Here is a 144179-nt window from a genome sequence, read left to right as displayed (position 1 = left end):
TGATTTTCTGGCATGTTGATTAGGGCCATACCTCACATGGACAAATATCCCTCAGTGATGTGCTATCATCTTGACTCCTGAATATTGGCCACAGCTGGGATGCCCCAGAGTGTCACTCTGCTTGACTATTTGCATGGCCAGGGGTCAATAGGCTTGCCTCTTCCAAGGCTCTCAGATCCTGCTTCCCCCAGTTGGGTGTCCCTTCTATAATCATCAGGTTTATTCTTGTTCCTGTTGCTGACCAAACTTTCTCCCAACCTCTGAGCCTTTGCACTGGCTGTGTCCCTGCCTGCAGTGCTCTGCTTCCTGGCCTGCTTGGCTTTTCCTTGCCATTCAGGTCCCAGCTTAAATGCCATGTTCCCATTCAATGTAGCCTGCCCTCTTCCTGATCTCTTTCCACATCATCATCCCATTTCTCTTTCCTCATCACATTAATGTATTTGGAATTCTTCCATTTGGGTCTTTGTTTCTTATCTGTTTCCTCACTAGGATGAAAGCTCCTACAAGGTAGGCACCTCCCCTCTTGTGCTCACTGTTATATTGGAAGGCTTAGAACAGTGCCTGCTACACAGTAGGTGCTCAATAACCTATTTCTAGAATGGTATTGAATGACTCTTGATCGCTGAGACCACATCATGTCTGGTCTATGCCAGGGAAGGAGATGAGATGGACCTTGTGATGGCTGAACTGGAGGGCTGTCCACTTGGAGCCGTCCAACTCCCTGTGTCAAAACTGCCCACCTGGTCTGTCAAGCAGACTCCTAGATTCAGTTCAGAATTGTCCTCTTAAACACCTTTCCTTGCCCTGACCTCGAGAGTGGTACTAGTCATTCCTCTTCCTTGCTCTGGTAGCAGCTCTTCCCAATATTTAATTATACACCATCACATAGCATTGTGTACTTGTTTGCTAGCCTGTCTTTCTTCCCAGTTGGACTGTGAGCTTTTTGCCAGCTGGAAATCTGCAGGGTTTGTCTTTGGATCCCTGGTGTCTAACACAGAGTTGCAATTCAATCCTACAATTATTTCTGTGGGAATATACAAGTTGGAGAATGCATGAGGAAACTGGGTGTGTGAATCTGGTATGCAAGAGATAAGTCCAGATTAGTGACGCAATAATTAAATTAACTGATTTAACAACCATTTATCCAAGAATCATGTCACTAGAGAAAAAAGTCTTTGAAACGTGGGCCATTCCATTGCAAAAGAGCTCACGTCATTATTATCGTGTCAAGTTACGTTTATCTGAGCCAACCTCTTATTCATATCCTATTCACATGCTCCTATTCACAAGCCTGGGATAGAAATCCGGAGTTGTGTCCTGACCCACTTGGGATAACTCCAGAGTCATGGTTCTGACGTTCTAAGCTTTTGAATGACTCTATTTTCATCTAACCTGAGTTACAGTCACTGGCTTTTGTGAGACCAGCCTCATCAATCATAATAGTGTCTGTGCTGGGGAGGATCCCTACCTCATTGCACCCACATGCAGATTTAATGACATACAACCTAAGGGTGAGCTCAGGCTCATTCTATTCACGTTTGATTCACTGCATCCTTTGGTCCAATGTGTTATCACAGATTTGAGATCCAAAGCCATAATTCAGTTGGTAATTTTATGTAATGCCATCCTGGAGATGAAAGTTTAACTGTGAAAGAAAATCAGTTGTTTATTCACTAACCACTTGCAAGTTGTGGATTACATGGCAGGCCTTATGCTTGGGCCTGAGGACAAGGATGAGTAAGATCAAGTCCTTGTCTTTGGGGAGCTGACAGTCAAAAGCACAACATGAGACAAAAGGGTAGATGATTTTAGTCTGATTTGTGAGGGCCATGTTAAGGTGAAGTCTTGGGGGATGAACACAAATTGGTCAGACAAAGGATGGGGGCAGGGAGGGAACGGCAAGAACAAAAGACAGGAAAGCATGGACAGGGAGTGGCATGAGACAAAAGCAGAGCAGGCTCTGGCCCATGTAAGGCTCTTGAATTTAACCTTCAGACTGTTTTCCAAAATATATCTTATTTTATTTTATTTTATTTTATTTTATTTTTTAAATGTTTTTAAATGTTTACAATATTTTTTAAATATTTTATTTATTTTTGAGAGAGTGCAAGTGGGGGAAGAGCACGGGAGGCGGGGTGGGGGGGGGAGACAGGCTTTTGCACTTACAGCAGGCAGTCCACGGGGGCTTGAACTCACGAACTGCAAGATCATGACCTGAGCTGAAGTCAGATGGTCAGATGGTCAGAAGTCAGATGGTCAACTGACAGAGCTCCTCCAAAACAGATTTTAAAGAATACTTGTTTTGTATGATAACTGCTTTTGCACTGTAAAAGGGTTTATGATTAGCCAAATTTGGGGGAACACTGACTTAAATGGCAGTAGTAATACTGTCCAGTTGGTACAGTGCTGATTTTCCTGAGCACTGTGTGTTATCCTGTGATAGGCAGGGGAATACAGGGGAGAACAATATATACTGTCCCATGCTCATGGAGCTTGCCAGGCCAATGAGGAAAGTAGGAATTAAACAAATAGCTACAAATGATTTGTTAAGTCTATACAAATGAGAAAAGTCCCAGAAAGGAGACTGTGTTATAGGATGTAGGATAGAGTGGTTAATAAGAGCAAGAACTGACATTGTTTTAGTCCTGCCATGAAGCAGACATTGGGCTAAGGGCTCCGTGAGCATTATTATGTCTAAACAAAGCTAACTGGGACAATATGCGAATACGCTTTTTGCATTTCCTAATGCTGGACACAGTATTAAGGCATTTCCCAAGTGGATCTGACCATGGTATAGTTTTTTCACAGAACACCCATTCAGTTGTATGGCAATTTTGGCATAGGGAACCATTGAGGGGTTCTCAAATGGGGAGAGATATGGTTAGGTTTAATTTTCCAAATGGTAGAAAACATTTACTTTGTGATCTTGGTGGCTTAGAAGTGGTCAGAGATTTTAGAAAAAGTTTAGGGATCCTCAACCTTGTCAATAAAATACAATTACCTTCACTTTTTGAAATACTGACCTATTAAATCTGAGTTTCCTAGAGCAGTCTGTAGTTTATAAAACCTCTGGGTACACAGGAAACTAGTAACGTTGGTTGCCTCTGGAGAGGGGTCCTGGGTGGCTGGACTACAGGGACAGGAGGAAGACTCCTCACTGTAGAGTGGTGAGCCACGGTTGTATATTACCTATTATAGAATAAATGTGTAAAGTAAAAAAATCCTTATGGGTGATCTAGATGTGGCCAGGATAAAGAATCACTGGTGGAATTAATTAGTGAATTAAAAAAAATGTGGGGTGCCTGGGTGGCTCAGTCAGTTGAGAGTCTGACTCTTGATTTCAGCATAAGCCATGATCTCACAGTTCATGAGATTGAGCCCTGCATCTGTGCTGTCAGCACAGAGCCTGCTTGAGATTCTCTCTCTCTCTCTCTCTCTCTCTCTGCCCCTCTTCCCTGCTTACACACACACTCTGTCTAAATAAATAAGTAAATAAATAAATAAACATTAAAAAATAAAAACAAAATAATGTGAAACAAGTGATTAAAATTTCCTATTACAAGTAAGATGTGCTAGATAGATTTGATCATTAATCTTAAATGCTTAAAGAAAGCAACTCCCTAGGAATGGGGAAAGGAGGTCAGACCATGAGGGATAAAAGAGACAGAAAAAGGGAGAGCAGAGGCCAAAGACTAAAGTTTTCTGGTGGACAGCAACAGTGTGGACTGTTGGAACCCTGATGTCTCTACTCACTAGCTGATGAGCCATGGGACTTGGGGGCGTTTCTTAGTCCTCCCCACTCCCCATTCCTCACTGTGTCATAGGAATAATATTAGCTTCCTTAAAGGGTGGTTGGGAAAATCAAAGGAAATAATGAATGAAGGTTTTACACACACACACACACACACACACACACACACACACCCTTACTGCCTGGTTTAAGAGAGAAGAAGAGAGGAAAGGGTAGACCTGGACATCTTTGTAGGGAGAGTGGAAGATGGAAGTTATAAAAGTGGAGACAGATCAAGATCCTTCAGAGGACAGAAAAGGAGGAGAACTCTTTTCCTCTGGGAGGAAAAGGAAGAAGAGTGTGGGCGGGTAAAGAGGTGAGGTGGCAACAGACATTTCAAGAGGGAGGAGGGAAGCTGAAGGAGATGAGTTAAAAAATCTTACTCTTCTTCTCTGCAAAGGAAGAGGCAAATTCCTGAAGAGGAATTTCATCAAATGTTTCAAATACTCACAATATTGGACACACAAAAGCCATGTGTTTTGGTTAAAATAAATTGGTGCTAGTCTGCATATCTGATGAAAATATAGGCAACCTCCCTGCTGTGTCACCTCCCTGCTTCTTCTTTTTCTTTTCTTTCTTTCTTTTTTTAAATTTAAATTCTAGTTAGTTAACATAGAGTGCAATATTGGTTTCAGGAGCAGAATTCAGTGATTCATCACTTACATACAACAGCCAGTGCTCATCACAAGTGTCCTTCTTAGTACCCATTACCCATCTAGCCCACCCCCTACCCTCCTCCCTCCGTCAACCCTCAGTTTGTTCTCTATCGTGAAGAATCTCTTGTGGTTTATTTCCCTTTCTTCTCTCCCCCACCCCTTCCCATATGTTCATCTGTTTTGTTTCTTAAATTCCACATATGAGTGAACTCTTATGGTATTTGTCTTTCTCTTATTAACTTATTTCACTTAGCATAATACACTCTAGCTCCATCCACGTTGTTGCAAATGGCAAGATTTCATTCTTTTTGATGGCTGAGTAATATTCCACTGTATGTATATACCACAGTTTTTTTTATCCATTCATTAGTCGATGGATGTTTGGGCTCTGTCTGTAGTTTGGCCATTGTTGATAACGCTGCTATAAACATTGGGAGGCATGTATCCCTTCAAATCTGTATTTTTCCACTCTTTGGATAAATACCTAATAGTGTAATTGCTGGATTGTAGGGTAGTTCTATTTTTAATTGTTTGAGGAAACTCTATACTGTTTTCCAGAGTGGCTGCACCAGTTTTCATTCCCACCAGCAGTGCAAGAGGGTTCCCCTTTCTCCACATCCTGCCAATACCTGTTGTTTCTTTTGTTGTTAATTTTAGTTGTTATTGTTATGCCCAGAATTCATGATTCCCAAAGACCACCAGGGAGCCGAGTCCGATGCAAAAGCAAAGAGCCTTTATTTGAGCTAGCTCGAGCTCAATCCCCTACCTGCACCGACACAGCGGTGAGATGCTGGGGAAAGAGAGCGAGTTTCAAAAGCACAAAGGTTTTATTGGGGTCTAAGGGCAGTTGGTGAGGTAATGGCTGTGGCCTCAGTTGATTGGCTGGGTAAGGGTCGGAGTCCTGTTACGCAGGTTGCCGGGCGTGTTTTGATCGGGAAGTTTGAACAGGTGAGCGGGAGGTTACTCAAGGGGAGGAGGCGTGGTCAAGGTGGAGGACACAGAACAAGATGGAGTCGGCCGGCATAGGTCCGCCCTTTCATAATGACAGGTGTGAGGTGGTATCTCATCATGGTTTTGATTTGTATTTCCCTGATGATGAATGATATTGAGCATCTTTTCAAGTGTCTGTTAGCCATCTTGATGTCTTCTTTGGAAAATTGTCTATTCATGTCTTCTGCCCATTTCTTAACTGGGCAGAGAGAGAGAGAGAGAGAGAGAGAGTGGGGGAGGGAAAGAGAGGGAAGGAGACAGAATCCAAAGCAGGCTCCAGGCTCTGAGCTGTCAGCACAGAGCCTGATGCAGGCCTTGAACCCACCAGCTGCGAGATTGTGGCCTGAGTCGAAGTTGGACACTTAACTGATTGAGCCACTCAGGTGACCTGAGTTTGATAAATTCGTTATAGATTTTGGATACTAACCCATTTGCAGATATGTCTTTTGCAAATATCTTCTCCCATTCCAAAGATTGTCTTTTAGTTTTGTTGATTGTTTTCTTCACTTTGCAGAAGATTTTTATCTTGATAAAGTCCCAACAGTTCATGTTTGCTTTTGTTTTCCTTGCCTTCGGTGAAGTATTTACTAAGAAGTTGCTCTGGCTGAAGTCAAAGAGGTTGCTGCCTGTGTTCCCCTCTAGGATTTGGATGGTTTCCTGTCTCACATTTAAGTCTGCCATCCTTTTGAATTTATTTTTGTGTATCGTGTAAGAAAGTGGTCCAATTTCATTCTTCTGCATGTTGCCATCCAGTTTTCCCAACACCATTTATTGAAGAGACTGTCTTTTTTCCATTGGATATTCCTTCCTGTTTTACTGAAGATGAGTTGACCATATAGTTGTGCACCCATTTCTGGGTTTTTTATTCTTTTTCATTGATCTATGTGTCTGTTTTTGTGCCAGTACCATACTGTCTTGATGACTACAGCTTTGTAACAAAGCTTGAAATCTGGAATCGTGATGCCTCCAGTTTTGTTTTTCTTTTTCAGGATTGCTTTGGCTATTCAGGGTCTTTTGTGGTTCCATACAAATTTTAGGATTGTTGATCTACCTCTGAGAAGAATGCTAGTGGTATTTTGATAGGGATTTTATTAAATGTGTACACTGCTTTGGGTAGTATAGACATTTAAAAAAATGTTTACATATTTTTGAGAGAGTGAGAGAGAGAGACAGAGTGTGAGGAGAGGAGGGGCAGAGAGAGATGGAGACACAGAACCTGAAGCAGGCTCCAGGCTCTGAGCTGTCAGCACAGAGCCCAATGCGGGGTTTGAACTCACAAACCATGAGATCATGACCTGAGCCAAAGTCAAATGCTCAACAAACGGAGCCACCCAGGTGCCCCTGGGTAGCACAGAAATTTTAACAATACTTGGTCTTCCAATCCATGAGCATGGAATGTTTTTTTTTTTTTTCCATTTCTTTGCATCCTTTTCAATTTCTCTCATAAGTGTTCTATAGTTTTCAAAGTACAGATCTTTCACCTCTTTAGTTAAGTTTATTCCTAGGTATGTTATTGTTTTTCCTGCTTCTTTTTCAATCTTCTGTCACAAATATCTTCAAGAGGCCATTTATTCATTCAAGCCTTTTATTTTGAGCCTACTGTGTGGCAGGTCCTAGAAGACCAGGGAGGTCAACATACTGAGGACAGTGTGGGGTGATAAGGATGAGGAGGGGGTGGGGAAGCAAAGCATAGCTTTGCTCTTCTTACGCATGGTATGTGAACTTAGAAACTCAGAGAAGGCTGGATGTTTTCAGCCTGAAATTCCAATTTCAGGTAGGAATTGTGTGGGTTTCTCTTTGTATAGCACATTGAAACAGACTTATTTCCGTAAATGAGCCGATTGAGATGGGATACAAATCCACTTGAATAGACATGTTCCCTGTGGCCCAAGAAAGATGATGGCACTCTGTATGGAAAAGCGTGGAAAAGAATATGTTGAGTCAAGCTTAAAAAAAATTCCTGCAAAATAATTGTCCACTTTCTTAACAACAAGGATAACAGTAGTAGTGTTCAATCCCTTCAGACCCAATGCCTCCTTCATAGCAAATACTTTACTATTCTGAAATGAGATTCATTGATGATATAACCTACCCATATACATTTAAAAAATAACGTAATGTGCAAACTTTATTATATGGGGAAATTAAAATTAAGTTACCATTAAATATGTAATTCTCCATGTAAATACTTGAGCATGGCTACATCAGTAGTACAATGAAATACACAGATAGTGACACCTATATGGATAATCACTGTGCATGTGGCAGCTGACAATGTAGGTCAATTTGGGTATTTTATTATATTAGTAACTTAAATGCCAATTCAAACAGCTTTGCTGATGGTGGTGTGATTTCCTCAAATGTGAAGAACTTTTGATGAATTTCTGGACAAAGTGGGTACACATGTCTCTGAATTTACACCATAGATACATTTTTGGAAAATTCAGTGGATATTGAAAAAAGTGCAAAACAAACACAGATATTTTGTGTTTATATGTAAAATGAAGTTAGGTTTTAGCTCAGATCATTATAAACACGCTTTTCATCTACATGAATGCCCACTGACACATGGAAAGTTCCATGGCACTCAGGGCAATTCTTTGTTGTGTGGGACTTTCTTGTAACTTGCAGAACATCTGCCCCATCTGGCTGTCTCCTCCAATCATAAGGACAACCAAGAAATACTCCACAGATTTCCAAAATGCCCACCAGGGAGTGGCACCATCCCCTTTGAGAACCATAGGGGCAGAATATGAATGTACTGGGAGAAGCTCACTAAATGCTTGTTGAATAAAATGATTACAAACCTTGAGGACCCCCACAACCAACATTTAGAACTTTAATTCACACTGTGGAGAGCCTGTAGATATAAATGGAAGACCTAGACAGGGATAGCCAAATGTTTTCATCTTTCAAGCCCACCTACCCCAATTGGTTAGAAGTAGTTGCCCTTAATATCATATAGAGAATAATTTTCGAGGTAGTGTCCATCTCATTCAATCGCTCCAGAATGATTGACAGAGCACACGTGCTAGGCATGGTCCTAGGAGCTGGAGATACAGTAATGAATAAAACAGACACAGATTTGGGCCCTCACAGAGCTAACATTTTGAGTTCAGGAGGAACTGACATAAAGGTGTCTGCCATGAGATCAGGAACCCACTGGCCACAAATATGTCTTACCTGGAACAGAAGAGTTAACCTGAGTCATTACTAACCCAGGAACTCTCCTGGAATTTTATTAAAAAATAATTAAGTTTCTGATACTCATCCATTTTCCTATCATTGGTCTTTTTTTCCTCAGAAAGAGAAATAGCAAAAAACAACAAAACAAAACAAAACAAAACAAAACAACCCAGACAACTTCTATTTAATTGATAATTCTGATTGAGTTCTAGTGAATAGAGTTATTCGATAGTTTGTAAAGATGTATTAAAATTAATGAAGAGACATCACTTGCCAAGAAATTGGTCAAGTCAGGAACAAGAATTTATCTAAAAGTAATTAGGACACACTCAATACCCATCAAAACGTATGACCATCTGGTCTCTGTGAAAACCTGGCCACCAACATTCCTGTGAGAACCTGAATAATAAGACACATATCCTGGGGTGCCTGGGTGTCTCAGTCGGGAAAGTGTCCAATTCTTGATTTCGGCTCAGGTCGTGATCTCAGAGTCATGAGATCAAGCCCTGTGTAGTAGTTCCATGCTAGGTATGGAGCCTGCTTAGGGTTCTCTCTCTCCCTCTTCCTCTGCCCCTCCCCTGCTCTCTCTTTCTCTCTCTCTCTCTCTCTCTCTCTCAAAAAACAAAAACAAAACAAAACAAAAAAACAACAAGACACATACATATCCCTAGCTACTGAGAGAGGAGGCAGGATATTATTGCCAATAAAAGCACGGGCTTTGAATCTGATCTGTTTTAGAGGCCTGGACCTGCCCTTGATTACTGTGGTTTTATGATTTGGGGCAAGTTATTCAGCATCTCTAGGCCTCTGTGGCCTCATTTTTCCAAATTAGTGAAGTATCTACCTCTTTCGGTTATGTGACTGAGGGAATAATGTTCCCAAAGCACTGAGCACAATCCCTAGTGCGGGGTTGATCAGAAGCCTGTGATCACTACTTCCAGGAGATGTGGGGTGGAGTGGGGTGGGGGGTTGGGTTCTTTCCTTTCTAGGTGAGCACTGCCACTCAGCAGCTGAGGTGAGGAGTTCTTACCTTATTGTGAATCCAGGAGAGGAGATAACATTTTCTTGGAAACAAATTTATGGTTTCATATATTTCAGTGGATCTTAAAAGTGGAAAGTACATTAAATCATCTGCTCTAAACCCCTCACTGTACTGAGAAATAAGCTCAGATCCAGGGAGGTCGTGTGATCTGGGACTAGAGACAGAGTTTAGTTTTCCAAGGTCAGGCTTCCAAGACCTATTTAACCCGTAATGTGACCTGGGGGTTTCCAAAGAATGAACATAGGGCCACTTGTATTAGAATCACATGAGGAGCTTTTAAAATGCAGGTTCCTGGGTCTTATAACCAAGCTATTTTATCAGAACCTCTAGAGATGGGACCTAGAAACCTGTATTTCATAGCAGGTCACACTTAAAATCAAGTGCCACTCATGTAGCGATCAATACCTTGATTTACAATATTGTAAAGCATGCCCAGACCCAGTGCCACCTGAAGACTTGGTTGCAGTGGATTTGAAATAGGACCATAAATCCAGGGCTGTTGAACTATGTAACAATTTCAGCTATTGCTTCTATTACTTTCTGCTTCAATTATCCAATGAGTTGTCTTTATGCCAGGAGATGCTCAGTTCTCTGGCTGCTGTGAAATTGCATAACTCAGTGTGGCTCTCTACTCTTGCAAAAGCCCAAGGAATGAATTAATACCTGTAAAGCCTTAGAACTGTGCCAGGCTCATAGCAAGTGCTCAATAAAAGTTAGTTATTAGTATTATTTCTCATTAGAGCAGGAAGAACATCTGCAGAGGGGTGATGTTGGTTTCTCTGACATGAGCTTAGGTCATAGGATCAGTGTCTATTTGATTAGGGAAGATGGCTGGAGGCAGTCATTAAGATAAAGGCAACGGAAGATCCCGTTAAGACTCCCTAAGTGCGTGGCACAGATCATACTCCCTTGTTGTTTTTGTTGTTTTTTTCCTGTGAAGAGAATGTAAGATCAGATATGACTTTACTTTTGATACTTTAAATTGTTGCTTGCATCAGCAGAAACTACTCATAATGGGATGATGTTTCAGTTGGGGATTTATTTATTCTCCTACCTACAAACACACAGACACACAAGAATGTAGGCTGTTGTATACTTTTTAGGTTGCTGTAAATGACTTGTGCATGTCTAAATTTGAAAAGAGAGCCATAGTGTTCACGAACATGGAGAATTTCAGCTACAGAATTCTTAGCTGTGATAGGTAATGTGTAATTGAGAGAATGTGAAAAAGAATGAGGAAGTAGGTTCTCCAGCATGATGAAAGGGAAAAGTAGTTCTTTTTTTCCCCTTGAGTAAAGCATTTGTTAAATGCAAAGGAAAATGACTATGGGCTCTGGAGCGAGGAGTCCATGATGCCAGCATTTTACAATAACATCCCCTTTCATCTACACATCTCACAACAGTTTATGGGCACTAATTAAGCTTCACCATACTCATACAATTCACACTGTGTTTTATTTACTCCCTTTTTACTGAGGAAAACCAAGGCAGTGAAAGTTTAAAGGGTTATTTGGAGTTACAAAGCTGGGATTTGAACCCAGTACCCAAAGCTTCTGGCCCAGAGAGGAAGGGGACCCACATGGTGGGTTTGACAGTTGACTCATAGCTGATATTTGGTGGAGCAGGAAGTGATCTCGGGCAACACTGAGAGGAAGGCATAAACCAGGAGCTCAGGGATGGTCTAGGGGACCAAGAGAAGGGACCAGACGCCCTGATATATAGTGAGGGCACATGTACCTGGTGTCTCTTACACCACACTCCTTCTGCCTTATTTGCCATGTCCCTGAATAGACACACTGGCATTGCAATTCATACTGACCATTCTAGATTTTTGGGACTGTGAGTCTTGAGTGAAGTATGTATGTGCAGGGGACTTGCTGTAGGGGCCAGAGGGGGGTGGGCTGGTAGTGGTGGGCAGAGGTGAGTCACCAAGTGAAGTGGCAGTAGGAGGTAAATCAAAGGGCAACAGGTTATGTTACTCCTTTTCACCTGTCATTGACCCTATTTAAAAGGGAAGAGAAAACAAAGCATTAGGTCTGAGATCAATCTCAGATGGTCAATTGTGACAGCTATGCCTCAGACATATTCAGGCCCTGACTTGTCTAGGACCTCAAACAAATGTCTGGGTCTCTCAGAACTCTTGAATGGAGACTAAAAGTAATTGGAAATAACTCACTTTCTCTCTCTATACCCTCTTAAGATGAATTTTTAAAGATCATGCGTGAAGGTTTTCACATAATGGAGTAAGAATCAGAAAAAGGGGACGACCAGAAGGCCCCAGGAAAGGTGGATTCAAGTCCCGGGAGCCATGTAGGGATCTCACAGGCTCAAACATTAGTATATTTTTGAGATTGAATCAAATATGTAAAAATAGTAGCAAATTATTTACCTCTTCAAAGAGAGTTACATACCAAATTGCAGGGGAATTTATTAGCACATCTACATCTGAAAAAGAAAGGTTATATATTTATAAGGCTAAGTTGCAAGGAGGGGGCAGAAGGGAAAAAGTTTTAGTTGCTATTAGATTTTATTCCAAATTATATCAGTTCATTAGAAACATATGGTTTATAAAAGACTTAGGCTATAACTCTAAGAAGTATATCAATACTATCAATACAATATCATACTCTCAGAAGTATATCAATATATATTTTAAGCAATATTAAATAGCTGCAAGTAACAGTTAATCTGGCTATATATACACGGATATTTACAGAAGAGATTATGCTTACATTCTTGCCCATGGTAATGTTTTGAAAAATGGTAAGACGATATTACCCTTATTAAAAACATATGGCAAAAGGGGTCTACCTGACATTTTATTATCCACCTTTTAGTAAGCTACAATATAATGCTAATTGATGTTCACGATTTGAAATTATTGAAACATCTCCAAATGTGTTCTGGGTTATCAAAGAAAGATAACATGATATTCGATACGGTTTTTTCAAACCTTGATAAATTTTATTTTTATTTTTTGTAACTAGGTCCCACACCCAGCGTGGCCCCCAAGGGTGCGTGGAGGGGGCTTGAACTCAGGACCCTGAGAGATGAAGACCTGAGTTGAGATCGAGCCAGATGCTTAACCCGCTAAGCCATCCAGGCGCCCCTTGATACAGTTTTAATGGTGAGTTATTTTATGGCCCTTGAAAATTTGGGAAATCACATATGGTATAAAAATGAATTCTCTTAATTGGAACATGCAATTAACCGGAAAAATCCACTCTCTACGCTTGCACTCTAAGAGACAATTTGTGAAAAAGGAAACTTAAGGCAAAACATTTCCTCTTTTTATAAACCTTGAACTGAGTATGTCCCTCACCAATTACATAGGGTCCCTGGGGCCTCAACTTTCCACAAGCGGTTAGGTCTCTATGGCAATGCAGCTGGCTGCTGGAGCGGAACCCAGGTGACAAAGCGGAACATAGGTGACAGAGCGGAACACAGGTGACTAGGCGGAGGCAGGCGCTGGGTGACCATGGGGAGAAGGTCTGGATGCAGAAGGTCATTAACGGTCTTCTTGAGCGTCTAGGATTGATACTCTGCTTTTTGAGAAAATGCAGACCTCCCCCCCACCCCCTCACCCGCCCCTGCCCCAGGCTGCCTCGACTTCCCACGTCTCCTGGAAAGCGGGCGCTGTGCACTGCTGCTCCTGATGGCTGCCTGCGCTGGGACTGACGGCTCCCTCTGGGACCCCACTTCCGTTGATGCCTAAGCTTCGCCCTTCTTGTGCCCTCAGAGGCTATGACTCAGGTGAAAGGAGTCCATTTTGGCCAGGCCCCTGGTCTCATGCAGCCGTTCAGCATCCCCGTTCAGATTACACTCCAGGGTGGCCGGAGGCGCCAGGGGAGGTAAGCCACCACCAGAATCTCTCTTGCTGCATAGTGGCTCCAAGAGCGGCCATAAGGAGTATGAGGTTAGATTTGGTCGTCCTCCTCTAAGGGTGCCCACTTGCCATGGCTCCTGAGGGACCTTGGGGCCTTCTCGCCCCAGCAGCACTGACTTCAGGGGGCTGCATCCTTTCTTATTGGCTTCCTCCTGCATTTGCATTGCAAAATTTTAAAGGCCAGGGACCTTTTTTTAAACTCCCCTGTGGCTCCCTAGCACTAGGACATGGCCCAGTACATGTCTGGTGCTGAATAAATATCTCTTGAATGAAGGGATGAAGAAATTGTCACCAGCATTTGGTCCCCCTGGTGAAGCATGCTTGGGCCTTGGAGTCACAACTGAACTGAACTGAATTCAAATCTCAGTTCCACCACTTAACTAGCTATATGACCGTGGGCAAGCCATGTAATCTCTGTCTGCCTCATCTCCTTGTCCATAAAGTGGGGATAGTAACAGTCTCTACAAGCCTTGGCATACTTCCTAATACTGCTCTTGGCACTATTCCATTATACTTTCTCTATATTTCAGCCACTGTTTTTAACCACCCACATTTTAAAAAAATGTTCATTTATTTATTTTGAGAGCGAACAAGTGTGCGCATATGTGAGCAGGGGAGGCGCAGAGAGAGAGAGGGAGAGAGAGAATCCCATGCAGGCTCTGCAGTGTCAGCGTTGAGCCCAACTCAAGTCATAGGACTTGATCCTATGAACCATGAGATCATGACTGGAGCCAAAATGAAGAAAGAGTCAGGCACTTAACTGACTGAGGCACCCACTTCTCCTTAAGGGAGGAAGTGAGAGGGGCTATCTTTCAGGACTTCTTTTTCTCCCCCAGAGAAATGCAAAGCTGAGGGGCTGAGAGCCTTAAATGAAGCTGTGGTCCTTCTGTCTGCTCCTGGGTTTGGGCCAGTGGGGTGGTTGGAACTGGGCACCGAAATTGAGAGAAGAGCCATGCCGGAGGGTGTGTAAGGAATGGAATATTAAAAGCTTGCCAGTTTGCTCTTGGAAGGGGCACACCTCACAGCCAAGTTCACACACTCTATCTGGAAAAAAGGCTGGTTTGTTAGTGGCTCCAATGGAGTTGGGAGCTGAGAAAATGGAAACAGTAAAGACCACAGCGGCCATCACATTCATCCTGTAGCTATACTCATGGGAAGTTGAGTGAGAACGAGGGAAAGTGAGATAGAGGGGTTTGGGGGGAGGTGGGGTCGGAGAAGAAAGGAGCAGACCAGAAGGGGAAAGACGTGGGGGCAGAAGCACTTCTCTCCTAGAAATGCACTAATGCTTTTGTGAAAAGACAATTAAAGTGAATTACTCTATGGCAGAAGGTCAGATGACGAACATGCAAGGGAGCAAGTTTTAGTGCCCTCTTCATAACATAATTAACTAGATATAAGAATAGTTGTTTTTTCCCCAAAGCAATACAGTCTCCCATTTTCGTTTCTGAGATGCACAGTTGGATTATTGCTCTTTCCTCTTGCTGAACTCTGTGAACCATGCTGACTTTACTCAACCTCATTTGCTGTTTCAAAAGAAGTTGTTAAATAATTTTGTAATTTAAAAAATATGAGGATAAGAATAATCACCCAAATCGTCTCTGTAACACCAACAAATTACAGGGAAATGTTAATTTCACATCCCAATGCTTAGAAGTTGCACACACATGTGAAACGGGTGTCAGATGGATTATCAAGCTTTGATGAACAGCAGCATCTTCCCAAGGACGCTTCTGACACCAGTTACAGTGTTGGAGGAAGAGGCTGCTGGCTTCTGCAGGGATCCCAGCCAGAGAAGTATGTTCAAGCTCTTTGAAACTGAGTTTGCCTGAGGCTAAGCCAGAAGGTGCCTGTAGCAATGTGTGGGAAAGAGCTGGTGGGAAAGTTAGTTCTGTCCGCAGGGAAGCAACAGAAGGGGGTGGGGGCTGCCTAGACTATGAATACAACATCTCCAGGTAACACATTGGCTAGAAGTGGAAATACTTTGCTGGCAAAAAGGAATAAAAATGCTAGTCATCTCACTGGCTAGAGAGCAAAATGAGATCATTCTGAAATGCTTTTGAAGTCCTTGGATGAAAGGTGCTTGTAAATACCACAAAGTTAATTACAGGGATATTTATGGTCTCAGAAACCTGGAAAAAAAACCCTCAATAATTAACAATAAGGAAATAGGTAAGGAATTTATGGCATATCCAATTGATGGAATATTATGTAGCCAATAGAAGGGTTACAAAGAAATGTTCATGACATAAGAAAGTGTTTATTATGGTAAGTGAAAAGAGATTAAAAAAATATAACCTATATCCAGAATGATCTCATTCTATTTAAAACAATATAGAGGAGGGAAATAACCTAGTAAATGAACAGAAGTGATCTGTAACTGGTAGAACCGTGGGTGAGTTTTATTCTCTTCTCTAGACTTTTCCACACTTTCTTTTTTTTTTTTTTTCCAACGTTTATTTATTTTTGGGACAGAGAGAGACAGAGCATGAACGGGGGAGGGGCAGAGAGAGAGGGAGACACAGAATCGGAAACAGGCTCCAGGCTCTGAGCCATCAGCCCAGAGCCCGACGCGGGGCTCGAACTCACGGACCGCGAGATCGTGACCTGGCTGAAGTCGGACGCTTAACCGACTGCGCCACCCAGGCACCCCTTTTCCACACTTTCTGAGCTTCATAACATGAGCATATGAAAAGTACATTACTTGCACGAGTCCTTTGACATTTGTTGGGGCTTTCTTTATGGCTCCATTTATGGTTAGGTCTCATAAATGTCCTTATATCTTTGAGAAGAATATATATTTTGTAGGGTTAGCATTCTATATTACCATTTAGAAAACATAATTGCTTAGATAATATAATTACTTACAAAGGACATCCCAAACATTACAAAGTAATGTTACAAAGTAATGTTACAATGTTAATTACTTTGCTGAAATCTATTTCCTTACTGATTTGTCTGGTTATCAATTACTGAGGGAGGATGCAAAAATATCTCATCATTTGTTCCTGAGTTTTGTCTGTTTCTTCCTATAGTTCTGTCAGTGAGGGAATGCTATTAGGTACATATAAATTAGTATTGTTAGCTCTTCTAGGTGAATCTTTAATCAACATTATTACCTTCTTTATTTCTAAAAAGCTCTTTAACCTTAAGGTTCATATCAGCTTGCTTGTCATTAGACTTTGCCTGACAAATTTCAACCTTTCTACATCTGCGCATTTCCCATGGTCTCTCTCAGCCTATTGGCAAATATTCCTGCCTTCTGGTTGCCATTCCTGTTATGGAGAAGTAAGATCTCAGCCTGTCATTCCTTTGGGGTTAATCTGTCTTTTTCTCTGGCTGTTTTTAAGATTTTCTGTTGTGGTGTCTGTGCAATATCTCTGTGATGTGCCTAATGTGGGTTTCTTTTTATTTTATCCCACTGGGTTTCTGTAATCTACAGACTGGGTTTTCATCAATTCTGAAGTTTATTATCTTTTTAAAATATTGCTTGTGACTTATTTCCCTTATTTCTGAAATTCTGAATAGATCACATGTTAAACATTCCCTTTTTATTTTCCATGATTCTTCATCTCTCTTCAGTATTTTCCATTACAAAAAATTATTCCGTATTATACTCTGGCTATTTTGCAGATCTATTTCTATGTTTACTAATTATATTTTTAGATGTATCTAATCTACTGTTAAATTTGTCCATTGAGTTTTTATTTAAATTATTTTATTTTTCATTTCTAGGAATTATATTTGATTCTTTTTTTTTTTTTAACGCTTATTTATTTTTGAGACAGAGAGAGACAGAGCATGAACGGGGGAGGGTCAGAGAGAGGGAGACACAGAATCCGAAACAGGCTCCAGGCTCTGAGCTGTCAGCCCAGAGCCCGACGCGGGGCTCGAACTCACGGACCGCGAGATCATGACCCGAGCCGAAGTCGGCCGCCCAACCGACTGAGCCACCCAGGCGCCCCTATTTGATTCTTTTAAATATTAGCCTGGTCATATTGTAGAGTCTTGCTCTTTCTGATATTTCTTTTTTTTTTTTTTTTTTGGTCTTTTTTAAAATTTAAATTTTATTTTTAAAAATTTACATCTAAATTAGTTAGCATATAGTGCAACAATGATTTCAGGAGTAGATTCCTTAGTGACCCTCACCCATTTAGCCCATCCCCCCTCCCACAACCTCTCCTGTAACCCTCAGTTTGTTCTCCATATTTATGAGTCTCTTCTGTTTTGTCCCCCTCCCTGTTTTTATATTATTTTTGTTTCCCTTCCCTTCTGTTCATCTGTTTTGTCTCTTAAAGTCCTCATATGAGTGAAGTCATATGACTTTTGTCTTTCTCTGACTGACTAATTTCACTTAGCATAATACCCTCCAGTTCCATCCAGGTAGTTGCAAATGGTAAGATTGCATTCTTTTTGATTGCCGAGTAGTATTCCATTGTATATATATACCACATCTTCTTTTTTAAAATTTTTTTTTTTTAACGTTTATTTATTTTTGGGACAGAGAGAGACAGAGCATGAACGGGGGAGGGGCAGAGAGAGAGGGAGACACAGAATCGGAAACAGGCTCCAGGCTCCGAGCCATCAGCCCAGAGCCTGACGCGGGGCTCGAACTCCCGGACCGCGAGATCGTGACCTGGCTGAAGTCGGACGCTTAACCGACTGCGCCACCCAGGCGCCCCCACATCTTCTTTAGCCATTCATCCATCGATGGACATTTGAGCTCTTTCCATACTTTGGCTATTGTTGATAGTGCTGCTATAAACATGGGGGTGCATGTGTCCCTTCGAAACAGCATACCTATATCCCATGGATAAATGCCTAGTAGTGAAATTGCTGGGTCATAGGGTAGTTCTATATTTAGTTTTTTGAGGAAGCTCCATACTGTTTTCCAGAGTGGCTGCACCAGTCTGCATTCCCACCAGCAATGCAAAAGAGATCCTCTTTCTCTGCATCCTCGCCAACATCTGTTGTTGCCTGAGTTATTAATGTTAGCCATTCTGACAGGTGTAAGGTGGTATCTCATTGTGGTTTTGGTTTGTATTTCCCTGATGATGAGTGATGTGGAGCATTTTTTCATGTGTCGGTTGGCCATCTGGATGTCTTCTTTGGAGAAGTGTCTATTGATGTCTTTTGCCCATTTCTTCACTGGATTATTTGTTTTTTGGGTGTTGAATTTGATCAGTTCTTTATAGATTTTGGATACTAACCCTTTGTCTGATATGTGGTTTGCAAATATCTTCTCCCATTCCATTGGTTGCCTTTTAGTTTTGCTGATTGTTTCCTTCGCTGTGCAGAAGCGTTTTATTTTGATGAGGTCCCAGTAGTTCATTTGTGTATCCTCATGATTAAAAAAAGAATGTTTATTTATTTATTTTGAGAGAGACAGAGGGAGAGAGAGGGAGTGCACGTGCACATGAGTGGGAGAGGGGCAGAGAGAGAGGGAGAGAGAAAATCCCAAGCAGGCCCATGCTATCAGCACAGAGCCTGACACAGGGCTCAAACTGATGAAACATGAGATCATGACCTGAGTCAAAACTAATATAATATTGTATGTCAATTATACTTCAATTAAAAAAACTGCATAACCTGATTCTGATCTAATTTAGAAATAAAACAGACCTGATAGTATACGAGACTATACTTTCTCTTTGTAATATTTCTGTCGATTTCATTCCAATGCTTTATGGAAAGGTGACAACCTCATAGATGTGTTATGAAGCAGCTTTTTCATGTTTAGGAGGAAGGATAATATAGCCACTAAAAATGAATATTCAGATATATTTTTATTATTATGAATTGATAGGCTTTGGTTTCACCAGCACTGTGAACGAGATACTCACTCTAACTGCAGACAACTAAAATGTTTTGGTCAAAGCTTACCAAAAGTTGGAAATACTCAAAGGACAAAAACTATGCGAAAGTAGGAACCTAGAGGGGGGAAAATGTACTGAAGTAAATTTTCACCTTGAAGACATTTGCACTGCAGAAACTGATGGCCTTGAGCTTCAGTCTCACAGTATGGGGGAAGGACACATGGATGAGAAACACTGCCCAGGGCCTATCCAAGGCATGGGAGTTAATATACCACTCAACTAGAACTGAGACCACCAAGGACCTCATACTCAGTATAAAAATGAACTAGAAATAATCACTCTCACAGCTCCACAGGACATTGCAAGGAAAATGCCTTTCTCAAACCTTGACACTGAGCAGAGCAGGAAAATTACAATCTTCCCTGAGATTTTCTAATCTCAACATAATCTTCAAGACAGTTTCTGCCTGAATTCACACTACCTAAACAATCCAAAACACTTAACCTAAGAATTGTGTTTAATGTTATCTCAAGTAGGTCATACTCTTTGGCAACTGGCAGAAGCAAATACGTAACTTTTCTGTAAGAGCTAACCTCTAATCTAGGCCTCAGGGGAGTCCTATGAAGTTTCAAGGAGTACGTGTTCTCATTCAAAAGTCATAAAACACAGTAAGGCCTTTGAGTGAGAAACAGAATCACATCCACAAAAAACTTCAGGTATTTGGGCAGTATATAAAAATGTATTTTGGGGCTCCTGGGTGACTCATCCGGTTGAGTGTCTGACTTCAGCTCAGGTCATGGTCTCACAGCTCATGGGTTCAAGATGCACATTGGGTTCTGTGCTGACAGCTCAGAGCCTGGAGCCTGCTTCAGATTCTGTGTGTGTCTGTCTCTCTGCCCTCCCCCCCCCCCACTTGCTCTCTGTCTCTCTCTTTTTCTCTGTCAAAAATAAATAAACATTAAAACGTTAAAAAAAATAAAAAATTAATAAATAAATTAAAATGTATCTCGGGGCACCTGGTGGCTCAGTGGGTTAAGCATCCAGCTCTTGATTATGGCTCAGGTCATGATCTCACAGGTTGTGAGTTCGAGCCCCATGCCAGCGGAGAGCCTGCTTAGGATTCTCTCTCCCTCTTGCTCTCTGCCCCTCACCCACTTGCTTTCTGTTTCTCAAAATAAGTGAAAATAAACTTCTAAAAAGTGTATCTGGGGGCTCCTGCGTGGCTCACTTGGTTAAGCATCCAACTCTTGATTCGGCTTAGGTCATGATCTCATGGTTCTGACTTATTAGAACCATATGGTTCAAGCCCTGCATGGGGTTTTGTGCTGACAGTGCAGAGCCTGCTTCGGATTCTCTCTCTCCCTCTCTCTCTGTCCCTTCCCTGCTCTCTCTTTCTCTCTCTCAAAAAATAAATAAGCTAAAAACATTTTTTTAAATGTATCTGTAATATGTTTAAAGAAACAAAGAAAGGAGGGCACTTGGGTGGTTCAGTGGGTTGAGCATCTGATTTCAGCCCAGGTCGTAATCTCACGGCTCATGTATTCAAGCCCTATGTCCAGTTCTATGCTGACAACTTGGAGCCTAGAGCCTGCTTTAGATTCTGTCTTCATCTCTCTCTGCCCCTCCCCTGCTCACATTCTGTCTCTCTGTCTCTCTCTCTCAAATATAAATAAACACTTGGAAGAAAGAAAGAAAGAAAGAAAGCAAGCAAGCAAACATTAGAAATATCAGAAAGAGGATTTTTCCTGCTTTCTCCTTGAGGATTTTGATGGCTTCCTGTCTTACATTTAGGTCTTTCATCCATTTTGAGTTTATTTTTGTATGTGGTGTAAGAAAGTGGTCCAGGTTCATTTTTCTGCATGTCGCTGTCAAGTTTTCCCAGCACCACTTGCTGTCTTTATTCCATTGGATATTCTTTCCTGCTTTGTCAAAGATTAGTTGGCCATACACTTGTGGGTTCATTTCTGGATTCTCTATTCTGTTCCATTGATCTGAGTGTCTGTTCTTGTGCTAGTACCATACTGTCTTGATGATTACAGCTTTGTAGTATAGCTTGAAGTCTGGGATTGTGACGCCTCCTCCTTTGGTTTTCTTTTTCAAGATTGCTTTGGCTATTCGGGGTCTTTTCTGGTTCCATATGAATTTTAGGATGATTTGTTCTAGCTCTGTGAAGAATGCTGGTGTTACTTTGATAGGGATTGCATGGAATATGTAGATTGCTTTGGGTAGTATCAACATTTTAACAACATTTGTTCTTTCTATCCAGGAGTATGGAATCTTTTCCCATTTTTTTGTGTCTTCTTAAATTTCTTTCATAAGCTTTCTATAGTTTTCAGTGTATAGATTTTTCACCTCTTTGGTTAGATTTATTCCTAGGTATTTTATGGTTTTTGGTGCAACTGTAAATGGGATGGATTTCTTGATTTCTCTTTCTGTTGCTTCATTGTTGGTGTATAGGAATGCAACCGATTTCTGTGCATTGATTTTATATCCTGCAACTTTGCTGAACTCATAAATCAATTCTAGCAGTTTTTTGGTGGAATCTTTTGGGTTTTCCATATAGAGTATCATGTCATCTGCGAAGAGTGAAAGTTTGACCTCCTCCTGGCCGATTTGAATACCTTTTATCTCTTTGTGTTGTCTGATTCCAGAGGCTAAGATTTCCAATACTATTTTCACTAACAGTGGTGAGAGTGGACATCCCTGTCTTGTTCCTGACCTTAGGAGGAAAGCTCTCAGCTTTTTCCCATTGAGGATGATATTAGCATTGGGTCGTTCATATATGGCTTTTTGATCTTGAGGTACACTCCTTCTATCCCTACTTTCTTGAGGGTTTTTATCAAGAAAGATGCTGTATTTTGTCAAATGCTTTCTCTGAATCTATTGAGAGGATCATATGGTTCTTGTCCTTTCTTTTATTGATGTGATGAATCACATTAATTGTTTTGCGGATATTGAACCAGCCCCGCAACCCAGGTATAAATCCCACTTGGTCATGGTGAATACTTTTTTTAATGTATTGTTGGAGCCAGTTGGCTAATATCTTGTTGAGGATTTCTGCATCCATGTTCATCAGGGAAATTGGTCTGTAGTTATCCTTTTTAGTGGGGTCTCTGTCTGGTTTTGGAATCAAGGTAATGCTGGCTTCTTAGAGTTTGGAAGTTTTCCTTCCATTTCTATTTTTTGGAACACATTCAAGAGAATAGGTGTTAACTCTGCCTTAAATGTTTGGTAGAATTCCCCTGTAAAGCCATCTGGCCCTGGACTCTTGTTTTTTGGCAGATTTTTGATTACTAATTCGATTCCCTTACTGGTTATGGGCCTGTTCAAATTATCTATTTCTTCCTGGTTCGGTTTTGGTAGTGTATATGTTTCTAGGAATTTGTCCATTTCTTCCAGATTGCCCATTTTATTGGCATATAATTGCTCATAATATTCTCTCATTATTGTTTTTATTTCTGCTGTGTTGGTTGTGATCTCTCCTCTTTCATTCTTGGTTTTATTTGGGTCCTTTCCTTTTTCTTTTGGATCAAACTGGCTAGTGGTTTATCACTTTTGTTAATTCTTTCAAAGAACCAACTTCTAGTTTCATTGATCTGTTCTGTTTTTTTGGTTTCGATAGCATTAATTTCTGCTATAATCTTTATTATTTCCTGTCTTCTGCTGGTTTTGGGTTTTATTTGCTGTTCTTTTTCCAGCTCCTTAAGGCATAAGGTGAGCTTGTGTATCTGAGATCTTTCTTCCTTCTTTAGGAAGGCCTGGATTGCTATATACTTTCCTCTTATGACCGCCTTTGCTGTGTCCCAGAGGTTTTGGGTTGTGTATCATTTTCATTGACTTCCATATACCTCTTAATTTCCTCTTTGACTGCTTGGTTAGCCCATTCATTCTTTTTTTTTTAAAATTTTTTTTTTTTTTAACGTTTATTTATTTTTGGGACAGAGAGAGACAGAGCATGAACGGGGGAGGGGCAGAGAGAGAGGGAGACACAGAATCGGAAACAGGCTCCAGGCTCTGAGCCATCAGCCCAGAGCCCGACGCGGGGCTCGAACTCACGGACCGCGAGATCGTGACCTGGCTGAAGTCGGACGCTTAACCGACTGCGCCACCCAGGCGCCCCAAGCCCATTCATTCTTTAGTAGGATGTTCTTCAGTCTCTAAGTTTTTGTTACCTTTCCAAATTTTTTCTTGTGGTTGATTTTTAGTTTCATAGTGTTGTGGTCTGAAAATATGCATGGTATGATCTCGATCTTTTTGTACTTACTTAGCGCTGATTTGTGTCCCAGTATATGGTCTATTCTGGAGAACATTCCATGTGCACTGGAGAAGAATGTATATTCTGCTGCTTTAGGATGAAATGTTCTGAATATATCTGTTAAGTCCATCTGGTCCAGTGTGTCATTCAAAGCCATTGTTTCCTTGTTAATTTTTTGATTAGATGATCTGTCCATTGCTGTGAGTGGGGTGTTGAAGTCTCCTACTATTACGGTATTACTATCGATGAGTTTCTTTATGTTTGTGTTTGATTTATATATTTGGGTGCGGCCACATTTGGCACATAAATGTTTACAGTTTTTAGGTCTTTTTGGTGGATAGACCCCTTGATTATGATATAATGCCCTTCTGCATCTGATACAGTCTTTTTTTTTTTTAATTTTTTTTAACGTTTATTTATTTATTTTTGAGACAGAGAGAGACAGAGCATGAACGGGGGAGGGTCAGAGAGAGGGAGACACAGAATCTGAAACAGGCTCCGGGCTCTGAGCTGTCAGCACAGGGGCCTGACGCGGGGCTCGAACTCACGGACCGAGAGATCGTGACCTGAGCCGAAGTCGGCACTCAACCGACTGAGCCACCCAGGCGCCCCTCTTGATACAGTCTTTAAAGTGTAGATTTTCTGATATAAGTAAGGCTATTCCAGCTTTCTTTTGTTGACCATTAATATGGTAGATGGTTCTCCTTCCCCTTATTTTCAATCTGAAGGTGTCTTTAGGTCTAAAGTGGGTCTCTTGTAAACAGCATATAGATGGATCTTGTTTTCTTATCCATTCTGTTACCCTATGTCTTTTGATTGGAGCATTGAGTCATTGACGTTTAGAGTGAGTACTGAAAGATATGAATTTATTACCATTATGATGCTTGTAGAGTTGGAGTTTCTGGTGGTGTTCTCTGGTCCTTTCTAATCTTTGTTGCTTTTGGTATTTATTTATTTCTCTCTCTCTCTCTCTCTCTCTGTCTATATATATATATATATATTTTTTTTTTTTTTCTTTTCCATCTTTTCTCCCCTCAGAGAGAGTCCCCCTTAAAATTTCTTGCAGGGCTGGTTTAGTGGTCACAAACTCCTTTAATTTTTGTATGGGAAACTTTTTATCTCTCCTTCTATTTTGAATGACAGCCTTGCTGGATAAAGAATTCTTGGCTGCATATTTTTCTGATTCAGCACATTGAATATATCCCACCACTCCTTTCTGGCCTACCAAGTTTCTGTGGAGAGGTCTGCTGCAAACCTGATCTGTCTTCCCTTGTAGATTAGGGACTTTTTTTTTCCCTTGCTGCTTTCATGATTCTCTCCTTGCCTGTGTATTTTGTGAATTTGACTATGATATGCCTTGTTGATGGTCACTTTCTGTTGAATCTAATGGGGGTCCTCTGTGCTTCCTAGATTTTGATGTCTGTGTCTTTCACCAGGTTAGGAATGTTTTCTGCTATGATTTGCTCACATAACCCTTCTACCCCTATTTCTCTCTCTTCTTTTTCTGGGACCCCTATGATTCTGATGTTCCTTTTTAATGAGTCACTGATTTCTCTAATTCTTTTTTTTTTTTTTTTTAATTTTTTTTTCCAACGTTTATTTATTTTTGGGACAGAGAGAGACAGAGCATGAACGGGGGAGGGGCAGAGAGAGAGGGAGACACAGAATCGGAAACAGGCTCCAGGCTCTGAGCCATCAGCCCAGAGCCTGACGCGGGGCTCGAACTCACGGACCTCGAGATCGTGACCTGGCTGAAGTCGGACGCTTAACCGACTGCGCCACCCAGGCGCCCCAGATTTCTCTAATTCTTAAATCGTGCTCTTTTGCCTTAATCTCCCTCTTTTTTTCTGCTTCATTATTCTCTATAAGTTTGTCCTGTATATCACTGATTCTCTGTTCTGCCTCATCCATCCTTGTCGCTGCTGCATCCATCTGTGATTGCAGCTCAGTTATAGCATTTTTAATTTCATTTTGACTATTTTTTACTTCTTTTATCTCTGCAGAAAGGGATTCAAATCTATTTTTGATACCAGCTAGTATTCTTATTATCATGATTCTAAATTCTGGTTCAGACATCTTGCTTGTATCTGTGTTGGTTAAATCCCTGGCTGTTGTTTCTTCATGCTCTTTGTTTTGGGGTGAATTCCTTCGTTTTGTCATTTTGAAGGGAGAAAAGGAATTAATGAGGTAGAAAAATTAAAATTAAAAAAATTAAAAGTAAAAAAATATTAAAAGTAAAAAATTAAAAACACACACATTCAGAAAAAAAATTGAATGAATGATGCTAGATCCTTGGTGTATTTTGGTCTGGGTGTTGAAAGTGGTTTGACAGATTAGAGAAAAAAGGGGGGGGGGGGGGAAATCATTTGAGAATTTGAAAAAATGAATACACTGAAGTAGACTAAAATGAAATGATGGAAGTAAAATAGAATTTGAAAAAAAATTTACACAAAAGTAAAAAATATAGTAGGAAAAAATTAAATAAAAATATTTTTAATAAAAATTAAAAATAAAAATGAATTTTTCCCTTTTTATATTCAAAAAGAAAAGAAACAAAAAAGAGAAAAAAGAGAAAAAAGAAATCGTTTGAAAATTTGAAAAAGTGAATACACTGTAGTAGACTAAAATAAAATGATGGAAGTAAAATGGAGTTTGAAAAAATTTATATCAGCGCAAAAAACATAGTAAAAAATTTAAAGAAAAATATTTTTAATAGAAATTGAAAGTAAAAATGAAGTTTTTCACTTTCTGCATTCAAAAAAAAAAAAGAAAAGAAATGAAAAAGAAAAAGAAAACAAGGAAATTGTTTGAAAATTTGAAAAGGTGAATACACTGAAGTAGATTAAAATAGAATGATGGAACTAAGATTGAATTGGAAAAAATTTACACAGAAGTAAAAAATATAGTAAAAAATTAAAGAAAAATATTTTTAATAAAAATTGAAAATAAAATGAATTTTTTGTCTTTCTGTATTCAAGAAAAAGAATAGTGTAAAAGAGAAAAAAAAGAAAAAAGAAAAAAAAAGAAAGAAAATTGAATAGATGGACCTGCTAACAGATTGAAATAGGACTGAAATTACTTCGTTTTCCCCTAGAAGTCAGTCTATGTAGCGCTTTATAGTCCATAAACTAAGCCGGTGGTGAGACCTGTATTCTTGAAGAGCAAGGTTGGCCCAGTTGGGCGGGGCTCAGTGAAACAGCTCCGCTCTCCACTAGATGGCGCTGCCAGCCTACTGGGGTGGATTGCTGCAGGGCTTGTAGATATGTATGCACATGCGCGGGAGCGGTAAAATGGCGTCATCCAGATACCCAGTCTCTAGTATTGGAATTTTTCTCTCGGATCAGCAATCGCACACCCATCCTCTGTCTTCAGCTTTCGTCCGCTCTTCGCTTCTTCACTGTCCGTGACCAAGCCCCAGGCAGTTCCTCTCTCCCGAGTTTTATCTCAGATGAGGCTATTTTCCCCGGCCCCTTACTTCTGAAGGACTGCGGCTTTGACCCGTTTCATCCCTCTGCGGGAGGGTCTCACCGAGCAATGGCCGAATGCCAGCTGTACCCAGGAACGCCTGCTGGACCCTGCTGCTGCCGGTGCCCCGAGACTGCAGCCGGGTGCCAGCCCGCCCCAGAAAAAGTTTGCAAGATAGTGTAGCAGCAGCTTTTCAGGGACTGTGGAAAATCACAACACACATCTGTCACCAGGCTTCACCCTTAATGACCTTGTTCCAGCACCAGCGAATGTGGCCGCCTTCTGGGGTCTGCTGGGACCAGGTGGCTTCAACAGTCTCTACCAAATGTCCTTCCAGCAGTGGAACCGCTTTTCCCCGTGTGGCCCGAGAACCTCCCAGACCCCACTCTCTTCCTGGGGATTCGCCCTTCCCACCAGAGCACTGCCAGGTATTGAGCTGCGGAGTTGCAGCCTTTGCACTCCCCTTGTTTACAGTCCTAATGGAATTTAAACCCTCTCCTTTCTCCTTTCTCCCTTTTTAGTTTAGTCCCTGCGGCTATTTCCGATTTTCCACTTTCTCTCCAGCTGCTTTTGGGGAGGGGTGCTTTTCCCATATTCTCCCCTGACCCAGTCTCCGTCCTCTCTCTGCCTGCAAAGGCGACTCCCTGCCTGCCACCGGCTTCTCTCTCCCCAAGTTTACCTCTCTGTGCCACGTACCTGCTGAATTCTGTGGTTCAGGTTGTGCAGATTGTTGTGTTAATCCTCCAATCAGTTTTCTAGGCGTGTTGGACGGTTTAGTGTTGGTCTGTCTATATTTCATGGACGCGAGACACACAAAAAACTTCCATGGTGTTCTGCCATCTTGGCTCCTTCCCATGACTTTTTCATTTTATAACTGGACGTCTATACTTCTTGTACTAATTAAGTAATTAATTAAGAGAGGGGGGTGCGGGGAGAGAGAATCCCAAGTAGGCTCCGCGCTCAGCATGGAGACTGACATGATCCTGGGATCATGACCTGAGCTGAAATTAAGAGTTGGACGCTCAAATGACTGAGCCATCCAGGTGCCCGTGGAAGTCTGTACTTCTTGACTATCTTCCCCTATTTCTCCACCACACCAAACTTCCCTCTGGCAACCATCAACTTGTTCTCTGTGTCTTTGAGTCTGGGTTTTGCTTTATTTGTTTTGTATTTTAGATTTCACATAAAACTGAAATCATACAGTATTTGTCTTTCTCTGTCTTATTTCAATTAGCATCAGTATCCTTGAGATTGATCCATGTTGTCACAAATGGCCAGATTTCATTCTTTTTTTATGGCTGAGTAGAATTCCAATATATATCTTCTATATCTTCTTTATGCATGCATCTAATGATGGACACTTAGGTTGTTTCCATATCTTAGTATTATAAATAACGCTGTTATGAACACAGAGGTACACCTATCTTTTCATATTAGTGTTTCATATTCTTCAGATAGATATCCAGTAGTAGAATTGCTGGATCATGTGGTAGTTCTCTTTTTAGTTTTTTGAGAAACTTCCACACTGTTTTCCCTAGTAGCTGCACCAATTTACATTCCTACCAACAGTTCACATCCTCACCGATACTTGATTACTTCTATCTTTCTGATTCTAGCCATTCTGACAGTTGTGAGGTGATATCTCCTTGTGGTTTTGATTTGCATTTCTCTGATGATTCGTGATTTTGAACATATTTTCATGTATCTGTTGGCCATCTGTATGTCTTTTCTGGAAAATATTCTTTGGAAAATATTGAGATATTCTGCCCATTAAAAAAGTTTTTTTTAATTATGGTTTTTTTTTAAGTTTATTTATTTATTTTGTAAGAGAGAGAGAGATATAACAAATGAGGGAGGGGGAAGGAGAGAGAATCCCAAGCAGGCTCCATGCTCTACACTGTGCCTGACATGGGGCTCCATCTCATGATTACGAGATCATGCCTTGAGCTGAAATCAAGAGTTGGATGCTTAACTGACTGAGCCACCCAGGTGCCCTCTGCCCATTTTTTTAAATTGGATTTTTAAAGTTGTTATTGAGTTGTATGAGTTCTTTATATATTTTGGATATTAACCCCTTATTGGATATATGATGTGCAAATATTTTCTCTCATTTGGTAGATTGCCTTCTCATGCAGAAAGCTTTTTGTTTGATATAGTACCGTGTGTTAGTTTTGCTTTTGTTTTCCTTTTCATTGGAGTTAGATCCAGAAAAACATCGTTAAGACCAATGTCAAGGAGCTTTCTGCTTATGTTGTCTTCCATGAGTTTTATGATTTCAGGTCTTGCATTCAAGTTTCTAATCCATTAAAAAAATTTTTTTTTAAATTTTATTTATTTTTGAGAGACAGAGACAGAATCTGAAGCAGGCTCCAGGCTCCTAGCTGTCAGAACACAGCCCGATGTGGGGCTCAAACTCATGACCTGAGCCGAAGTGGGATGCTTAACTGACTGAGTCACCCAAGCACCCCTGTTTTCATCCATTTTGAGTTAATTTTTGTATATTATGTAAGATAGTGGTCCAGTTCCATTCTTTCACATGTAACTGTCCTGTTTCCCAGCACCATTGATTGAGGAGACTGCCCTTTCCCACTGTATATTCTTGTCTCCTTTGTTGTAAATTAATTGACTATATAATCCTGTTTTTATGCCAATACCACATTGTTTTGATTGCTTTAGGTTTGCAATATAATTTGAAACCAGGCAGTGTGATACCTCTAGTTTTGTTCTTTTTTCTCAAGATTGTTTTAGTTATTCTGGGTCTTTTGTGGTTCCATATAAATTTGAGAATTATTTGTCCTATATCTGTGAAATATGCCATTGGAATTTTGATAGGGGTTGTACTGAATCTCATTGGTTTGGGTTTTTATGGGCATTTTAACACTATTCATTCTTCTAATCTATGAGCACAAGATATCTGCATTTATTATTTCTTCAAGTTGTTTAGTCAATGTCTTATAGTTTTCAGTGTACAGATTTTTTTACCTCCTTGGTTAAATTTATTCGTAGGTGTTTTATTCTTTTTGTTGTGATCATAAATAGGATTGTTTTCTTGATTTCTCTGATAGTTTGTTATTAGTGTATAGAAACACTACAGATTTTGTATATTAATTTTGCATACTGAAACTTTCTTAAATACATTTGATAGTTCTAACAGTTTTTTAGTAGTCTTTAGGGTTTTCTATATATAGTACCATGTCATCTGCAAATAGTGATGGTTTTTCTTCTTCCTCTCCAGTTTGCCTCTTATTTCCTTTTTCTTGCCTAATAACTGTAGCTAAGAGTTCCAATATTATATTGAATAAAAGTGGGCATACTTGTCTTGCTCCTGATTTTAGAGAAAAAGCTTTCAGCTTTCACCACTGAGTATGATGTTAACTGTAGGCTTGTCATATATAGCCTTAATTATGTTGAGGTACTTTCCCTCCATACCCATTTCATCAAGAGATTTTATCAATAAATTGATGTAGAATTTTGTCAAATGCCTTTTCTGCATCTGTTGGGATGATCATATGGTTTTATCTTTATTAAAAAATTTTTTAAAAAGTTTATTTTTGAGAGACAGAGAGACATAGCATGAGTGGGGGAGGGGCAGAGAGAGAGGAAGACAAAGAATCCAAAGCAGGCTCCATGGGGCTTGAACCCATGAACTGTGAGATCATGACCTGAGCTGAAGTTGGATGCTTAACCAACTGAGCCACCCAGGTGCCCCTTATCTTTCATTATTTTAATGTGGTGTATCATATTGATTGATCTGTATATGTAAAACTGTCCTTAAATCCCTGGAATAAATCCCACTCGATCATGGTGTATGATTCATTTAATGTTTTGTTGAATTCAGTTTGCCAATGTTTCGTTGAGAATTTTTACTTCTATGTTCATCAGGGATATTGGCCTATAATTTTTCTTTTCTTTTCTACAACTCTGGGCTTCATTTGTTTTCTTTTTCTAATTCCTTTAGGTATGAAGGTAAATAGTTTCTTGTTTCTTGAGATAGGTTATACTGCTATGAACGCCCATCTTAGAACTGCTTTGGCTGTATCCTGTTGATTTTAGTGTGTCATATTTCTGTTTTCATTTGTTTCTAGGTATCTTTAAATTTTTTCCTTCGATTTATTCTATGATCCCATAGTTATTCAACAACATGTTGTTTTATCTCCATGTATTTGTAGTTATTTCAGTTTTCTTCTTGTACTGAATTCTACTTTCATACCACTGTGGTCAGAAAAGATGCTTAATATTATTTCAGTCTTCTTGAATTTATTGAGACTTGTTTTTGGCCTACCATGGGATTTATTGTGGAGGATGTTCCATGTGCATTTAAGAAGAATATAAATTCTGCTGCTTTTGGATGGAATGTTCTAAATATATCTATTAAGTCCATCTGGTCTAATGTGTTAAGGCCAATGTTTCCCTATTGATTTTCTGTCTGGATGATTTAGCCATTGATGTAAGTGGGGTGTTAAAGTCTTCTACTATTATTTTATTGCTGTCAATTTCTTCAAGTCTATTAATATTGGCTTTACTTTAGTGGTATGTTGGATGCATATATATTTATAAATGTTATATCTTCTGACTGGATTGACTCCTTTATCATTACGTAGTGCTCCTTTTTGTCTTTCATTACATTCTTTGTTTAAAGTATATTGTGTCTGATATGAGTATACATACAGCAGATTTCTTTTTATTTCCATTTGCATGAAATGTCTTTTTCCCACCCTTCACTTTCAGTCTGTGTGTGTCTTCTGACGTGAGTCTCTTGTATGCAGTATATAGATGTGACTTGTTTTTCTTTTTTCTTAATCCATGCAGACACTCCACATTGATTGGAGAATTTAGTATGTTTACAATTAAATTAATTATTGATAAGTGTGTACTTATTGCCATTTTGTTAATTGTTTCTGGCTGTTTTTATAGTTCCTCTCTGTTTCTTTCTTCTCTTTTTCTCTTTCCTTATATTTTGATGAATTTCTTTAGTGTTGTGTTTACATTCCTTTCTCATTTTTGTATGTATGTATTTACTTTCAGGTTTTGCTTTGTGGTTACCATGAGGTGCACACATGTCATCTTATGTCTATGACAGTCTATTTTAAGTTGATAGCAACTTAAATTTGAACACATTCTAAAACTACATTTTTACTCCTCTTTCCCTACTTTATTATATTTTTTAAATTTTTTTTCACGTTTGTTTTTGAGAAGAGAGAGATAGAGCAGGAGCAGGGGGAGGAGAGAGAAAGAGGGAGACACAGAATCTGAAACAGGCTACAGGCTCTGAGCTGTCAGCACAGAACCCAGTGTGGGGCTCGAACTCATGGACCGCGAGATCATGACCTGAGCTGAAGTCAGATGCTTAACTGACTGAGCCGCCCAGGCACCCCATCCCTACTTTATATTTTTGATATCACATTTTACGTGTTTTTATTTTACATATCTCTTAACTAATTATTATGGTTTTAGTTCATTTTACTACTTTATAAGTGATCAATCCACTACCTTTGCTTTATATTTACCTGTTCCAGTGAGGGTTTTTTGTTTTTTTGTTTTTTTTGTATGTTTTCTTGTTATTAGTTAGTGCCATATCTTTTCAGCTAAATGAAATCCCTTTAACATTTCTTGTAATGCCAGTTTAGGAGAGATGTACTTCTTTAGCTTTTGCTTATGTGGCATACTTATCTCCTTCAATTCTGAATGATACTATTGCTGGGTATTTCTTGGTTGGAATTTTTTTTTTCTTTCAACATTTTGACTATGTCAGGCCACTTCCTTCTGGTCTGCAAAGTTTCTGCTGAGAAATCTATTGAGAGCTTTATGGGGTTTCCCCCGTACATAACAATTTGTTTTTCTCTTGCTTCTTTAAGTTCTTTATTTGAATGTTTGACATTTAAATTATAATGTGTCGTGATGTGGATCTCTGTTTGTCTTATTTGGAACTCTCTGGGCTTCCTGGAGCTGGATATCTGTTTCCTTCCTTAGGTTAGGGAGTTTTTCAGCCATTATTTCTTCAAGTAATTTTTCTGTCCCATTTTCTCTCTCTTCTTTTGGGACCTCCTATAATGTGTATGTTATTCTACTTGATGTTGGTCTCTTAAGTGGTCTTCATTTTTTAAAATTCTTTTTTTCTTTTGTTGCTCTGTTGGGATGAGTTTTATTGCTTTGTCTTCCAGCTTGCTGATGTGTTCTGTTTCATCCAGTTTGCTCTTGAACCCCTCAAGTGTATTTTTCAGTTCAGTTATTGTGTTTTTCACCTCTGTGACTTCTGTTTAGTATTTTCTTATAATTTCTCTCTCTTAGTTCAAGTTCTCACCTTATTCATTCATTCTTCTGAGTTTGGTGAGCATCTTTATGACCATTACTTTGAATTCTTTATCAGGCAGATTACTTATCTCTGTATCATTAAGGTCTTTTCATGAGGTTTAGTGTTGTTTTTTCATTTGGAACATATTTCTTTGTTTTCTCATTTTGCTTGACTCTGTGTTTGTTTAGGCAAAACAGCTATTTCTCTCAGTCTTGAAGGAGTGGCCTTGTGTAAGTGATGAATGTTCTTGTTCACCCTTTCCCTAGCTCTTGGTTGTTTCTCAAAACTTTGTGGTTGTCTAAACTGCCTGATTTATTCTTTGTATGTCCCAGCTGTTGAGGGTGTGTTAAAACCTGTCAGTGTTCCAAGGGAAGGAATTTCATTTAGCACCTAGTTTAAGGCTGATTGGAAGCCAGACCCTCAGGCAGCAGCTGTAAAAGTATGCAAATATATGCAGTCCTGAGGGGCTGCGATTGGAAACCTAGTTGGCCTTCAGACAAGGTGATCTAGAAGTGTCTCCCAGATGAGAGTTGCAAAAACTGGGGCTCCAGACAAGCTCCTTTCTGGGAGGTCTCGTCAAGCTATAGCAAGACCAAGAGGGTGTGCAGGGATTGTGTATCCCTGCTTGTGTTCCCTGGGAGTGCCTCCTTAGCCTCTAGATGTGTAGGAAACCTGAAGCCTGTACTTTAGGCTGAAGCTCCAGGCTAAGGAGATAGGCCTTTTTCGCAGGAAGATTGTGTATTTTAGTCTGCTATCTGTGCAGTACCTTGGGGGGTGGTGGCCTACCAAGAACTTGTCTTTCTAATCATTACATTCCAGTGGCACTCAGGAACAGCAGCCTCTTGGCCACCAGGGTCAGGTGATCAAAGGTGTCCCCTGTGTAGATGCTTCCCATGCACACTGAAATTATGCCAGTTTTCTATATCAACAATTATAATTGGGTCTGTTAAATCAATATATGAGAAATGCAGAGAAGCCTTATAATAAGCCTCTTCATGTGTAGATTCCATGGGTATCTTACAATAAACCTCTGGGATGCCTTATAATATGAAGCAACTAAAATCTAGTTTCAGAACATGAGGGAAAAGATGGGATGTTGGGTATTGGAAACCCCACAAAATATCCAAATCTTAGTTTATGGCTGAAACTCTTAATCTATCATACTTGTTGACAAATTATAAAATGTACTGGCTCAAATTTCATTAAAAAAGTTTTTTCCTCTTCCCATTTTCTGAGGGTGGCATGATTGAAAGTGAGTGAAATATCAGAGGAGACTAAAAATCTCCAAACCAGGTCTTGAACTCAGAGTAGTATTAACCAGGGAGTGTTGCTGTCCTCTGAAGCCAGTGCTTCCTGGTGTAGGCTCCTGGAACATCCTGGATAGCCTGACATTCCCCTCACTCTCTTTGAATTCTGAAGATGTTGCCAGAGAGAAGAGGAGCTAGGGAGAGAAAGGAGAAGGATGTGGGATAAAGTATAAAATATACTTTTGGAAGAAAGCAAGTAGCAATTCCCTTGACAGCGTTTTTACTCAGCTTTAACTTTTAGTAAGCTTTTTAAGCAGCTTGATGGTGCATGAGTTTCTACCATTATAGCTGCATTCATTTGGCTTAAGATTTCGATAAGACTCTTAAAGTGGAAATACCTCTGGGACTCATATGCCTAATGAGCAAGGAGTAGCAAACCAATGACATTGACCATAGGAAGTGGTGAGACTCTGACAAATTGGAGAATACATGCCTGTCCATGGGGACAGCCTCTGTTTGGCTCGGCCAACTGCTCATAGGCAGGAGTATGGGATCTTATGATATTTTCAAAAGCTAGTAATCAGTATTTTTATGAGAAATTTCATGATTTTTAAATTGTTAGCAACTAATTCCACATTGAACACACACACACACACACACACACACACACACATGCACACACACACAGAAGGCCAAACAAAACACATTTGTGGGCTGGATGCTGGCCATGGGTCACCAGTTAGCAATTTTTGTTTTGGACTTTACTGTTCACTGGGCCTCCCACTGTGAAATAATTTATCGCATCCTTTGCTGGTACAGAACAGAGGGAAGGAGAGAAGAAATGTAGGACCATTCACACAGAGCTGTGAGTGAACAGAGAGGAGATGAGGGGTGAGGGGAAAGAAAACAGCAGTGAAGGCTTCATTATTCTGAGAGGACTGACCATGGGTCACCAAGCCCCATAGTAGATATGCTGCTTTTCCAACAGCTGAATATAAAAGAACAAGTCAAATCCTACTATTTCTGGATGCTGTTAATTCCAAACCTTTTAAGTCATTCTTTACATATGGAACTTATAAAATAGTGTAAAAATCATTTTCATGGGTAATGTGCAGTATACCTGACAGATAAGTAAGCTCATAATACGTAGTCACATAATACAAATGAAAACTACAGACAGGCAATTCTTTCCTAGTCATTGATTAAACAGATCTCTAAAGACTTCCTTATGATTGTTTGTTATATGTAAGAAATAATATTATATTACATTACATTATATTTTTTAACACATAATTTTAGCTTGTTTAGATGGACTTTTAGCCAAGCTCTGAACATGCGATTTCATGGTGTTGCACTGAACCTGCTCACCAACCTGAGGTGGACAGCAAATGGGATCATCCCTCCACCCACCATGGGTTGGTATATGTTTCCATTTCTCTATGGGCTTATTGAAATATCTCCTTCCTACTTCCTCCAAAGGACAGCCTTTTCTGCCTCAGGCAGAAATAGAAATATAGACCACAATGATGGAGACTTACCAGATGTGCACAAGAAGCTGCCATCCAGTGCTGGAGAGGACCGAGCCTTGCTGCTGGGCTTTGCAATGATGGGCTTCTCAGTCCTCATGTTCTTCTTGCTTGGAATTACCATCCTAAAGCCTTTCATGCTCAGGTAAGAAACATAGAAAGGAGACCCAGAATTTTCAATTCGGATCAGATCCAAGCATAGTGGTAGAGAAGAGGAAGCTGGCTTTGGCCTCTTCAGCCCTCCTGACCACTGTCTAAGGGATGATAGAATCACCTGTTTCGTTATCAGTGCTGGGAGGCAGTTGGGTGTAGAGAAAGGTGTGGTAACAAAGTGGAAGATACTCCTTTACCACTCCCCCTTGTCAATCTGAAAAGTACTTCCAACAGCTGATCCATAAATTAGATATGCATGGAAGGAATAAATTCTTCCTTTAACAAGCAGATATCATAGGGAAGGGTTAATTTAAGTCTTCTATGTGAACACAATAAAAGTTATTTAACTCTGAGTTTTTTGAGTTTGACAATATCTACCTAGCACATAGTAGTTGCTCAATAAGTGTTTCTTCCCTTTTGTTTTATTCATTAAATACAGCAAATAACAGTTACCATTTATTAAATATATACTATATGCCAAAATATACTATATTTTATCCTATTTAAATCTATAGCAAACCTATCATGGTAGCATTATTTTATCATTTTCATTTTCATTTTATTTTTTTATTTTTATTTTTTAATGTTTATTTTTGAGAGGGAGAGAGAGACCACGAGCAGGGAAGGGGCAGAGAGGTGGGGAGACAGAGAACCCCAAGCAGGCTCTATACTGTCAGCACAGAGCCTGACGTGGGGCTTGATCTCAGGAACTGTGAGATTATGACCTGAGCTGAGACCAAGAGTCTGATGTTTAACAACTGAGCCACCCAGGCGCCCCTTAATTTTCATTTTATAAATGAGAAAGCTGAGGCTCAGTCCAAGTAACTTGCCCAAGGTCACCTAGCCAGTAAAGAACTTGCCTGTCATTTTGATATAAGAATCCTGGTCTCCTAATACTTAAATGAAGTTTGTAGCAATGGGGGTGGGGGATGGGAGGTTTCATTAGGGCAGGGGAGGAGCTGTTTAATTTTGGAGGATGCCTTTTACAACATGGGGTACTTTGAGGGAGGGCAGTATTGGGTAGGGGGACAGCAAGGGGCACTTTCCCTTTTGTTAGCCAAAGAGTGATAGAAGGCCCAGGGAGAATAGGGAGAGGGAGGCCTAGGAGTTAAGAAAAAGGATCACAGAATAGGAAGTAGGTGTCCTGCTTTTGTTATTTATCAGATTCATCTCCTGCCATTCCTAAGTTACTATTAGGGCAATAGTGTGGAGGTCACCATCACTACAGAACACAGCGCCACTATTAGAAGCATTCAGGAGAATTTTCCCTCTGGTATTATCACCATGTTCTGCTTCTCATCATCCAGCTTACTTTTATTTAGTAGACACCAGGAAACTTATATGTGGTTATACTTCCTTCATTGCTTTGGCTGCTAGGAAGCTCAGAGTGAAATTTGTGGCCTAGTTCTCATAACTGTAGGGGATCTTATGGTTTTCAGTTTACATGCTTCACCTTACTCTTGACTTCTAGCTTTCTACCTTCCTTTTTCTATTACTCCATTATATGTAGAGAGATATCTATCGCCTGTCTCTATTTACCTACCTACCTACCTTCCTACCTACCTGATCATCCATCCTTCCTTCTATCCATCCATCCATCCATCCATCCACCCATCCAATCATCAATCTAGCTGCATCACACATACCTACGTAAGCTGAATAAAGTGTGTGTGTGTGAGTGCGTGCGCACGCATGTGTGTGCATGTGCATGAGTGCTTGTGTGCAGGTCCAGGTCAGATTATTTTCTAAAATGTGACAATTTGGGAGATGTTTTGAGGATACCTTCTGCAACCTGACACCAAACTGTTGCTCGTATTTAAATTTTACTTTGCTAAGCATTTCTGGAAATTGTTTGCTTAAAGTAATAGAGTGCTTAAGAGTGGTGAGTTCTCATCTGTCTCTTGACTTGTGATTTTGTGCCACCTCAGAGTGTGGTTTTGCTCCATGGAAGATGGCCTGCTCCCACGCCCTTCGACCATCATCTCTCAATCAAATTATGGATTTTGTCTATCTGTAGACAAATAGACACACAGTGCTGTTGAAAGAACATGCTCATGTTTCCAGCTCTAAATACATGCCGGGTTCCAGGTGCCTGGGTGTCTCCGTTGGTTAAGCATCTGACTCTTGATTTCAACTCAGGTCATGATGGTGCGGTTTATGAGATCGAGCCCCACATTGAGCTGTGTACTGACAGTGCAGAGCCTGCTTGGGAGTCTCTCTTTCTCCCTCTCTCTCTGCCCTTCCCTTTCTCTCTCTTTCAAAAAATAAGTAAGTAGACTTTAAATATGTCCCTGGCTCTCACTGAGAGAACTGGCCTGACCCTTGTGCACAGGAAGAAATATACTGCTCTCCATAATGGAGCTTTCTGAAATCTTCAAGGAAGGTTCCAACCACACTCAGTTCAGCATTTGATTAGGATTCAGAGAGCCTAAGTTCTGACACAGACAAATAGGCAACTCTAAAGAATTATTTTAAGATGCCTAGTCTAAATAAGTACAGAATTTAATTTTGTGGAAAAGCAGCTGGTGTTAAACCTGTGAAAGAACCTTATTTTTCATATTTGTATTTTCACTTGCCCAACATTTATAAAATTTATAAAATATATATATATTTATTTAAAAAATCCAATGATTTTTTAATGCCGTGGGCCTTGAGATTATTTTAAACTGCACTGTGTCTCAAGTTTATTATATTAATACAGAAAAATGTTTACTTATGGCCAAAGATCTTAACTGGAGAGCAGTATGAATCCAGCTAAATGAGGCTTTTCAAACATTCTAGACTTTAGAATTTGCTAATCTGACTTCTTGTGTTTAAGTCACCAGGAAATAAGGTCAGGGACCCACCTGGGTGTGAGTGTGAGGGCCCCGAGGAATGGACCTGTACATTGTCAAGCATTTCTTCTTACCCTCCTTTACTTTATCTAGGACTTGTTCTCTAACAATTTCATACATATTTGTCTTTTCAACACCACCACAAAATTTTCGTGGGCAGGAATTTTGTCTACCACTTCTCATGGCACCTAGAACATTCTGTGCATGTAGTATGTGTGCAAATACACAAGGAATGTATTCCAAATCAAACTTTCATTCAGTACAACATGTATTGAGCCTCTGCTATATGGGAGGCATGGTGCTTCTTGCTTTAAGGAACATGAAGATGAATAGGATATAGCCCCTCACCTCAAGGAACCTACTGACAGTGAAAACATAGTAAGTTTTCTGAGACATTCCTTCTATGATTTGTATTTGCCTCTTTGGAAGTAGAATGAGTACATGGAATTGTACCTTGTTACTAGAATTCTATATTGACTAAGGGTCACATTGACTGTGGTTGGAACCTTCCAAAGGCACATTTTCATCAGGACGGGCCAATGGGTGCATCTTGAGATGATAAGGAATGGAAGAGGATAAGATTTCTGAGTATGTGGTTACAGTAATATTTGTCAAAGCATGGTTTGCCAAATACCTGCATCTTAAATACTGCTGAATATACAGATTTCCTGGATTTCAACTCAGATCAACTAAATCCAAATCTCTGGGTGTGAAGCCTTAGAATCCACAAATACTTCACTCTTAAACTCGCTCAGGTGATTCTGAAGTTTGAAAACCATTGCTCTAAGGGTTGGTGTAGTAAGAAATATGCCAAGGGGGTCATAACTGAGATGAAACTTAGCAATATGCTGTTGTTTCTCTCCTATCTCAATGTTCCCTAATCATTATGTACCTTCTGTAATGGTTCCACATTCCCTGGAAATAGACACGTCTTGGGTTATCACATTACAACTATAAAAGTAAATTTTCTAGAGGGTGAAGATCATTTATCTTTTGCAATTGAAGCATTCAGAGAGAAGAGTCGAACTGTACTACCATCCACACTCATATCACGGACGACTGGATGGACTGCGCTTTCCCCTGTGGTGTAGGCTGCCGAGGCCGGGGCGAGTACCCATGTCTTCAGGTGTTTGTGAACGTCACCCATTCAGGTCAGAAAGCTCTCCTACATTATAATGAAGAGGCTGTCCAGATAAATTCCAAGGTAATGTCAAGTTCATGTAATTAAAGAGTTCTAATTACAGCTGCCCTTCCATGCCAGACTGTCCCCTGCAGAGTGCAGTACCCAGGACCGTCTCTGGCAGTAAACCCGTTTCCTTCCAGTGAACACCCCTACAGTGGTCAGATCGGGATAAATGAAGCTAAAGGCATTCTTGGAGGAAAAATGGGGGTTATAGAATGGAAAGGAATCATGCCAATTTCACACACTGGTGTCTGGAATTTACAGGCTGAGCCAGTAGACAGAGTCATTTGTAGGCAGTTTTACTTGTGGAAGCCCAACTCCCCATTGTATCAAAAATGTTAAAATGTACTCAACCCATCTTACATCAAGTAAGCAATTTTTCTTATCAAAATAAATGTAAAAATTATTATAATTTTGATTTTAATACATTTCTTGATTGGTTCATATGATGTATAGTGTACATTCTCACCTAACTATGAAAGTTAGGTTGCATCAGATTAGTTGACATACTATGTTTTGTTGTCTTTACTTACTTAGGCACTTAATCAATCTGATGATCTTGGTTTTCTATTTTGGATGCAATAGTTTTTAAGGCCTCAAACATTTTTGTAGACCCTAAGCACAGTGCCCCGAGTGCCTAGTGGATATGCTAAAAAACCTCAGGCATTTTTGAAAAAAAAATCACCAGCTGACATATCCCTTCTTCACTGGTTCTGCCACCCAGGAACCAAAGCCCATGTAGGACCCCTCTCTGTGGGCCTAGGGCAAAGGCTTCAACATGCTATCCTTTAGGGAAAGATTTTACTGTAGTAAATCAAGACAAAGATGATAGAGGCATTAATAGGTGTTGAGAACACATAGTGAGCTCAGCAGATATTTGTTGAATGGACAAAGACCAAGGGGGCCTGCATGGTCCTTATGAAGCTGGTCACTGCCTCTTCTGAAATATTTGTATTCTAAGAATCCCTTTCCACATTTCTGCATAGTGCCTGGAAATGGCCATATCACTCTGTGCCCTCCTGCCCACACTTCCCCATGAGCTTTACAACAGCTTCCATTAGCCTCTGAGATTGCCACTCTCCATGAATAGCTTCAGTCTGAAGCTCTTTCAGAATGAAAACTGTTGTTTAAATGCTTGGTTTGGGGGACAGTGCCCTCATCTTTCTTCTTCTTCCATATTCCTAGTGCTTTTACACACCCAAGTGCCACCGAGATAGGAATGATTTGCTCAACAGTGTGCTGGACATAAAGGAATTCTTTGATCACAAAAATGGGACTCCCTTTTCATGCTTCTACAGTCCAGACAGCCAATCTGAAGATGTCATTCTCATAAAAAAGTACGACCAGATGGTTATCTTTCACTGTTTATTTTGGCCTTCACTGACTCTGCTAGGGGGTGCCCTGATTGTTGGCATGGTGAGATTAACACAGTACCTGTCCCTGCTGTGTGAAAAATACAGCGCTACACTCAGAGATGAGGTAGGTGGCAAAGTACCTTATATGGAACAGCATCGATTCAAACTGTGGAGTGTGGGGAGGGACAAAGAAAGGGGCAGAAAGATCTTAAGATAGTGGCCAGATTAAAGTCCTGGCCTTCAGATACCTGCAATTTTTTCACCTGTGGACCTAATGACGCCTGCTCGCACACTAACCACGTAGAGGCAATTCAAACTAAGTACATTTCTTTTGGGAAACATTTTAAAAAAGCCTCACTATGTATTCCATTTATTCTATGAATACATACAAACTCACCATCTTTTTTCTACCCCACATTTCTTTCCACATGAGCCAAGGAAGTGCTTTTTGTCTCCACATGGCGAAATGAGCTCACAGTAGCTGTGCTTTATCTAATTTCAGCTCTAGCTGAACTTGTCCGCGTGGAAGTAAATGATGGAGGGTATCTAACCTATTGTCTATGCAACACAGTTTACATCAAAACATTTCCCAAAAAAGTGCTTAGTGAAGAACAGGTCATTCACTGTTAGGAAGATAATAATCTGGTAATTTCAAAAAAATGTGGGCCGACCATTTTGCTTCACCATTCATGATAAAGGAAAGCTGCTCCTAGCAAATGGCACTGAGTTTAGAGTTCTCTGTACTTAACCTTGCCATGTACCATGTAATTTTTCTTTCAGCAACATTCTCCTAGTTAATTATGCTTTCCATAAGCTCATTTTCTTCTTTGTGCACATTCTGGTGGGGGTGGGAGAGATGGCCAGAAACGTGAAGTAGGGAGAAGCTGTATTGGATGGAATTTAACATTCATCTCAGATAATCTGAGATGTTGTAGAAAATTGTAGAAAAGTCCCACGTGGACAGTCAGCAAACATCTGTACTTTAATGACTCAACCCTGGTTATTAACTAATGAATGTCACAAGGCTCTCCCAACAAGTGCTTTCCAGAGTAAGCTGAATTGGGAACTGAAAACATGTATTTGTTCTGAAAACCAATGTGCCTCAAAGTATCTCTTCAATTTTACTAAAAAAGTTTTACATCATGGTCCACAGAAAGAATGAGACTTTGAAGCAACTTTTATATGCAGATGTAATTAAAACAGAAATTTTGATTCCAAGTAAATATTATGCCTTTTAGCAGTTAATTTCAAATCACAAATTACTGAAGAGACTGAATGATTAAATAGAGCAATATTGACTTGACAAGGAATGAACAATTTTGGTACTTTCTCCTCCTCCTAGTGTGGAATAGTAGAAAACACATGTGTTTCAGAGGATTTATTTGAATTCATAGGTCATAACTACAGCTTTTCAGATACGTATCCCCTGGAAGTTCAGCTGAACTGAAATGAAGGTTCAAGCCTCTCTCTTCTCATTTATAAAATGGGGATAATCTCTTCCTTCATGGGGTTAAGGAAGAGACAAGGTAGAGTATATAAAACACCTTAGTTTCTTGCACCTAGTAAAAGTGCTCAAAAAATGTTAGATAAATTTTTTTGCTAAGTTTCAATATTCAGTCAGCCTCTTTTGGGTATGTATCCAAAGGAAATGGAATCAGTATCTCCAAGAGACATCTGTATTCCCCTGTTCATTGGAGCATTATTGACAATGGGCAAGATATGGAAACAACCAGTGTCCATTCACAGATGAATAAATTGTGATCTTACACACACACCCACACACACACACTGTACACACATATGTGAGGTGTGTATACATATACACAATGGAATATCATTCAGTCTTAAAAAAGGAGATCCTGCCATTTGCAATGGCACAGATAAACCCAGAGGGGATTATGCCAGTAAAATAAGCCAGACATAGAAAGGAAAAAACTATATTTCACTTATATGTGGAATCTAAAAATGTCAAATACACAGACACAGAGAGTAAGATAGTGATTACTGGGGGTGTGGTCAGATAGGGGAAATGGGGAGATGTTAATTAAAATGTACAAACTCTGTTTTAAGATGAGGTCTAGAGATCTCACGTACAGCACGATTATGGCAAGAATACTATATTGAATACTAGAAATTTGCTAAGAAAGTAGATTTCAGGTATTCTCATCACATAGACACACATCACACAATGTGAGATGATACATTGATTAGCTTGACTATAATCATTTGCTGTACATGAATATCAAATCATATTGTACACCTTAAATATATACAATTCTCATTAAAAAATAAAATAAATTCAGTCAGCCTTGGTACCTTTCACTGGACAGCCGGTTATAGGGGCTAGCGTAGGGAGCTGTAGGAGAGCATTCCTTCCCCTTGTCTTGGCGAAATATAATATGCATTTAAGATTCAGAACGTGCTGCTTAAAAGGTTGCGGTAAATTATTTTGTATACCAAAGACTTTCCTGAAATAAAATAGATGTAGGCACACATATTTTAAGTCATTCTACAAATTGAGATTCTATAGATTTCTAAAGGGCAGATCTCTATTCCATTTCTTAGTAAGTTTTGACACCCATCTAACAACGTGCAGTTCTTGGGATTTTTCTCCTAACAAATTCAAAACCATTCGTTTAAAGCCTAAAAAGTGTGTGAAAGTGTGAAACCTAGTGTTGCAATTACCAGTTTTCCACTCATACAGTGTGGCTACTTGGTTCATCTCGTAACCTCATCTCAGGAAAGAGGAACATTATGCTTGGAGAACAAAGTCCATTTAGAATAATGTTAATTCAAAGTCACGCAAACCATTTGGCAAAGAGACAAATGTGAGCAATCATTTGCTGTTAATTGCTTAGAAGTACAGAGTATCAACACTCACATGTATGTACTGGTCCAAGTACAGACTCCCCTTTTGCAAGGTTTACGATAACTGAAAGTAAAATCAGTTTGCTTCTAGCCCAACCTCACTTCTAGGTTCTGGTCTTCAACTGACTTGAAAAAAAGTCTGTCTGCATGTACAAACACATTCATATGTATATGTGTATGTTTCTGCTTGAAACACAAACATACAATTCTTTTTGCTTAAAGGAAATGAATATTCAAACAGATATTTCTCTAATATTCATTACTGGGGCAGAAAAATTGCTTTTAAGGCATAATAGTTTCAGGTTTTCAATCAACTATTCTTAGTTGTTACTGATCAGAACTCAAGTTCAGCTAAATTTTGATTATTAGCAACACCGGTTTGCTTGTAAGTATTCCAAAAAAAATGGCAAAGTATAATTATCACCGTTTTTTGTTTAAAATATGTAGTACACTAAGGACTGCTTAGACACCAGTCATTTTTTTTTTTTTTTTTTTTTTTTTTTTTTAATAAACAGCGTGATGTTACAGACTGCAAAGTTAAAAGAAAAGCAGACATTGACAGTTTCTGATGAGCACAAACAGTAAGTGCAGTCACAGGCCAAACATCTTGCTAGGAACAGCAAGACTGGGAAGAGGTCTTAAATTTAGTGACACTGTATTATTCTATATTCTCAGTACAATAACACATGCATCTTGCTGTGTCAAACCTTTTTGGGCCATCAGTAAAAGAATATGTGAAAACATTTTTCTCCTAATGAATGCAGTATACCACAGGACTTCAATTCATTGAATGACAAAATAGAAATAGATTTGCTACAATTAAAAGGGGCCAAAAGAGGGTGGTAGGGGCTGTTTTTTGAAGCTTCCAAAGTCAACATTTGATGTGCTTGTAGACTTCTTTTGGTAATGCCACATTCCCCAAAATAGTAAAGCGTTATGTTCCAAAAGGATATATTCTTTTAGATTGTATTCAACCCAAGGAAGTCTGAGGACTGAATCACATCAAAACTATCAATTGTATTTGACTTAGGTTCCGTAGCCAAAAGCGTTTCTAGAAACCACATGAAGTCCAAGCTCTCCAACCACTCTTCAGAACATATATTAAATGTGATAGGGGCTTTTTTTTTTTTTAAATGAAATTGATAGATCATGACTACATTTGTAAATTCATACTTGAATTAATAAGTTTAGTCTTATTAAAGATATTTTGAGAAAATATAAAACAATGAAATTTTTCTTCCTCCTTGCTTAACCTAGAAGGAGTAACAAAAATAAGAATCACCTAAAAATATACATGGCTCTTAGCATAACCACAAAATTATTGTAGTGACAGATTAAATAAGGTTTCAGATAAGATTTAAGACTTAACTGGCTTACAAAATGCATTAAGAAAACCTTTCCATACTTACCAACATGAAGAACGGAGTCTACTGTTGGTAGTGAAAATCAGTTACCTAAACTACACTAAACGTACAATGGACTGATCCCCTCCCCCCGCCCACCAACCGCCCCCAACCCCCTACTAAAACTCATATGTCATTGTGTAAAAAGTGAGAAAATTTCCTTATGGCTCATAACTGTCACTTTATGCTAACTAGCACGGCTGTAATATTAACATGTCTAAAACTAAGGAAAAGGAACGACGCTTCACTGATAAAAAGAAAGTGTAAAACCTTAATCAAGTGAAATACTTGGATGAAATAAGTTTATTTAAAAACTAACATCCCAACTCGGGAAACTCCTAATGAATTCTAAACACTTCTGAGCTTTAGAACCTGATGCTTACACCTTTTATGAACGATACTTCTTGACTAGGACTAGCGAGCAGTGTGTAGGCAAATAGAAATGTGTGCAGATATACACACACCAATTTCACTAATAATAAAGAAAAGGAAGACAGCTAATTTCGAATGCCCAATTCAAGAACCTAGTACCACAAACCTTCTGGCGCTGTAGCCTTTTCCATGGCTGGAGCAATGATTAAATTTTAACCAAATTTTTTTCTTAATGTCTCCAATGCCATTAAAAACAAGGCATGCCAACTCTGACTTTTTATAAATCTAAACTACAGTGCTCTGGAAATTTCTGTAACATCAGAGCCTGGTATTGAATTGTGACTCATTTACTTTTTTTCTTATTAACCTTCTGAGGTAGAGTTACCAATCCAATTTTATCAGGACCATAGTTATCTTGAGCTAAACCCCATAATCTTTTCAGAAAATGAAAATAACTTTGTAAAGAAAGGAAGAAAGGCTTTCCAGGCCATGGCACGTAAGATACATTTATAATTTTAATGTAACAATTAAAAAATAAAAATGGTTTGTGTTTATATTTTAAAAAACAGCCCAGCTGTATTTCTCTGTCACCAATAATTGTTATCTGAGGATCCTGTCCATGCTGAGTTTTATACTTCAGCCCTCACAATGCCGTCCTTGAGGAAGAGTTATTTCCCTCCTGGTGTGCACAGTATACTCACAGCTTTCTGCCTTGTCTTTCGAAGGCCCCGTCTAAGGCTTCCCTTAGAAGCGCCTCATCTGAGCAGGATGGGCACGAAGAATGTAATTCATTCAAACAGACTCCCCCTCTTCTTCTGCCCCCTCCTTCCACATTCCCCTCTTCTCAAAAACATCTGAAGTATGAAAGTTGTTTTTAGATAGGAGAAGCACCACAATCCATTAACACCGCATAGGGTCTTTAAACTCAATATTTTAGTGATGTCTTGGATATCAAAATTGATTTTTAAGGTGGATTCCAAGTATGTGGGTCCAGCCCAGGTCTGCAGTTTGTGTAGACATAGAAACAAAAGTCAAAACATTCAGAAAAGGTTAACCTGCTGACTTTAAAATAATGCTGGAAATCAATTTTTTTTTTTTTTTCAAAGAGTTGGCAAGCATGGGCTATTGGGTCAGAATAGGAATTAAATGGATTTATAAAATCGTTAACAAACAAATCCAAGTTTATGTGTTGTGAAATTTCCATGGTTCTTTTAAAACAGATAGGCTGCTCATAATTTTTTTATGATGCTAGATCGCTCAATTTTTGATGGAAAAAGAATACAGATGGACTGTGTTTTACCTATGTGAAAATCACCAATCCATTTAAAATAAAATCCAAGAGGGTATATACATTCTAATCAAGTCATTGATTATTTTCCTGATTAATAAGAACTACACTTTACACAAAATACTTTATCAGCAGCTGTTTTCATCAAAAACCAATAGTCATAGTTTCACAGTTGAAAAAATTACACATTAAAATATTTTACAATTCATTGTATATTCACCAGGTTCCCATTTCCTAAAGGGCTTATAATATAAAGCAGATTAGAAGGGAAAACCTCAAAGTTGATTACTTTGACACTGAGTTTTACAGAGGACACTAAGAACCACAAAAAGCTTAGGTTCTATCAGAAAATAGTGACCAAATTCCATTCTTCTTTAAAAAAATCCAATTAGAAACATCTTTTTTAAAAACCAAATTCTACAATATGATTAACAGATTTCAAATTAACAGCAGTCTAAAAATCTTCAAAATAAATGATTCTGTATAGCTGAGAATATGATAAAAAGTTAAAACATGATTTTCAGATTATATCTTACTAGAACGTGTTTAAAATTAGGTTTTATTTTCTTTAGGTTCTTTAAACCTGCTTGGTTTTTTTTTTTCCTCCGAAAGTCATTGAAGGAAGTTATTTCTCAAGTGACCAAATGAGACTGTCGAGTCAACAGTGGGTTATACCACATTCAGTGACAAGAATGGTTGGCCACAGGAACTGACCAATCCATTGGGGGGGGGGGGTGACCAGACACTGCACTACCTGGAAACGGCTTACCGTTGACTTGACATCTTAGTCACCCCATGTAGCATTCAATTCAATTTTTGGTTCTTTGCCTTCTGAGCACTACCTGGCCTTTTTTTCTTATTTTTAATGTTGTTTGCTTAAACTCCGCTTGGATTTGTTTAAAACTTACTTTGCTTTTAGCGAAATCACTTAACCTATAGAATCTTAATTCTTAGTAAAATTTGTCTACGCTTCTTCAAACAGAATTAACTTGGTTGTAATAACTATTGAAAATAAATGTAAATGATGAAATAAGCTGTGTGGCTTGTGTTTTAATGGTGGAGAGGTCCCAGGGGAAGGGAACTATCTGGGCTCATGTGAGAAATGCACAAATTATATACATTTTATATAATTTTGTGCAAGGAAGCTCAAAGCTTTTTTGGCACTCAGGTAAAACGTGGTTCTCAGTTAAATCTCCAGTTTCTACCATCAGAGTTTCAGATTTGTACCATTTCACTGAGTTTTCCTGTAATTAATCCCTGACATAGAAAAGACTGGGATGTTAGCATGTGTTAACTGAATTTATCTAAAAGGCACAAAATGTTAAACAAATTTTAATAAGTTATGAAACCTTTATCTGCAAAAGAATCTATTTGGCTTCCTGCTTAAAATGGGAGTTTAAATTCTTCTTAACTATTCCAAGACAGTTTACAGAAGTAAGTTCCCCTAATTTTCAAATTTATTTTTCTTGTTGGCAATATTATGTACATGCTTTAGTGAAGTACCTAAATCTCCAATAATTAGGCCCTTTAAGGGTTCTAAAACAGCCAAATATTAAGAGTATTTGTATTAGAGTCCCTTGTTCGCTATTCAAGACTTCTATTATAGGTAACTGATTTCAAAAGTGAATATCGTTTAAGTGATGCTGTTTTACTAGAGTATATAATGTACACTTTTTATAAAGTTGTATTCCAATAATATGCCTAATCTAGAAAACTGTCAGTAAATTATTGCACTTTTTCTGGTGTGGCACCTGGACGTTTGCTAAAGCTATTTCCTAGGGCATTAATCATTCATTTCAAATACTGACTAAAATAACAGATTCTAGAGTGATGACTAGCATTAGCCCCTACATCTTGGGTTAATGTTTTCCAAAGTGTTTAAGAATGCATCCTGTACTCAAATGCAATTTAATAAAGTTGAAGAGTGAGCCCTAACCGCTTGGAAATGGGACATGATCTTAAAATGGTTTAAGGTCCTACTTTTATTATCAAGATATTGCATAAACAGCCTAAGAAGGTAGAAAGTTCATGGTTTCTATTCCCCCATATTATAAAGTATTATTCATGAGCATACCTGGGTGGAGGGGCTGAAGCAATCAGGAAGATATGCTATATTGTGTCAATTTTGGTAACTAGTTTCATGATTGAGGCATTATCAACTATAAAAGAAGGTGGAAAATGGGGGATTCATATGAAAACAGAAATAAAAGGAAAGAGGATGAACTGTAATCTGTTTTCCTTATGTAGTTATACACTAGTCATTGGTATAAATGGGATAGTGCCTGAGCCTCACCCACGGACCGAGAGAAAAGCTGACCATGCTGCTACGGACAATAAAAAATTTGGGGTGCAAAACAATGCATGACTATGGGACAGATCATGTAAATAAAGAATATATATTAATGATAGTTTCTATAATATAAATAGCCTTTAATAAAAAAAATAATCTTTTTAATAACATTAATACTCACTTCTATTTTCTGGAAACATGCATGAAAAATGTATTCAATTCAATTGCAAAAGGAGAAAAAAAAAAAATCAACCTAAGGCGAATACTGTACAATTCTGGAGCAAGAGCTTTTCCTGCTCATTCTTTCTCTATGATGATTATTGTACTCTGTGGGAGCCCAGAATTTCCCTGGGAAATAAGAATCAGATTCTTGTAAATACTGTCCAGAAAAAAAAAAAAAAACAAAACCCAAAAACACTACCTTATAACAGGTCTCATTTGTGACTGCTTCCAAAACTTTGCAGATAAGACCCCATATCGTCAAAAGGTTTGATTTATTAAAAAGGAAAAGTCTCTGGTGAAATCTCAAGAGTCCCTTCCACCCCAAGCAGTTTTCTTCATTAAACAAGGAGTCAAAAAAACCCACTTCAAACTATAAATTGAACAGCAATGGAAAAATAAGAAATCTTCATTATTTTCTAATCTTAATGCAATTTAACATCAAACTTCAGTTTCCTTGGACCTAATGCAATAATAGACTTTGTTGTGTCCACAATTTCAAAACATAGAACATTTGCAAGACAAAAAAAGAACATCATTCTTTTTCCTTCTCCACCATTTCTATATATTTTGGGGTTTTTTTGTTTTGTTTTCTTTTTTAAAAAAAGATACAAACAATCTTCAAAGTTTACCTTTTTGGACTTAAGGCATAACATGAAATTGCGCATTATTCTAAAGCTTAATTTTGAAATGAACTAGTTTAGTGCTCTCAAACCCTGTTTGCGTTTACATTATTTAAATTATATAGTATTTTATTTCTGTTCTTGTGTAAATTTCTAATGCTGTTCATGGATTGTGCAATTCCTATGCAATCAGTCTTTGCCTGTTGACAGTTATTAACAGTGCAGTATAGAATCCAGATAATGAGCTTTTGGTTTCTCAGTTATCATTTCAGTTCAAAGCATGCTGCTTAATTGTGTGGAAGATCCAATCCATTTTTGTTGTCCAGCCACCATGATGTGCATCATTCATTTGTTTCATGAAATATTCCAAAGCCTCTTGTTCAGTTTTATCTAAAGCTAGGGTCTTTCGAATGTATGCAATATCATCAAAAGATTGCAGTTCTGGCATTCCAGAGCCAAGCATCATTGAGAAGAGATTTATGAAGAGATTGGCATGCTGCCGAATAGCTAGATAAGCCTTGTAACACATCTCCTGAAACCTATAAGTAATAAGAACAGTTTCATCAGTATGGAACAATTGGGGTTAATATGTTCAGGTCTCTGCTCAAAATGTCACGTCATTAGAGAGGCCTTCTTGGGCAAACCTATGAAAAATAGCATTTCTCTTCCCACTCCCCTTACCAACACTTTCTACTCTCTTTACCCCACACTACAATGTAACCTCTGTGAATCCATGAGGATTTTGTTTACTGCTTTATCACCAGCACCTAGAATGATGCCTGGCACATTAGCAGTTTACCAAGGATTTATTAAATGTTTGAACTGGTCCATACTAAAGCCTTTAGGGTTTGGGCTACGGCCAGGATAGAGTTACAGACAAAATGAGATTTTAGAATTTAAAAGTACTTTAAGGTTTGAGATAGACTGATGATATACCAGAAGGTGGTAGGAAAAATTATGAATACACATGGTAATTACGATTGACTGATTTCCTCAAATTGTAGGACTAAAAAATGTTGTCTTAAGCACTACACATTATTTGTCAATATAGAGAAGGTGTAGTCCAATCATTTAAACAACAGTAAATAAAAACTTTTAATATATTAAGAAGATTAAGAATCACTTTCTTAGGCCTTAATTAACTAAATAAATCATTTCAGGCCTTAGTTAATAAATTGTTTTCCTCCATTTTTCATAGCATTACACAACAAATAAATAAACACATTAAAATATTCAGTTATGCCAAAATGTTAACATTAAGTTGCTTGAAAAATATCACTTATTTTTGATAGAGCAGCAAGAATTCGGTACTTTGCATTTTTGATTTCTGGAAATTACCTTTCGAATTCTCTTGTCTTTGTGCATTCTTGGGCTCCTTTACTAATCACTATTAAGAAATCTTGTGTCAAAACAAACGGCACACGTTCCCGTTTATAACCAAATTTTTTCTTCTTATGATCCAAAAAGTGTCCAAAATCTATATGAAATAGCTTTCAAAAACAAATAATTATATTATAGTTTGACCAATGCAGAATACAATATCCTGAATTAATAAATTTAAGAATGCCAAAACATTTTAAAAAGAGAAAGCTATTACTTGTCCATCATCTTTAACCATGATGTTACTATTGTGACGATCTCCGATTCCCAGTATGAAGGTAGCAACACAATATCCAGCACATGAACGTGTGAACAGGTCAATGGCTGCATCGTATCTACAAAGAAGAAATAAACACCTTTTCAGCAGTGTGGAAATACAGAGTAAGCCAGTCCAAATTGGGAAAAGATGGTCAAAGTCTCTACTGAAGAAGGAAAACAATCACTGACATTAAGAAAAGGAAGTAATTATGTGCAAAGATTTGAGACAGAAAGTACATTTCTACATATCCTCTGACTAAAGCGGAATTTTTATTATAGTGAAAAAATACTGAACATGTCATGAAAAAAACATTTTTTCTAATCATTTCAACAGTGACCTTGAAGTATATTTTGAAATGTTCAATGATCATTTTTTTTTTTTAAAGAATAAGCAATAAGAGAAACACATTTTAGATACCTAAAACTGGATGTATAAAGTTGGGTATATAGGATTTCACCAAAATTATAAGCAATTCAATTCTGATCATTCAAACACAAAATCTCAAACATTTCAAATGCTGAGCATAGTTTTTTCCCAGGTAAGTACAAATGTCTTCTCTGGTCTCAGAGAAATGTACACAACCATTAAAAGCCTCAGCTAACAAAAACTTAGATGAACACAGGAAGACAAGAATAATAAACTCACATTTCGCCTTTGTTCTTGTCTTTGAGCCACTGGTGTAGAGTGTGGCTGTTGAACTGCAGTGCGCCTTTCAGGCCACCTTTGCATTGAATCTGCATAATAGTGTGAGAATTTCTCACCACCTCAATAAGTCCCACACAGTCACCGATTGACAGACAACCATAAGGTAACATTCTGAAAAAGGATCAAAAACATTTGCAATTAAATGATGGCATTTTAAAATAGCAAATATTTTAATAGCCTAATTACAGGAATATTCTTTTTGCAAATTTGTCATGCATCATCTTCACTCCTTTAATTTTAATTTTCTTTTATTACAGTATGACAAACATTCCTAGAAAAATCCTCAAAATTATCTGCCATCATTTGTTATAACCTTCAAATGAGAAAGCATTTAATTATGTAAGAGAAAAACATTAAGAAAATTATTGTGGCAATTAAAATTGCGTAAATATTTATGACTTTAAAAATATGGCTGAATTTCAATTTGTTTAACTGACATCTAAGTAATACTTTAAGGCAGCAGTTCTCAGATATTTGGTCTCAGGACTCCTTTGTTCTCTTAAAAATTACCCAGATCCTAAAGAGCTTTTATTTATGTGGGTTATATCTACTGATAAGAGAAATTAAAACAGAGAAAATAACAAATTAAAGTATTAACTAATCTAAAAATAAACTATTCTGTAGTAATATAAATAATATTTTTTTAATGAAACGAAGAACCTTATATTAAAATAATTCTTAGTAAGAACAGTGACACAATCCCCTATTTTCAAAATCTAATGTCTCATTCCACAGTGCTGAGCTGGATGCTCATGTACACCTTCTGTACTCAATCTAATGCCGTGTTTTAATTGAAGCATATGAAGAAAATCTGGCCTTGTACTGTTATGTAGGTAGAAAAAAGAGGAGTATTGGAATAGCTTTTTCAGATAACTGCAGATATTTTTCTTTGGTACTATTCTAAAACTGGATAAGAAGTAGTTTCTCAAGTTGCAGTTTGGAATATGAAACCATCTTAAACTCTTTACACTCTGTTACATTAAAATCCATTTGTCTATCTTGCCTCTGAATCGAACTTTTACCCATACGTGACTTTATCACATGCTGCATTGGTCACTTGGAAGATACCAGTTCACTGAGTTATGAAGATCTTTCAAATGCTGGTATGTTTCATCATACCAACTAAAAAAATCACAATTGTTAATAACACCACTGATTTCCTCAGTAAAATCTTTACTTGGAGGAAGCTGTTCTGCTTACACACAAGTTTTTCAAAATTCTGATTTTTGCTTGAGAGCTCAAATTTGATCTTTGACAATAGTGTCAGTTGTTCACCTTGAAGGGATAGGCTCATATCAACTCATTTGAAAGAAAATGTCTGCAAAATACCTATGTCTCAATAACCAAAGCTTATCTATTAGTTATTCTTTAAGTAAAAGTGGTGTTCCATGAAAAAAAAAAAAAAGTAGCTAGTTCAACTTACAACTCTAATAACCCACAAATGCTTTTTCTTTTTTTTTTTTTTTTTTTTTAATTTTTTTTTTTTTTTCAACGTTTATTTATTTTTGGGACAGAGAGAGACAGAGCATGAACGGGGGAGGGGCAGAGAGAGAGGGAGACACAGAACCGGAAACAGGCTCCAGGCTCTGAGCCATCAGCCCAGAGCCCGACGCGGGGCTCGAACTCACGGACCGCGAGATCGTGACCTGGCTGAAGTCGGACGCTTAACCGACTGCGCCACCCAGGCGCCCCCACAAATGCTTTTTCTTGATAAAACCATACTTGGATACACAGAAGTGCTGTATGGATTCCTCCCATTCATCACATGGTATTAAAAAGGACATGTAGTCAAGGGAGATGTGAGGAGGAGTTAAAGAGACAATGAAAAAAAAAATACCATTTGGCACGTAAGTACTAAAAAGTATGGTTTTTCTTGCTCTGTTGTTCTCATAAGCTACTGGCACTTCTTTCCATCTTTCTTTGACTTAAGTTCCTAAAAGATTACAATCCACACTTATTTTCATTTTCTGAATTCCATGTAGCATAACTTCTACACCTACTACTCTACTGACTCAATTCTTCTTACAGTTAACCATGAATCATCAAATCCAAGGGCTTTTTCATAGTCCTTATGGTCTTACATCCCCTGAAGCACCTGATACTATAAACTGTTTGTGACTCTCTCCTCTCTTTTGGATTCTGCGAATTACAAATTCTGGTTGACCTATCCCTTTGACCATTTCTTTCCTGGAAGCTTTCCTTCTACCTGCCCTGATAAATACAGGGATTTCTTAAGGTTGTACTCTTGCTCATTCTCTCTTTACATTTTAATTTTATTACTGTTGAACATGCTCATAGTTTAAAGAGTCACATACTCCTGTAAGGCTTGTTATAAAAAAAATAAAGCAGAGAATCCAAGTTTTGTTAAGAATAAAAATGCTATGATTTTGCTTAAATTTATATTTTATTTATAATTAAACTTAAAAAAATGTTTACTTAAATTACTTAAGTTAAAGAAATTTAGAAAATATTTTAAAACTTAAAAACTTTTTGAAGATCCAACTTACCTTCCAATGATCTAGCGTAACTTTAGGTGCTTTTTTAGCATAGTCTCTAATTCACAATTAAATATTGTAATTACCAGAGTTACAGTTAACTTCTTTACTCTGTCTAGTTCTGCATTCTCTCTTTTGTTTTGTACTTCCCTGGGGACAGTGGTAGTAATGGCATGTGTCTCTCAGATATAGAAAATTATACCAAAAGAGGAAACTTGATTAATATAACATTAATTGTTTTTGGAAAGCAGAAGGGATTAAGTCAGGAATTAAAAATTTGAAGATGATGACTCAATTTTGTACTTTAGCAAATTACTTGATGTGTCCATTTTTCTTCTGCAATAAGAGAGTTCTACTATGTGTCGCTGACACATCTTTATATAGCAGCTACCCTCCATCTTTAAGAGGCATACAAACAGACCCTAATCTACTCTGCTGCTGCAGCTAGAGTTGACTCCTATGCTCACTTAAACAGACATTTTTCTTTTGGAGAGAGTGGCCTTTGCTGGAATGACCCTAGATTTGCAAAGACATAAGAAAGAAAAGGAAACACTATGAGAAAAGAAATGACCAGGACAAGATGAAGCATGACAGAAAACTTAAGAGATAATACTGATAATTGTAGAAAGTTGGGCAGAAATCAACAGAATGGCAAAAGCTTTTTTCTTTTCTTTTTTTAAAGCTTATTTATTTATCCTGAGAGAGACAGAGACAGTGCGAGCTGGGGAAGGGCAGAGAGAGAGGGAGATGGAGAATCCCCAGCAGAATCCGCACTGTCAGCACAGAGCCCGACGCTGGGCTGGAACTCATGAAATTGTGAGATCATGACCTGAGCCAAAACCAAGAGTCGGAGGCTTAACCGACAGTGCCACACGGGTGCTCCGAAGGGCAAAAGCTTTGAGTTCTTTTAGTTCTTTTCATAAATTTTGCTATCAAACTGATTCAAGATTAGAGGCTTTATAAAGTTTTAAAATTACAAAATTTATATTATGAAAGAAATTGTCTTTAAACCTCTTAACTTCTGAATGAAAATAGGGGGCTTTTGCGTCTTCTATGTCATGTCCCAAACAGTAACACTCCAGACACAGTTGCAGAGCCCTTACCAGCTTATTAGAGATACCTCTTCTTACCTACCTGAATCTCTTAGCCATTCTAAGGCAAAGAAGAGGAAGACAAATGAAAGTAGCGTAATCGACTAGTATTACTCTACTCCATACATTTCCTTATAGATAAATGCCCCGTTATGCTTTATAACTGATATTTACTAATAGTTTACTTTCTCAGGATAACTTTTTTAACATACATGTTGCCTTACTTGTTACCTACCGAAGATCAAGGCCTTGATTTTGCCAGATATTTTCCATAATGCGAATGATCTGCAGTGTTAACATATCTTGCCGTAAATCTGCAATTCAAATGATATGTACCACCACTTAATGCCATAAATGCAAATTTGGGTGTCATGTTATCACACTGCTTTCAAACAGAAAATAAATACAGCTATATTTACTTTTCAAATTGATCTATAAGGAAGCAATATTTTGATTCTTTAACCCACTCTAAAGTATCTGCATAAACCCATCTGCATAACAATGTAGGATAAGCTACTATGTATTTCAGAAAAATTTTAGACTAAAATATTTAAAGTACTTATTTTTCTGAATCCTTAGATTTGAACTTGTTTATATTAACATATTGGGGCTAATAGAATTCAGTGCTGAAATGTCATTCCCCAAAGGCAACCCATCAAAAATCCTTCCATTGCTCCCCCAGCAACCTGTTTTCCAAGTACATTAGAACCTTCTTTAATATTTCTTAGTAGACTACACTTTTCTTTTGTAGCATAGTGTAATTCTATTTTTGTAATTATTTGTTTAGTATCTCTCTTCTCCCTGCTAGACTGTAAACTTTAAGAGGGCAGGGATTCTGTTTTATTTTTACAATTTGATGGCTTAGCACATCAAATATTTATGGAATGAATGGATACTCACACAGCTAAGCAAATAGTTAGAAAGTTATTTCAGGCCATTTGGTTCTCAATTTAGTACTTCTTTTCTTTTTAATAATCATACATACATGTTCTAAAGGTTAAGACATCTGTTTAATATTACATATTTTAACCACATGCATATTCCTTAAATGGCTTTCAATAGTCTTCATAGTTCATAAATATCCTGTGTATAAAAAGATAGCTAAATTCATGCATCATAAGTTCATTAATACTCTTCCTTACCATCCCCATTTTTAAAGATGATCTCATTGTTCTGAAAGAGTAACTCTGACATGATGTCTGGGTTCTCCCAATTCAACCACAGTGGCCTTTTTGCAGAGGACATAATTCGACACTCTTCAAGCCTTTAAAATAGTTAAAAACTTTACCAGGTGCCTTACATTTTTAATTCTTTTACCCTCAAATTTATTTTAAAATACACAGTATAGTTTTTGAAGTCTTATAAAAACTTAAAACCTTCTCCCTTCCATTTATGAATTCATTTCTAAGGGGAGTATAAAGAAAAAATAAATATTAAGGTTAAAAATTTCTTATATGATAACATAGGAATTTTCAACAAACATAGGGACATACCACTAGTTTTACACATATTACATTTCTTTTTTTTATTATTATTTTTTAATGTTTATTTTGGGGGGGGGAGGGGCAGAGAGAGAGGGAGGCACAGAATCCAAAGCAGGCTCCAGGCTCTGAGCTGTCAGCACAGAGCCTGATACAGGGCTGGAACTCACAAGCCGTGAGCTCATTAGCCGAAGTTGGACGCTTAACTGACTGAGCCACCCAGGTGCCCCCAGATACTACATTTTTGTATTGTATGAAACCAGAAATTCTGGCCAGAGAAAGTTTTAAACTGTATTATTAAAGTAGTAAAAACTCATTCTGACTAAATGCAGTTCTGAACTTAAGGAAATTGAACAACTCTTATTTTGCAGGGTAGGATAACAGGAGAGAGAAGCATATATAATTGAACATTCTAATTATAATGGACACTTTAACTTTTCTCCAGATTTTCTCCAGACAGGGTACTTGTTTAAACATCAATAAAACTTCCAATAAGGTACGTTACCTGAGATTTCCTAGTTGATGAGCAGGATTTAGAGGAGACAGAAAACCCTGTAGAGCATCCATGAAATCTGGTCTCCGCATTTGCTCAACTAAAAACTTCATCTGTACCTAATAAATAAGCACAATCATGGTTAGACTTCATAAAAAGTAACACTAACTGCTAATCGCTTTTATATGCTGGAACCTCAGTACTGTATAGTCTGTGAATCCATATCCTGTATTTCGATCAGAAGGATTTCTATTGCACAGAGCAACACAACTCAGGCAGAGGCAGGAGGGGCAGCACCGTGTACTCCCCTGTGACAATTCTGCACACTGACACAGACACGTTTTGCCTCTATAGCAGGGCTTGGTCAACTATGGAGGTTTTTGTAAATCAAACTGCATTGGATGTACCCATGCCAATTTATTTAGATACTGGCTGTTTTCACACTAGAATAGCAGAGTTGAGTAGTTACAACAGAGACTGCATGGCCTACAAGGTCTAAAATATTTACTATCTTGCCTTTCAAGAAAGAGTTTGCTGATCTTTGTTCCAGAGGAAAAACTATGGAGACATCACGTCAGCTTAGTAACTTTACTTTTAAGCTTTGCAGAAAACACCATATTCATTTCTCTGTTGAGTGTTAAAAAACATCTAGTGAAGCTAAAAGAAACTGTTCAAAAAGTATTTATAAAAACATGTTACACTGAGTCTCACGCTATACTCAGGTTTAGTATGTATGCAGAAACATCTCTTTTTACTCAATTTTTAAAAAAGATTTATTTTATTTTGAGAGAGAGTGTTGAGTAGGGGGAGAGGGACTAAGGGAGAGAGAGAGAGAATCTCAAGCAGGCTCTACACGCAGCACGGGAGCCTGGCATGGAGCTCAATCCCATGACCCTGGGATCCTGACGGGAGCCGAAATGAAGAATTGGGACACTTAACCAACTAAGCCACCCAGGTGCCACTCTTGCTAATCAATTGAAACCAGAGCCCAGACTGCTGAACTATATAGCATGTAATAACTGCCATTTTATTTTAGAAAATCTTCATCTGTCAAAAATATAAAAGGTAAGTGAGGGAAGAAAGAGGTTAGAAGCTAAGGAATTAACAATAAATAATTTTTGTGCTGTAATTTTAGTAACAAAGCTTTTTTTTTCTTTTTCTTTTTCTTTCTCACTATGGATGAGTAGCTAGAAAATGCAGTTATCACTGACGAGGGCAACTCTTGCTCATGTAAAGGCATTTCTTTTTCTACCATTATCAACCGTAATGTTAGCACACTGCTTCCTATGCTTTACCATGGTTATGCTAAAACACGACACCAAAGAAACGCTTTTGTACCTACAGCATTCTTAGTTTCCTGTCACAATCCCATTTAAGCCAATACTAATGTAATGACTTTCACGTTCCTAATTAATCCACTGTATCAGAGCCAATCTGTGATATTAGGCTGTGAAAAATCTAGCTTTAAAGAAACCCTTATATTTGCAAATTTAATATCTAGTTTCTTTTTTCTTCAATCAGTTACAATATAAATATAATAAGTTTTATTCTTTCAAAGCAGACTAGTCTACTCTTGTTCATGATTCCCAGAATCAGAAACAGTACAATTATTTTCTAATAACCTTTATTTGAACTTACATTTCACAAGTTCAATAAAGTCAACTCAGTCACAGACTCTATGACATTTAGATTAATACAGTAACTGTCTTTTAATTTTTTTTCATGCATTATTAAGGTATTGGAAAAATTCATTCAGTAGTGCTAATTTATATTCTTGTGCTTGGGAACTCATCAATATACGGGGATTTTTTTTTTTTTTTTCCATTTCATTAGAGATGAGGAATGATCTCACTTTTACTATAGGATGTGGTAGATTGAATAAAGGATAGAGAGGAGGAAAGGTCATGAGAAATCTTTACATTTCATATTCCTCAGTTACACTAAGCTAGACTGCCGATGACGAGTGTGTGATAATGCTCACTGGGTGACTAAGAGTCCATTTTATTGTATTTATTGTATTTTGTATTTTACAGAGAGAGAGAGTGCATGTGAACAGGGGAGAGGCAGAGAGAGATAGAGAGAGAATCCCAAGCAAGCTCCATACTCAGTGCACAGCCCAATGTGCGATCACAACAGTGAGATCATGAGCTGAGCTGAAATCAAGAGTTGGAAGCTCAACTGACTGAGCCAACCAGGCGCCCGAGTCCATTAAAAAAATGATTTTTTGAGAGAGAGAGAGAGACAGAGTGCAAGCAGAAGAGGGGAAAGCAGAGAGGGAGAAACAGAATCTGAAGCAGTCTCCAGGCTCTGAGCTGTCAGCACAGAGCCTGATGCCAGGCTCGACCCAGAAACTGTGAGATCATGACCTGAGCCGGAGTTGGATGCTCAACCAACTGAGCCACCCAGGTGCCCCACCTAAGAGTCCATTTTAATTTTTTTTTTTTTTCAACGTTTATTTATTTTTGGGACAGAGAGAGACAGAGCATGAACGGGGGATGGGCAGAGAGAGAGGGAGACACAGAATGGGAAACAGGCTCCAGGCTCTGAGCCATCAGCCCAGAGCCCGACGCGGGGCTCGAACTCACGGACCGCGAGATCGTGACCTGGCTGAAGTCGGACGCTTAACCGACTGCGCCACCCAGGCGCCCCTAAGAGTCCATTTTAAACTTAGAAACATACAAATTAATTTCCAAACACTTATTTTCAAGGTCATTACTAAAAGCTAATAAATGGTGAAAATTACGAAAAAAATCATTTTACAAGTTACGGTGATGTAGAAGAGAAAGAAGGGAAAGAACAGAGTACATTTATCGAGTACCTTTTGTGTTCTGGGGACTGTGATATGTGCTTCAGCATTTGTCATGTAATTTAATGCTCACAACTACACTATGAAGAAAGTATCGGTACGATTTATAAATGAGGAAAATGGATCTCAAACACTAAATAACATGTCTAACATTACATAGCTGAGAGGCGGTGGAACATGGATCCAAATCCTGATATGCTTGATTCTGATGTTCACAATCTGCATCTACATCGGACTCTCAAATTACCTTGCCCCACTGCAATGAAGGGTCTCAAAAGCAATCTAAAGAGTCACATACCTTTTGTGTTTCATCCTTCTTTTCTTGTTTGAGAATGTCAGTTAAGTTAATGAGCTTTTCCATAGCTTCAACTTGCCTATTTAGGTGCTTCAAATACATCCCACATGCACGACAATACGACTCCAAAAGCAGGCCAAACCTCTGACTAACTGTTTTATTGTGCATCTCAGATCTAAAAGAACAGTGTAAGATTAAAAAAAAAAAAAAAAGAAACCCATACACACACACACACACACACACGCACGCACGTGCACATATGCGCACACACATTATATATATATACATGGTCCTTTAAAAATTTTTAAATGTTTACTGTTAAAAAAATTATTTAATATTTTTGAGAGAAAGAGAGTGCGCGTGCGCACATGCACACACACACACACACACACACACGCACGCACGTGCAAGTGGGGGAGGGGCAGAGACAGAGGGAGACACAGAACCTGAAGCAGGCTCCAGGCTCTGAGCTGTCAGCACAGAGCCTGATGTGTGGCTCGAACCCACAAACTACAAGATCATGACCGGAGCCAAAATCAGATGCTTAACCAACTGAGCCACCCAGATGCCGCTATGTGGTCTTAAATGAGTATACGTATATAATCGCTTTTAAGAAAATAAGAAAACCCATTTCTGAAATCCAATAAATGTTATAATCATACTAACAATAAAGTGATTCAAAACCTATCACTTGTAAGCAAAAATAATCAAGAGTTTAAGATCATTCCTGGAATTGTGAATTTAATAAACTAGATTTTAGGCCTATTTCAACTACTTTTCATTTACTAATGTCAGCACAAAATCTATTAACTATATAGAACTGATGGCTACCAGAGAGGAGGTGAGCGGGGGTGGGGGGGGATGGGTTAGATGCATGGGGATTAAGGAGAGCACTGGCTGTGATGAGCACTGGGTATTGTATGGAAGTGCTTAATCACCACATTGTACATACTGTATACCTGAAACTAATACACACTGCATGTTAACTGGAATTTAAATAAAAACTTAAAAAAAATATAAACATGAAAAAAAAGTAAATTAGGCACAAAAGTAATAAAACGAATAGGGAGGGAGTGAAGAGCTCAGTGAGTACTATTTAACTCTTCTGGCATACATGCACCTTTTCTATACTGTCTTTGAATTTAAGTTATTTTAGACCTAGCTTCAAGATTCCACCTTTGATTCATTTTAACATTAAAAAAATCAGGTTAATTATAAAGATATCAAGTTAATTTTAAATCTTTCTAAATTTAGAAAACAGTGTATGACTTGTGATGACACTGAGTATTAGATCATATTCTACAAAATACTTTTTATTCTTAATTAGCTTGTTTGCTTGTTTTCTAGTAAGAAACTTGGGATTTTTATATTATTGTTCTGAATTCTGAGGTAGGATCTTTTTTTTTAATTTTGGGTATTTTAATCCACACATACAATGAAACCAACTGCAATATTAAGCAATATTAATCTAGCAAATTTTGTTTTGCTTAAAGAAAAATATAAGTCTTTAAAAATATTTCAGCTCTAATTTCTGTATAAAATTCAGTTTGAATTTTATTGCTTATTTAAAAATTTGAGGGGAGGGGCGCCTGGGTGGCTCAGTCGGTTGAACGTCTGACTTCAGCTCAGGTCGTGATCTCACGGTTCGTGAGTTCGAGCCCTGCGTTGGGCTCTGTGCTGACAGCTCAGAGCCTGGAGCCTGCTTCGGATTCTGTGCCTTCCTCTCTCTCTGCCCCTCCCGTTCATGCTCTGTCTCTCTCTGTCTCAAAAATAAATAAACATTAAAAAAAAATTTTTTTTTTAAATGAAAAAAACCTGAGGGGAAGCTTACAAATATACTTTCATTATGGAATAGTCTTCCAGACAAACAAAACAACAGTATATAAGTAACGAATATTTATAGATCTATTAAGAAAGCAAGTAATATATACCTAAGAATTTAATGGGAAAATAGCGTGACTTACTTTAAATGCCAAAAGAAAAAGTGCCCAATCCTTTGATTAGTCAATGCTTTCTTGAGTAAAAATCTCACAAGCAGGTTATCCAAATACTGTTCATATTTTAGGACCTATGTGATTAAACACAAACATAAAAACAACTTTGCGTTAATCAGGGTCAGTTTTTGCATGGTTAGATTTACAGAGAATTTTTTAGAAAGCAAGTAGTCACTACTGATAATAAAACTGATTTTTAAAAAAGCATAAAACCAGGGTAGATAAAGATCCACGGTTTGGGTAAAGTTGCACAGATTTAGAATAAAACACTATTTTTCTATTTTACATTATTTTACCTGTACTAGCTGAATTAAGTACTGAGAAAGCTTGTCATCTGTTAAGTATTTTTCCAAGCATCGAACAGCAAAACCTCGAACCATAGGATCTGGGTAATTACAATCCAGAAGCTCCATTGCCTGTTCAGGTTTGATTGGAGGCCAATCTTTTACTAAGCAGTACATCTGTTATAAGAAAGACAATAAATCGTATTTAAAAAGCATAGGATAGTTGTGAGTGAATGCTGTTAAGACACTGTCTTAATTTCTTATTTTAAAATTGGTTTAGATAAGAGCTCTTCTCATGAATTCAGTGCTTAAAATGTTCAATTCTAATTAATTTTATCAGTAGAAGCAGTTTGAATGGTATTTTTCTCCACCATATTACAGTTATTAATATAAAACATAGTCTATTTCACCTCTTACATTTATGCAGACTTTCTGAGAGAAAATGATTTGAACAACATACCAATTTTATACAACAGTTATTCCGTAATCTCCAACATGCATTTACCTGAGCTACTTCATCTCTAGAATTCCATTTAACAGACAGAAGAAGTTTGGGTAGAATTTCAGGGATAGTTACACAATAGTGTCTGTGTGGAAAAGACAAAACAAAACAAAAAACATTTCTGCATGTTATTCAAAAGGCCTACACATCTAAATCTTCAACTATGTAATCTTTAAGAAGTTCCAAACACTTTTAAAACTCACCATTACTAGCCTTCCTTAAAATCAAAAGAAATCAGTGTTTAACACTATAGTTGCATATATACGTACATGTATCCTTAGACATAGTTATAATGGCAAGGAAGACAAAAGAAAAATCCAAATGGAAGACAAATACTTAGAAAAAATTATGATTTTATTTCATAACTTTTTTTTTTTTTAACATTTATTTATTTTTGAGACAGAGAGAGACAGAGCATGAACGGGGGAAGGGCAGACAGAGAGGGAGACACAGAACCAGAAGCAGGCTCCAGACTCTGAGCCATCAGCCCAGAGCCTGACGCGGGGCTCAAACTCATGGACCGCGAGATCGTGACCTGAGCTGAAGTCGGACGCTCAACCGACTGAGCCACCCACGCGCCCCTCATAACACTCTTTATATAGCTCTTTTAATTTACCTACTTATGCAACAGAAACCATGCAAAGAGTCACCAGTTCTACTGTTAAGTCGCTGGACAAAATTTCTGCAGAAATGCACTGCAACTGCTTTATTTAAATAAACCACTGTATACTTTCCAAGTAGTGGGATAATTTCTTCATAAGTGAAAATAAAGCACTGCACTATTACTTTGAGGAGGTATAAGAAAAAAAAATGGAAGGAATGCCTTAAAATGGAAATATCTAGACCAACTAAATCACAACTAAATTGATCTAAAACTACTAGTTTTTTTTTTGGATCTTGAATTTCATTAAAAAAAAGCTCCAAAAACCGGGGCGCCTGGGTGGCGCAGTCGGTTAAGCGTCCGACTTCAGCCAGGTCACGATCTCGCGGTCCGTGAGTTCGAGCCCCACGTCAGGCTCTGGGCTGATGGCTCAGAGCCTGGAGCCTGTTTCCGATTCTGTGTCTCCCTCTCTCTCTGCCCCTCCCCCGTTCATGCTCTGTCTCTCTCTGTCCCAAAAATAAAAAAAAAAATAAACGTTGAAAAAAAAAAGCTCCAAAAACCAAATCCTAAAAAAGTGCTATTAGGGATTTAGAATTTTAAAAAAGGCTTCAAGGGTTTAAGATTCAAGGTTAGTACCAAAGGAGCGTGGTTTGCTAGAAATACTGATCCTCATCCACAGCTTTAAAAAGAATAATGTTTATAATAAAAAAGTCATGTAAATTATGCTTTATGTACTTTAACAGGTATGACAGAATCTGTAAGATAAGCCAAAATCAGTTCTTTCTCCTTAATAGAAGAAACAGGGAATCTCCATTTTAACATTTACCTGTGGCTCCACAGAAAATCTTTCTCTTGCTCAGTGATTTCAGATAGAGGATCTCGGGTACAAATTGCTCGGAGCTGTTCTTTATCATTTTCTCTTAATTCGTTGTCTCTAGCTAGTCTGTTACTCTGTAAAATAAAGTAATATCTTATATGATTTTCTTTGCCATATTTTCCCCTGGATTCATGAGTGATCTACAAAAAAAGAAAAGTGCCAATAACTTTAAATTGCTTATTAACTGTTGTGAAACAGTTTATTCTCATCACAAGACTTTATTTTCAGGGACAGGAAAGAATCAACTTAAGGCAGTATTTGTGGAACAAATCCAGTATCTTACTAAGTTAACATTACCACCAACCACAGAACAGTAACTGCCAAATTAGTCAAGGATAAGCCCAGACTGGGATACTAGGGGGTAGCAGTAAATAATTTGTCTTACTGGTGAGACCCCTTCCTAGTATTCTATTAACTAATCTGCTCATGTTTCTGGAATGGAAATAAACAATAGTAAAATAATAAAATAAAAATGTAAATTCTTTCCTAAGAATTTATTTTATTCCTAATCTTTGCTTGAGTATATCCTTATAATCACTGCAAGGCTTTCAAATTTAAAAGGTAAAAATAAGAGAAAAAGGAAAAGAAAAACCCCTATTAAAACACTGAACGTTAAGTGTTCAGAAACTAAAATGAAAACACTATAACTTTTAGTATAATTCCAAGATTCCAAGTAATGTATTTATTTCCTTTAAATACAGATATATTAACTGCATAATGAATAATTCTGAATTTATATTAATTTATTATGAAAACATATATACATTCCTTCGAATGGGTTACACATATCCCCAATGGCTAAAAATGAAAACAGGCATCCATGCTACTTGGTTTTTATTAACATTTGTTAACATTATACTAACATTTAAATATTGTTTTTATATAATAGTTCACAGAAATATCATTGGCACATGTCCATCAACAAATATTAAAACATGTACTCTGTGCCTTGTTTTGTTCTTCCTGCTGGGGTCTTAAATAATAAAAGAACCTGCACTAACAGGGCGTCCATTATAGTGAAAAAATTCAATGAACAAATAAGAAAAATATTCGAGAGTTGATATACTCTGGGTGATGTAACGGAGAATGACTGAGTGGGCATGTCACACTGGGTGTTTGGAAATGGCCTCTGAGAAGGGAATATTTAGTTTGTGATCCAAATGACAAGGAAGAGCCATCCACACTTAGATGAAGGAAAAGACAACTGCAGATGGAGGAAACAGTGAAAGTGACCCAAGGAGAGGAGTTTGGCAGGAAGATCTGTAAGCCTGAAGCCTAGTAGATGAGGGGGAGGAGAGACAGGAGGTCTGTTCAGAGCATGTAAAACTTGCAAATCAGGATGAAATGTCTGGATTTTTTTTTTTTTTAGTGAAAGCTATTTAAAGGATAAATATCATGATTTGATTTGTTTCATAAAGGTTATTCTGGCTGCTCTGTGGACTGAGGAAGACCATTTAGGCTATTATAATACTCCAGGTAAGAGATAATAAATACTTAACCCTCAATTCACCAGGAAAAGTCATCATTGTCATTTGTCATTATCATTTATCATCTTGGTCCAATGTACTCAATATTATTTGCTTATTTTTATCTGCTTTTACTTTTAATTCAAAATAACTTACAGAATAAACAACTGTGAAAAAGCTTTGTGAAAAAGCTTTGTGAAAAACAATTGTGAAAAACAATTTTATTAGACATCTTATTAAGAATTTAAACACAGTAGGGGAGCCTGGGTGGCTCAGTTGGTTGAGCGTCCAACTATGGCTCCGGTCATGATCTCACAAGTGGACTCATGGGCTTAAGCCATGCAATGGGCTCTACCTATGTTGACAGCTCAGAGCCTGAAGCCTGCTTTGGACTCTATGTCTCCCTCTCTCTCTGCCCCTCCTGCACTCACACTGTCTCTCTCACTCTTTCTCTCACTCAAAAATAAAACATTAAAAACCATTAATAAACAAAAATAAAACATTAAAAAAAAAAGAAATTAAACACAGTAAAACTAAATTCATAATCCAAAATGGGCAACATACTTTGAATGCCACTAACTCCTTGCTCATCAACGGTCATGCAAAAACCTGGAACATACATAATTTATCAGTATATACTGATTCCTAATTTCAAATAGATAGCTAATAAGTTCTAGCTTATCATTACTTCTGGTTTTTCTTCTTGTACTTGAATTGTCAAAATGTATTACTTTTGAAAACTCGGACAGTAATCCAAGAAATTAAAAAATTTCTACGTCACCTTTTTCCTTCAATCATCTTTGTATACACACTTGCCTGTGATGTTTCTTCACTTAAAAAGTGTTATCAGGTAAATTTTAGTGTACAGCATCATTAAAACTGGAAGAAGGATAAGGCATGGTCCAGGTTCTTGTAAAAAAAAATATTGTGTGATGAGATTATTCCTGTTGAATGACTGTGAATATCACATTCCCTTTCTGTTCTTGTTAATATGTTGTTCACTCACCATTTCTTGAGTTTGAGAAAATTCATCTAAGATATTGTTACCTGATGTTTAACCTATATGATCAATTTACTGTCAACATTAGAGACCGGAGTAGTGGTTCTCGACTGGGGTGAATTTGTCCCCTCTACCTCCCAGGACCTTTGGGGTATCATTTGTATCCTAGATTTATAAAAGTTTTCAACAGACCCAATGGTAACTGAAAAACTGACCCAGTTTTATTCTATAATAAAAATAAAAAATTTTTCTTTTTCCTTTAAAGAAAAAATTCTTCCCAGAAAGAAAAGAGTAATAAAATATTAATCCTTACAAAGAGTTAGAACTGCTCAAAAAAGAAAACAAAACAAAATGTCAAAAGCTAATTGGCACAACAGACTCTGATGGTAAACTGAATTCAGTGATGAATGTATGAATAAAATGGGAAATCAATGAGTTTTAAAGTGAACTTGACTCTGATAATTCAAATGGTTTATAGGTATACCTAATCAGACAGGACTAGGGACATTTTATGGGAATGAATGCTCATCAATATTTCAATCCCAATTTCAAAATTAAGGAGTTCTTGTTCAGTTATAGCAGAAGAGTTAAGAGAGTCTCAATACTTATTAAACAGTGACATTGGAGAAGTTAAACTTAAGCCTGTTTCCTTACTGGTAAAACAGGGATTATAATAGTACCTACCTTCATAGAGACTGCTTTTGAGGTTAAATGAGATAAAATGTGAAAAAGTGATTGGTATGACTTTTGGTACACAGTAAGCACTTGACAAATGTCAGCAATTATCAACAAGAAATTAAACTGACAAAATAGTAGCTACATTTTTCAAGAAAAAGAATTCCTTTTCTAAAAAACAGTTTATGTATTCTGAGAGAGACAGCACAAGCAGGGGAGGGGCAGAGAGACAGGGAAAAGAGAGAATCCCAAGCAGGATCTGCACTCTCACCATGAAGCCTGACACAGGGCTCAATCCCACTAACTGTGAGCTCATGACCTGAGCTGAAATCAAGAGCTAGACGCTTAATGGATTGAGCCACCCAAGTGCCCCAAGAAAATTAATTCCTTTTTAATGTGAAAAAAGCTAATTGTACTTTTAGTATCTGATAGAATTCAGTGATGATTTTAAATTAATTTGTACTTACCAAAACGCCTGCTACATGTGTCTGAAAGTATACAGGCAGGAAGGTTATGATTATGATTCTTTTTTTAATGTTTATTTATTTATGAGAGAGACAGAGAGCGAGCGAGCGAGGGGCAGAGAGAGAAGGGGACACAGAATCCAAAGCAGGCCAGGTTCCGAGCTGTCAGCACAGAGCCTGGTGCGGGGCTTGAACCCATGAACTGTGAGATCATGACCTGAGCTGAAGTCAGATGCTTAAGACTGAGCCACCCAGGCACCCCAGTTATGATTATTATTAATCAGTTTACAAAAGGGATTTGTAAACTCCTTACTGAGAACATAGCTGTAAACTAATAAAGTTCCTCAGTGCAGGATTCTAGCTGGCCCTGGGTATTGCCGTTATTCAGGTAGGCATATTTCAGGACCTCTTGACCCCATATTCATTGATTGGTCTATCTTAATGTAAAACCAGGCCAAAGAAAAAGTGATAAATTTGGAACTAGGGAAAGAGACAACAAAGAGCAAAAATAACCTTTTCTCCTAGCACTGACACCTTTGCCCTTGAGATATAGTAGAGAGTTAGTGGTTCTTAAACCCAGGTATATGGTGGTTCCAAAGTAATGGCCAAGATGAGACAACTTGATCCATATTTAAACTCCATTTTATATGTAATTTCTCTAGGCAATCTGGAGTATGGTGGTAAAGTTATTTCCTCTGCTTCCAAGCTCAGCTAACAACATACTCATACTTTTGTTTCAACTTCAAAGTTACTATCTCAGAGAAATAAGTTCTTTCTTGAATCCAATATATATTAGATTTTCCCCCCCACCCTCTGTAGTCATTCTTGGCACACTATTGACTTTTCCTTCATAGCACTTAACCATGATTTATAATCTTTTATTTCTGATTTTACCACTCTGATGTCTATTTTTACCATTAGACTGCATACACAATGGAGGTCTCTTTAGGTCACAACTTTATTACTCAGTACCTTTCATACGATAAATATAAACATATAGTTTACATTCAATAAATACTTATTAAGTGAAAGCAGGAGGGCTCAATAAACTAAGAAGAGGAAGAGCTGCAGTAAAAGTATTAGCATATGGAGAATGGGATTATATCGCAATACCGTCTGAGAGCCCATAGGAGCTAAGAAAACTCAGTGATTTGCCTTACCAGTCCTGCATGGGAATAACTAAATCCTGCTTCTCGAGACACAGACCAGTTGGCATGCTCTTCAATCACTGACATATCTGGGAACTTTACCACACTGCTGAACCAGTCAAACTCCAACTCTAAGCATGGGGTTTCCTAAGAGATGGAATAAAAGTTATCATATATATTATGCTTGACTGTAATGAAAGAAAAATTCTAACTTATGATAATAAAAAGCTTACTTTATTTGGATTTGACCCAGTAACACCAATAGGGTTCAGCAAATCTTCTAATCCATGAGGTACTGGCCAAAGATTCAAAGCCATTTTTCCAGATACTAGAGTATCTGTGTAATCAAACAAGTTTATATTTCCCCAGGCCAATGGACAGTGTTCCTTAAAAAACACAGAGAAAAGTATTCACTACTCTGTGGATTAAATTATAAAATGCATTTCAAAACACTTTTCTTTCCCAGAAAGAATTCAATAACTAATCATTACAATGATATCTATAATAAGCCATATTAATTTTTTTGAAAGTATAAGCACTCTCTGTTTCCCCATTTGAAATTACACGTATTTTTCCTTACTTATGAGTAAGTAACATGAACCAAAGCAAGCCAGGAAGACATTAGCATGTGGTCATTTAACAGGTATTTGTGTGCAGTCACTTTGCATGTTTAAAAAATTGTATCAGTGTGAACTCAGGAAATACTCATCATAAATAAATTCGGGAAGCTCTCCAAAGGTACTTACTCTTAGACACATTCATTTATTAAAAATTTTAAAATATTTGATCAATTTTTAAATGACGAAAAAATCCATTTCTTGATAAAAATTCAAATCAGCAGTTATAATTAGGAGCTTTTAGAAGTAAATATAATTATTCTTTCTGAAATACTTTACCTCTTTAGCACCCTTTCGGCCTTTAACAGAACAAATGGAAAGGCAAAGTCGAGCAGCACGAGGAAGATCAGGAATGTATATATCGTAATTTAGCCATTCATTCCACCTATGTAAAATGTTAAAGGAAAAAATAATTTACCATAAAAAGGCTTCATTCAGAGTATATAAATGACTCCTACAAATCATCAAGAAAAAGAGAAATCAAATGAAAAGCAGGCTGGAGATCAACTGGAACAGGCATCCTTCACAAGGTCATATCCAAACGGCCGATAAACATAAAAAAGTAGTCAATATTATTTACCATGCAGAAAATGCAAAATAAAACACCATGGAGATATCACTAAGGTAAGGATGTGGTTAAGGATATGTAGTAACGGGAAATCAGGAAATCAGGAAATCTCATATACTGTGGAGTGATGAGTATTTGAGTATTGGCAAATATCCCCCAAATACAAACTGTCCAAATGTCCAAAAGTGGAATAAATTGCAGGATAGTCACATAATGGTATACTATACAGCAATGGAAATAAACATGTTACTTACAATATGGATGAAATCTTACAAACATGAGTGAAAGAAGCTAGACACAGAAGAAAATTGGTGCCTTGAGTACATTTAGATACAATTCAAAAACAGTTCAAATGAACAATGTTAGAAGTCAGGATAGTAGTTGTCTAGGGAGGTGAGAAGGTTAATGGGAAGGGGCAATGTCATATTTCTGGTAAATGTTCTATGTCTTCACCAGCATGGTGGTTAAATGGGTATTAACTTTGTGAAAAGTCAAAGAAACATACAATTAGATTTATATATTTGTATGCATTTGTGCTACACTTTAGTAAAAAAAAAAAATTAAAAACAAACCAGCTTATAGAAAAGGCACACAGAAACTAAACAAGAAGCGTGAGATTTCCTATTATGATTACAATCATATTTACTCTTATATATGGTGTAATGTTACTCGGAAGAACCCTTAAATAAGACAGCATGTTAATAAAATGAAGGACATGAAAGCAGAAGTATTTGAAGTTGAACATAACTCCTTCACGAGAGGTAATACTTAACATTCATAATAAGGAAAGAATTAAAAGTTGCTATAGAAAGTGATGATAAAAAATTACTCAAATATTTATGATAAACTCCTTTCAATTTACTGGATATTACATGTGAAATTATGTCTATTTTGTTGGACATATTTTTTTTTTTTTTAAATTTTTTTTTTTCAACGTTTATTTATTTTTGGGACAGAGAGAGACAGAGCATGAATGGGGGAGGGGCAGAGAGAGAGGGAGACACAGAATCGGAAACAGGCTCCAGGCTCTGAGCCATCAGCCCAGAGCCTGATGCGGGGCTCGAACTCACGCACCGCAAGATCGTGACCCGGCTGAAGTCGGACGCTTAACCGACTGCGCCACCCAGGCGCCCCTTGTTGGACATATTTGTAAAGAGCCAAGTATAACATATTGTTTTGTTTTGAAACAATATAGCAATAGCTACGAAACATTATAGCAACAGCTACCAGTTATAAACTCAGAAGTCAGACTAAGTTGAATAGAATCTTATTTCTACTATTTTATTAAATGTGTAGCCCTTGCTTTTGTCTGTTTTCTCATCTGTGGAATGAGACTAATAACAGTATTTACTCTATAAGGTTGTTGTGAAAATCAAATGAGATAACACAAGTGAAGGGGCGCCTGACTGGCTCAGTCAGATAACACAAATAAAGTGATCAGAATAGTAACTGGTCCATGGTAAACGCTCAAGTGCTAGATATTAACCAAGAAAATTTTTCAATACGCTTTTTCATAACTCTATGAAATTCTATTTTTAATTAGCCAAACTAGGGTATAAACTTTATCAATAAAATAAGTGCTATTTATGGGCAAAGATGAAAACAATACGGTCTTTTGATGCAGAGAAAGCTTACATTTAATGGGAGAATTTAGTAATGAGGAATTCTAAAGGGAAAAGAAACAATAATTATAGGCAGAAGAAATACCGTGGGTTTTGACAAGTCTACAGTAATTTAAGAAAAATTAAAGACACAGGTACTTAAATGTACCTGTTTTTATTACTTCTAAATCTTTAGAATTGCTCATAATTAATGAGGAATATTCCACACACTTTCTAAGAGAGATATATCCTATGAGTGTAGTTGTTCAATACTATGCTAATTGACTAAAGTATGTTTCTCTGTTTCTCTAAAGTCCATATAGACGTGTGTGCAAACACCAATTAAGTTCTTTATTTTTATGCAATGGTTTGATATATATAGTCCAAACTGGTTTTGATTTTGGGAGAGAACTGGTAACCTATATGAAGAAAGCATTATGTATCTAGTTTATCTCATATATGGGAAGCATGGATTTGGAACAATCACTTAATCTCAGTAAGAATTTTTAAAAAATCTACTTTTCTACCTTTCCAATAACTTCATATTCTTTTATCCTTGACTTTAATTCCGTAAATACAGAAAAGTTAAAAAAAATCTACTTAAATCCTCATACTACTACCATATAGATTTTACCCTTTAACCAGAGAATTTTTTTAAAGTATTATTTATTTATAATTTTTTTTTTTTAACATTTATTCATTTTTGAGAGACAGAGAGAGACGGAGCATGAGTGGGGAAGGGGCAGAGAGAGGGAGACACAGAATCAGAAGCAGGCTTCAGGCTCTGAGCTGTCAGCACAGAGCCAGACACGGGGCTTGAACTCACGAACTGCGAGATCATGACCCGAGCTGAAGTCGGACACTCAACCGACTGAGCCACCCAGGCGCCCCAAAATATTTTTTATTTTAATCCAATATAGTTAACATACACTGTTATATCAGTTTCAGGCATACAATATAGTGATTCAAAATTTTATGCAGTACTCAGTGCTCATCATGATGACTGTATTCTTAATCCCTATCCTCTATTTCTCCCATCTCCCCACGACCTCCCCTCTGGTAACCCTGTCTGTTCTCTATGGTTAAGAGTCTGTTTCTTGGTTTGCATCTTTCCCCTCCTTGGTTCATTTGTTTTGTTTCTTAAATTCCATATGAGTGAAATCATATGGTATTTGTCTTTCTCTGACTTACTTCACTTAGCACTATACTTTCTAGCTCCATCCACGTTGCTGCAAATGGCAAGACTTCATTCTTTTTTTTTTTTTTTATGGCTGAATACTACTCCATTGTATATATATACCACATCTTCTTTAGCCATTCATCTATTGATGGACACTTGAGTTGTTTCCATAATTGGTGTATGGTAAATAATGCTGCTATAAACACAGGGGTGCACAGATCTTTTCAAATTAGTGTTTTCATATTCTTTGGGTAAATGCCAGTAGTGGGATTACTAGGTCATAAGGCAGTTCTCTTTTTAATTTTTTTGAGGAAGATTCTTTGGGTAGTATGGACATTTTAACAATATTTTTTCTCCTAATTCCTGACCATGGAATATCTTTCCATTTGTTTGTGTCATCTCCAATTTCTTTTAACAATGTTTTATAGTTTTCAGAGAAAGGTCTTTCACCTCTTTGGTTAAGTTTATTCCTAGGTATTTTATTATTTTTGGTACAACTGTAAATGGGACTGCTTTCTTACTTTCTCCTGCTGTTGCTTCATTATTGATGTACAGAAATCCACCAGATTTCTGTACACTGATTTTGTGTCCTGTGACCTTACTGAATTAATTTATTAGTTCTACGGGTCTGTTGGCTAGAGTCTTTAGGATTTTCTATATATAGTATCATGTCATTTGCAAATAGTGGAAGTTTTACTTCTTCCTTGCCAATATGGATACCTTGTATTCCTTTTTTTTTTTTTTTTTTGAATGATTACTGTGTCTAGGACTTCCAGTACTATGTTGACTAAAAGTGGTGAGACTGAACATCCTTGTCTTGTTCCTGATCTTAGGGGGAAAGACCTCAATTTTTTACCATTGAGTATGATGTTAACTGTAGGTTTTCTATAGATGGTCTTTATTATGCTGAGGTAAGTACCCTCTAAACCTACTTTGTTGAGTGTTTTTATCATGAATGGATGTTGTACCTTCTCAAATGGTTTTTCTGCATCTGTTAAAGTGATCATATGGTTTTTATCCTTTCTCTTAATGATGTGAAGTATCACGTTGATTGATCTGCAACTACGGAACCCCTTGCATCCCAGGAATAAATCTCACTTGATTGTAGGGAATTTTTTTTTTTAAGTTTACTTATTTTGAGATAGAGACAGAGAGAGAGAGAGAGAGAGAGAGAGAGAGAGAGAATATCCCAAACAGGCTCTGTGCCACCTGAACCCATGAACCTCGAGACCATAACCTTGAACTGAAATCAAGAGTTGGACACTAATTTGACTGAGTCACCCTGGTGCCCTGACCCTGTGAATGACTTTTTAAAAATGTATTGTTGGATTTGGTTTGCTAATATTTGTTAAGGATTTTTTGCATCTATGGTCATCAGAGACACTAGTCTATTGTTCTAAACTAGGGAATTCTTCAAGAAAAGATAATCAAATGAAAGTCCTTTCTAAATAGTTAATTTACTAAAATTTTGAGCTTTTAATCTTGTATTATTAAACAAATTTACCTTCTACTTTTATAAAACTAGTTTATTTACTTTTGATACTTGAAACAACTAGGATAGATCTACCCAATATTATTTTGGGGTCTTTGCTTGGGATTGTTGAACTCCTTAGATTGTTTATAGGTTTCAAAAAATTTAGAAAATTTTTGGCCATTATTTCCTCATTGTTTTTCTCTTCCTCACACAACCACCCCACCCAACCTGTGACAGACATGCAGTGTGGATGGGAAATAAACTTTTGCTGTTATAACAAAATTTTAAAAGATTCTGTAGTTGTTTGTTTCACAGTGCAATCTAACTTAAATGATGTGTTTTCTGACTGACAATTGTTCAGGTAGGGCAAGGAACTATTTCACTTCTTCCTGGTAGAGAAGGCTATCATCTCTTTGTATATCACCTAAGCCCTAGAATGATGGCCACATCCAGCAGCTTAATTAAGTACAAGACCAGAACATTTTCTGGACTCTTCTAGAATTCAGTCTAAATTCATTATAAAATTTACTTCTGGATGTTTTACTAGTTGTCTTTATTGCTAGTCTACAAAAATCCATCTTTAATCTTAATAACAATCTGAGTGCTCTTAAAATATTTCTATTATATTCATGGGTAGATTCTTTTTAAAAAAAATTTTTTTTTTAATATTTATTTTTGAGAGACAGAGTGAGACAAAGTGAGACTGGGGGAGGGGCAGAGAGAAAGGGAGACACAGGATTGGAAACAGGCTCCAGGCTCTGAGCTGTCAGCACAGAGCCTGACGCGGGGCTCGAACCCACAGACTGTGAGATCATGACCTGAGCAGAAGTCGGACGCTCAACCGACTGAGCCACTCAGGCGCCCTGCCCCCATGGGTAGATTCTTAATTCCCAAATCATTCCACAAAGAGCCAAAGAAATGGCAGTATGGCAAACTGTTGGATTATATTACCTTTTATTTCTTCATTATATCTAGGCAGTAATCATTTAAAATGTTCCTTAAAACTTCCCCTCCTTCTAAGAAACTGATTTGTTCCCAAAGACTCTTCATTTGAATGTCATAAATACCTATTCCTGTGAGTGATGTGAGTGCCTCAGAGTAGTCTAGCTCTGCAGTTGTCTGCCAACTCTCACTTCTTCTTAATGGAAATGGAAATGGAGAGATGAATAAAATGCTAGGTTTATTTAGCATTTAGATCTAAGGTGGGGAATCATCATGGTACAAAATGTAACCATATTCTGTTTTCTACTTGATATAATGGAAAGAGAGAATCACAAAAGTCTTTCACATAAAATTTTACAGAGACTCCATAAAGTGATCTTGTGACTGATACTCATTTGACCGAAAGACCTTATGTTCTATATGTAAGTGTCTGGTAATTTATATGAGTTGTATAAAACTAATGATGCCAAAAAAAAAAAAAATGCTTCTTGTATTGATTACATTGCTAAACACTAACAGGGCTTCCTTACCTGGGATTAGAACAAGGTACTCTTTGAGTGTTCACATTATCACATAAGGGTTCTCCTCCATGATAGATACCTGTTCGAACATAGATCTTAAAAAGAAAAAAAAAAGTATGTGTATACAAATATATACAAACATAATACACGCGGGCATGCACACACACACACACACACACACTACAGAACCAATAGTAAAATAATGTAACTGATATAAATGAAGAATCTATTAGAGGTTTCTGTTCAGATATAGCTTTTCTGTTCTCCCTTCACATATATAATAAGGTATGTAATTTAGAGTTTTTCATATTTTAGGAAGATAAATTAGTACATATACTAAATATTACTTCATATTCTTAACAGCTGGAACAGCACTCCATAAAGACATTAATATTTCTGCAACAAATCACATTAATATTTATACTAACTGGGATATAAAAAGACTATAAAAATTCCTGTTTCAGGTTGGGTCAGGTTTTGCTGACAAATGAATTCTGTAAACACTTGGTTTTAAGAACTTAGATTTATGGAAATTAGAATTATTAGAATATTAGAATTATGGATATTAGAATTGCAGAAAAAGGACTGTACACTGTGCAATAGCTAAGGCAGAGGAGCAGTACTGTAGCTCTCTGAAACACAGTGTGGGTCAACAGATTATTATATACAACGCAGTTAAAAAGTTTATGTAGGGGCGCCTGGGTGGCGCAGTCGGTTAAGCGTCCGACTTCAGCCAGGTCACGATCTCGCGGTCCGTGAGTTCGAGCCCCGCGTCGGGCTCTGGGCTGATGGCTCAGAGCCTGGAGCCTGTTTCAGATTCTGTGTCTCCCTCTCTCTCTGCCCCTCCCCCGTTCATGCTCTGTCTCTCTCTGTCCCAAAAATAAATAAACATTGAAAAAAAAAATTAAAAAAAAAAAGTTTATGTAAAATAATTTATATAAGATAATAAGCATCAACACTTGACTTCACCTTGTCGATGTCTCGAATATTTACATTCACATAGGTTGCACAAAGGATTTTTATTCTGAGTGCACTATTTATAACCCAAAGGGACTTTGTAGATGTTTCTCCATTCATATATGGTGTAGCTGTGGAGATGCGTCTGGAATAAGATGGCATTGTGAAACAGTCCATTGGCAGTTGGGAGTAAAGGCTTTCTTTAGCCATCAGCATCAAATTGGGCATCCTCCCAAGCATTATACAGCTTCTTATGTACTGTAAAAGATGAAGAGGGGAGGGGAGAAGTAATTTCTTATAAGGTATTTCATTTTAAAAGCAACATGTAAGCAAAAAACAACAAAAAAAGGAATTAAAAACAATGACCAAAGGATATTCATTATGAAAACACTGTTTATATCTTTTTTTTAAGTTTTATTTATTTAAGTAATCTCTACACCCAACATGGGGCTCCAACTCACAACTCCAAGATCAAGAGTCACATGCTCTTCCAACTGAGCATGTGATGCACCAACACTGTTTATATCACAATAAACAATTTAATCAGCTTATCCATATATCTACAGTCACGCCTCAAATATTAAATACATAAAACCTAAAGGAAAAAAAGCATCTATTCTCTCAAATTAAACACATCATCAATCTCTCAAGTTAAGTAATTATAGTATTAAAAAAAAAACATATGAATACCATTCATTAACATTAATCACTGAATTTTCAAAAAGTATGTCCTAAAAGCACAGATATTTGCCCCAACTTTTAAATTTAAATTTAATATCTTTGAAGCTTGTTACTCACCTTATACTGACTTAGAGGATATTTTTCAAGGAAGTATTCATCACATCCACACACTTTTAAAATATACTTGCCCTGGTATTCTAAAACACAGAGTTTTAGTTGTTCAGATGATAGCAACATACTTCGAGTTTTTTTCCTGATTGCTTCAGCAATTACTTGTTCTGGCACACAGTCATGGTTGATTTTCAGAGTATACTTCTGCTTGTCATTATTTGGAGAAACTATTACCCAAATCACCACTATTATTTGCCCTGTAACAGGAAAACATTATTAGATGCAATCACCATATAAATTTCTTTTGACAGATTTCAAAAAATATGCACTACCATTATTCTAATCAAAATCGGAAATTACTTATAATCAAACTAATTAAGTACAGGTAAATATCAGGTAGAAACCATAAATCTTCAAATACGATAGGGCTGCCAGACCATGCTCAGATCTCATGTTTTATGGCAAGCACCCAACACTGTGATTAGTGGGTCACAAGTACCTGAGGCCAAGCTAATTTCCATTCTAAACTTCATGACATACTTCATGACTACAACCCCTGTGAAAAGTGACTTATGATGCTATCAAAGGTTCAACAGTACTTAAAATACAGAAGACTTTCTGGCAACTATGGGAAAGAATCATGGAGACATGAAGAAAATGCTGAATCAGAATAAAAGAAAAGATGGTGGAGGAAGAAAAAGAGTATGAATCTTTAAATGTTTTCCTTCTAAGATAAATTAAGCTGGGAGAAGGGTGGAAGATGATGAAAATGGAAAGATTTAAACGATGGTAGAGTGGTCTGGGTGTTCACAGTACAATTCTTTCAACTTTTCTGCATGTTGGAAAATTTTCATAAAGAATGTTGGAAAAAAATGAAAAAAGAATTCCATTAAAAAATTTTTTTTAATGTTTATTTATTTGTGAGAGAGAGACAAAGCATGAGCAGGGGGGAGGAGTAGAGAGAGAGGGAGACACAGAATCAGAAGCAGCTCCAGGCTCCAAGCTGTCAGCACAGAGCTCGATGCGGGGCTTGAACTCACAAGCCATGAGATCATGACCTGAGCCAAAGGCGGACGCTTAACTCACTGAGCCACCCAGGTGCTCCCAAGAGAATTCTATTTTAAAAGGTATACTAGAGTAGAGAAGATTTTCAAATGAAGATCTTATGTTATACTGCATTAAACTACTTTGAATATTTTGGGTGGAATAGTAATAAGATGTCTTAACGTATTCTACTATCAAAATTTTGTATTTAATTGTGTGTGAGAGTTAACTTATTCTGTAACTTCAAATTGAAGCCTTCACTTTGTTATCTTGGAAAATACAGATATTTATCTGATACAATGATATTTTCATTTCCCAAACTATAATATAGTTTATAAATTTCCATGTTCACTTAATTCTAGAAATTGATTCATTAAGTATCAAAAGTCAATCTATATATTATTCACTATCAGATTTAATTATTGCATTTACCACTAAGAAATTTGTTTTTCTTTCTACATATGATAAAAGATAACAAGAATGTGCAAAGTTTTCCCAAAATTTCATAAAGTATTTCTATTTATAATTTTTTTGGTAAAAAGATAATTGATCTTAACTGTGTAATAATGAATTTCACAATCAAAGTTCTTTAGTTTTATTCTAAGATACAGAATTCACCAAGGGATCAGCACCATATGCACACAATTCATTCAATCAATAAATATTCATTACATACATATGTATTTGGCAATCAGCTATATCTTGTCAGCATAAGCAGTCCCTGCCTTCAAGAAGCTTATCATCCAGCATCTAGTAAAAAGACTGTACAAATGTATAGGCACAGATAGAAATTTTTATTATAGTAACCAATTATGGTAGATTGACAATTTTCTTACCTTTATCTAGTTTATTATATATGTGCTTTGGCAGTTCTGGTGAAGATTCTACATTTGGAGGATAGACATACATTGCTCTACTATGAGGTGAATTAAGATCCCGAAGATCCACAGCTTCTTTACAAACATTCAGAATATTTCTTCGGAAGTCCTGTACTTCTGGATCTTTAACCATATCAAATTCACACACTGGCATGCCAATAGCAAAACCTTAAAAAATTACATAAAGAATATAACATTCTATTAAACATAAAGTATGAACATGTTTCTTACAAATGGGGAATTTGACAGATCTGGAAGATCACAATAGAGTAAAGAAGTCTCTCTGGGTTTAAAGAAATTTTAATAAATACATATAGTAAAGTAAGAGTTGACAAGGACTCAAATATCTTTAACATACAGAACATAATATATTCAGCGATTTGGATCAGAGGTAGCAAACATCCGTGTAATTTTTTTTTTTTGAAGAGTAATACAACAAAACTGGACTATAACAAATCTAAGCCAACCCTACAAATGATATTTCTTAAAGAAAAATTTAACACCAAGGTATTAAAAATAGTTTCTTAGCCAAATAATCAAAAGATTATTATAGATTTGTAATGGTTTTTATTTCAAAATCTATTTACCTGAGATTACAAAGGTAATTAACTGATTCAGACAGAAATATTTTAGTAATGAGAAAACAGTTAAGTTTCATAGTTATTTGCTTTTAGAATAGGACGACAATGCCATTTAGTTAAAAACTGTGTCATACCAATTTCTCGATTGAGGATCTTTTCTTCACGGTTGCCTACTGGCTCAATTACTTTTAAAAAGGGTTGAAAAAGCCGAAGGTCACAAAGTCGTCTTGTTTCATCAAAAAATTCTTCCCTTTCTGCTTCTTGGGTAACACTTACGAAAATGTAAGAAGATTCATCTTGAAGAAGTTGATGGAGAGGATATTTTCTTGCTTCTTTAAATAATTCATGCTTTATAGTTATTAATGTAGCCTCACGGAGGCATTCTAACGTCACTATCATTCCATTTGGTAGTAAACATTCTACTAGGATTCTTGGGGGCATCAAGTGGATGCCCCACAGTTCACCTGATGATGGTCTTGGAGGCATTGTTCTGATCCTTTACAAGTTTTACATATAAAACTGTTTTAAGGAATTAGATGCGTGGCTGTCCCAAAGCAGAAATCTAAACCGAAGGGGGGGAAAAACATATGTTAAAACAAAAACAACTATAGAAGAGTACATTTATGGCATTACTAAATGTAAAAACTTTTTCTGTAGTTTGAATTGTTAGGGCAAGTATTTATCTTAAATATTTTAATGGAGACTGTTGCTCCAAATTAGGCTGAAGGAACTGATTCCAAAGCAGAAATTAGAAAAAAACAAAACAACAACAACAACAAAAAAACCAAAAAAAACCAAACAACCAAAAAACCACTTGAATTTAATTATATTTAATAAAATCACTAACTAAAAACATTTTATTTTACTAGATTTTTTAGAAGTCAGGTTTTATCAGACAGAGCTGAAGCTATGGGAAGAATGAACAGTAAATTGTAACTGAAACTAAAATTCCCATCACATATCACCTTTATCATTCTCTTCTATTTTCTAGAGCAAGAGAATCTGAGCTGGAAAGGATCTTTTAGATCATGGGTCCATTGCTCTCATTTTAAAGATGAGTAAAGGCGAGAGAAGTCAAATCTTCCTTTTCACTCCCTATCTGCACTCTGTGGTAATGGGAAATTACATGGCTTAGTCTTTTTCTTAAATTAATCTTTGTAATTTCCCTCTTTGTACTGATTATTGTCTAAGTGACTTCATAGACCATTCTGCTTTGAAAGTATAATTTAGGTATATATTCACTATAATATAAAGTGTCATCAATGCATTTTCCCTGAGATATGATGAATTTGAATGATTCATCTACTTTATCAAATAACCCACTAATACTTATGATTGAAATGAATTGATCTACACACAAATGAGACCCACTGACTCTCTTTGTTAGTACAGTGTTAGAGTAGTTGTAATATTTTTAAAAATATTAAGTAGTATTATGATTAGAAGCCCTAATTTTTAAAGATGTCAACAATCTCGGGGATTCTTTAGAAGATACTACAAAACCCACAAAGCACAAGTTCATTCTTGCTACTTATGTTTATATTTTCTTTTACTCAGTAAGCTACACTGTAAAGGCAGTAAAAAAGGTAAAGTGAGAGACACTAAAGAAATAAAAAAGAAACGAAAGTCAGGCTAGAGAAATGAACCAAAGGCTCAGGTAACTTCAGGCACTGTGGACAACAGCCATAAATGACACTTTGTTTATTCACTAAAAAAGTACTGGGGCTAAAAAAAAAAAAAAAAATGTACTGGGGCTATTCTATAGGACCATGTTAGGTCCTGGGAATATGATAATGGGATAAAACAGACATGGCCCTTGTCCTTACAAGGCAAAGTCAACAGTATGAAGATTATGTGTTTGTTGGGTATAGGATAATTAAAATCACAAGTAATTAAATCCAGAAACTTTCTTTCTCTGACTCCTGTATGTCATGCCCATCAACTTTGTTAATTCTATTCCCTGAATCTGTATACTCCACTACCAGTCTTGGTACCCTGGGTCAGGCCACTACTATTTCTTGTCTAGACTGCTAAAGCCTAAATTGTCTCTCTAGATTTAGGTTTGCCCCCTACAATCCATCTTTCTTTCACCTTACAGCCAGTAGGAGCTAGAGGGCAATAGGGCCTACTTTGGGCACACATTTCCACTGGTCAGTTGCAGACAAGTGCTTACAGTATGCTTTAGAGTTCTAACACATGAAGGAGTTAAAAAATAGAAATAGAGGGGCGCCTGGGTGGCGCAGTCGGTTAAGCGTCCGACTTCAGCCAGGTCACGATCTCGCGGTCCACGAGTTCGAGCCCCGCGTCAGGCTCTGGGCTGATGGCTCAGAGCCTGGAGCCTGTTTCCGATTCTGTGTCTCCCTCTCTCTCTGCCCCTCCCCCGTTCATGCTCTGTCTCTCTCTGTCCCAAAAATAAATAAATGTTGAAAAAAAAAATTAAAAAAAAAAAAATAGAAATAGAAATTTCAAGCCCTCTCGCATCTCTAGAAATACAGAAATCAACTGGAAGACAGTAAAGAATATAAAACTATTTTTAATAGTTGAAAATGTTTCTTCAAGTTTATAAAAGAGTCCCACTGAAGTTATAGGATTTAAAATATAATTATTCTATTTCCTATACTTTTAAATGAAAATTCATTGGTTACTAAAAAGACCAGATGGATCAATCTGTGTGCATAATTATAGAAGTGACTTAAGCTAAGCTTTTTAAAACATACAAAAAAATTTGAAGAATGCAAGGGAAATGCCAAATGACTACTTTTAAATGATGATCTGCCTGCATAAAAAAGTTCAAATAAAAACAAAACAAAACCACAAGCCACACTAAAACAGCAGCTGTGTTTATAGTTTGCTTTGCTGAATAGTAATAACAGGTCCATGGTATGGAATCATAGGGGCACCTATTTTATATAATAAATAACATCTCAGAATCTCATATGTTCCCTAAGAATTACCAAGAGAGAAGTCTAGTACAGTAGAGAGATCATGGATTCTAATCTTTATCCTACTACGGTATATTTATGGGCAGTTAACAACCATTAAATATTCAAGACACACTCTTCTCATTAAAAGAGTAAATGTGATCATAGTCATAAAACACTTGGAGACCATGGAAGCCAGGCACTGGTTGGCACTACGGTAGTACTAACTAGAAGACAGAAGATGCTAACTTTCTTATTTGTCTTATATCAGGCCTTATTCTGTACAAACCATTACCTCAGAGCTCACATAAACAGAAGCGTAGAAGAAGGGAATGGAACTAACATTACCGTTAGTCCGCATATATCATACACTTAGGTGGGCAATAACCCTTTCAGGATAGGCATTACCATTTTACATATGATAATGTAAAATGACCTACAGGAAACTGAAGGCCAGAGATGTGAAGTTATTTGCTATGGATTTTGAAGCCAGGTCTAGATGATTTCAAAGTGCACACTATGACCATTCTGCTGTTTGGGCTTCAGTTATAGCCAGGTGATACTCATTGGTGGTGAATAAGAAAAATGGGTCTGAAGTTACACAGGATTTAAACTCTCCCTGTCGGGTGGGGAGGGCGGGGTGCCTGGGTGGCTCAGTTGGTTAAGCATCTGACTCTTGATCTCGGCTCAGGTCACAATCTCATGGTTTGTGAGTACGAGCCTCATGTTGGGCTCTGCGCTGACAGCATGGAGCCTGCTTGGGAATCTCTCCCTCTCTCTGCTCCTCCCCTGCTTGTGCTCACGCATAGTCTCTCTCTCTCAAATTAAATAAGTAAACATTAAAAAAAAAAATCTCATTGCCTTAGTAAGTAGCTGCCTTGGGCAGTTTAATTCATCTCACTGAACTTCATTCTTTCCACCCCTTCTTAGATTGCTAAATTGGCATAATGGCAGAAAATTCATCAAATTGTTGTATTAAATGTGGCAATATATGAAAAACATGTAAGCAAAGAGACTGGCATACAGTAAGCACTCAATAAGTGTTAAATATTACTAATAAACCTGTAAAGTACACCCACACTATCTTTTCAAGCTATTATGAATTATCCAGGAATGGTACCAGATGGGGATGGAAAAAGGGGTTTGAGTTCTCTTAGGGAGGCAAGTAAATGAGCCTTATAAAGCACTGCTAGTTTCAAGAGCTGAATCTTGAAGGTAGCACTGGCAATGCAAAGCTGACACACAAGTCTGGAATAGTACTGAGTGGCTCAGAGGCTGGCACCTTCGTAGCTGTTTCTAGTTCCCCAGACTCCTAATATTCCTATTTAAATGGTACAGCCATCTACAGCTTAAGTAAGGAATCCCTTGTCCCTTGTTATTCCCCCTCCACCTTTTTTTTTTTTTTTTGAGAAATATCTACTTGTGCTAGGCTCTAGACTAAATATGCTATGAAAACTAAAGTAAATAAAATGTGTTCTCTTTGGTTGTTGAGGGACTCATGGTTTATTGGGGAATGAAGTTAAAAACAACTTTGAAAATAGAAAAGTTGTTATCAGAGAGAACATGCACTTTGGAAGAGTCACAGGAATTGTCCCAACTGCCTGAGGAAGTTAGAGAAGGCACCAGCAAGATAAAATTTAAGGAGAATATTATAGATTAGTAGGGATTTTGCACAGAAGGTAGCTTGGACATGGGTGAGATGGATGAGGAAAGCATTTTAGATTGCCACAAGAGTACACGTGCAAAGTCACAGACTGAAAGGACACAGCCTGTTACCAGCAATACAAGTTTTTCATTATTTGAGACTGAAATGCATGGGAATAGGTAGGGTGTGTGACAGGAGGGAGATGGGAGAGGTAGGCAGGGGCCAGAAAGGTGGGCAGACCCCATGTTAAGGAGTTTAAATTTTATGTAGTACATTATAAGTAAAACAGAGTCTTCTAAAGTATTTTGAATAAAGAACTTTATGACACTTTTTTCCATGATTTTAAATTTCAGATTTTTAAAAAATATTTCTTTTCAGGGGCACCTGGATGGCTCAGTTGGTTAAGTGTATGACTCTTGGTTTTGGCTTAGCTCATGTTTTCCTGGTGGTGAGATGAGCCCCATGTAGGACTTCACACTGGGCACAGAGCCTGCTTGAGATTCTCTCTCTCCATCTCCCTCTGCCCCTCCCCAGCCTATATTCTCAATCTCTCTAAAAAAAAAAAAAAATGTATTTATATATATATACACACACACACACACACACACACACACACACACACACACTCATATATATGTATAGAATTTTTTTAAATACAAGATATAATCAAATAAGCATGAAATCAAGGTACAAAAACATACCTTCTCAATTCCCCGAATTTGGACAAAAAAATCCCTAAAGTTAAGAAATCAGTGTATATACATATATAACATTTTTTTTTTTTAATTTTTTTTTCCAACGTTTTTATTTATTTTTGGGACAGAGAGAGACAGAGCATGAACGGGGGAGGGCAGAGAGAGAGGGAGACACAGAATCTGAAACAGGCTCCAGGCTCTGAGCCATCAGCCCAGAGCCCGACGCGGGGCTCGAACCCACGGACCGCGAGATCGTGACCTGGCTGAAGTCGGACGCTTAACCGACTGTGCCACCCAGGCGCCCCCATATATAACATTTTAAATAAAAGGGCCTTTATAGAAAAAAAACCAATTGCTGATAAAGAAGGTTTATCCAAATGTAAGTGCATAATCTATTTACAAAGAAAAATAACTTATTTGAAAAGCAATAGAGGGCAACAAATCACTATAAAACTAATACTCTACTGGGCTTTTGAGTTCAGAATGCCAGGATTAAATATGCATATACTGAAAAATCAACAAGTATTCAGGATTCTTAGGAAATAAATTGGTTTTACATATCCTAATTTTTTAAATTTATTTTTGAGAGAGCGAGAGAGTGAGCAGGCACGTGCATGAGCAGGGGAGGGGCAGAGAGAGAAGGAGAGAGAGAATCCTAAGCAGGCTCTACATTCAGCACAGAGTCTGACAGGGGTGTCGATCTCATGATCGCCAAGAGATCAAGAGTCAAAATCCAGAGTCAAACACTCAACCAACTGAGCCACCCAGGCACCCCCACAATTTACCCTTTTCTTGATGAGTTACAGTCTTCATTATAAAACCAATTACTGTGCTATTCTGAAACACAATACAGCAAAGCTCTTCAACATTATTGAATACTCTGAGTGTATTTTTGGCCCTAAACCCAATGACCCCAGGTTGGAGATGGTGCTTTTAAAAATGTCCCCATCTCCTTGTTTTCTAGCAGTCAATGGTTACTTCTCAGCTGTGGCCTGCCTGCATGTGATAGTAGCTTCCTCTTCTTCAGTTATTCATTTCTGGTCAGCATCAACACTTGACTACCATTTTATAACCGTCTATACATTAGAGACCAACAGACCAAATGAGGACACGAGAACCTTTGCAATACAAACTTGGGAGCACAAAATATGTAACAGATATCAGAGATTTTTGTATACTTCCTTGTCCCGGTGTTAAAATTACTGTTAAAAATTACTGTGTTTGGGCAGGAGGCACTGAAAGTCTTTGGTTCTTGGAAGGTTCATTACCAGTCCAAGTGAGATTGATGGGTTTGCTCAGGTGGAGTAAAGACAACTTTAAGCACAAAATAAGCAGCAGAAATGAACAGCAGAAAATAGTGTCAGATTCTCCATTGTCACTTGACTTTTATGGTGAAAGGTTTCTTAATTCATTGGACAATTCAACTTAAACATCGGATGTGCACTCTTTCAGTCTAAGAAGACAATGACATTTTGACAATTTTTTAAAATTCCTACATTCAAAGCCTCTCCTCGCTTATATTAATCTAAGGGTATTTTCAGGTTTCATCATTTAAGGCAAAGATTGTCAGACTATGGCCCACATGCTAAATCCAGCTCACCATCAGCTTTTGCAAATAAATTTAAATGGGAATACATCCAATAAATTGTGTTTATATATTGTAAATAATGCTTTCCCACTATAGCAGCAGAATTGAGCAGATGCTATAGAGACCATGTGGCTTAAAACATTTAATATCTGGCCCTTCACAGAAAAAGTTTGCTGATCTCTGATAAGTTATCAGAATTAACCCGATATCAACTGGAGAGTTTTCTAAATGCATGTTGCTTAATAAATCATCCCTAACCCTGCCTTTTTTTTTTTTTTTTTTTTTACCATAATCGTATACTTTCACTCAAAGTCCTTTGGGGCTGAGGTGGAGAGGAAGCATTAATTTTAAGCCAGTGAGGTCAAAATCCTGAAGTAGGAAAGTATCTCAGAAGTCAATTAATTGGATATTTTCAGTTTGGGGAGCTCACTGCCTGATACAGAATTTTTTGTGGAGCATTTCTAAAGTTATCTCTAAACATTATTATTTCTAATCTTCATTCCATACTTTCTGTCTTTTCTACCTCTTCACATGCTTGTCATGTTAGAATTGTTTCTGGGTCTTTTTACCTCCAATTCCTTTAGCCATAATTCAAGCAAGATAGTTTATCATCAGCTTCTTTGTCATCACTTAATGTATTAAATACTTAAATACTTAATACTTAAATATTAAATACTTAAAGTATTCTTTTGCTAATACTCATCTCAAAATGCAGCAACCAAAATCTAGTATGTACCTGTGAATTATGAATCTCTGTAAACACACCCTAAGACTGCAGAGACCTTTTCTGACTTGATTACTTTAAAATATAAAGTATATTTTAGGTATTTTAATTCAGGTCTCAATTTCAAAATGTATGTTTTAAACACATTTAATTGTTTTAAAAATAATCAATAGTACATCTGCATCAGAAAGTCATTAAAAATAATACGGGGTACCAGGGTGGCTCAGTCTGTAGAGCATCCAACTTCGGCTCAGGTCACGATCTCATGGTCTGTGGGTTTGAGCCCTGCATTGGTCTCTGTGCTGACAGCTCAAAGACTGGAGCCTGTTTCGGATTCTGTGTCTCCCTCTCACTCTCCCCTTCCCCTGCTCACACTCTGTCTCTCTGTCTCTGTCTCTCTCAAAAATAAACATTAAAATAATTTTTTTTAAAAGTCACCAGAAATAATAAAGCTATTTTGAAGTGTACACTTGGAAATTTAGGGGGTTATCTATACTGACTCCACTGGCAGCTTAATCACCTCAAACAGCCATAATTTTGCTAAAATAAGCAGCTTGTGTTTCCTAGAGATCTATGTTCCACAAATACAGAAGCTTTGTAAGTGTTTACTGAATGACCAAAAGTTTTACAAATACTTATTTCTCATTTAACTGATACATTTAGCCAATGCTATTTGATTTAATGGATACATTTATAAACCAGTAAGTGTATTTGGATATATGTTGACAAGATATTTTCACCCCTCATTCTCAGAGAGATCAACAGGGAAACATTAACAAGTAGTTTTATTGCTAGTTCAGTTCCATCTTTTTATTTGCTCATTAACTAGAAAACATGCTTTCCTGTTTTTAATTACCAAATGAATCCTTACTTTAGTCTGATATAAAACAAAATAAAAAACTTCTGTACTTTTACAGAAAGAACATGATGAAAATCTAGACTATTAATTCTATACTCTGATTACTCTCCTTAAAAGTTACTTTAAATACTTCCATTTAGTTACTCTCTTTCTTAATGTTACCCACTCTCTTACATATGTATCTATGACTGTTTATTCTTAATAAAGTTATTAAACATATCCATGTTTGACTTGCTACTAGACTATGGACTCTTCCAGGATAAGGTCTTTTTTGGGTCACCACAGCCCTAGAGGATAAGAAGTAAGCAGGAAAATTAAATTGTTGAAGTTATCCCAGAGAAAATGTAACAAGGGCCTGAAACAAAGAGAAGTACCAATAGTAACAGAAGAGATGGACACAGATACCTGATAAAGGGAAATCAAAAACACCGAAAGACTAACTGGATTTGAAGGGTAAGAAGCGTGATTTTAAACAAATTTCACTGCAGTGGACATGCATGGGAAGCAAGTGTTTTTTGGTATAATTCTTCATGAGCCCCGGTTAGGGCCTCTAAAATTCTCTTCCTCCAAGAGTCACTGAGCTGTTGTTGGAGTGAATCCAAAGGGACAGCTGTAATATACACTAGTGCTGGAAGGATGTATTTTATCCACTTCTTTCAAAATGCTGTCCTTTACTGACCTTTACAAGCTGACCATGAGAAAACAGATTTAACTCATTCTTTTAGTTATTCACAGACCTTAACAACTTGGGGGTGGAAAATCGAGTTCTCATGACTGGTATGTAGAAAATTCAAATTCCTTTAGAAGGGCATACAATTCATTTTCACTATTAAATTCACAGTGCTGTGAAATACACTTGAGAGATTTAATGGGTTATTTAAAACAAGGGTTCCCAAATATGAGGTTCATAGATGGGCTTAGGAAGGGTCTGTGCTAATGGATTTTTTTAAAAATAACGGCAAACAGTGAAGGTCTAAGTCAGTAATGCCTATGCCAATGTAGATTTGTGATTATCAATAAATGTGAATAAGGACTTTATTTAGGTGGGTTAAAAGAATCCAAGGTGAATAGCAGAATCAAATGAGGTAAACAAGCACAAGAGCCATTAATGAAGTGAAGTATAGATTAACAAATACTTGATCTTAGGTTATTACATAATTAATTTAAATTCCATATTTTACATAGATATGTAAAGAAACCTTACCAAATCTCAAAACATGTAATCACTAATTTTACCAATTTGAACTTTAAAAATTCAAATTTTAGTGTGTGGTAGAATACAATTTCTTAAAATTTAAGCTCAAAAGGAGACTAAATATTCACAGATAGAGATGACAAAGGGATAGATACGATTATGAGGAAAGGTAAATGTGGTTAAACCATGTGGAAAATACAAGAGATATTTCACAATATCATACAATTTAATAAGACAAATGATTCCACAATGACATAGTTTTCCAGGAAACATTTCTTTTCTCTTTGTGAGGGAGTAAAGGCAGATTATTATATCTCCACAAAAAACAAGCAGCAGGCAGTCAGAGGTCAGTGGTATATTAGGCAACTTTAGAAACTCCATTTACTTTTTTAGATCAAGATGGCAGTACGTGGTAAATTATGATTTCAAAATATAGAACTGAAACAATGACTAGTACTTCAAATGATAAAAATTCATTAATATTTCACCTTGATTTTCCTTTTTTAAAAATTTTTGTTTTTTTTTAATTGTTACTTATTTTTGAGAGAGAGAGAGAGAGAGAGAGAGCGAGCACCAGTGGGGGAGGGGCACAGAGAGAGGGAGACAAAGAATTCGAAACAGGCTCCAGGCTCTGAGCTGTCAGCAAAGAGCCTGATGTGGGGTTCGAACACACAAACCTTGAGATCATGACCTGAGCTGAAGTCAGATGCTTAACCAACTGCACCACCCAGGGGCCCCTCACCTTGTTTTTTCTGGTAGTAGTATATTTTTGCTATAATTCTTTGGTTCCTCCTTATTAGCCAGCACACCTTGTGACTGATGGCATGTACTGATAAGACAGGTGGACAGAATGAAGGGTGACTTCTTTTGCCCAAAGAAAAGGACAAAGCTAATGATTCCATAAAGACAATCTAACCAGTGACTTGAGCTTTAACTCTTAATACCCCGAGCAAACAATCAATGGACCTGAAAACATTTTGGAAACTTCTACATTTTTTCAACTATGGTATTATTCAGTGTTTAACAGCAAAGAAAACAACATAAATGAGAGCAGTCTAGTTCTAAGGGTACAGCAGAAATGGCCTAACCAATGTTTCTGCTTTGGTTCAGATCACTGCTCCATCATCCTCAGCTCTACTGACCCTCTGGAGAACTCTGCAGTCCATAAAACCTCCCCAGGAGTTTTCTTATTTGCACAAAGTGAATAAAAAGTTATTATCCCACAGTGACTTATAAGAATTCAATGCAATAATACATATAAAATCCTTAGCACAGTGCTTAGAGTATGAAAATTCAATAAAATTTCCCTCTCTTATCTACTGGATCAATTCTATCAAGATCCATGGGTCCAGAAAAGGGCCAGAACTTTATGGTTTCAAGCCGATTTCATAATTATGAAAAAATTTTTGCTGCAGAGTATTTTGCTTATGTACTTGATATCTGTAGACATGTTCCTGTCCTCATCTTTATATTTGTCTCTGTATTCTTTTAAAAAAAATTTTTTTTAATCTTTATTTATTTTTGAGAGAGAGACAGCGTGTGAGCAGGGGAGGAGCAGAGAGAGAGGGAGACACAGAATCCAAAGCAGGCTTCAGGCTCCGAGCTGTCAGCACAGAGCCCGACGCGGAGCTCGAACTCATGAACCATGAGATCATGACCTGAGCCGAAGTCAGATGCTTAACCGACTGAGCCACCCAGGCGCCCCTTGTCTCTGTATTCTTAATGAACTGCAAAATGCCTAAAGGATGAGACCTGTATCTATTTAACTCAGTTTGTACACTCTGAGCAGAGCATAAGCATCAAATGGGTATCTGACATATTTCAATAATGATAAAACAATCACACAAGTCAGCAAGAGACATAAGAAAAAAAACATATAGAACTACATGCCAAAAAAATCTTATTTTAGAATTATGCTATACATAATTTGTAAAATCTACTTCTTTACATTCATACATGAGATTATACTGGTTTTCTTATTTAAAGAAAAACAGACAAAAAGGAATGAGCAACAGAAACAAAAATGCAAAGTCATAGTTCCAAATACTTTTGGCTCTTGGACTGAAAAAAAATACCAGTTAGGAAAAGAGAGAAGTGAAGGTGAATTACATAGACCATACCACTGATTTCTCTTCATGTTAAAAAAAAAAAATGCCTTTTAATCATATTTGGTTTGACTGAAAATGGGCAGGAATGATCTTTTTGGGCTAAAACCCAACAACACAGCCCATCTTCTACATTAAGTAATTGACTATCTGGTTCACTTAAAGGAAATTTGGTATAATGTGGAGGATAATTTTTTTTTTAAGCATAAGAACAATTTATTTACAAAATGTCAAAGTCAGCTGCCTCATATTGGAGGATAAGTTTTTAATGAGGAAAAAAAACACTCTCCTTATAAATGGTTACAAACTAGTATCTTTATATAAAACAGAGAAATAACCCTAAGGTATTTAAATTTTATGGCTGTTTCTACATTGAAGGGCCAAGAGTATTCTTCAAGAATACAGGGAAAATAGAACTTTAATTATGCACCTGATTGCCTTCATGAAAATTTAACCAATATCAGATCAATGGAGACCAGCCCAGGAAGGAAGGAAGGAAATGCAAAATATGGAGGGGTTCTTGAAATGTTACTCTAATTTCCTGCTAATCAAATATTTTAGCTCCCATGGAACATAAAGAGAAAAGAGCCTGAAAGATTAACCTTTCATAAGTAAGTTTATAAACTTATTACTGATGATACCCAAAATATGGGGCTCACAGTCCTTTGTAATTTCCCTTTACAAATGAGACTCATGTCCTATCTACTTCAGGAAGAATATCAATATATTACTTGGAATTACATAGATGTTGCCAACCACACATTGTTTCTTTCTTGATTGACGGATTAAGGAGTATAAAAGGACTCTAACTTTTCTGATTAAAGTTTGTATGAAAACTAACTCTCCCCTCTCTTTCAAAAGCCTGGGGACTTCACCAAAAATAACTTCATTCATTCTTGCCCTAAAGAAGCTAACACCATCCTGGATTTGGTTGATTTGTAAAACTGTTATTTCCTAGCTGCTAGTGATTTACAGAAAAAGAAGAGACAAAAGAGTACATTATTCAGGTCCTAGCTGGATAAATTCACTAAAAAGTTTAAGAATATCCAGATTAAACATCTGAATTAAGAACATCTAGCAAAAGGTAACCCTAGCAATATGTCTTCCAGCTCACTTGACTTTATTCTTTTAAAGATCTGTAACACACTGAAGACAAAATGTTTCCGTAAGCCACAAACTTCCTTCCTAAAGTTTATCAAATGACTTTTTCTTATTTATTTACTTACTTATTTATTTATTTATTTATTTATTTACTTACTTACTTACTTACTTACTTATCCGGTATAGTTTAATTGCTTCACAAGCCTTTCCATGGCTTTGAATACTTTAACAATCTTCTTCCAAGTCTTCCTGCTACTATGGGTGAGGGTGGATGAACTTTGGGAAAACACGTGCTTCACAGCGTTCCCTTTTGTTTTCTACATTCACCAAGAATGAACAGCTATCTTATTTCTTTATGTCACAGGATGAAGACATAGTTTAATTACTACGGGGGCTTCTAGTCAAGTATTATTCCTTCTGGTGGTAGCCTGCTAGTGTCTAGATGCATTAAAACCTGCCTGCACTCCACCAATTAACCATATGGTCTTTCTTGACAATGGTGAAAAGATGAGTCTACTGCCATTATAAAGTGAGACCTGAGTTAGCTACAGATTTCTCAGTAGATCCAGTTGTTCTGTCTTCCTCAGAATGAGTAGTTTGTGCCCACAGACAAAGAGAAAAGAACCCCCAAGTGACAAAATAGTAAATGTTCAGTCTAGTCCAGTCCAATAAGGAGAGCTAGCTTTGACTGGGGTACTAGCAGACCGAATATATTCACCAGATTTATTTCACAGAAGGTCTCTTTGCTTTGGAGTATTATTTTCATTTTTGACCAACTCAACATTGTAAACCCAAAATCTGCCATCCACTCCATTTTCTGGCAATAACAGAATAGTTTAGTATTTAATAGTAAGGGCAAAAAACTCCACTGAATTATTGACCAACTTTAATCATGATTTATCATCCTTCAATATTTGATCTCTTATAAAAAGGCTATTTCACTAAAGCAAAATTTTAAATAATGCAGAATAGCTGTTTGGCAAGCAAAGGAACACAGACCTCCCAGAAGTGCAATCAGAGAGAGAGGGGCTTACTTTCAGCACAAGCATCACCTACTGACATGTGAACAGAAGAGTTCTATGAGTGATAGCAACAACAATGTGGAGGCATGGAAGCACAAACATTTTTAAAAATCATTTTTTTTTCAGCCACTCTAATATGGGCACAGTACTTCAGAATCCATTTAATGATGAAAGAGATATATTAGATGGTCTTTGCATTTTAAACATTTACTGTTAACTTATACTTAATATAGTATAATACACCATATGTCTGGGAACCTATAGTTGCTATACCTTAAAATGAGAGCAATGAGAATGACAAATTGAAATGGGTGTAAATGTGTAAAAATAGCAACATAAGCAATCAGTACATACAGTATTTCTATTTTATTCATTGATGTTCAATGTCACCAGTTGACCACTTAAGGTATATAGTTTAAACAATAAAAAATACCTTATAATAATTCATTAAGTTAAACTGCTTCCTTAGAAAATGTATCAACTGACAGGAACTAGTTATTTAACCTAAGTCATTAAACTGTCTATTATCCCAACAACTACTTCACACATTATAATGTATTAGGTAATCTTGTTGAAATTAAAGGCACAGAGAAAGATGTAAGAAAGTTTGAAGAAGAAAATTTAAAGGGGCTAAAATTCTGGACCCTCACTACGGAGTAATACTCAAGAAAGGGAATGAGTGTGCAAAGAGAGAGATTGTGGGGGATGATAAAAGGGACTTTTGAGTCTGTGCTCAGTAATGCTTACTACAGGGATGGATACGTGATGGAGAATGCTTAGGTGAAATTTTAAAGTGAGAGCATCTATTATGGTAAAGAGCACATTCAAACTGCTATTTCTAAAATTGCAAGATTAAGGTTAAACTAAAACTGGACTGTCTAAACTTTTAACTTCATCTAGTCAATGCTTATACTTCCTATCATTTGACAGTGGCTTCATGGTCTAAGGGATCACAGTTTGATAGTCTCATACCAATTTGGTGGGGCATAAGAAAAAAAGGCACAGAAAAATTCTATAAAGTATTCCCAGTGTCAGTACTGGAAATCAGAAATTCACCTTTTGTCTCAACTTCAAAATGATGTTTTTTTTTCTTTTAAGATAAAAGTATGGGCTCTATTTTTAAAGCATAATTAACAAAACCACAATAATTAGCTTATTAGTTTAAAAAAATCTACTTTAACGTCCCTAGGAATCGGCTAATTAAAACCTGTGCTTGGTCCCTTTGTTTCAATTGGCTTTACAATACTAGTGTTCTTACCCATCACTAGTCTCTCACAATGGTATCATTAGCACTAAGATCCAAATAACAGTGCTGTATTTATGACTGCACTTTAGTTTACACAAAAGCAAAATTCTGAGAAGAGCATGAGTCATTATCCCCAGGGTAAAAAAAAAATGTTTCTTTGGTCAGAATATGAAACTTATTACTGAAACCAGTAATTTAGCCTAGAAATTCCTTTTCTGAATAAATGGAACAGAATGTTTCTTTTCTGTATTCGAACACTCCGAAACTAGCAGAACTGTCCATCTGTCTGCTTTTACTACTCTACATATCTGGTGTGTGGTGACAGAAAAACAACCTTTAATCTAACTATTTTCAGTACTGCTCTTTTGTTCTGTCCTGTCATAATCATAATGTCATCTTCCCAGGACAAAATACAGACACACACACACACACACACACACACACACACACACACACACACTCTACCTCCCCTTCACTATTTGAGTGATCTATTACAAAGTCACTGCAATAATGTAGAGAACAGTCTAAAAGTGGATTATTTCCATAATGTTAAATGTTAGGAAGTTCTCAGGTTCGTATTCTATATCTTGTCTTAAAATATCTTCATAATTGAAAGGTAAAAGTTACAAAGGTAAGGAACTATTGATGTTTTAAATGATTTAAAATTTCCCCCCAAATTTCCCCAATAAAAGTCAAAATAATCTTTCTAGGATATGTTCCTGGCCTCTTTTAATTGTTTTTCTTGTTGGTACCTCTTAGTCTGTTTATTCATGACACCACCACTCTCTCAATCTCCAAGGCTGGACCCTTTGGAGTTCTCAACTTCTCTTGCATGATGTCACTTCCACCCATTAAATCACCCTCAAATGCATCACTTTGGGGGGGCATCTTCTCTATCACTTCTAAACCCTAATGAGTTCTCATATGGAACAATGACAGGTCTCTAATTCAACAAGCCTTCATAAAGTAATTGCTATCTATAAGACACTGGCAATTAAAGTGAAGGGATGACTGATGGAAAAGAAGAGGGAAAAGATCATTCATATGTGTATATAAATGAAGGTGAAAAGAATAGAGTTCTAATACCTTACAATCTGAAAAGCAGAATATAGTAATTACAGGACAAAGCGTATGTATGCGCTTAATGGAAAGGTGCTTAATGAATGATAGGATTTCTGACTGGTACAAAATGAGCAGCAGTCTAAGTGCTGTATGAACTAAGGCAAAAAGCCGTGAAAGCACAGTATTTAGTTTCTTCCCTCCCCAATTAGTTAGCCAGTGTGAGGAATACTGGCTACCTAAAACATCTACCTAATCACATCACTACTCAATTAAAATAATACGGTGAATTTCTAGCATCTACAGAATATAGTTCAAACTCAAAGCCTCACCAACCATTACAACTATGCTCCCCCCCCCCTTACTCTTTTTCCCCCCACACTCCAAGCTCTAAGCTTTCTAGATCAATCATTTTCCCTTACAGATTTTTTTTGGTTTTGGAAAAAGGGTCCATGATCTTTCTCCTACCTCTATTCCTATTCATTGCCATTTCAATCATACCTATCCTTTCAATTCAGCCCAAATGCTTTCCATTCAGTCCCATTAAACCTGGTTTCTAATTCCAAATTAACTTCAGATTCATTTTGTTAAAGTCAAAACAAAGATCAAAGCTAAACTGGTATTTTGATTGAGAAACTCTGATTTCTACTAGTTTAGGGAGGCATACTTCCTATCCAACTATGTACTTACAGTTTTCTGTTTTTCAATGTTCCTTAGTAATAACTTTTTAATTGTACTGTAATTAAGTCACAGTGAACTGCACTGTGTTCTTAACTGAGCTTAAGTGTTCAGTTTGATGACTTTCAACAACTTTTTATATCCATGTAACCACCATACAAACCAAGATATAGAACATATCTATTAACCCGGAACATTATTTCATGCTCTTTTCCAATTCATTTCTCTCTCTGCCCCTTGATTATCACATTTTGATTTCTGTAATCATAGGTCACTTTTGCAGGTTCTTGACTTCATATAAATTGAATTATACAGTGTATATACTATTTTGTGTTTGGCTTCTTTTGCTTAACATACTGCATTTGAGATTTATGCATGCTGTTGATATATGACCAATTAATTCTTTTTAATTGCCAAGTAGCAGACCAAAATATATTTCAGCTCATTTATCCATTCTCCAATTGTTGAATATATGAGCTGTTTCCAGTTTTGGCCACGAACATTCTTAGTTTTTTTGTTTTAGTGGACATATACTTTCACTTCTTTTGGTAAATACTCAGCAGTAAAATACTGGGTTGTAAGGTATGCAGACTGACTACTTGTCCTTAAGAAGGCCTGCTTGCAAAGTTGGCCCTTGACTGGTATTTAGGAAGTTGGATCAAGGAGTTTAGTGAATTCTTACTCCCTAACTGATAAAAGTGGCTCACTGTGCCTAACCTGTTTATGAAAACAATATGGTTTATATTGAGTATCTGCTTGCCTTCTGGAATTTGGGTATGTGTTGGGCAGAAGGATCAGCCTCAAAACATTTGTGTGCTGAACCCAACAAGCTTTCCTGGTTGTCTACATTTCATACATGTTGTCTCAACTTCTTGCTGGGGAAATTAAGTCTACCTTGGGTGACTCCACTACAAAAGGGCCCTTGGAAGCCTGCACGTAATCTCCCCTGGATTTCTCCCCATGTACCTTTTCCTTTTGTTGACTGTGGTTTGTACCCTTTGGTCATACATATGATTACACACCAAGTCCTATGAGTCCTCTTGGCTAGCAAACAAACCTGGGGATGGTGTTGGGGACCTCTCAATACATAAGGTAAACATTATGTTTACCTACCTACCAGTTCTCCAAAGTGACTGACCATTTTGCATTACTGCCAGCAATAAGTGAGAATTCCAGTTGCTCTTTATCCTCATAACTAGTTAGTGGTATCAGTTTTTCCATTTAAGCTATTCTAGTGGGTATATAGTGGTACCTCTACAAATTAAAACCATAGTGTTTTACTGTTTACTGATGACTAATGATGTTGAAATTTCTTCATGTGCTTACTGGCCATTTGTTTATCTTCTGTGAAATGTCTGTTTGAGTATGCATTTTTGTATTTGGTAGTTGATTTTTTATAATGTTGATTTCAGAGGTCCTTTATATATTCTGGTGTAAGTTCTTTTGTCACTTCTGTCACTCAGTAAAAACTGAGAATATTTTTTTTCCCATTCTGTCTTTTGATGAGCAAAAAATTTTAATTTTGATAAAGTCTTATTCATCTTATTTTCTTTTTAGTGCTTCTTGTGTCTTGTCCAAGAAATCTTTGCCTTCTCAGTAGAGTTTTAAAAGATTGCTTCATGTAAGTTCTGCTATGGCTTACTAAGTTTATTTCTAGATAAGTGATCTTATTGTTAATTTTATAAATGAGTTCTTCTCGTCCATTATATAATTGGTTATTGTTCATATAAAGGAAAACTATGGTTTATTTACATATTAATGGTATAATACCAAGAAGACATACAGGAAAAAAGTGGATAAATATGACTAAATAAAAGTAAAAGATTTTGGTCTGGCAAAAGTACCACAAACCAAATTCAAAGACCACTGGCAAACTGGTAAAGATATATTTACAACAGATAGGACAAAAGGCTAATTTATTTTTGGTAATTTACAAATAGTTTGGACAAGTCAGTAAGAAAAAGATGAATAAGAAAACATTGCAAATAGTTTGCAGAAAAGGAAATTTAAATGGGATAAGCTTAAGGCAATAATTTTAAAATGAAAATAAAAACAATGATATATTCCCATTTTCTACTTATCAGATTGAAAAAAAAAATTAAGCTTGATGAAACCCATGACTGCAAAAATAGCACTCTTAGAAAGTTGGTGGAAATGTAAACTTTCTAGAAGACAATTCTAACAATATGATTAAATATTTATTTATTTTGAGAGAGAGAGAGAGAGAGAGAGAGAGAGAGAATGAAAGCAGGGTAGGTGCAGAGAGAGAGGGAGAGAGAATCTCAAGCAGGCTCTGCACTGCCAGCACAGAACCTGACGTGGGGCTTGAATTCACAAACTGTGAGATCATGATGTGAGCCAAAATCAAGACTTGGACATGTAACCAACTGGTCTACTCAGGCACTCCAATATGATTCAAAATTTAAAATGTACATATTCTTAGACTAGGCAATCTCCCAGTAGAAGTTATTATATGGATATATTTGTACAAATTTACCAAAAAGCAGGTTAAAGAATATTCAAAGAGGCAATGTTCATGAAAGCAAAAACTGGAAACAACCTCATATTAATAGGGTAATAATTATGTAAATTATAGTAGTGTAATTTATGAAATCCTACACAGCTATTAAGATGATCTATGTGTACTAATATGAAAAGAACACCAAAATACACAAGGAGGTTGAGGAAGAGCTGTAGAACAGTGTGCTTATAAAAAGGGAAGAAACAGGGGCACCTGGGTTGGCTCAGTTGGTTAAGCCTCCGACTTTGGCTCAGGTCATGATTTCACAGTTCATGAGTTCGAGCCCCGCGTTGGGCTCTGTGGTGACTGTGGAGCCTGGAGCCTGCTGCCAGTTCTGTGTCTCCCTCTCTCTGTCCCTCCCCTGCTCATGCTCTGTCTCTCTCTCTCTCAAAAATAAATAAAACATTAAAAACAATAAAAAAAAATCAGACTTCTGATTTCAAAATATCAGGGTAAAAACCTCTGTGCCTCCAATCACTCCCGAATAAGGTAAACAAACACCTTCTTTGATAAAGCCAGAAAACTGTAACCCTAAACCATAACATATAGACAGGCTAAAAAAAAAAAAAAAAAAAAAAAAAAAAAAAAAAAAAGAGAGAGAGAGAGAGAGAATGCTCACTGAGATGAGGAATATTAAATTTAAGTGCCTATAGGTAAGAAGCAAGCCAATTCTTAACCTCAGAAAGGTTTGGAGCTAGGAGATACCTGGAGCTATTAGAATTCCAGGTTAAGTCCACTTAGTGTAGTCAATGACTTCCCAATCCTTCAGAACTCAGAAGGTAGAGTTTCTGGAAAAATTAAACCCAAGGGACTTTGGACTTAAATAGACACAGAAGTAGATAAGGGTAAAGTTGTGACTAAAACCAGAAGAATATAAAAAAGACTCGAAGCCCCTTTCTTCAGTATGGCTCAAGAGCACTTGCAGCTCTACACAGGAGATGATAAATTTTCTCCAGAAAAGGATCCAAAAGTGACTAACCCAGAGAAAGATCATGACATTTAGGGATTTCCTAGAGCATGGTCCACCAACAGACAAGAGCTCTGCTCTCAAACTCTATTTTCCACCAGCCTTTAAATTCTTTTAAATATGAATGACAGTCAAAAATTCTTATGCATTTCAGGCAAGTCTCCAATACTAAAGACAGAGACCAAAACATCATAGGAGTGCTGAGAAACAATGATGGAACAGAAAAAAATGTCAAGAAAACTAAGATATTCTAAGAGAAAATACTATTATCATTAACCAGATGAGCAATCAACAAGAAAAGAATAATTAGACAGTAAGAGCTGAGAAAAAGTTCAATGAAAACTTGAAGTTACAGTCAAGGCAATTTTCCACAAGGCAGAAAAAAGAGAAAGAGATGAGTAATAGAAGGGAAAGGTAAAAAATTAGAAAAAGAAATCCAGGAAGTTTAATACCTGATTTGTAGGAATTCCAGAAAGACCAATGAAAACAGAGGTGAGAATATATCAAAAAAGGCAAAAAGTTTCCAAGAGCTGAAGGATGTTAAGTCGGCAGGAAGCAAGGACCTACATAGTGCACAGTACGATAAATGAAAAATACAATGCTTTAAAGTTTCAGAATACTAGGCATGAAGAGAAGATAATAAACACTTCCAAAGAGAAAAATAAATAAATAAAAGATCAGGAACCAGAAATGGCACTGGACCACTAAATAGCACAACTGGAAACCAGAAGAAAGAATACTGTAAAAATTCTGAGTAAAAATGATTTTCAATCTAGGATTCTACACTCATCTAAAATATCACATAATTGTAGGAGTAGAAAATGACATATCCAGGTATGCAAAAATCTCAAAAAATTTACCTCTCAGTTATCTCTTTTCAGGAAGCCACTAAAGGATATGCTCCTGTAAATGAGGGAATACACCATGAAGATACAGGGTACAGGAAATGAGGCTGCAACACAGGAAGCAGGTGTAGGGAATTTCCAGGATGAGAGCAAAGAGAAGTCTTACCGAAACAGCTGTGAAACAGACCTAGGGAGCAGTCAAGATTAAATCAGAGAAACTGAAGTCTCTAGGAAGGTTATCTTTGGAAAATAACCAAACTATCTCATGGGTGAATGGTATTACAAAGAGGCTGGAAGCATGTGGGAAGAAACTCAGATATGATGGTTTAACTAAGCAAATTTTTTAAATGAGGTAATTAATTTAAACAATAAAAACAAAAATATTGTACCATAAAAGATATAACCACATGCACTATTTGTTTCATTACTGGAGATATAACCACATGCACTATTTGTTTCATTACTGAATAATATTATGTGGTCATAATAATAAAAACACTAAGTGTATATTTAGCCAGAAATAATATACTAGGACATGAGATAAGGCAAAGTAAGGCATTAAAAGAGGTAAAATCATGTTATAAGAAGAAATTAATGGATGTCAAATATTGGTGGACCAAGAGATAGCACTATACCCCATTATTATAAGTGGTAAATATGAGCAGCTGAAATAGTTGAAAGTGGTTTTCCTGAAGAATTACTTAAGGCAAGACAAGTTTAGGGGACAGGATGGGAGGAAGGAGGAGTGGTAAACTTTTTAATTAATCTTTCAGTAGTAATTTAAAACAACACGATTGTATTTTTATTTATCTGAGGTAATTTAAAATTTGGTTCAATATGTCTTGGTAAATGTGTAACAGTTGTGAAAAATACCACCACAATCAAGTTAAAAACAGCTACCTACCCCTATAAGTTTTCTCCCTTTGTTGTCAATCCTCAATCTTCATTCTTACCCTAGGTCCTAGGTAACTAATAATTTGGTTTCTGTCTTTGTATGTTTTTTCTTATTCTGGAGTTTCACATAACTGAAATCATTCAGTATGCAATGTTTTGTGTCTAGCTTCTTTCACTTAGTAGGATGTTTTCATTTTTACCATTTATGTTTAGGTCTAGGATCCATTTTGAATGAATTTTTGGGGTTTAGTGTGAAGATTGTGTTAAGGATCTTTTTAAAAATTTCTCCAAATGCTCAGGTCACTATCTCAAGGGTTTGTGAGTTTGAGCCCCGCGTGGGGCTCTGTAGAAAGTGCAGAGCCTGCCCAAGATTCTGTCTCCCTCTCTCTCTCTGTCTGCCTCTCTCCCTCTTTCTCCCTCTCAAAGTAAATGAACTTAAAAAAGTTTTCTCCAAAAAAAAAAAAAAAAAAAAAAGTTTTCTCCAAATGGACATCTAGTTATTCTAGAACCATTTTTTGAAAAGATTATTCTTTCCCCCTTGAATTATATTAGTACTTTTGTAAAAAATCAATTATCCTATTAAGTATGGTTCAATTTCTAGATTCCAAATTTCCTCCATTCATCTATATGTCTATCGTTATGCTAATACTGAACCATTCTGACTACGGTAGCTTCATAGCAATTCTAAAAATCAGGTATTTTAAGTCCTTAGATGACTGTGCTTAAATTTTTTTTTGCTGCTACTTTATGCCTTTGCATTTCCATATAAATTTTAGAATCATTTTGCCAATTCCTATGAAAAAGACTGACAAGATTTTGATTGGGATTGCATTCACTCTATAGCTCAGTTTTATGAGAACTGCCACCCTAACAATATTTACTCTTCCAATTCAAAAACATGGTGTATCTCTCAATTAATTTAGGTCTTCTTTAATTTCTGTCGGCAATACTTTGTAGTTTTCAGTGTAAAGGTTTTGCATATCTTTTGTTGAATTCATTTCTAAGTAATTATACAATATTACCGTGGTTTTTTGTTTTTTAATTTCATTGTTGGATCATTCATTGCTAGTATGTAGAAATACAATTAGTTCTTGTTTATTAACAATCTTCTACAGCCTTGTAAATTCACATACTCATCCTTTTTTGCAGATTTCTTAGAACTTTCTATATACATGCCACCTGTGAATAATAATTTTACTTCATTCTTTCTATTCTGTATGTCCTTTCATTTCTTTTTCTTGCCTTACTGCACCAGCCATGACCTCCAGTGTAATACTGAATAAAAGTGGTGACAGCAAACATCCTTGACTTGGTCTTGATCTTAAAGTGGAAATGCATAAAATCATTCACCATGAAGTATGTTAATGGTTTTTTCATAAACATCCTTTATCAGGTTAAGGAGGGTGCCTTCAATTCCTACTCTGCTGAGAGGTTTTATTGTAAGTCTGTACTGAATTTTGTCATCTGTATCTACTGGGATGCAAATATATTTTTTTCAACTTTATCTTGGTAGCATGGTATATTACATTGAATTGATTTTTTGGAAGCTAAACCAGCCTTGCATTACTAGGATAAATCCCACATGGCTATGATGTATTATTTTTTTTATATACTGCTAGATTTAACATGCTAATATTTTGTTAAGGGTTTTTGTGTCTTATGTTCATGAGGAATATTGGCTACTATTTTTCTTTTCTCACAATGTCTTCATTTGGTTGTGGTAACTGGGTAATGTTGGCCTCATAAAGTGAGTTGTGACATTTTTTACTCCTGTATTTTTTGAAAATCTCTGTAGGACTGGTATTTTTAATTCTTTCATGTTTGTCAGAATTACCAGCTATGCCTTCAGGGTCTGGATTTTTTTTGTTGTTGGAAGGTTTTAAATTACTAATTGAATTTCTTTATGTAAGTCTATTTACATTTTCTATTTCTTCTTGAGTCCATTTTGGTCATTTGAATTTTGCAAGGAATTTTTCCACCTCATCTAAGTCATCAAATTGGTTGGTGTAAAGTCGTTCATAATGTTCCTTTATTATATTTTTAAGTATCTATAAAATAGATACTTAATATTGTTAATTTGCATCTCCTTTTTTCTTGATCATTCTAGTTAAAGGTTTGTTAATTTTATTGAACTTTTTAAAGAACCAGCTTTTCACTGATTTTCTATTTTCTATTTCCTTGATTTGTGCTATGATCTTTATTATTTCCTTTCTTTTACTTATTTTGGGTTTAATTCACTCTTTCTTTGCTAGCTTCTTAAAGCAGCAGCTTAGATCATTGATTTTAGACCTTTCTTTTCTAGTAGGTCTTTAAAGCTACACATTTCTTTGTTAGCACTGCTTTAGCTATATACTGATTATTTTCATATGTTGTTGTATTTCTATTTTCATTCGGTAAAAATATTTCCTAATTTCCCCTGTAAATTCTTCTTTCACCCATGGGTTACTTAGAAATGCATTATTTAATTTCTACATATTTGGGGATTTTCCTTATTTCTTTCTGTATTGATTTTTTTGTATTGATTTTTTAATTTAATTCCTTGTGGTTGCAGAACACAATGCATAATTTCAATTTTCTTATATTTACTAATACATTTTATGTGTGTGGGTCAGTAGATGGCTCATTCTGATGAATGTTTCAAATCTACTTTGAATGCATTGGGTATAATTTATTGTAGATGTCAATTAGGTCAACTTGCCTTACTCAAGTCTTATTTATCCTGTTCTGCCTACTTATCCTACCCATTGTTGACAGAAGTGTACTAAAATCTCCAACACTAAATGTTGAACCATTTCTCCTTTCAATTTTGTTGGCTTTTTGCTTCCATGTATTTTGTGCCTCTGTTACACTGATATACACTTAGAATTTTTATATTTTCCTGTTGTATTCATTCCCTTATATTTATGAAATGTATCTCTCTGTCTCTAGTATTACTCTTTATTTTAAAATATATCTTCACTGGTATTATTATAGTTACTCCAGCATTCTTGTGCCTGTTTCCTATGGAGGAGAATCACCCAACCTCATCATTCTGTGATTACTGGAAGATGCAATTATTTTAATGATGAAAATTAAGTACAAATTTAAAAAGGGAATATAATGATAGACTCAGAATATACTTTTAAAAAGAAAATGTTGATTATAATTCTACACTAATAAAATGAAAAAATACAGATTATATTCCTTTATCCTCTTCTATTTCCCCCTGCCCTAGAATTAATCACATGCTATTAACATTGGCTACACTTGGAGGGCAGGATATGAATGGGAAGTTAGGATACAGAAATGCATATACAAAATGAAAAGCAAAATTTTCAAATAATAATTTGTCTCCTCCTTTGTTATACTCATTTTCTTTCCCTTGTCTAACTGTATCAGTGTTGCACACCAACACAAATAAGAGAAGTTATTGATTGTTCCTTATGTTATTCATAACATGAATGGAGTGTGAATCTTTCATTATTAAGCCTGACTAAAGCTTCTGGTTTGGGACATTTACTATTTAGTATGTCAAGTCATCTTTTACTAAGGTTATGTGTTTATGTGTGAGTGATTAAGAAAATGTATGTGTACATGCGCGTTACAGATTTCCTAGTGTTAATATGACCCATTGTAGGGGCGCCTGGGTGGCTCAGTTGGTTAAGTGGCTGACTTCGGCTCAGGTCATGATCTCACAGTCCATGAGTTCGAGCCCCGCATCGGGCTCTGTGCTGACAGCTCAGAGCCTGGAGCCTGCTTCAGATTCTGTGTCTCCCTCTCTCTCTGACCCTCCCTCGTTCATGCTCTGTCTCTCTCTGTCTCAAAAATAAATAAACATTAAAAAAAATTAAAAAAAAATATGACCCATTGTATTTCTAGAATAAATGCCATTTGATTGTGCAGTGTGCAGGTGTATGTTTTCACAAACTATTCAATCCATTAGCTAATACTTTACATAAGATAATTAACACCTGAAGTGAGGCTGTAGTTTTCTGTGTGTGTGTGTGTGTGTGTGTGTGTGTGTGAGAGAGAGAGAGAGAGCCTTTAAAACAGTCTAAGAAGTTTCATAATAGCTTTTATGGGGCGCGCAGTCGGTTAGGCGTCCGACTTCAGCCAGGTCACGATCTCGCGGTCCGGGAGTTCGAGCCCCACGTCGGGCTCTGGGCTGATGGCTCAGAGCCTGGAGCCTGTTTCCGATTCTGTGTCTCCCTCTCTCTCTGCCCCTCCCCCGTTCATGCTCTGTCTCTCTCTGTCCCAAAAATAAATAAACGTTGAAAAAAAAATTAAAAAAAAAATAGCTTTTATTATACTGAGTGTTTAAAAGAAGGATAATGAGGGGACACTAGCCTAGTAGGCATTAAAGCTTCAGTTATAAAAATAGTATATATAGTATTGGCTGGTGCAGATCCAGAGAACAGAACTCAGTACAGCAATGAACACAAGTAGTTGCTGCAGTTTTGTATGGGAAAAAAAAAAAAAAAACCCAGAATTTCTAAGTGAGGTAATAGGATAGATTATTTACTAGATGATCCTGATAGCCACTTGGAGGGGGAAAAAGTTTAATTTTTACTGCTTTAAGATAAAGAAAACTTTAAAATGTTTCTGAGTAAAACAAAAGACTTGAAGGAATGGAGAAACGTATCATGTTCTTAGACAGAAAGACTCAAATTCATAATGATGTCAGTTCTCCCTTAAATAATCTATACATTTAACATGATCCCAATTAATACTAGTATGATTTGTGTGTGCAGAACTTATTATGCTGATTCTAATATTAAAAAAAAAAAGAAAGAAAAGCAGAAAACTCAGGAGAGAGGAGGGAAAAAAGAAAGGAGAGAAAAGGGGCTAGTCCTACCAAATATTAAAATATATAATAAAATCACAATAATTACATGGTTAAGATGTTCACAGCTATAGAACAGAAAATTTAAAATAGACACAGAATGTATTATAAATAAGGATGTCATTTCAAATCAATAGAGAAAAGACCATTTGTAATAACTGGCTGGACACTTGAAAAAAAGAGAGGGTTCCCAACTTACATTCAGATAAATTCTACTTAGAATAACAATCACAATGTAAAAAATAACACATAAAAATACAGTAAGAACACGTGAGATGACCCTCCTACATATAAGTCTTTCCTAAGTGAAATCAAGATGCCATAAAAAGATTGATAAATCCGGGGCGCCTGGGTGGCGCAGTCGGTTAAGCGTCCGACTTCAGCCAGGTCACGATCTCGCGGTCCGGGAGTTCGAGCCCCGCGTCAGGCTCTGGGCTGATGGCTCAGAGCCTGGAGCCTGTTTCCAATTCTGTGTCTCCCTCTCTCTCTGCCCCTCCCCCGTTCATGCTCTGTCTCTCTCTGTCCCAAAAATAAATAAACGTTGAAAAAAAAAATTTAAAAAAAAAAGATTGATAAATCCAATTATACAGAAACAAAAATTCCTGTATGTAGTCGAAAAATACCATAGGCAAAGATAAAAGATAAACTAGTAAAAATTATTTGCTACTCATATAATTAACAATGGGAGAAATCCCTACTGTATATATAGGAACAACCCAATAAAAAATGGACAGAAGGATATGAACTGAGAGTTCACAAAGAAATGCAAGTTGCCAAAAATATCAGATAATTACTCATCTTTATTCATAATAAAATGCAGATTAAATGATTTATCTCACCTACTGGATTTTCAAAATAAAAAAAAAAACTGCTAAAACACAGAGCAAAAGAAACGTATTGAAAATAAGGGGTAAACAGATGTAAGATGAATCAAAGAGGTCCAACAACCAAATACTTGTTATTCCAGAAGAAATAAGAGAAAAATGGAGAAAGAAAATTAAAGAAATAAAAAACATATGAACTGGAGAGACCTACATGTTTAGATTAAAAGAGACAACTGAGCAGAATAAATGGAAAAAAAAAATCCTGCATACTATATGATAAAAGACAAAGATAAGAGCCTAAAAGCTTTTACAGGGGAGAAAATAGGTAATAGGTAGTATGTAAAGGGACAATTATCTGACTGGCAACAAACATTCTTCTCACTAATAACCGTGGTGAATATTATATAGGTGAAACACTGGATGTTAACTGCACTGGAATTGAAAAAATAACAAGTGAAAAACTATGCAGTAATTAAAATCTGTTGGAAAACAACTGACCAGGAATTCTATGCTCAGCAAATTATCATTGTAAAGAAAAAAAATAAAGGTATTTCCATGGGTTTTCCTTCCATGAATCAATTCTGAGGGACCTGATTTATTATTCTAGCCAACCACAGATGGAAGTCAAGAAAGAAGAAGATATCCTATACTAGAAATGGTGGAACTGACCCAGTGGCCAAACAACATAAATAATAAGAAAAAGCAATCCTAGGATAAGGTTTTATCAATTGTAGGAAGAAATAAACCCAAGCTAGAAGATGAAATCTGTATGGCCCAAGTAAAAAATATTCAGGAAAAAGAATACAACTGGCTCTAAGCAACAGATAAGGAAATTGAGGAGTTATTAGTGGTATTAAAGACATGTATATAGAGTGTACATGACTATTTTTACAATAGAAAAAAAAGGCAATTGGAAACTTTGGGGAAAAACTCAAAATATGTAATAAAATTATGCTCAAAATATGAAGCAAAACAGCACAATTTTGAGAAACTTATACAGTGTATGAAAAGAGGAACCATGTGACTGGAATGCTAAAAATATTCTGTGTGGCTCATGATGTTGAACACATAAAGAAATCTAATCCTAGGGTTCTTAGTTGTGGAATGAAACATTTTTACATAATCATTTTAATATAACTAACATTAGTTTCAACTATTAAAATCTACCTATAGTCAAAACATAAGCAGGGTTAAGTATGGTTGTAGAATAGAATGTAAATGTTACCATTACTTGACAATGTAAAATTTGTATAACATTTGTATAACATGGTGAAAGGGTAGGAAAAGACTTGAAAGGAAAAATAGAATAATATTATCATTGTCTAACATAGTGGGGAATCAGGGCTATTACTTAAAGTTGACATGATACAAAATAGACATTTGACAGGGGCATCTGGGTGGCTCAGTCAGTTAAACTTCCAACTCTTGATTTTGGCTCAAGTCATGATTTCACGGTTTGTGGGTTCGAGCCCCACACTGGGCTCTGTGCTGACAGCATGGAGCCTGCTTGGGATTTCCTCTCTTTCTCTTTCTGCCCCTACCCTGCTCTTCTCTCTCTCAAAATAAGTAAGTAAATTTAAAAAGAAAATGGAGATTTGAGTATATTAAAAGTAGAAAGATAGCAAAAGCTAAACAAACGGAGAATCGGAGGATAGTGAGATGCTGATTAAACATGGTAACAAAATTAAGAAACAAAATTTCAAAATGAAATTAAAATGCTCAAATTTACTTTAATAATCTTCAAGACCAGTGGCTATTTATAGAGGCAGTTTTTCAAATTCTCTAATGCTCCTATTATTTACCAATGCATATATTTCAACTTAATATTGGGGAGGGTTACTATAGGTATTTGCTTTTTATAAACATCCTTGAGAAACTGAGGAACTCTATTTGGAAATCTTTATAAGGTATAACAGTTTTTCAAGTGTTTAGTGTATGCCAAAGTATGGTACCCTAATTTCCATTTTCTTGATTTCAGTTCCAGAAATATTGGCAGAAAAAGTAAAAAGCTGACAGCTGGGTATAAGGATATTACAAGATGACTCTAATTATCTAAAATGTTTCTTTTAAAAGAACAGTTGCTACTAAATATTTCATTGCTAACATTTGGTTGAAGCCATAGCTATGTGTATTCTATGGCACACTGGATCTGAACCTTGCAGCTGGTGGTTGATTTCCATCAACACCTTAAGGCTGAAGTCTACAGCAAGGCTAAACACATTTAAACTATGAAAATGGAGCTTTAAAAAATATGATGGAGAGGTGTCTGGGTGGTTCAGTTAGTCTTTCAATTTCGGCTCAGGTCATGATCTCGTGGTTTGTGGGTTCGAATCCTGCATCAGGCTCTGCGCTGACAGTGCAGAGCCTGCTTAGGATTCTCTCTTTCTCTCTCTCTCTCTCCCCGCCCCCCAACCCCTCCCTCCTTCCCTCCCTCTCTCTCTCTCAAAATAAATAAATAAACTTAAAAAAATATGACAGAAACCTACTTGAATACTTATATATATATATATAGATAACTTTTTGTCTTAGTTGTTGCAGAAAATGTTACCTACATAAATGTCAGCTGAATTTAATTAAACCAGCATTTGTGGAAACCCCATCAGGTACTATAATATGGTTTCTGCAAGGGATACAAATAAGCATCACGAAGTAGAGCGTACAGGGTTGGATGTGAAACAGGGACAAAGAGCTTAATATCCAATAACCAGTTCTTAATCTGGAGGGATAGGTTTTATTTTATAAAGAGTATGATAAAAAAGTTTATTGAAACATCCTTTTTTGTTTATTTTTGAGAGGGAGAGAAAAAGAGAAAGGGAGAGAGAGACAGAGCATGAGTGGGGAAGGGGTACAGAGTGAGGCAGACTCGGAATCCAAAGGAGACCCCAGGCTCTGAACTGTCAACACAGAGCCCAACACACGGCTCAAACTCAGGAACCAGGAGATCATGACCTGAGCCAAAGTCAGACGCTTAACTGAATGATCATCCAGGAGCCCCTATTGCAACATCTTCTGCCCCAAACATGATCAACTGATAGGTGAGTGGAGGGGGATGCTTAAAAAAGGGATGTGTTTGTGTGTAATTTTACTATGACAGTCTACCTTTCCTGTAAGGACCGGAACCAGAAGAGAAGCCAGGTTATCTTGGGGGTGTGAATCTTAAGTCTATAAACTCCCAAGATGGGTAACTAAGCAAATACTTAAGACCTCATTTTTCTCACTGAAAAGTGGAACTAATCACTCCTCCCCCATCTTTACTAGATTGTTAATTACATGACATACATGTATTTTAGCAATTATTATGGGTCAGGCTTATGCTAGAAGTAAAAGATAAATAAAATGACATCCCTGACTTCAAAAGGCTTATCATCTATTGAGGAAGACAGATATGTAAATAAGTAAGCAAAACTTAGTACAGTGTGTGCATGCTGTAATAAAGAGGCTATAGGAAACAGAGGAGGGAGAGACGGACTCTGTCTAGGAGAGCTGAGTCCAGGAATACTTTACATAGTTTACACAGAAGCTCAAGGTAGTGTGCCAGGTCAACAGGCTTATGCGTAGGAGCAGCCATAGCGAAAGGGGCTCTGAGCAGCAGAAACAGGATGAGCTTGATGAGCACAGGAGTCCAGAAAGGCCTAGGTGAGCTGAGTCCAGAAAGGCCTAGGTGAGCTGAGGCAGCTCACAGTGGCTAGACTGCAAGGTGTTCAGTGGGAAAGTACAGAAACTATATACAGAAAAGTGGGCTGGTGCGGAATTGTGAGACTGATAGTAAATTAATGAGATTGCACTTTATTCCAAGGTCACTGTTCCTCAAAATTCTTTCCTGGGATCACATGTATAGGACCAAGAATAGGAAGTCTTGTTAAAAATGCATGTTCCAGGACCAGAGATGCACTGAATCAGATTTTCTGGAGTCTGGGTAATTTACATTTTGGGAGGGGGGATAATTTACATTGTAACAAGTTCCCCTGGTGATTCTTATACACCCAAAGCTTGAGAAGCAGTAATGTAGGCCACAAGGAACTACTAAGCTTTAAGCAGATCAATTTTGTATTTTAGGATGAGTGATATTTTGGCAACTGTGTGGAAGCAGTGTCAATCTCTCCCCTGTTCTCTTCCACAGAATCTATTTATTATAGCACATTCATGAAATTCTGCTAGTTATTTACATGTCTGATAATTCTGGCTGCAGTGTGGAAAGTGAAAGTGGAGAGACTAGTTGGGGTACTTTAGAGATACAGGAAAGAACTAAAATAAGGCAGGGACTATGAGAAAAAATGACAATGAAATCAAAAGCCATTTCTAAGAAACAAATACCCAAGATCTGATGGTTAATTGAATTTTGGTGGGCCAGAGAGTTTGATAAAGTCAAGGTTAACAGAAATTCTTAGCTTAGCAAGTAATGATGTCATTAACAGAAAAGGATCATATAAAATATAATTGTGAAAACATTTTGAAGACTGGAAATCTGAGTGTAAGATATTAATCAGGTTCCTTTCTAGAGCACTTCCCACACTTCTCCTTTTCTTAACTTAGATGTGGATTATATTCATATTTCTTTCAATGTAAAAGTAACTCATGCTTATTATAGAAATTCATTCACTTAAAAACCGACTGAAATGTCTGTTAAGATCTGGGACTCTGCCCTGTACCTACTTAAAATGCAATGGTGTACAGATGAATGAGGAAACAAAACAGTGAAAAATGCATCTGAGAGAACCATTATTACCATTTTTTATGTACTCACAGGTTTTTTTTTTTTCTATGAATATTTTTTAGTTTATTTTTTTGGTTTATATAGTTGTGCTCATATAGTATAATGATTTTTATCTTGTTTTTTTCACTTCAAAAACATTTCCTCAAATTATTGTAAATTTCTCATACACAATAGTGATCTATGACCACCTATTTCTATGGAAGATATAACTGAATACATTTTTACTAACTGAATACTTAAGCTGTTTTAAAATTTCCATTATTATATAAAAAACCATAAAATACCTAGGAATAAATCTAACCAAAGAGGTGAAAAATCTATACACTGAAAACTACAGAAAGCTTATGAAAGAAATTGAAGAAGACACAAAAAAATGGAAAAAGATTCCATGCTCCTGGATAGAAAGAACAAATGTTGTTAAAATGTCGATACTACCCAAAGCAATCTACATATTCCATGCAATCCCTATCAAAGTAACACCAGCATTCTTCACAGAGCTAGAACAAATCATCCTAAAATTTGTATGGAACTAGAAAAGACCCCGAATAGCCAAAGCGATCTTGAAAAAGAAAACCAAAGCAGGAGGCATCACAATCCCAGACTTCAAGCTGTATTACAAAGCTGTAATCATCAAGACAGTATGCTACTGGCACAAGAACTGACACTCAGATCAATGGAACAGAACAGAGAACCCAGAAATGGACCCACAAACGTATGGCCAACTAATCTTTGACAAAGCAGGAAAGAATATCCAATGGAATAAAGACAGTCTCTTCAGCAAGTGGTGCTGGGAAAACTGGACAGCGACATGCAGAAGAATGAACCTGGATCACTTTCTTACACCAGACACAAAAAATAAACTCAAAATGGATGAACGACCTCAATGTAAGACAAGAAGCCATCAAAATCCTCGAGGAGAAAGCAGGCAAAAACCTCTTTGATCTTGGCCGCAGCAACTTCTTACTCAACACGTCTCTGGAGACAAGGGAAACAAAAGCAAAAATGAACTACTGGGACCTCATCAAAATAAAAAGCTTCTGCACAGCAAACAACCAGCAAAACTAAAAGGCAACCGACAGAATGAGAGAAGATATTTGTATACGACATATCAGATAAAGCGTTAGTATCCAGAATCTTTAAAGAACTTCTCAAACTCAACGCCCAAAAAACAAATAATCCAGTGAAGAAATGGGCAAAAGACATCAATAGACACTTCTCCAAAGAAGACATCCAGATGGCCAACTGACACATGAAAAAATGCTCAACATCACTCATCATCAGGGAAATACAAATCAAAACCACCATGAGATACCACCTTACACCTGTCAGAATGGCTAACATTAACAACTCAGGCAACAACAGATGTTGGTGAGGATGCGGAGAGAAATGATCTCTTTTTCATTGTTGGTGGCAATGCAGACTGGTACAGCCACTCTGGAAAACAGTATGGAGCTTCCTCAAAAAACTAAAAACAGAACTACCCTACGACCCAGCAATTGCACTACTAGGCATTTATCCACGGGATACAGGTGTGCTGTTTCGAAGGGACACATGCACCCCCATGTTTCTAGCAGCACTATCAACAATAGCCAAAGTATGGAAAGAGCCTAAATGTCCATTGATGGATGAATGGATAAAGAAGATGTTGCATATATATACAATGGAGTATTACTCAGCAATCAAAAAGAATGAAATCTTGTCATTTGCAACAACATGAATGGAACTAGAGGGTATTATGCTAAGTGAAATCAGTCAATCAGAGAAAGACAAAAATCATAGGACTACACTCATATGAGGACTTTAGAGACAAAACAGATGAACATAAGGGAAGGGAAGGGAAACAAAAATAATATAAAAACAGGGAGGGGGACAAAACAGAAGAGGCTCATAAATATGGAGAACAAACAGAGGGTTACGGGAGGGGTTGTGGGAGGGGGGATGGGCTAAATGGGTAAGGGTATTAAGGAATCTACTCCTGAAATCATTGCTTCACTATATACTAATTTGGATATAAATTTTAAAAAATAAAAAATAAAATTAAAAAATTTCCATTATTATATATGATGCTGCAAAAATGAAATTATGGGATCAAAAGGTATGTTAATTTTAAAGGCACAAAAAATTGCTGACTTGTTTTTTTCCAAAAGTGTTCAATCAATTTAGACTGCCAAAAGAAATATACGAACAAGCACATTTCATGGCATATTCACCAGCAACAAAACCATTAGAAAAATTTCCTGGTAACTCAAAAAGTAAAAATATATCACTGCAACTTAAAAGTTTCACTTCTTTGATCATCTGTCAAGGAGAAACATTTCCCCATTTGCTTTTATTTTCACTTTAGTAAATGAACCTGTTTTCTCAAGTTCTTTGCTCATTCATGTACATTGAACTTGGTGCTTTTGAAAGCATTTGTAGGAACACCTTAAAATTTAAAGGTAAACATTTGGCTTTCTGCAACTGTGAAGTTGGAGAGATCCTGGCCAGGCCAAGGATGTTGGATCTTATTGGTCTCCCAGCCGTTCAACCCTTCCCTGGAGCCCCAATAAAATTATCTGATCCACATAAACAAATAGAGATAAACCTCTGTCTGCTACATATTTGCAAATTTCTAATCCCAGTTTGCACATCTTTAATTTATTCATTTGTATTGGGGGGAGGGAGATGGGAGAAAAGGACAAAATAAATGGCAATGTTCTGAGTCAATGTAATAAATTTTCCCTTCATGAGTCCTTCCAGTTCTTTAAAGTTTGGAAGGTATTTCCCCATTCACATAATTTTTTTTTTATTTTTAAAAAATGTTTTATGTATTTTTGAGGTGAGGGGGAGGGTAAGAAGAGGGGCGGAGAGGGAGGGAGACAGAGGATCTGAAGCAGGCTCTTGTGCTGACAGCAGAGTCTGACACTGGGCTCATGACTGGGAGATCATGACCCCAGATGAAGTCAGACGCTTAACTAACGGAGTCACCCAGGTGCCCCCACATAAAATATCTTTCTTAAATGAAACTAGCATAAGGATATTTACTCTTTTTCATCTAACTCTTCAATTTACTTTGAATTTATTTTGGTATATAAGATGACAGAAAGATTCAAATTTATTTTGAATACTATTTACTACTCTCAAAAACATGCACTGAATGTCTTCCTTTTTCTGATTTCTGATGATTCTTTTATTATATTTAGAATATATATTTCTGGGATCTCAATTCACTTTCACCAACTTTACTATCAGTGCTATGCCAGTACCCTACTCTTTTATTTATTATAGTTTTACAGCGTGCTTTGATATCTGATAGGGCCACAGGGTTATTAGCTCTCTGGCACTGTTCTTGGTTTTTCACCTAAGTTATCTCATTTTTACCTCTAGTTTCTTGGACAAAACTAAGAATTATCTTGTTAATTTCTCAAACATATTTAAAAAATCAGAATTATGCTAAACCTCAACCTCTAAGTTAACTTGAGAAAAACGGATATTTGTTAATAGTTGGGACTTCCCATTCAGGCACATGATGTTTTTCTCCATGCAACCCCCAACCCCCCACCCTGTGCGTATCCCAGTAATTTTCAGGTTTCTCCACAGGGGCTCACACATTTCTTATTAACATAATTTTATATTTTCTGTCCTTGTTATAAGCGACTTTTTCTACCATATTTTCTAAACAATTACTGCTATTATAAAGGAGAACTACTGAGTTTAAAGTATTTTCTTAAATCTAGTTACTCTACCTTCCTATTAATAAGTTCTAATAACTTCTCAGGTGACTCTTGGTTTTCCCAGGAATGCAATCATACCACCCAAAAATGGGATTGTAGAGCTTTTTTTTTTCCCAGTATTTACTACTCCTCATTCTAATTCATATGTTATTATATTGGTCAGAACATCCAGAGAAATATTATATAATAATGTAGTGATAACAGGTTTCTGAGTTTTAAACACTCATTGTTTCTCTAGTGTTTCACTATCAATTTTTACTTTAGCTTTTAGTTTGGTATGTTTGTTAAGGAAACTTCTCTCTATTTCTGGCTTTTAAAGGGACAAAAGGAAATTATTATTTTCTTTTCCATGTTTACCGATATGTTTACTTTCCTTATCAGATCTATTGACCTACATATTATAAAATTTCATATTTACCCATCTTTGCATTCTTAGATATTTGATAATCATAAAAGACTTAATATACTTAATTATTTTTATTTCTATTTTATTCATAGCTATTTGAGTTCTACATTCATAAAGTTTGCACAGGCTCATTTCTGGAATACAGCACCCTGGAAACATCTCTTTCAGTCACTAGCCATCTAGTGACAACTTTTCAGGCTCACAAAACCTAAGTGGCTTGTTCAGTGTCATGTGGTTGGCAGGCAGGTTAGATATTCTGGTTCTGATCTAGAATTATAAGCAAATGTCCCATTTCAGTGCATCAACCCTTTATTCTCCCCCAATGTGAGAGAGAGCATCTCTTTTCAGCCCTTATCTTCTGGACAGCTAGAAAGACGGGCACATGGCAGCTCAGGGTACACTCTTCTCTTCTAAGACTCTAGGGGAAGTTCCACCTCTCCACATAGATCATTCAAAAAGTGGGTGTTTGTACGAAGGGAATGAATATTCCATAAGGAGGTGAGAGTAACATGGAGATATGTTACCTTATTTATATATGTCCTGTCTTTTACTTTTTCCCATTTCCCTAGGTGAAAGTGTTAACAGAAACCTACTCAGAGTTTTCATAAAATAAATTCTGTGTAACATGGCTGAGTTTCCTTCAGCAAAATAAGTAGTTAATTCTTAACTTTAATTCCTAGGTTAATCACAATGACACAGTATGGCAATGAACGCTTGGTTAGTACGAGGGCAGTCCACGGTCATGTTTTGTTTTGTTTTTGGTTTGTTTTTTTCATTATGCATACCACCCCCTAGAAGAGACGAAATTCTATATATAGTTTTACACATATAAAAAATGTTTGAAAGTATGCTTAGTAATTCTTTAAAAGTAACAATGAAAAACTTTGAATAACTGTGCCAAAATTATAGATCCTTTGTAAAGCAATCCCCATATAAATTAATTATAACAATTCATGTAGTTTTAAAAAGTACATGGATTTTATTGTTTACTATCAACCTGGTGAATGAGAAATACAGACAATAGGATCATCAACTTGAGAAGAATAAGTTATGGTGTGTGACCATCAAGAGCAGTCTAAGTTGCTAAAAGTTAAGAGGTAAGAAAACATAAACACGTATCTTTACCAAAAACTTAAATATGAACTAATACTCTCATTTATGTAAAGTGCCAATACGATGATGCCACAAAAACTTGTATCAATGATGCCAGGTAGGTAACTTAGTAATTAAAAGCAAAGAATTAGAGCCTGAACTCATGTTAAAATCAAAACACATGGTTGTTTTCCTTATTTTCACATACATGACTTGTAAGGTTTATACAATGTCCAATGAGTACAAACCAGGTAACAAACAAAATGATATATAAAAAGAGTAAATACTGTATTTAATAAAGACTTCATAACAAGTATCATGGGTAAGTGAAATATAAGCAGCTTCCAACATGACATGAGAATTCTATAAAAGTCTTGTAATATAGGGACTATATGACAATAGGACACAACTAGACTTTAGTGCATGAGGGAGGACAAGGAAAGGAAATGACTGGTAGCATGAAACAAGTGCTACTTCAATGGCTATTGAATGCTATTAAGATATCTGCCAGGGATTTTGAGATTCCAGGAATTGACAGGGAAAAATCAATCCATGGGAACATCAGACTAGATGTGAAATATGTACATCCATTTCTCAGTATCTTCTGCCCATCAATACCTCATTCCCATCAAGCTAAATCTCCATGTGCTAACTTCTCTTAGGAGTAGGTGTGAAACACAATTCAGATTCCTAGAGTTAGAATGAAATTTTAAGTTGTAATAGAACAAAAAGAACATTACTGCTTAGTAATCAAGAAACTTGTTAGAAGGCAGTCTTACTGTTTACTCTCTAGAGACTGGATCCATTAGTAAATCCTCAGAATGGACAAAATTCAATTCACTACATAATGTTAAAGCCCCCAAATAAACTGATGAATAGGACACAGTTTGTGCTCTCAAGGAGTTTACAAATATTTGTCGAGTGTTTACTACCAACTAGGCACTGTCAAAAAACTTTAATGTATTAGTCATTTAATCCTCACTACAATGTTATGATGTAGGTATTGTTATCATCCCTCTTTTACAAACACGGAAATATGTGTTAATAACCCAGAGAATATTTAACCCAGACAGGGTAAATAACTTGCTTTAAGCTAAAAAAAACTACTAATCTCCATAGTCTGGCTCCAGAGCACATGCTCTTAACCATTATGATGTATATTTTGGAGAAAGAAAAGAAAACTAAAGAAGCCTAAGTACACTAACTGTATTTTGTGAATATTCGAAGACTGTCCTGCCTTCAAATATTCCTACTGTCAAATTACTTACCTTCATTTTGATTGGGGAAAAAAATTATTTGCAGGAGAAATGTACTAATTTACATGCTTAATGTTTATACTCAACAAAAAGACCACAGTATGATACATTTAACTGTTTTAGTCATCGTACATTAGTAGATACATTTAACTATACAATAATAGTGTCCATGAACATTATTACATGGCTGTAAAAATTACTACCTTTTATTGTACAGAATTAGTGAAATTGAATTTGAGGAAATCTGGAGTCCCATAATATCATTAAGAAACTTGAAAGTTGGTCATTTCTAGTGAACAGAAAATGAACAACCAATCTCCACACTATAAAATTACTAATATTCCAGACTGCTTTGAGTGTTGCTACCATTATAATTATCAAGACAAGTACAGAAGCTGCTTTGGAAAAGTCCTGTTCAACTTTTACAACTGCTATATAGTTAGAGAAAAAGAATACAGGGGTGTCTCGGTGGGCCAGTTAGTTGAGAATCGGACTTTGGCTCAGGTCCTGATCTCCTGGTCCATGAGTTCGAGCCCTGTGTCTGTCCGGCTCTGTGCTGACAGCTCGGAGCCTGGTGCCTGCTTTGGATTTTGTGTCTCCTTCTCTCTCTGCCCCTCCCCACTCGCATTTTGTGTTTCCCTCTCTCTCTCTCAGACATAAACAAACATAAAAAAAAAAGAATACAAGTATCTTTCATAAATACTTTAAGAAGCTGCCTTTTGGGGTCTCAAATGCAACTAATAATAGCCATTAGATTTTAAGGAAATCTTCATATAGAAAATAACTTTAAAGTGATGTTACTATTGGGTGCCTGGGTGGCTCAGTTGGTTAAGCGTCCAACTTTGGCTCAGGTCATGATCTCATGGTTCATGGGTTTGGGCCCCATGTCAGGTTCTGTGCTGAGAGCTCAGAGCCTGGAGCCTGCTTCGGATTCTGTGTCTCCCTCTCTCTTTGCCCCTCCCCTGCTCACGCTCTGTCTCTCTCTCTCTCTCTCAAAAATAAACATTAAAAAAAATTTTTTTAATGATGTTACTATTAATGTTTACAAATACAAAAATGACAGTATCACACAGTTTTTCCTTTCTTTCCTGTCATGTGTGGTTTGATTTCAGATTGGACTTTAGTAGTTCTAGTTTCAATCTTTTCCCCCACAATTTTTCCCATTAATGATGACGTGCTCTATATCTGATGACATACCCTACAAACCTATATTATTCACAGAATAGTAGCTTAGCTGGCGAAAAACTTTAAGGTTTTTGCACTTGCCAAGAAGTTAACCTCCTCAGACTCCTAAGGAACACACACACACACACACACACACACACACACACACACACACACTTCACTCACTTTTTAAGCTAAAGGCAGTCAATTGTTTCAAAATGCAACAATAGTACTTTCAGGTCTAGACCTGTAATAAGTCCATCAAAAAAGTACTTGAAAAAGTACAATCTCTCAAAGAAAAATAAGGTACAGAAATGTGCTTAGCTTGTTGAAAAATGAGTACATACTCCAAATAACATCTCATAATTTGAACAGTTTGTTGGCTACAAAATATTCAAACCCTGAAGGTGAGTAATTTGAACGTTTATAGCAACAAATCAGTGGCATAAATACCAATGCTTTCCAATCAAGGACAATTATTTTTGTCATCTTTCCTTATATTTGCACAAAAAGGATATATCTAGAAAAAAGGCTTACTATGCCTCTTGATTTATAGTCCTAAGATTAGAACACATTTTCTGAAAAACATTTAGTGGGATAGGTCATCAAAGGAAATTGTGGAACATACCTTCCTAGAAGTCTTTAACAAGTAGGGATGGTGACCAGAGGTATTAAGGGTGCTGTGACAGGTTTGCTGGCCTTCATAACTCTGTCACCTGGTGTGCAATAGATGACCTACTCTCAATGCCTATCAGTCATTTAACTGCTCTCAATGCCAGTAACCAAACGGCCACTCCTACAGTAAGTCTGATTCTACAAAATCCCTGATGGTTTCAGAAAGAAAAAAAATCTTTCCAGTCCATTCTTTTTCTGATGGCAGTTTGTCTATGCCACAGAATTTCACACAAGAGCCTTCAAATATGTGCAAATTTATAAGCAAGCAGACAAAAAGATTTTAGCTTCTGAAAATACAACAGACATGGATTATCCTCCCTCGAGGGAGTGGCTTACTTACTCTTCCCTGAAATCAGAAATAGACTTTAAAATACTAGCAATATCCCAGAATTTTGGAATAGCAAAGAACATTAGATGTTTTGTAGGTAAAAGAAACAATTGTTGAAAGGTCAAGCTCTAAAACCAAACAGCTAGTTAACAGTTCAATACAGAGTCTAGATTTTAGATTCTTGATCCAATGTTCTTTTCATCATAACACACAGCCTCTCCTTAACCTATCAATCTTTGTTAAAACTATCTCTAAATAGCAATAGAAATCTGCAACTACTTAGCAACTTACAGAAAAGTGTTTCTGATATACTTCAAACCTATACTCAATAAATGATCAACTAAGACTGGCACAGAGCAATTTACCTAGTTTTAGATAGTTTGAAGTATATAGCTACAGACTGATAAAAGAAAATTATTTTGATTCTCAATTATGATTCTACTGTGAAAATATCAATGCTTAGTGGCCAGTTATATCCAGGCACTATGCTAGGTGCCGAAGATAATAGGAATGAACATCCTGTCAAAAAATTTATGCTTAAAAAAATATCTTTATCATATTGTTTTAAATTTCTATAGTGCTGGTTTTTTTTTAATGTTTGTTTATTTTTGAGAGAGAGAGAGACAAAGTGTGAGCAGGCCAGGGGTAGAGAGGGAGACACAGAACCTGAAACAGGCTCCAGGCTCTAAGCAATCAGTACAAAGCCTGACTCGGGGCCTGAACTCACAAACTGAGATCATGACCTGAGCTGAAGTTGGGCGCTTAACTGGCTGAGCCACCTGGGTGCCCCTCTCTATGGGAAGTTTGTACGATGCACCTCTCCATTGAGTCTTACTAACTCCTGAGTTAGTATTCAGTTTGGCAAGAGAATTAAGATCAGAGTAGGATGATTCTATCCTGGTACAGCTTTTTCAAATCAAAACACTTGACTTTTTTTACACAAATATTTAAAATATGATGTGTACCAGATAGGTATGGTCTGTAAAAATTCTTACTACATTTTAAAATCCCACCTTTATTTCAAATGGCAATGCTGGCTTTGACACAAAGACTCCTTTGTAACAACTGCAATTATATGCTAAAGGTTACTAAAACTTAATCTAGCAATTTAGATAAATTATCAAGGTAACTACTAGAATACTACAGAAAAAATGAGTATTTAATTGTTGGGCTAAATATGAAAGGTGTTATTCTTGTATTAGATGTAAACTTAAAATAATGATTAGTATGTATACATTCTTCCTTAATAATTTTATGTAATTTTAGGGATCATTTAAATTATCTCATTAATTACATGAGTTACTTAGCAAGCAACATATTAGAGTTCCTATCATCTCAATGCAGAAAAAGAGGCAAAAACTTGATATAATCTGCCTCTTCTCCCCCATACACATATATAAAGCAGCAGTTTGTGGCTGGAATTCAGTCCATTAGTCCTCTAGATCAGAGCTCTATAATCCACCCTAAGAACAGCTTCACCTTAATAAATATTAAACTTGAAAAAGCTCTAAGGTACCACATTTATTACAAATTTACAAATTCTTTAGTGGAACATTTTAACTTTAAACTCCCCAAACTATGTATTTGGGGACAGGGAGAAGAAACACCTAAAAATTCCTTAACCAGGATCAATTAGTTCATAGAAAAAAGGGTTAAATGTGAATAAGATATATAGCTATACAACATTACTGGCATATCTAAGGTCTAATAACCTTTTTTGAATGATGGAAATCTCAAGTCTTCAAGTTGAATCCTCAGACTTCATTCACTATGTGTTGCTTCAAATTTCTTTATGCCCTAACACTTCAGTTTCTTCTCCCCACAGTTTTCAGTTTTTATTATAGAATTTTTCTCCAAAATGGTAATAAAATTCACTTTAAACATAAACTTAAGGGAAAACTCAGGCATGCCAATTTGATTATATAAAAATAAGATCGGTATCAAAAAACTTTAGCAAAGAGATATTAGTACACTGTAAGGTTGCTCTCTATTACCAAATAAATCCTAAGATAACTATATAAAAAACATGGCTCCCAAATAAACAATTTCAGTCTGTTGATATTTGAAATTGCTACTGTGACATCAAGAACAATCTTATCTTCTGGAATTGGCCCTGACCAGAGGTATATTTCCTATATCTCCTAGAAATTACCAAATAATGATTCCCGAGTTTTAAGCTTTGGTGAACAGAGACTTCACCAAAATTGCTGGGTCTTCTTTTTATAAATCACCCTTAGTTTTAATTTGTCCCCTTCTTTTGGAGTGGTCAAGTCTGATTTCACTTATCTTTGTAGATGGTATAAGGTCACCAGACTCTCTCCTCCTTCAAATTATAGATGTATTGATAGTTTAGCATTTGATATCCTGTCATGATTGAAATTTCTAAGCACAATTATTTCCCAAGCTAACACGTGGGTATTTGACAGTCTAATGGGGTTCTAAGAAAATGAAACTAAAAGCCACAGTTGTTTTGGTCCCTAGTCACATCTGTAATGCTAGCACTCAGCAAAGTGGAAAACAGGATTTAATACATAAACTATGTCTTTCTGTTATCTAAGTCCACTCATGAGATCTAACCTCCTAAGGGGAAAGGAAATGAAAATTTATTAAGTACCTAACACAGGACAAAAACTCTTTTAGATCTATATTATCTCATTTAATTCAACAACAACTCTACTGAATAGTAATTACTCCTATTATGCAGATTAGGAAATCTGTCTAAAGTAATCCTGACAGCAACTCTAAGAGCCAGGTATTAAACCAAGGAGCTTCAGATTTCAAAACCAATTATTTTTAGTTTTTTGGTACTCATAAGACTTTAAGGCCAGATCACTGAGTACCATGTAGAGCACTCAGTACAATCTCTCTGTGTTACAGATGAGGAAACAGAAGCCCCAAAAGACAGACTTACCCAAGGACACAATGCTTGTAGTGAAACGTATTTGAATTCAAGTCTCCTGATTTCCTGGGCAGTTCTGTGCATAATAATAATCCTTATTTTTGTTTGTATGTGTTTGGGGTTGAGTCACACTTGATATAATTCATGTATAATTTATAACGTCTCAACTGTCTCTAAACGAAATTATATGTGTGGCAAGTTCAGGGATAGACACTTTTAGTGACCAAAGGTATTAAATGTATTTAGCAGAAGTAAAAACTTAATTGGTGTTCATAAATTATTACATGTTGTAAAAAAATCTGTTGCCAATATATTTATTCAGTTAATAAGTGCCTATTATCTGCTGGCTACTGTGCTTTGCAATAAGAATACAACTGTATATAAAATAGAAAAATTCCCTATCCTTCACATAGAATTTATATCCTGGTAGAGGATACAAATAAACAGTCAATTATAATGCAGTGAGTCAATGCTATGACAGTAGGAATACAAGATGCTATGGGAACAGGAGGCAGGGATACCTAACCCAGACTAGACTTTTAGGAGGAGCAGGTATGAAAGATGAGTAGGAATCAGCTAGTTAAGGCAGAGGTATGGAGTGTGCGAATATTTCAGGAAGAGCATTTGCACATGAAAGCAGGGAAAGGTCAACGAAGCTGTGGGAGGAGAAATTAACCTAGAAAGACAAGCAAGGACCAAATCATACAGGTCCTTGGAAACAAGGGCTTTACAATTTTGTATATTAGAATTACCTGGGGAACTTTAAAACAAACAAACAAACAAACAAACAAACCACAGATGTCTAGGCTCCATTTCAAACCAAATTAAATCAGAATCTCTGGGAATGAGGCCCTGGCACTGGTAGTTTAAAAAAGCTAACTAGAAGATTCTAATGTATAGCCAAGATTGAAAACCACTTTTAAAGCTATATAAGGAATTAAAAAAAATATGCTTATTACTGGAAATCATGAAAACGGTGGTCTTAAGTAATTAACTTTTCTGGGCCTTAGTTTGTCTATCAGAAAGCAGGAAGAAGCAAGTTAGAGATAGTCTGATATAGTGAAAGGAGTCAGAAAACATTGGTTTTGTCAATGAATCTGTCACCTGACACCTGTATGACCTTAGATTAAAATGTCACTTCTCAAAGATAGTGATACTGCCTGCCTACAGGACTGCTGTAATTCAAGACAACACTTAAGAAAACAGCTTAATAAATGGGCTAATAAAATAGAAACTAGAATATTCCAAGATTTATGCTGCCAAAATTGCACAATTTTAAAGGTCATAAATATTTTCACCAAAGATGAAATCTTGTATGATGCTTAAAGAATACATTTCATTCATTTAAAGAATAATGCCTACCTTGGAATTCAAGATATTAAAAAAATAAAATAGGGAACTGATCCTTTTAATGCTATTCTAGTTGCTAAAGAGATCAAATGGGATTAAGTTAGCTCTTTTCAAATAAACAGATCAACAGAGCAAATGCCCTTTAATGGTAACAACAAATGTTTAAAACTCCTTTGTTCACTAAAGGGCTCTAAGCATGAAAGCTACACATAAAGTAAACTGTCTTAGGAAAAACATTATTATGATCTACCTTATTATACAAGTATTTTATTTATAAATTTAGTGTTTTGTTTTTTTTTTAAAGGAATACTTCTTTGGGATGGAGAGGATCTTATCCTCACGGGAAGGAAGCTCTGCCTCCAGAAGGACTGTTCCATACACAGAGCCAGGCAGTCACTTGTTCTTTTAGCCTCCCTTTTATACATATCCAGCCCATGAGAATATACACTTTCATGAAGTAATCTTTCAGTTCAAGTACAGTATTGTATCCAGTGATATCTCTTTCATGTTATATCTAATTTACTTAAAATTTAAAAACTTTATATATATTAAAACAATTCTGCATTTACATGTGTGGTTTATTTTGAATTCTTCAAGTAAAACTGACAGAAATGCCTTTCAAACTTTATACTCATAGTTGATAGAATATTAACTTAATAGTAATTTACTGTCTTGCTATTTCCCCCATGGAGCTATTACTATTATGATGTGCTATCATTTCTTTCAATCACCTATTTTGTGATTTTAATAGAAAACCACTCCATTTTATAATGATGAAAACTGCACAAGAAACTTGTGAAAAAAGTTATGGATGAAATTTTAATTTTATCCCAAAACACAGGATGAGAAAACTTAAAAAACGAAACAAACACCAACACACACACCACACACACACACACACACACACACACACACACACCCCCTACTGGGCCCTCTTCAGATAATTTTGGTTGATGACACTGCAGAACAGTTAATCTGATAATTAAAATTTTCCATACCATGTGATGTTTAGCTAGAGATCTACGCTATCAACCAGAATTCAATACTTCAGTTAAAAAATCTTAAAACTTGAAAACACAGACATATTAACAAATTCTTACACTTGCAGTTGCTCTGAGGGCTCCTTAATAAAGACGTAAAGTGTTCTGATCTATCCAAGTTAAATTAGCAACATGGTTAACTTAAGTATTTCCAGGTCTTAACATCACACAATCCAGCACACAAGCAAATTTGTAATACCCGAAGAATCTATTTTCTAAGCAGGAAAACATGCAACCAATATTGCCCGCAGTGGTTCAAATGTTGGCCATTGAAATCACCCGACTTGAGTTACCAGGAGTTCATCTACCCAAGTTTTCTGGGGGTTCTCCCAGGCCTCACAAACTGGATTCAAAACATCATCTCACAAACCCATGTCCCGCATGTGCACAAAGTCGCTGGAATGAGGAAGCTTCTCAAAAACGAAATCACAACTCTAATTCATTAAAGAATATGCAGGCTGTTTTCTACAAAGCCCTCTCTTGTCGCGCTCCCCTTATCGTTCATATAACTATGTAAACAGTTCCCCCGTTGACATCTAAGAAAACAGTTTTCGATCCCCAATTCTGGGAACAAGCCACCATCACCACTATTCCTTTAGCATCCTAAAATAAACCCCTCAAGCCGCGGTCAAAACACTGGCGGAACGTCTGGTGTTTACATAGCCCAATCCTGGGCGTACCCTACCTTTCTGAACCACTTAGGAGCTATGAAGCAGACATCGCATAATAGACTTAGTAAAGACACAAATCACGAGACAGTGTCTCAGGTCTATGAATGAAAGATCCAATACGTTTGATTGTCTTGGTTAAAAGGGGGAAAAAAAATAACCTCGGGAGGAAGGGTGGGAGGGGAACTGCGGGGTGGGGGGAGCGGTTTTCCTTCCCTGCCCCAGCCGGGCGATTTAAACTCAGCGTGAGGCAAACACAGGGTCGCCCGGCTGGCGGGGCCGGAGTCCTGGGGCATGACAGCAGCCCCTCTGGAGTAGCTCGCGGCTCCGCCAGGATCCCTCACGCCGCGCTGCTCGCGGCAGCCCGGCCACCCGCGGCGGGGTGGGCGTGCAAGGGTGCGGGGGACCGAGCTACCGCGACCCGGGCGGCGGCCCTTGGGTGCGCTTCCTCAGATTCCAGCCGCCCATCCCCAAAAATGAGAAAGGAAGGAAACGAGGAGCGAGGCGGCGGCCAGGGTGGAAAGGAGAGTAAGCCGCGAGCCCTCGCCTCTGCATCTGGGTGAGGCCAGCGGCAGGCGGGGAAGAGGGAGCGGCGATCGCTGGCGAACTCCGCCGCGGGCCGACGCTGGGAGACGACCCGTGGGTAGCCCCCGCCCAATACGACGGGCGCGCCGGAGAGGCCCCCACACCCACCCCGTTCCCATCCCAGCCGCGCCCGCTCTCAGCCATTCCGCGCTGTACTCACGCTCGGGGCTCCTCCAGGCTCCGCGGCTCTAACCGCATCGGGTCCCAGCCCCGCGGGCGGCGGCGGCGGCGGCGGCGGCGCCGAGGGAGAGGAGAGCGGGCGGCTCGGCCCCCGCCTCCCGGCCCCTCTCCCCCGCCGCTCCGGAGCTGCCCGGCCGGGCCCGAGCCCTGCCTCGCCGGCGGCCCCAGCCCCAGCGGCCGCGGCAGCAGCAGCCCTAGACCTCAGCGGCCGCAGCGGCGGCACCGGAACTGCCGCTTTCTCCTTCTAGCTCCCTCTTCTCTCTAGCCCCCGCCACACGCCCCCGCCCCCGTCTCCTTTCTCTGTCACCCTGTTTTTTTTCCTTTTGTTTCCAGAATAAACTTTATTGGTCTCTTTTCCGCTCACATCGTGTAAACAAACAACGAACTCTTCTCCACCCCCTCGACTCCCCCCCTCCTCGGGCAGAGGAGGGTAAGAGCTGAGGAGGGGCTGAGCTTACAATACCCCGGAAGTAGATGTGCAAAGGAGGGAAGTGAAGTTGCGGAGACCTGGAGGTGGCAGTGGGCAAATCGGGTAACAGTGTGCCAGTGCGCCTGCGCCTTGCTTTTCCGCCCGAAGTTCGGGTGTTTTGTGTGCCGGGGTGGGGGGGCCTCTGGCGCGCGGGTGTTTATGTTCCGTCTTTTGCAGCAGTGAGGATGTTGTGTCATCTTAGGACGGCATATGTGTTGTGTGTCCATTTCTGCGGGCACCAGGCAGGCCTGGGTAGAGAAATAGTGTTAGGATCGAGTGAGTTCATTTACGCTCTTGGAGGAAATGAGCGAGAGAAGGGGCCTCGGTGGCTAACCGCGGCTGTCAGTGACTAACCAGAAGCGGTTATGGATATTAGAAGGCATTTTACAAAGCGTTACTGAGTGTCCTTCTGCCAACATAAAGTTAAGTTGTAGCCCAAATTGGAAGAGAAACTGCTATTGCGCTCTGCAATCCTTTGACTCACTCCGGGGAGACCTTTTGCAATGCTCTTTTTTTCAGATTTGAATCAGCTTGTAGGAATACTGGCTTGAGAAGACGAGTTTTTTTCGCGTAGTGTCCACAGAGACTTCAGAAAAGCCATCTCAGCTATAGATTAGATTGAAGCTTTGTGCTGCGTGCCATAGAAACCCACTCTCCCCACCCCTCCACCCCCCGCCTTTTTTTGAGAGTAAAGCGATCTATTGCTTTTTGAGATCGCTACTGGTAAGGGTCCAGCGTTCTGCGTATTTCTCCCCCTGGTGGTCTTTCATTGTATTGAAAAGGCAAAGGAAAGTGATTGAAAGTCTTCGATACAAGTCCCCAAATACCGTTTTCCCTTCAATTTTTTAAGTAGAGGACTTGGAAATGACCCGCCCTAGAGATGTTACAGGCAGTTTCATTTGTCATCCAAGAGCCAAAAACTTGACCAATAACCAATTTTTGTTGGAACACCACACGTTCATAATCGTAAATGAGATCCATTCCTTTATGTTGCCCTAGTTTTCATTTGAGTGCGTTTGTTTTCTTTCTTTTCTTAAGCTCTGGTTTCCATCTCACATTCCAAGGGTCTATGTTTCTAAATATTTTTCTTGAATCTGTTTTTTTTCCCCACAGTTTCAGAACATTATGTTTCACCAGAGCAGGGAATTTAAGAGCGGGGCGGGGGAGGGAGGAGAGGGAGGGAGGCGGGAGCAATAACATTGAATCGCTAGTCAAAGTAAACCTTAAGGCAGCACTTCCAAAACTGTGTTTCCAGACAGAGTTCTGTGAGATACTAATAGGTAGTCTTTGCTAGGTATATTTTTCCTTCTAAAATGTATTTTTAAACAAGAAAATGCTAATTACATTATATAATTTTTGTTATGTGATGACAACCCTTTAAGAAATGTGTCATAGCAGAAAATGCCATGCCTGGTATTTGAATGCATGATTATTCACTGCGCAGGAGTAGCATTTTTTGCCCACTTCACAGTTGATGCTTTTGGTTTATTTGGTGACCATTGATCTATCATGTGTTTTATCTTGCTTTCAAAGGTGTTTGTACTATTATTCAGTGTATAGAATATGTTAGACATGTATATGACAAAACTCATTGGTCAAGGTCCTGTGGCTGTAGGAAAAATGTTTTATTTTTTAATTAAAAAATGTTTATTTATTTTTGAGAGAGAGAGTGTGTGTGTGAACAGGGGAGGGGCAGAGAGACAGGGAGAGGGAGAATCCCAAACAGGCTCCACACTCAGCAAGGAGCCCACCTCAGGGCTCAATTTCACAGCTGTGAGATCATGACTTGAGCCGAAATCAAGAGTCTGATTTTGTTGGATTTTGGCCTACCATTTTATTATTTTATTATTTGTTTTCTGTTTGTTCCTTATGTTTTTTTCTGTTTTCACTTCCCTGCCTTATTTTGGATTATTTGAATGTTTTTAATTTTCCATTTTAATTTATATATTGTCCTTTTGAACATTCTCTCTCTCTCTCTCTCTCTGTTTTGTATTTGCTCTATGGCTTACAGTATATCACCATAAACTTTTGCAGTCTACTGAGTGTTAATATTATATCACTTCAAGTAAATTTTAGAAAGATACTTTGCAATCATATAGGTCCTTTCCCCCATTCATTGACCTTTATTTCATAGCTGGTATATGTATTTGGGAATCCCATCATTTTTGCTTTCAATAGTTATACATATTTTTTGTATGTATACAATATACATACTATTGTATACAATAGTTATACATGGAGAATTTAAATGGAAAAAAAAAGTCTTTTATACTTAGCCATCCATTTCCATTTCTCTTCTTTCATTGCTGAAAATCCATGTTTCCTTTTAGTATAATTTCCCTTTATCCTGAAGAACTTCCTTTAGCATTTCCTTTAGAGCAGTTCTGCTGGTGACAAATTCTCTTAGTTTCTCTTCATTTGAGGAAGTTTTATTTAGTTTTTGTTCCTGAGGGATATGTTAGCTGGTTATAGAATTCTGGCGTTAACAGGTTTTTTCCCTCTAATATTTTACAGATGTTGTTCTCTTCTCTTCAGGCTCCACCTGTGGTCATACAAATAGTTTTCCCCCATATGTACTTTGCTACTTTTCTCTAGATTATTTCCATATTTAACATTTTTTCTTTCATTGGTTTATAATGTGTTTAGGTGGTTTTTTTCTTTGAGTTTATTCTACTTGGGTTTGCTGAGTTCTTTTAAAAAGTTTGTTTTAATGTTTTATTTATTTTTGAGAGCAAGAGAGAGCATGAGCCGGGGAGGGGCAGAGAGAGGGAGGGAGACACAGAATCTGAGACAGGCTCCAGGCTCTGAGCTGTCAACAGAGAGCCCTACTTGGGGCCAAACTCACAGACCATGAGATCATGACCTGAGCTGAAGTCGGACACTTAACTGACTGAGCCACCCAACACCCCATGGTTTGCTGAGTTCTTGAACTTGGAAACTTACATGTTTTGCTAAATTTAGGAGGTTTTCAGCAATTATTTCATCAAATATTTTCCTATCTCAATTTCTTTCTCCTCTTCTAGGAATCCAATGACAAGAATGTCAGACATTTTGATATTTTCCTACCTGTCTTTAAGGCTCTGTTAATTGTTTTTGATCTTATTTATTTCTCATATTGGAAAATTTCTGCTGATCTGTCTTCCAGTTCACTTAATTTTTGTCTCTTTTATATCCATTTCTGCTACTGAGCCCACCTAGGAAACTTTAAAATTTCAGATGTTGTATTTATCAATTCTTAATTTTCTCACTGGCTCTTTTTTAATGGTTTCTATATCTCTACTAAGAACCAGTGTTTTCCCATTCATTTCAAATTTGTTTGTCTTTACCTCAGAGACTATAGTTAGTAGTATACCTTGCAGGCATTTTTATGAGGCTTAGTGGGAGAAACAGCTCCTAAAGGAAGAATAGCCAATTTTACTTCCTTTAAAAAAAAAATTAACATTGCTAAGAAAACAAATTGCACACCTTGACTACAACAGAGAACAATTTTCTTATACTCAATAGCTATGGTTATAATTAAATCTGCAGTTACTAAAGATATTTGTAGTGCTATTATATAGTCTAAGGTTTTTCACAATACTCTGTTAAAATATTTCTACCTAGGAAATAAGAATATGTGTATTTGTGCTAACCCTGTAGTTAGTCAGACCAGTTGTATGAGAAGAGTAGGACCATGAGTTTCTTTTATTTATTTATTTATTTATTTATTTATTTATTTATTTATTTATTTTTACATGGGCTGTATGCCCAGCATGGAGTCCAACACAGGGCTTGAACTCATGACCCTGATGTCAAGACCTGAGATGAGATAAAGAGTCAGATGCTTAACTAACTGAGCCACCCAGGCACCCCTTGAGTTACTGATGGGTCAGGTGAAACAAATCTTTTAATTTAGCCAAATGACTTTTAGTGTTCCCTGACTCATAAATACCTAAATATTGAAAAAACCAGCTGTTTATTTTCTTCTTCCGTTTGGTGAAACATTCTCATGTGAAACAGAGTTTTTGCATTATGTAAGAATAAAAGCAATTTGTAGAAATGGACTTGATTTTGCAGTGAGTAAGAGTATCCGTTTCAACAAACATCATTCCTGGTAGTTAGTGGGTATTATAGGATAAGGCAGAAACATCTATTCTTATTAAAATGTTGGCTTTTTGGGGCGCCTGGGTGGCGCAGTCGGTTAAGCGTCCGACTTCAGCCAGGTCACGATCTCGCAGTCCGCGAGTTCGAGCCCCGCGTCGGGCTCTGGGCTGATGGCTCAGAGCCTGGAGCCTGTTTCCGATTCTGTGTCTCCCTCTCTCTCTGCCCCTCCCCTGTTCATGCTCTGTCTCTCTCTGTCCCGAAAATAAATAAAACGTTGAAAAAAAAATAAAAAAAAAATGTTGGCTTTTTACAAATGTAATTGTATAAGAGCTTCCTCATTAAAATATTATTTTTATTCCTTTAAAAATAATACATAATGACAAAGAAACAACTTATCAAACTCAACACCACAATAATAAATAATCCAGTTAAGAAATGGGTAGAAGACATGAACAGACACTTCTCCAAAGAAGATACACAAATGGCTAACAGACACGTGAAAAATGTGGGAAATACAAATCAAAACCACAATGAGATACCACCTCATACCTGTCAGAATGACTAAAATTAACAACTCAGAAGCAATGGATGTTGGTGAGGATGCACTGTTGGTGGGAATGCAAACTGATGCAGCTACTGTGGAAAACGGTGTTGAGGTTCCTTAGAAAGATAAACATAGAGCTGCCCTATGACCCGGCAATTGCACTACTAGGTAATTATTCAAAGGATACAAAAATACTGTTGGAAGGGGCACATGCACCCCACTGTTATTAGCAGCACTGTCAACAATAGTCAAGTTATGGAAAGAGCCCAAATGCCCATCGACTGATAAGTGGAAAAGGAAACATATACAATATATACAATAGAATTACTCAGCTATCAAAAAAAATGAAATCTTGTCATTTGCAATGACGTGGATGGAACTAGAGTGTATTATGCTAAGCGAAATAAGTCAGAGAAAGGCAAATACCATACGATCTCACCCATATGTGGAATTTAAGAAACAAAACAGGTGAACATAGGGGAAGGGAAGGAAAAACAAAATGAAAAAATAAGATAAAACAGAGAGGGAGGCGAACCATAGAGATCTTAACTATAGAGGACAAACTGAGGGTTGCTGGAAGGGAGGTGGGTGGGGGATGGGCTAAATATGTATGGGCATTAAAGGGCACTTGATGAGCACTGGGTGTTATATGTAAGTAATGAGTCACTAAATTCTACTCCTGAAACCAATACTGCACTATATGTTAAATAACTTGAATTTAAATAAAATCTTGGAAGAAAAATAAATTCAACCCATTAAAAAATGTTTAAAGGGAAAAAAACCAAGCCTCCCTAAAAGATAAAGGATGGTTATTTTTACTTTGGTATACATCTTCCTAGTCTTTTTTCCCCCAATGTATATACACAAGTTATTTTACAAAATAAGTAAGCAAAAATTATAGCCAACGTAGATGTTTTTCAATAAGTGAATAGTTAAACTGAAATACTAACCAGCAATAAAAAGGAAGAGACTCCTGATACATGCAACAGCTTGGATGAATCTACTGAGATTCATCTTTTGTAAATGATTTATCTTGCTTCTTTGCCATTTTCCTGGTCACTTCATATATTTGAAATGCCATATTTTTAATGTAATAAATTCCTGCATACATCTGAATCTGTTTCTGGACTTTACTCTGTTTTATTAATCTCTGTCTATGTTAGCATGGCAGTATTTGAATTATGGTAACTTTATTATTATTCATTTTGATATCTAATACCTCACTATTCTCTTAAAAATGTATTGGCTAATCTTTTGGAGAAAATTTAAATTCAGAAAAGTACAAAAATAAGACAACAAACCCTCATTTTCTTACCACCCAGAATTAACAATTATTTAACAGTCTGTTATGCTTGAGTGAAATTTGTTTTACATCAAAGAAATAAAATATTGCAACAAAGCTGAAGTACTTGACCCCTTACCCAAGTTCAATCCCAATTCCCTCTTCCCCAGAACTAACCATTATTTTCAATTTGGTATTGTTCCTTCTTAGTTTTACCTGTATTTTTTCATATTTTTACCTACTTTTATCTAGGAACAAGAAATAGTATTATTATGTTAAAATTATTTTAAAAAATAGTGTCATGTGGTATGTTTACTTTTATAGCCCTTTTTACTCAACATTATGTATTTAACATCTATTTAACATCTATCCATGCAGAGATATATGTTGATCTAGTTTATCTATTTTAAAGGCTTGGTACACTCATCTCCCCACCCCCAACTCCTATACTCACTTGGCTTGCTCACTTATTTTTTTCTAGTCTTTATTCCAAATGTCAGTATGGATTTCCCTGTCCATCCTTTAAAAAAATTATACACACACTCTTTCCCAGGGCTCCTGTTATCCCTCCCCACCTTTGTTTTTCTCCGTAGCCCATATTGCCATCTAAAATTTTATTTATTTCTTTATCATACGTCTCCCATGAACATATAAGCTACATAAAGGCTAGGATTTTTGTCTGTATTATTAGCGGTTATATTTCAAGTTTTCAGAACAGTGCTTGACAGACAACATCCATTCAGTAAATATTTGTTGAATGAACAAATGAATTTTAGTGATATGCCAGTTGATAGACAAGTTATTTTCAATTTTTCCATATTACAAGTAATGCTGTGTTGGCTAGCCTTCTATGTCTCATGTATGAATGTAAGTTTCTAGGCAGTAGTAAGTGCACGTTTTCAGTTTTACTTTATTGCTAAATTGCTTTCCACAGTTGGTCACAAATTTACTATTCTATCAGTTGTGAATTTCCCCTTATCTTTCTTGACTATTGGTAATGTTCGAGTTTTAAACTTTTGCTAATCTATTGAGTAAAAACTGATATTCCATTACCAATTTATTTCTTTTTAACACTATTGCTGGTGAGTTTCCTTATGTTCTTTTCTTTTTAAAGTTTAATACAGTAACACATGCACATAATGGAAAAGAATATAATACTGAAAAGATTATATAAAAAAAAAGTAGTTCTCCACACGTTCTATTTTATTTTATTTAAAAAAATTTTTTTTTAACATTTATTTTTGAGACAGAGAGAGAGAGAGCATGAACAGGGGAAGGTCAGAGGAAGAGGGAGACATAGAATCTGAAACAGGCTCCAGGCTCCAGGCTCTGAGCTGTCAGCACAGAGCCTGACGCGGGGCTCGAACCCACAGACCGCGAGATCATGACCTGAGCTGAAGTCAGACACTTAACCGACTGAGCCACCCAGGCGCCCCTGTTCTATTTTATTTTTGAAGCCAAACACATTAAACTCTTCTGTTATTCCAGAAATTAGTATTATAGAACTATTTTCCAATTTCTTGTTTTAGCTTCTTTAAATAGATACATATGTAGTCTTCCCTTTATCCTATACTATCGGTATAAGGATAATTTTCAGTTAAAAATCAATATTTACTCTATGACTATATTCATATTGTTAATGTCACAGCAAACTAGTACATACTTTTCTGTCTTGATAAGCTTTTAATTTTCTTAAGGGACATAATTGCATCATTTATCCTGTGTATACCTTTTCTATGTACCTATTTTTACTTTTTTTCCAATTATTTATCAATTATGTCATATGCCTAATACTAGTTCTCATCCTCATTGCTCAGATGTATCAGATAATCCATTAATTCCACTTGTATTTTCTTAGAGACCTCTTCCTGGAGCCCTTCACCCCAATGCTCCAGTCTGGACTAGTTACTTTCTAAGCTCTTGCTATCTGTCATCTGGAACTTCCCTTTGCTATTTCCTATCTTACTATCCTTGTTTCCTGAATCCTGTGTTTTCCTCTGTCTTGCTACTTCCTCATTAGTAGCTTCTTGAGAAAGGGTCAGTGGAAGTAAACTCTTTGAGATCTTGGATATCTGAAAAGGGTTTTATTCTATTCTAGTGGTTTTCAACCCTGGTTGAATATTGGAATTATAAGGGAAATTAAAAACAAAAGCAAAACTTCTCAAGCCCTGCTTCAGACCAACTAAGTGAGGAGTCTGATGTTAGGATTTAATAGTTTCCCAGGAGATTCTAATGTGATAACAGAGTTGAGAACCAGATTACCTCAAACTTGAAATGAAGTTTTGGTTGGATTTGTTAGGCAGAATTCTAAGATGGCCCTCAAGATTTCCTCTCCCCGATGTACATGACTTGCATAATACCTTTCTGTTGATTATGAGTGATACTAGTACATATAATGGGATATTATTCCCATGAATAAGTTGCTAATCAGTTGACTTTGAGTTAATCAAACAGAGATTATCCTGGTTGAGTCTACCTACTTAGGTGAGTCTTTCAAGCGAAGGAGTTTATTTATATTTTTCAAGAATCCATTTAATGTCATTTTTAGATGGGAATTTGGAGGAAGAGGAATTAAACTTACATGGTCAATGTGCTATCTGTTTCCATTTCGATGCATTATTCTTCTTGATAAGAATTTGTAAGCAGTTGTCCATGTTATTCTAACTCACCTACCATCATACACGTAGGAATCTATTTAGAACTGCATTAAATCTATAGATTAATTTCAGAGAAACTGGTATCTTTATAACACTGGGTCTTCTGTTCTGGAATTATTTGTTTATTCCAGTGTTCTTTGATATATTTTAGTAAATTACCACCGGTTCTTCATATAGAGCTTGTATATTTCCTGTATTCTTATTGATAGATATCTCATCTTTTTTATTGCGTTAGAGAATAGACCTCTACTCAAACCCCCTCACTTCTTTTTTAACTGATTATAGAAAAGATTTGTATATTCATTTTTATCTGATCATGAACTGCAAGTTCTAAAAAATACAGTTGATTGTTTTATTTAAATGTGTATAGGGGCGCCTGGGTGGCTCAGTCGGTTTAGCGTCCAACTTCAGCTCAGGTCACAATCTCACGATTCGTGAGTTCAAGCCCCGCGTCAGGCTCTGGGCTGATGGCTCAGAGCCTAGAGCCTGGAGCCTGCTTCCGATTCTGTGTCTCCCTCTCTCTCTGCCCCTCCCCCATTCATGCTCTGTCTCTCTCTGTCTCAAAAATAAATAAACATTAAAAAAAAATTTAAAAAATGTGTATAAATGTAATTTTTAAATGTGTATCATGTTTTATAATAAAAATATGAGATGAAAGCTATTATACTAAGCTTGATAAATTTTGTTTTTGTAGGTAGGCTCCACATCCAGTGTGGAGCCCAACGTGGGGGTTTGAATCATGACTGTGAGATCAAAACCTGAGCTGAGATCAAGGTCAATGCTTAACTGACTGAGCCACCCAGGCGCCCCTTGATAAATTTTGTTAATAAATATTTTTTTGTTTTCTTGCAGCAATTCATCTGCGAAATTTTTTTCTGTTTCCTTTTTATGAATATAACTATTATATGTTAGAAGTTCCTCTTGATGGAGACATATTCACATACCTTCATTCGAGAAGTATTATATAATCAAATTAATTTGAAAAATGCTGTCTTGAAATACCCAACACCAGCACAGTGCCAGGCACTTAGCAGTAGCTCAGTAAGAACTTATTGTATGAATGAATGTATTCAGTCTTTCTAACCATCTTCTTTCCTTCAGGCTTTTTCTCTAAACTCAGACAGATGGAAATGTTTTCTAAAAACTCTCGAAGGTGAAATTTTTATAACATCCCTAGAAACCTATGTTAGTGTTTAACAAATCTCAATGTCAGGAAACTTCCTTACCCTAAAGCTATTTTGCTGTAGTTTAAGTCATTTCCTTTTATTCTTCCTTTATAGTGCTGTTAAAGAACAGGTTACCATTCCCTGTGTATAAGAATGTTACATGGAACTAAAATTTAGTTTAAGATGCACTTTAAATTTTTTTTCTCCCCTCTCCACCATGATTCTATCAAATTAGGAAAATTCTGCCACTCATTAAAAAAAGTGGATTAATTTATAGCATAATATTAGAAAAACATGTCCAACAATTTTAGGGAAAGGAAATCCTTAAATATGAATATGTTTATCTCATTCTCCTCAGAGCTCTTTAAACCAATTATTTCTAGGCTTGGCTCATCTTTAAAAGTGCTTGGGGAACTTAATAGATATAAAGATTTTTAGTACCCACTGCAAACATATTGAATTTGAATACCAGATGGGTGGTTCTTGGAAACTTGTCATTAAAAAAACCAATTTTACTTTAGAAACTTTTATGATCCCATCTTTATTTCTAGTGTTATCAAGTTTTCATTTGGGTCATTTTTTATACTTTGTACTAGGCAGTAAGGGATCTCTTTTACAAAGTTGGAGATTTGTACCCTTTGAGTCAAGGGAAATTTTTTCTTTAATTATTTTCCCCCTCTTGTTTTCTTTGTTTTCTCTTCCTGAAATTCCAACAAGTTGGGAATTTGAACTTCTGGATTATAGCACTATTTTTCTTACCATTTTTCTTATGATAACCATTTCTGACTTTTTATTAACTTTTCTCAAGTTTACCTTTTAATGTTCCTATTGAATTTTTATTTTGATGGTTATACTTTGATCATATTTTAATTTCCTGGAGCTATTTTTCTTCTTGTGTGGTGATTTACAGTATGTCCACAAATTCTTTGATGCTCCCATCAGAAAATAGAGCCTAATAACACTACCTGTAAGTATGGGCTGGACCTAGTGACTTGCTTCTAATGAATAGAAAAAAGTGCAAGTGATAGTGTGTGACTTTTGGATACCAGGTCATAAAGACAGTGTGGCTTTCTTATTGTTGTTTCTCTGCAATACTTGCTCTAGGAAAATCCACTTGCCATGTTATAAGAACACACATAGTGTTATGGAAAGTTCCATGCAGTGAGAAACTGAGGTTTCCTGCCAACAGCCATGTAGTGAGCCATCTTAAAGAGGATTTTCTAGTCCCTGTCAAGTTCTCAGAAAGTTGCAGTCCCAGCTGACTGCTTGACTGCAATCTCATGAGAGAGCCTGAGCCAGATATCCAGCTAAATTGCTCCCAGATTCTTGACCTACAGAAACTGTGTGAGATAGTAAATGTTTGTTGCAAGTTGCTAAGTTTTGGAGTAAATTGTCATGCAGCAATAGATAAGTAACATATCTTGCCTCTACATGTTCCTTTTTATAGAATCCTGTTCTTGTTTCATAAATGCTTATCATTTGTAATTTCATAGCACATTAATAATTTTTGTTTATCTTAAATTTTCTTTTCCTCACTGCATTGTCTCTTTTCCCTCTAAGTTTTTCTTTAAATTCCAGTTGGCTAACATAGGGTATAATATTAGTTTCAGGTATAGAATTTAGTGATTCAACATTTACATACATCACTCAGTGCTCATCATGACATGTGCTCTCCTTAGTCCTCATTATCTATTTCACCCATCTCCCACCCCCCCCCCACCTCCCATCACCTCCTCTCTGGTAACCATCAGTTTGTTCTCTGTAATGAAGAGTCTGTTTCTTGTTCTCTCTCTCTCTCTCTCTCTCTCTCTCTCTCTCTTTTTTCCCTTTGCTCATTTGTTTTGTTTCTTAAATTCCACATATCAGTGAAATCATAGTATTTGTCTTTTTATGACTTATTTTGCTTGCATAATACTCTCCAGTTCCATCAACATTGTTGCAAATGGCAAGATTTCATTTTTTTTATGGCTGAATAATATTCCTTGTGTGTGTGTGCATACACACATATATATGTATATATATGTGTGAGTATATATATATATATATATATATATATATCTGGCATATATCTGGCATATATCTGGCATATATCTGGCATATATCTATATCTATATCTATATCTATATCTATATCTATATCTATATCTAAATCTGCCACCTCTTCTTTATCCATTCATCAACTAATGGACATTTGGGCTCTCTCCATAATGTTGCTATAAACATCAGGATACATGTATCTCTCTGATTTAGTATTTTTGTATTCTTTGGGTAAATATCTAAGAGTGCAATTGCTGGATCACAGGGTAGTTCTATTTTTAGTTGTTTGGGGAAACTCCATACTGCTTTCCAGAGTGGCTGTACCAGTTTGCGTTACCACCAGCAGTGTAAGTGGGTTCCCCTTTCTCTGCATCCTTACCAACACCTGTTGTTTCCTATGTTGTTAATTTTAGTAATTCTGACAGGTGTGAGGTGGCAGCTCATTGTGGTTTTGATTTGTATGTCCCTGATAATGAGTGATGTTGAGCATCTTTTCATGTATCTGTTGGCCATCTGGATGTCTTCTTTGGAAAAATGTCTATTTATGTCTTCTGCCCATTTCTTAACTGGATTATTCATCTTTGGGGTATTGAGTTTTATGAGTTCTTCAAATATTTTGGTTACCAACCTTTTATCAGATATGTCATTTGCAAATATCCTCTCCTGTTACGAAGGTTGCCTTTAGTTTTTTTTTCAAGTGTATTTTGTTATTTATTTATTTAGAGAGAGCACGACCAGGGAAGGGGCAGAGAGAGAGAAGAGGGAATCCCAAGCAGGCTCCATGCTGTCAGCACAGAGCCCGAAGCAGGACTTGAACTCACAAACTGTGAGATCATGACTTGAGCCAAAATCAAGAGTTGGACGCTTAACCAACTGAGCCACACAGGCATCCTTTAGTTTTCTAATTGTTCCCTTTGTTGTGCAGAAACTTTTTATTTTGATGAAGTCCCAATAGTTTATTTTCGCTTTTGTTTCCTTTGCTTCAGGAGACATATCCAGTAAGATGTTGCTACTGCCACTGTCAAAGAGGTTACTGCCTGTGTTCTCCTCTAAGATTTTAATGGTTTCCTGTCTCACATTTAAGTCCTTAATCCATTTTGAATTGATTTTTGTATGATGTAAGAAAGTGGTCCATTTTCATTCTTTTGCATGTGTCCAGTTTTCCCAACACCATTTGTTGAAGAGACTCTTTTCCACTGGATATTCTTTCCTGCTTTGACAAAGATTAATTGCCCATATAGTTGTGGATTCATTTCTGGTTTTCCTGTTCTGTTCTATTGATCTATGTGTCTATGTTTGTGTCAGTACCATACTGTCTTGATCACACCTGTTTTGTTGTTGTTGTTTAAAAAAATTTTTTTAATATTTATTATTGAGAGACAGAGAGAGACAGAGCGTGAGCAGGGGAGGCGCAGAGGGAGAGGGAGACACAGAATCTGAAGCAGGCTCCAGGCTCTGAGCTGTCAGCACACAGCCCAACACAGGGCTCAAACTCACGAACTGCGAGATCATGACCTGAGTCGAAGTTGGAAGCTTAACCAACTGAGCCAGCCAGACGCCCCGATCACTACACCTTTGTAAAATAACTTGAAGTCTAGAATTGTGATGCCTCCAGTTTGCTTCTCTTTTTCAGGATTGCTTTGGCTATTCAGGGTCTTTTGTGTGTGGTTCCATGTAAATTTTAGGATAATTTGTTCTAGCTCTGTGAAAAATGCTGGTGATATTTTAAAAAAATGTTTATTTTTGAGAGAGAGAAACAGAGCGTGAACAGGGGAGGGGCAGAGAGAGAGGGAGACACAGAATCCAAGGCAGGCTCCAGGCTCTGAGCTGTTAGCACAGATCAGCACGGAGCCCGATGTGGGGCTCAAAACCATGAACCGTGAAATTATGACCTGAGCTGAGGTTGGATACTAATGGACTGAGCCACTCAGGCACCCCTTCTGGTGGTATTTTGATAGGGATTGCATTAAATGTGTAGTTTGCTTTGGGTAATATAGATATGTTAACAATATTTGTTCTTCCAACCCATGAGTATGTAATGTCTTTTCATTTGTTTACATCATCTTCAATTTCTTTCATCAGTGTTTTATACTTATCAGAGCACAGATTTTTTACCTCTTTGGCTAGGTTTATTCCTAGATATCTTATGGTTGTTCATGCAGTTGTTAATGGGGTTAATTCCTTGATTTCTCTTTCTGCTGATTCATTATTGGTGTATAGAAAACTGCATTGTATCTATTTCCTTTGAGTTTCT

General features: G+C 37.0%; 2 protein-coding genes across 3 annotated transcripts; one reads left to right on the top strand and one right to left on the bottom strand.

Moving 5' to 3' along the window:
* Window positions 1-36045: 36045 nt before the first annotated feature.
* KCNMB3 (potassium calcium-activated channel subfamily M regulatory beta subunit 3) lies at window positions 36046-45175 on the top strand. Its single transcript, XM_030330627.1, is given in 4 exon segments — window positions 36046-36293; window positions 40141-40339; window positions 45057-45080; window positions 45082-45175. Coding segments are annotated over 4 exon segments (516 nt in total). The 3' UTR covers window positions 45127-45175.
* A 5194-nt stretch (window positions 45176-50369) lies between these two features.
* PIK3CA (phosphatidylinositol-4,5-bisphosphate 3-kinase catalytic subunit alpha) lies at window positions 50370-129750 on the bottom strand. Of its 2 annotated transcripts, none has more exons than XM_030330625.1 (21): window positions 129669-129750; window positions 82042-82469; window positions 81285-81494; window positions 79411-79661; window positions 78625-78870; window positions 77665-77750; window positions 71649-71754; window positions 70986-71138; window positions 70765-70899; window positions 65949-66073; window positions 64525-64606; window positions 64032-64196; window positions 63706-63809; window positions 61745-61916; window positions 58653-58759; window positions 57809-57930; window positions 56902-56980; window positions 53021-53191; window positions 52334-52451; window positions 52075-52226; window positions 50370-51275 (listed from the first exon to the last, which is right to left on the bottom strand). In XM_030330625.1, exons 2-21 carry the CDS (start codon window positions 82391-82393, stop codon window positions 51005-51007), a joined length of 3207 nt encoding a protein of 1068 aa, XP_030186485.1. In that variant the 5' UTR covers window positions 82394-82469; window positions 129669-129750; the 3' UTR covers window positions 50370-51004. The 2 variants fall into 2 exon arrangements, with proteins under 2 accessions (XP_030186485.1, XP_030186486.1); XM_030330626.1 differs by lacking the exon at window positions 129669-129750 and adding an exon at window positions 94914-95433.
* Window positions 129751-144179: the final 14429 nt, after the last annotated feature.

The sequence above is a fragment of the Lynx canadensis genome, chromosome C2, assembly GCF_007474595.2.
Source record: "Lynx canadensis isolate LIC74 chromosome C2, mLynCan4.pri.v2, whole genome shotgun sequence".
In the NCBI taxonomy this organism is placed as follows: Eukaryota; Metazoa; Chordata; class Mammalia; order Carnivora; family Felidae; genus Lynx; species Lynx canadensis.
The sequence above is the reverse complement of the archived record's forward strand: the minus strand, read 5'-3'. Positions and strand labels throughout refer to the sequence as shown.

Coding starts and splice junctions, on each gene's coding strand:
- PIK3CA (XM_030330625.1), bottom strand. CDS start 82,393: ATGCCTCCAAGACCATCATCAGGTGAACTGTGGGGCATCCACTTGATG. Junction 63,810..64,031: donor ACTTAATTCAGCTAGTACAG/GTAAAATAATGT, acceptor TTAATCACATAG/GTCCTAAAATATGAACAGTA. Junction 56,981..57,808: donor CATCTTTAAAAATGGGGATG/GTAAGGAAGAGT, acceptor TTTGAATTGCAG/ATTTACGGCAAGATATGTTA.